General features: G+C 41.2%; 2 long non-coding RNA genes across 3 annotated transcripts; one reads left to right on the forward strand and one right to left on the reverse strand.

Annotated features, from left to right (window-relative positions):
* Nucleotides 1-7,618: 7,618 nt before the first annotated feature.
* Nucleotides 7,619-119,538, forward strand: LOC116470355 (uncharacterized). Of its 2 annotated transcripts, XR_009214004.1 has the most exons (6): nt 7,619-7,739; nt 30,869-30,954; nt 52,731-52,786; nt 73,053-73,174; nt 117,143-117,192; nt 119,460-119,529. It is a non-coding gene; the product is annotated as an uncharacterized LOC116470355 (long non-coding RNA). The 2 variants fall into 2 exon arrangements; XR_009214005.1 differs by lacking the exon at nt 73,053-73,174 and having other exon boundaries at nt 119,460-119,538.
* On the reverse strand, nt 56,862-59,351 carry LOC116470356 (uncharacterized). Its single transcript, XR_004248588.1, has 3 exons — nt 59,179-59,351; nt 58,552-58,677; nt 56,862-57,390 (listed from the first exon to the last, which is right to left on the reverse strand). It is a non-coding gene; the product is annotated as an uncharacterized LOC116470356 (long non-coding RNA).
* Nucleotides 119,539-121,012: the final 1,474 nt, after the last annotated feature.

The raw sequence follows: 121,012 nt of genomic DNA on the forward strand, positions 1-121,012 counted from the left end.
CACCTAGATCTTTGCTTTCTGTGTAAGATTGCACTAAAACCTATCTGCTGTCTGTATTTGAAGTAGTTACAATCTTTCTGCAGCCTCGCTGTAGGAGATAGAGACCCCTAGATGAACTTGGAAACCCTAGAGCAGGGGGAACCTTTGACTCTCTTCTCTAGAACCCTGGGAGGAAATCACCCGACAGCGTGCTCCTTGCCAAACTGAGTAGAAATGGAAGGTTAAGTAGAGAGAAGGCTGGACACAGTGCCCACAGCCTGAACATGGCAGAAGCACACTGAGCTTTCCAATAGGTCCAGCAATAGGCATGACAGGGGCCATCTCGCCTTGGAGCATGGTGACCTATAGCCCAGGCTGTAGGGTGGGAAGCCGAAAAGATCAGTGTGAGGTTGAGTCTCCAAGCTTCATTTGAGCCAGAAGGGGCTGAATGGGGGGGGCCATGGTGGGCCTTTATCACATTTAGACAATAGGCTACAAGTTATCAGCTATAAAACCTTCAGCTGCAGCAAGGACACAAGCATCTGGGGCACAGCCAGATGAACCCCTGTACACAGATACATCCTGACGGGAAAGAGAAGATGAGAATCCTTGAGAGTGGATAGCAGCTCATGTATTGAATTTGAGCTCCAACTGTACTGAGCTTAAATCTTTAATTTGACTGAATATTTACTCCAAGAGACTAACCTTGAAACTGCAGTGACACAGTTACCTTGAGAGTGACAAGGCTGAGTTTACCTCCATCATTGAAAATGGAAACTTTAAAGTTAAATTGAATTCCACTATAGAGAAGTAAACTAAAATACATTTCTTCTCACTTCAGTTGTACATTGTGAATTTTAAATTCATTACACTATCATATTCTCCCTTTGAAGTCTTAAATAATTTATGTACTGTGGACAGCAATGTGACTCAGCTGTGACTTCAGCACTCCTTTATTGGCAGTGTCTGTGGAGCCCACACATAGACCTGGGGCAGATTTCCCGTCTCTGCCTCCTACAGAGAGGCTGGAGGGACGTTGTAACTACTCCTTTAAATAGAGGAAGCAGATAGGTTTTGGGCAATCTTACAAAGAAAACAAAGACTTAGGTGCAATCAAGTGCCTCATTTCAAAACACTGTTCTTTTTCTTAATAATAATAGCAAAAAGCTGAATTTTATCATTATCACTAGCAAAATTTAGTATTTTGTTGATTAAGCTTATGGATTACTTTGAAGCTTCAAATTCTATCATTTTCACCAGCGTCTGATGACTCATGGAACTCTTCATTCTTGCTGGCCTTGGCTTATTTTTGATGGGCAAACGGGAAACAATAGACATGTTTTTGATCATTGATAATTTTGACACCTCCAACCCATCATTCCCAAGCAAGTGGGAGGTGCCTCTGTCTCAGAGTCCATAGCACTTCTCAACTTCTCCCAGCTGACAATAGCCCAATGATGACACAGTTTTTTCAGAGGCCAGGACACATTACACATCCTATTAATTAAGTTTATGTGACCAAAAAAAATTTATTAAGCACTGATGGTATGCTAAGTGCCAGCCTATAAATCTTATGTTGAAAAATAGGAGGTTCCTTCAAGGAGCTCACTGAGGGAAGTAAGAGAGTGGACTGACAAATACAGCCTAATGAAAGCATTTGCTGAATAATCTAGGTGAAATCTCTCAAGTAATAGACTGCTTTTCCCTCTCCTTTGACGACTGAGAGGACAGAGTGAAAAAGAGCAACAAAGAGGCAAAACCAGGGACAAGAATAAGGCAATAAGTCAAGTTGGTGGTATCAAAGCAGGAATGAGAGAACTGTAATGATGGAAAAAATGCTGTAAAACCATTAGCTTGCCATCTGAGGAAAACTTGTCTGATATGTTTCTTCTAAAACTAGTTTCATCCTTCATTTACCATTAGTCAAAATTCATATTATTGCCCATGAGAGGTGCCCTTCTCTGATCCAAGTCCTTTCTAATTTGACCTGTGAGAAATCCAGTGGGTTGAAAGCACCGTGGTGCATTGTGGGAGGGAGTGGTCTGCTGGTAATGGAGCCATGTCAATATAGTCTGCTATGGCAGAAGAAGTAGGAGCTGGGAGCTGGTAGTTGAGGGACCAGGAAAGCAAGGAGATAATAAGAAAGAAAGGCATTATTTCCTTCCATTCAAGTGGCAGGAATGAAAGGCTTTAAGAAAATTATTACTTAAGGTAGAAGAGTCTTCTATTACAGGGCTCTGTCTTTCTTCTCTTATTAATTAAACACACACACACCCCTCACAACCTGCGTTACTTATCTAGTATTCTGAGAAGGAAGAGAGCTCAATTACTTTCGTAAAAAAATACTTTATGCTGAGACATGCAATGGAAGTTACTTTAAAATATAATAATCTTATCATTTGTATATAATTTCATTTTCCAAGTAATAGGTGTTTTCAAATAGAGTTTGCTTTGGCCTAATTCTTTAAAATGCACCTACAGCTAAACAATAAGTGAGTACAAAGGTGAGTATGTATTAATTCTAAAACTGATTCTATGTATGAGATGTTTTACTTTTTAAAAATGCTTACTGTAGTTTAATACTCATATTTCAAATCCCTTTATTGACCTGTACTGTCTCAGTAAAGCATTGATAACGTAGCATTAAATTAACATCCACAATAATTAATATCATAAACACGAGATTATGGCTTTCTTACAAAATGTAGCAGATGGGAGAAAGAGCTGAGAAAAACAAACCTCTTTTCAAAACATGGTATTTTAAAAACAGTTATTAAAACTGATAGCAAAGAATACAGAGCAGTAGCTTCAAAGTCACTTGTGTAATAACTAATTTCTTATTTACTTGCAGGAAATGTGCTTACGGCCAAAATATTATCTCACAAATTAGTCCACAGTACTTATATAAAGATGAAGCAGAACCTTTTAGCAAAATTTCACCATAAGGAACTACCCTGATGTATTGTTTCTGGGTCCAGTGCCCCAAATCCCAATTATGGACCTGCTTTTCAGGTGCTTTCTTTCAGGTGCTAAACAAAGAGGACATTGGATCTGCCTTTTGTAAGAAAACAAAAGGCTGTGGTTGGAGACATGTGATGCCCATCATTTGCTCCTATTGGCCAGAGGCAGAAAGGACCAGGGGAGGGAAGAAGAGATGAGGGCTACATTACTTAGAAACATCAAATTCTGATGCTGGGAATTTAGGAAAAGCATCCGTAAGAAGCCTGGAATTTCTCCTTCTCTGTGTTTTTTTCCTTTTCTTTTTACTCTAAAAAATTGGTATATAATAAATGTACATATCTTGGGGTACATGTGATAATTTAATACATTTATGTAATTTCAAAAGATCAAATCAGTGTAACTGGAATAGTCCTCACCTTAAATATTTGTCTTTTCTTTATGCTAGAAACATTCAAATTATTCTCCTCTAGCTATTTTGAAATGCACAATATATTATTGTTAACTATAGTCACCCTACTGATCTGTGGAATACTAGATCTGTTTCCTCTATCAAACTGTAAATTTGTTTCCATTAATCAACCTCTCTTTGCTTCCTGAAACAAAGACATCTAACCAGACCTTGGATGGATTCTTGTTCTGGGCTGAAAAGCTTGAAGAAAGGAGAGCGGCTGCAAGGACAGCAGCATTGGAGTGGTTTAGTCTTTCAGTTCTGCCTCTAGCTCCTTAGCTGAAAGCTTTTTCTTTGCCTTTAGAGGAACAAAGACCTCTGGGTCCTTAAGGTCCCCAGAGAACCATTTGGTCCCCACAGCACAAGTAATCCAGTGCAGCGTCTGTCTAAAACTACCAAAGCATCAGAAGGATCAAAATGATTCTGAAAATTGAGGCAAATCATCTAAATAATTCTACCAAAATTGTATTTTTGTTCAAACACATAGATGGCTGAGGCAAAAGTGGTCCTTTTGGCTTATCTTAGACAACAATGAAAATTATTTACATCATTTGGTAGGTTTAGATGAGAATTAAAACCTACATTTTTTTGAAAAAGTATATTAATGTAGATGAAACTGTTGGAATACATTTACCCATAGTACTTCTCAAGAGCAGATGGCAATGTCTAAAAGACAGATTCTGATGGCAAAATTGTAGCGTGCACTGTGAAATCTGCACATACCTTAACTTCAGGGGCATTAGTCATAATAGTGACCTACTTCACTGGGTTGTTAGGACATATGTAATATTCTAGGTAAAAGGAAGGAGATTCTTTGAGCCAACCAGCGTGTCTAACCTTCCCAGAATCCCATGATAACTTTCTTAATTTTCTTTTTTGGTTTATTTGTCTGAAGTTAATGTTAAGACAGGATATATTCTAATCTACATCCAAAGAGTTTAGAACTCATGGGCCCAAGAGTTTAGAGCTCATACTAATGCAAATTACCTACATCATTCCATTTAATACCAGAGTCATATGAACTCTGCACTGAACAGCCAAAGCTGCAAATAGTTGGCAAGAAAATGAATGGCCTGTCCCAAAAGAATGCTCTGCTTCAGGCTCTACCAAGGAGAAATTCTTCAGTAGAGCATATCAGCTGCCATGGGAAAACAGAAGCAAAGTTATGTCAGTGATTCTAGAACCCATACTGCTCCAACTTGAAAGTACGTTGGTGTTTGTTGAAAGCTCATTGTAGCATCATTGGCTATGATCAAGTTCTCACGGTAAAAGAAAAATAGTATCTTTTTTGTCAGGAAAGAATCTTTGTAATAAATATGATACATTTAAACTTGGATTTTCTTGTGGAAAATAGACTAGTTTTTTTAGAGGATAGCGCTAAGTTAAATTAATTTATGTATCTATAAAATGAGCTTCTCCATTTGTACATTCAATGACTCTAGCTGATTCTCCCAAAATATGTCACACAGTCAAACATTCCCACCAAGCTAAGAATAGAAACAAGCTGTTAGTAAGAGGAATAATGGTGAGAAGTAGACCTGCCAAGACTGAATAATTAAAAATGATCCAGAATTGAAAAAAGCAGAGTATTTTCCCCCACCTCCTTATGTTACAACATCTTACAACACTAGCACAAATGCTTCTGCGGTTTACAATGAAAATGGCAGAATTCCTTAGGCCAAGGGACTCAAGATATAAATTCTCCCCCTACTTTCCATACTGGGGCCATAGTGGAACAGATGCAGCTCTTTTGTCCTCTGGCTTTTCCAAATACAGATGACTAGTTTTTAGTTTTATTTATTTATTTTTGAGAGGGGCAGTCTCGCTATGTTTCCCAGTCTGGTCTTGAACTTCTTGGCTCCAGCGATCCTCCTGCCTCAGCCTCCCAAAGTGCTGGGACTACAGGTGTGAGCTATCACACTCAGCTCATCCTTCTTGTTTTTAATAAGTAAAGTGAAATCTTTTTATAAAAGGAACGTTGCTTAGCTATTCTCATCTCTAGTAAAGATGGAGAGACAGTAATAGGATTCGACTTCATCAGAAGGAGTTTAGGGTGAGCTAGGAAGAATTTCCTGCATCCAGGACTGATGAGGCACAGAACACCTCCCCATGATTGTGCTTTCCTGTCCCTGAAAGAATTTGCAGATGATGATACAGCATATATTTGGTGGGGTGGTAAGTGTAGTAATGGGATCAGGAATGCAGAATATTAGTTATGGAATAACAGGCTGCTCAGTTGCTAAGGAATCCTAAAAAAAGGGCATGAGTGACTAGCTGAGAGGGGTGGGGAGGAATGGATGGTTTCCTGGGTTTCACTGGGCGCCCAGATCTGACAAAGACAATGCAGCTGCAGAGATCAAGCAGCAAGCGTGGACAGCCAAGTCTGAATCCTAACTATCTTGCAGAGCTATTCTTAACATTGGCCTAACTTTCTTCCAGTGCAGGCCAGCCCCAACACACACAGTCCTCAGACTCACAGTAAAGTCTTGAGGCTTGGGTTCTAGGGGGAGAACAGAGGTCCATGGTTCCTCCAACAACTGTGCCCATATGCACATCCCATCTTCCAGCCCCATCTAATTTTCAAATGAATTCCCCAGCTTGGAAAATATTTGGGTAACAGACTCCCACCCATCATTCCACAGTGTGCAAAGCTGACTATTTGCACACTGTGGTGAGAGAAATCTAATAGGTGAAAAAAAGGTGGATGATTTTATTTTGCAGCAAAGTTGTGTTTGTTGTCATCCTGGACAAGTTGACCTCTGCAAACTTTTTGTTTTGAAGATTCCCCAAAACTATTTTAAGCAAAGTTTACAGCTTATCAAATAAATGGAGAAACTCCCTAGGGAATAACGTGTTAGAAAATTTGACTTCCCATTTCCCACATCTTCTAACTGACAGCCTATCAATGCTGTGCTACTTGTTTCCTCTGAGACAGGTTCTAACACGGATTGCGGCTTTCATTTGCTTGGTGGGATTTTTAAAAATTTCTGATGTTGTTATAACAAAGGGCTTTGCCATTTTTCTTTTAGCTGATGATAAAACATGGTAGAAATGATATTTGGCTGCTGTGTGGACACCAGGGAGATGGCAGGAAAGTGAAGAGAGTAGAGGAGACCTGGAGGAGGACATCAGCAGAGGAAAGGAAACCTAGCTCTCCTGCCCTGAGCAAGCGTTGCTGTAGGAGAGAGAAGGTTGGGTTCATGCTCTCTGGATCTCTTTGATGTCTTTGTCCATTCTTTTTAAAAGCTGGCTCAAAGGAAGAAAGCTCAGGGCTCTGTTTCTAAAGATTTATATTTTACCCTTATAGCAATATTATTAGTTCATGGGCTTGGAGACTTAGTAAGTGACATTGGTTCGTGGGATTATACAAAGGACATCACAACCCAATGGAAAAAATCTTTCCCCAAACTTTCATTGAGATTCACTGCTTTATTAAGACATTAACTTTTCCTGGAAGGCTCTGTTTAATTTAGAAAGAAGAAAAGAGAAAACGTTGGTAGGGAAGAACTGTTATGTCATTACCAGACATTATAATGTGATGACTAGCCAATAGAATATAGGACATGGAACAGGTGGGTTCTTTTCTATTTTAAATATGAAATATAATTTAGGTATAGTAAATTTTACCCTTTTAGTGTACAGTGTTGCAAGTGTTGACAAACACATATAGTCATGTAACCACCACCACATTCAAGATATGGAGCAGTTTTCATCACATCAAAACATTTTTACTTATATCAGGAAAATATCAGATATTATCCATATCCCTTGTGGTTAAACCCTTCCCCAATCCCTAGCAACGACTGATCTGTTTTCTGTTCCCCTAGCGTTACCTTTTCCAGGCAATGTCATATAAATAGTCTCATACAATATACAGCCCTTTTAATCTGGTTTTTTTCACTTAGCATAATGTATTTGAAATCTATCCATGTTCTTTTGTGTTTTAACAGTTTGTCCCTTTTTTAGTCTTGATTCTTATGTCATTGTAGGGATGCACCAGAATTTATTCGTTCATTCCCCAGTTAAGGAACTGCTATGGAATGACTTCTGTCCCCCGCAGATTCACACGTTGAAACCCTAACTCCCAATTGATTGGATTTGCATAGGTCCTTTAGGAGGCAATAAAGGTTAAATGAGGTCATAAAGGTGGGGCCCTAACCCAATAAGGTTGGAGCCCTTATAAGAAGAGGAAGAAACATCAGGTCTCTCTCTCTGCAAGCACACAGACTAAGTAAGGAGAGGTTACAGGAGCACACAATGAGAAGGCAGCTCTCTGCAAGCCAGGAAAAGAGCCCTCGCCAGAAATCAAATCGACTGGCACCTTAATCTCGAACTTCCAGTCTCCAGAGCTGTAAGTAAATAAATTTCAGTTGTTTAAGTCATCCAGTCTGTGGTATTTTGTTATGGCAATCGAAGCAGCCTGGTGGTCAGAAGGAAAAATCTAGCTAGGATTCTAGCCACCGACTGTGAGTTACTAATAAGCAATAGTCATTTGATAACTTAGTCATGCCCTAAAAGGAGTGGCCATGGTGGCTAGTCTCTGCCGTTTAGTGAGCTAGATAAAGATCAGTGAGAATAACTGAGGGCCCACAGCTGGAGCATAATGGAGAAAAATGGAGGAAAAGCCAGAATGAGAAAAGATGACTTACTCAACAGACATCGTAATAATGCTACTAACTGCTTCTTATTTTAATGGGTAGTTTTGCCTAAAACGATTCAGCAGTGTAAATGCTTAATTCCTTCCTTCTACCAAGGGGGAAAAAAGAACTTAGTCCCTCTCAGGGGAACATTCAGGGAGTCCTCCTTGGATAAAAGATGTTTAAGAAAGAGGCCATTTCCTAGAGTGTTTGTTAAAAAGCAAGTTCCAAGACCCTACCTGCAGGGAAACGTAGAAATCTGCATTTTTAAAAAGTCAGATAATTATGATGCAGATAGTCCTAGAAGTTGCTTTTCAAAAACAGTTTTTCAGAAATGGTTGATGCTTTCACTGTACCACTTGTATACATCGAGGGAAATGCCACATTTTAATTATATCATGACTTAGATTCAGGTCCTACTTTCCAGAAAGATGCATAATACCTATTCGTACATTTATATACTTACACATACAACTAACATACAGACTGTGATTGTTTGTTTCAGTATATTCATTCAGAGAAACCCAGACACATTGCTATTACTGAGACAATGCATCAAAATGTAGATCATTGTCCTTCCGGGATCCATGGGTTACTGTGCGTAAAATCCTTCAGTCAAATCATAGATGTCAGGGCTGCTAAATGCACATCCTTTCACACCTTTTAGTGGGTTGAACCCTGAAAGGAGAGAGTTCCTGTGGGCGTCACCACAGGGTGTTAGAGGAAGACAGCTGTCCTTGGCTTCTGGTCAAGAATCTGCAATGAAAAATGAATGTTTCAGTACTTCTGAATAGTTTGCTTAATAATTTGGAAAGCAGAATGCATCTCTCTGATGCTCACTAAGCATTTTTGGCAAGTAATTGAAACACATTTATCTTCTCTGACATTACCTAATGGAGCTATCTACTTTCCCGGAACATGCTGAAACTGACTGGCTAAAATATGTGCATTTTGCACTCTACAATAAGGTGTGTGTGTGTCCCACAGATGGAAGCAGCCCACCTTGGGCACCCAGCCTGAAAAGTGAAACTAATGAGTTCTCTAGTAGCTGTTCAGTAAGTTGTTGGTTATTTTAACCTCTGAGATCTGAGTAAGGTCTCAGATCTTTTAGGGCTGGACTCTGGGCATTAAAAAAAGTTTTAATTTAAGCCTATCAAAATATATTCCAGTTAAAAAAACATTTCATTTTAAACTGAGTGTGAGGGGAAACAGAAGTTAATTAAAAGGAATACTGTATGTGCTGTAACCATGTTTTAATTCCTGAACCCTGAGAAAGTAGTGATAGTAGAAAAATGTGACTTATTGGGACATTTATATAAATAGCTTTAGAATAAGAGTCTATGATGATGATGATGATGATAATGATGATGAAGAATAATAAGAAGAAAAAGAACTGGTCAAAATTTTTTGGTTCATAGCATCTTAAGAAAGTCTCATTAGACATAGACGGTCTCCAAATTAAGAAAAAAAAATTAAAAAGGTAGGGAACAGTTAAAGAAAGGTGGAATCCAGGACCTCTGCTTACATTTAATCAGTCCTCAAATTTATCTAAGAAAAGTCACAAATCTTGGAAACGAAAGGTGAAACTGTGGATTTTCATGGGTGCAGTCAAGTATGTACAGGCTCCTCCTAACTACGTGAAGAGAGATAATTCTAGGGGACAGGCTGCTTTCACTGTAGGGGCACGTTCACTACTCTGATTAAAAAGCTTGGCACAGCAAAGTTTCCAAAACCTGTCTTTACTAATTCATACCTCCCAGTTGAACACCCAACACTGTCAGCCTAGTTTTTCATTACAAGAAAGGTGATAAAATCAAATATTGTTAAGATGGGCTCTTCATATGAAAACCTATTTGGATTTGATCCAGTTTCATAGAATTTCTGAACATCTATTGAAAACTCTGAGTAAACTTTGAGTAATCAAGAGTTGCAGATGGATATAAATATATCCATCATCCACTGTGAAAAGTGCAGCAAATACATGTTGTTTATGCTCTGGGATTCTTGTCTTTTAAGATGGGTTGCAAATATTACATGTTATGTTTTAGATTTAAGGTTCGAGAGGAATCAGGGGAGACATAGTTAAAGCCAGTCAATATATTTTGAATTGTGACTGTTCTCATCCGAGAACCAAAAGGAATTCCCTGGGGCAGTCTTTGAATCTCTTGTTTTCATTTTTGCTTAGGAAGTATTTATTTTCACTACTCAAAGAGAAAAAAAAAAGAGGATTTTTTTATTTCTACCCCTTCCCAAAGGGAAGTGGATGATGCATAATAAGTTAAAGAAACTCAGGTTCTGGCTGGACATGGTAATTCATATCTGTAATCCCAGTGCTTTGGGAGGCTGAGATGGGAGGATTTCTTGAGCCCAGGAGTTCAAGACAAGCCTGGGCAAAATTGAGAGACTCTGTCTCCATGAAGAAATTTGAAAAATTAGCCAGGCATAGGTGGTGCATGCCTGTAGTCTCAGCTACTCAGGAGGCTGAGGTGAAAAGATTGCTTGAGCTCAGGAATTTGAGGCTTTAATGAGTGAGTTATGATTGTGCCACTGCACTGCAGCCTGGGCAATAGAGTGAGATCCTGCCAAAAAAAAAAAAAAAGAAACCCAGGTTTAAAATTGGATTCATGAAATGATTATAATTATGTTGAAATTATCTATATATGCAGCTAAAACTTAAAGGAGACATGTGGAAAATGAGGACAAATGATTTGTTGGAAAGTGATATTTTAGATGAATAATTTTTATTCTAAATTTTCAATACAGTTATTATGTTGCTTGCAGAAAAATAACATTCTTTAAAAACTCTGATTGATGCTCGGAGTTGCCAAGATGGCCGAATAGCAACAGCTCCAGTCTGCAGCTCCCAGCATGATCGACAGAGAATATGGGTGGTTTCTGCATTTCCAACTGAGGTACCTGGATCATCTCACTGGGACAGGTTGGATAGTGGGAGCAGCCCATGGAGGGTGAGCTGAAGCAGGGCAGGGCATTGCCTCACCTGGGAAGCACAAGGGATTGGGGGATTTCCCTTTCCTAGCCAAGGGAAGCCATGACAGTCTACCTGGAAAAATGGGACACTCCACACCCAAATACTGTGCTTTTCCCAAGGTCTTAGCAACCAAAAGATAAGGTGATTCTCTCCTGTGCCTGGCTCAGCAGGTCCCATGTCCATGGAGCCTTGCTCACTGCTAGCGCAGCAGTCTGAGGATGATCTACGAGGTGGCAGCCTGGCTGGGGAGGGGCGTCTGCCATTGCTGAGGCTTGAGTAGGTAAACAAAGCGGCCGGGAAGCTTGAACTGGGTGGAGCCCACCGCAGCTCAACAAGGCCTACTGCCTCTAGACGCCACATCTGTGGGCAGGGCATAGCTGAACAAAAGGCAGCAGACAACTTCTGCAGACTTAAACGCCCCTGTCTGACAGCTCTGAAGAGAGCAGTTGTTCTCCCAGCACGGCATTTGAGCTCTGAGAACGGACATACTACCTTCTCAAGTGGGTCCCTGACCCCCATGTAGCCTAACTGCGACACCTCTCAATAGGGGCCAATGGACACCTCATATAGGCAGCTGCCCTCTGGGACGAAGCTTCCAGAGGCAGGATCAAGCAGCAATATTTGCTGTTCTGCAATATTTGCTGTTCTACAGCCTCTGCTGATGATACCCAGGCAAACAGGGTCTGGAGTGGAACTCCAGCAAACTTCAACAGACCTGCAGCTGAGGGACCTGACTGCTAGAAGGAAAACTAACAAACAGAAAGGAATAGCCTCAACATCAACAAAAAGTTCATCTACACCAAAAGCCCATCTGTAGGTCACCAACATCAAAGATCAAAGGTAGATAAAACCACAAAAATGGAAGAAATAGAGCAGAAAAGCTGAAAATTCTAAAAATCAGAACACCCCTTCTCCTCCAAAGGATCAGAGCTTCTCACCAGCAATGGAAAAAAGCTGGACAGAGAATGAATTTGACAAGTTGACAGAAGCAAGCTTCAGAAGGTTGGTAATAGGAAACTTCTCTGAGCTAAAGGAGGATTTTCGAACCCATTGCAAGGAAACTAAAAACCTTGAAGAAAGATTAGACGAATGGCTAACTAGAATAAACAGTGTAGAGAAGACCTTAAATGACCTGATGGAGCTGAAAACCATGGAATGAGAACATCATGATGCATGCACAAGCTTCAATAGCTGATTCAATCAAGTGGAAGAAAGGGTATCAGTGACTGAAGATTCAATTAACGAAATGAAGCGAGAAGAGAAGATTAGAGAAAAAGAGAGTAAAAAGAGACAAAGAAAGCCTCTGAGAAATATGTACTATGCGAAAAGAACAAATCTGATTGACTAGTGTACCTGAAAGTAATGGTGAGAATGGAACCAAGTTGGAAAACACTCTTCAGGATATTATCCAGGAGAACTTCCCCAACCTAGCAAGGCAGGCCAACATTCAAATTCAGGAAACACAGATAACACCACAAAGATACTCTCAAGACGTGCAACACCAAGACACATAATTGTCAAATTCACCAAGTTTCAAATAAAGGAAAAAGTGTTAAGGGCAACCAGAGAGAAAGGTCGAGTTAAGCACAAAGGGAAGCCCACCAGACTAACAGCAGATCTCTCAGCAGAAACTCTACAAGCCAGAAGAGAGTGGGGGCCAATATTCAACATTCTTAAGGAAAAGAATTTTAAACCCATAATTTCATATCCAGCCAAACTAAGCTTCATAAATGAAGGAGAAATGAAATCCTTTACAAACAAGCAAATGCTGAGAGATTTTTTCACCACCAGGCCTGCCTTACAAGAGCTCCTGAAGGAAGCACTCAACATGTAAAAGAACAACTGGTATCAGCCGCTGCAAAAACATACCAAATTGTAAAGACCATCAATGCTATGAAGAAACTGCATAAATTAACTGGCAAAATAACCAGTGAACATCATAATGACAGGATCAAATTCACACATAACAATATTAACCTTAAATGTAAATGGGCTAAATGCCCCAATTAAAAGACACAGAAAGGCAAATTGGATAAAGAGTCAAGACCCATCAGTGTGCTGTATTCAGGAGACCCATCTCACGTGCAAGGACACACATAGACTCAAAATAAAGGGATGGAGGAAGATCTACCAAGCAAATGGACAGCAAAAAAAAAAAAAAAAAAAGCAGAGGTTGCAATCCTAGTCTCTGATAAAACAGACTTTAAATCAATAAAGATCAAAAGAGACAAAGAAGGCCATTACATAATGGTAAAGGGATCAATTCAACAAGAAGAGTTAACTATCCTAAATATATATGCACCCAATACATGAGCACCCAGATTCATAAAGCAAGTCCTTAGAGACCTACAAAGAGACTTAGTCTCCCACACAGTAATAATGGGAGACTTTAACACCCCACTGTCAATTTTAGACAGATCAATGAGACAGAAGGTTAACAAGGATATCCAGGCGCTGAACTCAGCTCTGCACCAAGCAGACATAATAGACATCTACAGAACTCTCCACCCCAAATCAACTGAATATAAATTCTTTTCAGCACCACATTACACTTGTTCTAAAATTGACCACATAATTGGAAGTAAAGCACTCCTCAGCAAATGTAAAAGAACAGAAATTACAACAAACTGTCTCTCAGACCACGGTGCAACCAAACTAGAACTCAGGATTAAGAAACTCCCTCAAAACAGCACAACTACGTGGAAACTGAACAACTTGCTACTGAATGACTACTGGGTAAATAAAAAATAAAGGCAGAAATAAAGATGTTCCTTGAAACCAATGAGAACAAAGACACAACATACCAGAATCTCTGGGAAACATTTAAAGCAGAGTGTAGAGGAAAATTTATGGCACTAAATGCCCACAAGAGAAAGCAGGAAAGATCTAAAATTGACACCTTAACATCACAATTAAAAGAACTAGAGAAGCAAGAACAAACAAATTCAAAAGCTAGCAGAAGGCAAGGTATAAGTAAGATCAGAGCAGAACTGAAAGAGATAGAGACACGAAAAATCCTTCAAAAGACTTGGAACCAACCCAAATGTCCAACAACAATAGACTGGATTAAGAAAATGTGGCACATATACACCATGGAATACTATGCAGCCATAAAAAATGATGAGTTCGTGTCCTTTGTAGGGACATGGATGAAACTGGAAAACATCATTCTCAGTAAACTATCGCAAGGACAAAAAACCAAACACCGCATGTTCTCACTCATAGGTGGGAATTGAACAATGAGAACTCATGGACACAGGAAGGGGAACATCACATTCTGGGTACTGTTGTGGGGTGGGGGGAGACGATAAGGGTGAGAAACAAATGGCACATGGATACATATAAAAAATGCACATTGTCACATGTACCCTAAAACTAAATATAATTAAATCCTTCAAAAAATCAATGAATCCAGAAGCTTGTTTTTTGAAAAGATCAACAAAATTGATAACTAGCAAGACTAATAAAGAAGAAGAGAGAGAAGAATCAAATAGACACAAAAAAAAATGATAAAGGGGATATCACCACTGATCCCATAGAAATACAAACTACCATCAGAGAATACTATAAACACCTCTACACAAATAAACTAGAAAATCTAGAAGAAATGGATAAATTCCTTGACACATACACCCTCCCAAGACTAAACCAGGAAGAAGTTCAATCTCTGAATAGACCGATAACAGGCTCTGAAATTGAGGCAATAGTTAATAGCCTACCAACCAAAAAACGTCCAGGACCAGACGGATTCACAGCCGAATTCTACCAGAGGTACAAAGAGAAGCTGGTACCATTCCTTCTGAAACTATTCCAATCAATAGAAAAAGAGGGAATCCTCCCTAACTCATTATGTGAGGCCAGCATCATCCTGATACCAAAGCCTGGCAGAAACACAACAAAAAAAGAGAATTTTAGACCAATATCCCTGATGAACATTGATGCAAAAATCCTCAGTAAAATAGTGGCAAACCAAATCCAGCAGCACATCAAAAAGCTTATCCACCATGATCAAGTCGGCTTCATCCTTGGGATGCAAGGCTGGTTCAACATATGCAAATCAATAAACGTATTCTATCACGTAAACAGAACCAACAACAAAAACCACATGATTATCTCAACAGATGCAGAATACGCCTTTGACAAAATTCAACAGCACTTCATGCTAAAAACTCTCAATAAATTAGGTATTGATGGAACATATCTCAAAATAATAAGAGCTATTTATGACAAACCCACAGCCAATATCATACTGAATGGGCAAAAGCTGGAAGCATTCCCTTTGAAAACTGGCACAAGACAGGGATGCCCTCTCTCATGACTCCTATTCAACATAGTGTTGGAAGTTCTGGCCAGGGCAATCAGGCAAGAGAAAGAAATAAAGGGTATTCAATTAGGAAAAGAGGAAGTCAAATTGTCCCTGTTTGCAGATGACATGATTGTATATTTAGAAAACCCCATCATCTCAGCCCAAAATCTCCTTAAGCTGATAAGCAACTTCAGCAAAGTCTCAGGATACAAAATCAATGTGCAAAAATCACAAGCATTCCAATACACCATTAGCAGACAAACAGCCAAATCATGAGTGAACTCCCAATCACAATTGCTTCAAAGAGAATAAAATGCCTAGGAATCAAACTTACAAGCAATGTGAAGGACCTCTTCAAGGAACTACAAACCACTGCTCAATGAAATAAAAGAGGACACAAACAAATGGAAGAATATTCCATGCTCATGGGTAGGAAGAATCAATATTGTGAAAATGGCCATATTGCCCACAGTAGTTTATAGATTCAATGCCATCCCCATCAAGCTACCAATGACTTTCTTCACAGAACTGGAAAAAACTACTTTAAAGTTCATGTGGAACCAAAAAAGAGCCTGCATTGCCAAGACAATCCTAAACAAAAAAACAAAGTTGGAGGCATCATGCCACCTGACTTCAAACTATACTACATGGCTACAGTAACCAAAACAGCATGGTACTGGTACCAAAACAGATATATAGATCAATGGAACAGAACAGAGGCCTCAGAAATAACACCACACATCTACAACCATCTGATCTTTGACAAGTCAGACAAAAACAAGAAATGGGGAAAGGATTTCATATTTAAGAAATGGTGCTGGGAAAACTGGCTAGCCATATGTAGAAAGTTAAAACTGGATCCCTTCCTTACACCTTATACAAAAATTAATTCAAGACGGATTAAAGACTTTAATGTTAGACTGAAAACCATAAAAACCCTAGCAGAAAACCTAGGCAATACCATTCAGGACATAGGCATGGGCAAAGACTTCATGACTAAAACACCAAAAGCAATGGCAAGAAAAACCAAAATAGACAAATGGGATCTAATTAAACTAAAGAGCTTCTGCACAGCAACAGAAACTACTGTCAGAGTGAACAGACAACCTACGAATGGGAGAAAATTTTTACAATCTACCCATCTGACAAAGGGCTAATATCCAGCATCTACAAAGAACTTTAACAAATTTACAAGAAAAAACCAAACAACCCCACCAAAACGTGGGCAAAGGATATGAACAGAAACTTCTCAAAAGAAGACATCTATGCAGCCAACAGACACATGAAAAAATGCTCATCATCACGGGTCATCAGAGAAATGCAAATCAAAACCACAATGAGATATCATCTCATGCCAGATAGAATGGCAGTCATTAAAAAGTCAGGAAACAACAGATGCTGGAGAGGATGTGGAGAAATAGGAACAGTTTTACACTATTCTTGGGAGTGCAAATTGGTTCAACCATTGTGGAAGACAGTGTGGTTAAAGTAGGGACTTGAACAAATATTTATACATTGATGTTCACAACAAGCATATCAACAATAGTCAAAAGTAGAAGTAACCCAAATGTCCATCAACAGATGAATGGATAAACGAAGTGTGATATATACATATAATAAAATATTATTCAGCCTTAAAAAGGAAGAAAATTCTGACATGCTATAACATGAATGAACCTTGAAGACATGCTAAGTGAAATAAGTCAATCATAAAAGGACAAATATTGTATGGGATTCCTCTTTGATGAAGTTCCTAGAGGAGACAAAAGCATAGAGGCAGAAAGTAGAATGGTAGTTGCCAGGGGTTGGGGGAAGGAGGAAATGCAGAGTTTGTGTTGAGTGCAGACAGAATTTCAACTGGGAAGATTGAAAAGTTCTGGAAATGAACGGTGGTGATGATTGCACAACAATATAAATGTGCTTAATATCATACAACTGTACACTTAAAAATGGTTAAGGTGATAAATTTTAAGTTGAGTGTATTTCACCACAACAAAAAAAAATCTGATGAAATGCACATTCTTTTTTTTTCCTGTAAAACAAGTCATATCACAGTAAATACACGTTCTAATTCTCTTATTCTAGGTAGTACATCCTGGGGTCCTCATTCCTATCTTTCTCTATATTCACATTTCCCTTCTCTCTGCTCTCAATAAGATTGTTGTAGATTAATTGCCCCAATCTGAGCACTGCACATTTTCTTTTCTGACCACTTCAGCTGTCAGTTTCTATGCTGATGGATTCGCCTTTGAATAACAAGTATTAAATAATTGTGTAATGTGTGGGGGGTGCTGTGGTCAGTGCTGTGGGCAATACGGTGGAATATGGGCCCAATGAATTGCAGCCATGCTCTGACAAGATAGGGTATTGGAAGACAGGGCACATGGGACACAGACAATACCTCCAAAGGAAGATAACGCATGATAGTCCCACTGTGAGTCATACACATCAGAACTGCTTTGGGAACTTTGAGAGAGAACTGAGAGAGATGAGGTTGAAACAAGCTTTGGAGAATGATAGGATTTGATTATATGGAGATGGGACGCATTGAACGCAGAGAAAATGTGTCAGTTACTTATGAACATGTGCAGACTTTTTAAACCTTAGCACCATTGAGATTTTGTACTGTGCACTTTTTATTGTGGGAGCCTTCCTGTACATTTTAGGATGCTTAGCATCTTCCCTGGCCTCTAGATACTAGATGCCATTAACTCCCTCCTTCACCCCAGTTGTAACAATAAAAAATGTCTCCAAACACTTCTAATCTTTTCTGGAGGGCAAAAAAAAAAAACAAAAAACCCAAAAAACTCCTCCTCCCCACCCCAAATTTGAAAACTGCTGCTATATGGAACCTGTCTCAGGGAAACATCAGTTTGAATAGGGCAGAAAGTCCATTCCTGAGAGCGTCTTTCAAAATCTGTGTATTCCAAGTGCTCATTTTCGCACCTGTTATGTATGGATAGTTTTTAAGTCTTTTGTTCATTACTGTTTAAATGGTGCTATATGCAGGCTGATCCTATCTTTAAAAGAGTGTGGATAGGCAGAGCCTAGAAGTTGAAGGATCATTTAGGAAGTTTTTTAATAGTTTGGAAAATAGATATAAAGACCTAAACCGAGGCTGTCATAATTGCGGTAGAAAGGGGAATTGTGCGTGAATTTGTGTGAAGGAAGGACAAACAGAACTTGGGGGCAGGAGGCAATACATCTGGGCAAGCTGAGTAGAAGAAAAGAGAGGCCAGGGTCTTCTTGAGAAGAAGATAAATCAGTGTAGATGTAAACTTAAGTCTCTTGATAACTGAGGGTTGAACGTGAACAAGATATTGTGAACAAGTTATTAATTATTTCAAATCATGGAAATAACTTCAAGTCAAGTTGAATGTGGAATCATCTATAGGTAAAGGAGGTAGGCAAATTTAGACTTTATTTAGTCCTTTTTTTTTTTTTGAGATGGAGTTTCACTCTTGTTGCCCAGGCTGGAGTGCAATGGCACGATCTCGGCTCACTGAAACCTCTGCTTCCTGGGTTGATGTGGTTCTTCTGCCTCAGCCTCCTGAGTAGCTGGAATTACAGGCAGCTGCCACCATGCCTGGCTAATTTTTGTGTTTTTAGTAGAGACGGGGTTTTACCATGTTGGCTAGGCTGGTCTTGAACTCCTGACTTGAAGAGATCTGCTGTCCTCGGCATCCCAAAGTGCTGGGATTACAGGTGTGAGCCTCCGCGCCTGGCTTAGATTTTATTTAGTCTTCTCTCAGAAAGAAAAGATTGTAAGAAGAAGGAGAAAAGCACTGCAAAATCTTTTTTCTCAGTAATACCTATTTGAGATGTAAGTATGAATATTCTCTGATTTGGGATTTGGAAATCTGCATTTGGAACTCAGCGTGTCCCTTTAAAAGCTCTCAGAGAATTAAAAACTTTGTGCTTTTAAAAATTCTAAACCATTTCTCCATTTTCACAGAGGAAATACAGACAAAGCAAGGGCAAAATTTCAGCATGAGGGCCTCCCCTGGCTCACAGTCTCGGATGTTGCTAAGCTGGTGAGCATCGTATTGTCATTTGAGAAAGCCAGCTGCATAGCTAGATAGAGTGAGCCTGTCTCTTCAATTCCGAGACTGTAATTATGCTAAAATGGGATCTTGCAGCAGTGAATATAAAGAGAAGCCTTGGAATATATCTCCTACACTAAACAACTTTATGGTTGAAAGGAAGCAATTACTAAGAACAAGACGAGACTAAGTAAAAACAGCATAGCTTTCCAACTTGGGTATTGACAGTATTGTGCTGACCTCAAACAGTCTTTGCTTCCTCCCTGCAACCCACCGAAAGCCATAATAAGTCCAGCTTGCTAGCCTGATTTTTAAATCAAGTGGAAATAATTTTTAAAAATGAAACTGCCCTCCCCTCACTCAATTTAAAGCAACTTTCTAGAGGGACTTAATAATATCAGCAATCCCACCGAATAGTTATCCCTGTCACCAAGACTTAGAAAGTTATTAGGTATTCACGTAAGCCCTTCGCTACTTGATGAATCAGCTCTACCTTCCTAAGTTATCACCATCCAGCTGCAAGTAGAGCTGTCTGGGGATAGTACAGATTTGAAAACAGTAGAAAAGGAGGATTCTTAATTCTTTTACTTCATGATTAAAGGTGGCAGAAAAAGGAAATTGGGTATAGAACAAGATTATGTATAAGATGGAAAACCGAAAATTAGATCCACCTACAATAGCGCACCCTACCACCTCCTCATTCTGACTTTGCAGTCTGCAATTGAACAGGTTCATTCTACCCCTCTATCTGCAAAGTGTATTATAAGTTTATGTGAAAGCAGGTGGTGTTTGAGAGCAAGCACGCTCAGGCCAGGTCTGCACAAGTTAATTAGATCACTTAGCTCTCTCGATAATTCTAGAACCCAAAATATCAACTTTTACCTAAATTATACAGATGGTCATGCTTGGCGACACTGATCACTCACTCTTCTGGAGTGATATGAGTCTTATGCTCTAACCCAAAGAGTGAGAGTCTTATGCTCTTACCCAAAGCATAAGACAACACAAAGAAATAAGATAGGCGATATTGAGATGAAATAATAAAAAATATCATGATCTTTAAATGATATGATTGTCTTTCTAGAAAATTTAAGGCAAAGAAAAACAATGAGGTCTAATGAGAGATATCAGTAAGAAAGTCAGGAATGGCTACAAACATACCAAAATCAATAGGTTTCTTACACACCAGCAATAATATTATAAAATATGATGTGTAAGTGAGAGGAATTATTTAATTAAATCAAGATATTTGCATCCAACGTAACTGTATACTATGGTCATTACAAGGATGGTGTACATCTCTATAACATGACATGGAAAGAGATCTAAAATGTTTGGTAAAAGGAAATAGCGAAGTCCAAACAGTGTGTAAAGTATCAAAGTAAATAAAATTATATATGTATACATGTATGTGCATATGGGTGTGTGTATGTTTATACACTCATGTGCCACATAATATTTTTGGTTAATGATGAACCACATATACAACAGTGATCCAAAAATATAATGCAGCTGAAAAATTCCTATTGCCTAGTAATGTGGTAGCCATCATAGTGTCTTCACACAAAGCATTGCTCATCTGTTTGTGGTGATGCTGGTGTAAACAAACCTACTGCACTATGAGTCATATACAAAGTATAGCAATACAATTATGTACTGTATAATACTTGATAATGATAATAAACAACTGTTACTGGTTTATGTGTTTACCGTATTACACTTTTTATCATTATTTTGGAGTATGCTCCTTCTACTTATATGTATTAAAAGGTTGACTGTAGGCAGGGAGCAGTGGCTCATGCCTGTATTCCCAGCACTTTGGGAGGCCAAGGCAGGTGGATCACTTGAGGTCAGGAGTTCGAGACCAGCCTGGCTAACATGGTTAAACCCCGTCTCTACTAAAAATACAAAAATTAGCTGAGCATGGTGGCACGCACCTGTAATCCCAGTTACTCAGGAGGCTGAGGCAGGAGAATCGCTTGTACCTGGAAGGTGAAGTTGCAGTGAGCCGAGATCGTGCCACTGCACTCCAGCCTGGGCACCAGAGAGAGACTCCGTCTCGAAAAAAAAAAAAAAAAGAAAAAAATTAACTGTAAAACAGCCTCAGACAGGTCCTTCACAAGGTATTCCAGAAGAAGGCATTGTTGTCACGGGAGATGACAACTCCATGTGTGTTATAGCCTCTGAAGACCTTCCAGGGGGACAAGATGTGGAGGAAGAAGACAGTGATATTGATGATCCTGACCCTGCTGAGACCTAGGATGATGTGTATGTTTGTGTCTTAGTTTTTAACAAAAGCTTAAAAAGTTAAAAAAAAAAAAGGAAAAAAGCTTATAAAATAAGGATAGAAAATATTTTCGTACAGCTGTACAATGTTTCTGTGTGTATGTGTGGGTTAATTTTATTTTTTAGAGATGTGGTTTTACTATATTTCCCAGGCTGGTCTAGAACTCCTGGGCTCAAGCGATCCTCCCGCCTCAGCTTCCCAAAGTGCTGGGATTACAAGTGTGAGCCACCATGTCCAGCAGTGTTTTAAGCTAAGTGGTACTATAGAAGAGTCAAAAAGCTTACAAATTTAAATATTTATAAAGGAAAAATGTTACAGTAAACTAAGCCTAAATTATTATTAAAGCAAGAACAAATTTTAAAATAAATTGAGTGTGGCCTAAGCATATAGTGTTTATAAAGTCTACAGTAGCACACAGTAATATCCTAGACCTTCACAGTCACTCGCCACTTACTCACTGACTTACCCAGAGCAACTTCCGGTCCTGTAAGCTCCATTCGTGGTAAGTGCCTTACACAAGTGCACCATTTTTAAAAAAAATATTTTATGCTGCATTTTTATTGTATGTTTTCAATGTTTAAATACACTAATACTTACCATTGTGCTACAATTGCCTACAGTATTCAGCACAGTAACATGCTGTACAGGTTTGTAGCCTAGGAACAATAGACTATATCTATATATACAGCTATATATAGCCCAGGAGAATTAGATTATATATATGTAGTCTAGGTGTGCAGTAGGCTATACCATTTTAGTTCGTGTAAGTATACTCCATTATGTTCACACAATGATGAAATTGCTTAATTTCTCAGAATGAAGAATGTATTCCTTCAGTAGGGATACATTCATTTCTCAGAACTATCCCTGTTGTTAAGTGACACATGACTGGATATAAAGAATACATAATACATACGTAAGTATCTGGAAAATAATCTGGAAGAACATAACGCATCCATTTAAAGTGGTTTTCTTACAGGTGGAGAAGAGCTGGAATTATGGCTTTCTCTTTCTCTAGTCTATATTTCTCTAATATTTTTACATGACAATTATGTATTATATTTGAAATCCAAGGAAGAGACCAAGTCCAGTGGCTCACATTTGTAATCCCAACACTTTGGGAGGCCAAGGCAGGAGGATTGCTTGAACCCAGGAGTTCAAGACCAGCCTGTGTGACATAGGGAGTCCTGGTGTCTTAAAAAAAAATTATCCAGGCAAGGTGATGCGTGCCTGTGGTCCCAGCTAGTCAGGAGGATGAAGCCGGAGAATAGCTTGAGCCTGGGAGAGCGAGGCTGCAGTGAGGTGTGATAGCGCCACTGCACTCCAGCCTGGGTGACAGAGCTAGACTCTGTCTCAAAAACAAACACAGAAAAAGCCAAAGAAAGCAATGAATACTAAAAATCTAAAAAAGAAAAATTAAATGTTAAGAATCTTCTTGAGCTCTCCTTTCATAGAGAATTTAAAAGCTTACCTCCTTAAGATTGAAATTGAAAATGAATAGCTACCAAAATGGGAATAGAATGTTCTAAGCTTCAGGTCAGTAAGAAAAGTAGCTGTGTGCTAATATTGTTAAATCAAAATATATTTTAAAAGGTAGACCTAGCATTGGAAATTTCCTACTCTCTCTAGTGTTTAAATCAACCTCTTTAAACATTATATATTTTTCTGATTATGTCGGTAATTCATGTTGATTCCAAGAATTTAGAAAATACCAAAAACAACAAAGAAGGAAACAGAAATAACCTATAATCATGTTTTTCAGAGATAACCAAAATTAATATTAATATTTTTGTGTATATGTATTACCCTTTAGTCTTTTAATTAACACTTATGTATATTTTTAAAAAAGAGATCATAACTATTTTCATCTGACAACACATAATGAAGGTGTCCCCTTGCCATTCTTCGGAATAGCGTTGAATATTACCATAACTTCTTATTTTTGTAATAAATATTACTATAATCCATACATTTATGTTAAATTTTTTAGTTAAAAAAATTAGAAACAGGCTGGTTGTGGTGGCTCATGCCTGTAATCCTAGCATTTTGGGAGGCCGAGATGGGCGGACTGCCTGAGCTCAGGAGTTTGAGACCAGCCTGGGCAATATGGTGAAATCCCTTCTCTACTAAAATACAAAAAATTAGCTAGGCGTGGCAGTGTGTGCCTGTAGTTCCAGCTACTCAGGAGGCTGAGGCAGGAGAATCACTTGAACCCGGGAGGCGGGGGTTGCAGTGAGACAAGGTCACGCCACTGCACTCCAGCCTGGGCAACAGAGCGACACTCTGCCTCAAAAACAAACAAACTAAAAAAATACATGAGTCAAAGGACTTTTTCTGTGTTATTTACAGCTATGTCCCCAGTGCAGGGGACACAGCCTGATTCTTAGTAGAGAATAAACATTAATGAATGAATCTCATTTCCCCAGGCCAGTAGGGCTTAAGCCTTAGTATATATAAGTATTATCAGGAGAACTTGTTAATGTACAATTCCAAGATCTCAGCCCCAGATATACTGATTCAGATGTCTTTGATGGGGCCGGAGTGATTCTGATATTGGGACCAACCTTTGGGAAACACTGCCTTAAGCTAAATACATAGAAGAATTACTGGATCAAAAGCACAAGGTTTTGAAGACCTCTGATTTATATTGTTAATTTACCTTCCTGAAAAGTTTTGCCAACTTACTGCTTTAAAGCAACCTCCTTCTACCTTGTGACATGTAAAACTGCCTATTTTGTGGTCTCTCATCAACACTGTGTATTACTGATTTTAAAAATCATGACTGATTTGATAGGAATGAGGAAGAAATAATAAACAGCTTCTTATTAAAGATACAGAAAGTCATAAAAGAAAGTCACAATCACCTAAATTCACACCATCTGGAATGAACTACTCTTACCTCTTGGCATAATTCTTTCTAAACTTTTTTGCTTTTTTTTTTCTGCTTTATTGAGGCATAGTTGACAAATACAAATTGTATATATTCAAGGTGTACGAAGCGATGATTTGATATACATATGCACTGTGAAACGATTGCCACAACTAAGCTGATTAACGTATCTGCCACCTCACATAGTTACCTTTTTTGTGGTGAAAATACTTAAGATCCACTCAGTAAATTTCAAGTACATAATACATTATTACTAACTATAGTTACCATGCTATACATTAGGTCCCCAGAAATTATTCATCTTATAAGTGCAAGTTTGTTCCCTTTGACCAATATCTACTTTTTCCACTCCCTCAATTTTTGCTTTTTAAAGAAAACAATCATTATTGTTGTTTTAAAAATGGTACATGCTTATTATAGAGAATGTGTATAATGAAAAAGAACAAATACGAAGGTTAAAAACAGCCCAGATTGCACCATGTAGACATGATTAGACTTAATATAAGAAATGACTTCAGACATCATTCTCTCTCTTCTTTTATTTACTCTTTTAATTTTTTTTTTAAAACTTTTAGGTTCAGGGGTACATGTGCAGGTTTATTATACAGGTAATTGTGTGTCACGGAGCTTTGGTGTACAGATTATTTTGTCACCCAGGTAATAAGCATAGTTCCTGATGGGTAGTTTTTCCATCTCTCCCTCCTCCCACCCTACATCCTCAAGCAGGCCCCAGTGTCTGTTGTTCCCTTTTTGTGTCCATGTGTATTCAATGTTTAACTCCCACTTATAAGTGAGAACATGTGATATTCTGTTCCAGTGTTAGTTCACTTAGGATAATTACCTCTGGCTCCATCCATGTTGCCACATAGGACATGATCTCATTTTTTTTTTATGGCCGTGTGGTATTCTATAGTGTATATGTACCACATTTTAATTATCCAGTCTATCACTGATAGTCATTTAGGTTGATTCCATGTTTTTGCTATTGTGAATAGTGCTGCAATAAACATATGCATGCACAAGTCTTTATGGTATAATAGAGCTATTTATATTCCTTTGGGTATTGTATTAGTCTGTTTCATGCTATTGATAAAGACATATCTGAGACTGGGAAGAAAAAGAGATTTAATTGGACTTATAGTTCCACATGGCTAGGGAGGCCTCAGAATCATGGTGGGAGGCAAAAGGCACTTCTTACATGGCAGCGGCAAGAGAAAATGAGGAAGAAGCAAAAGTAGAAATCCCTGATAAACCCATCAGACCTTGTGAGACTTACTCACTATCATGAGAATAGCATGGGGAACACTGGCCTCCATGATTCTATTACCTCCCTCTGGGTCCCTCCCACAACATGTGGGAATACCGGGAGATATAATTCAAGTTGAGATTTGGGTGAGGACACAGCAAAACCATATCAGGTATATACCCATTAATGAGATTGTTGGATCAAATGGTAATTCTGTTTTAAGTTCTTTGAGAAATCATCACACTGCTTGCCACAATGGCTGAACTAATTTACATCTCCATCAGCATGTATAAGTGTTCTCTTTTCTTTTTTTTTTTTAAGTGTTCTCTTTTCTCTGCAACCCCTGCAGCATCTGTTATTTTTTGACTTTTTAATAATAGCCATTCTAACTAGTGCAAGATAGTATCCTTGTGGGTTTGATTTGTATTTCTCTAATGATTAGTAATGTTGAGCATCTTCTCATATGCCCTTTGACGGCATGTATGACTTCTTTTGAAAAGTGTCTCTTCATCCCACTTTTTAATGGGATTTTTTATTTTTTCCTGTTAATTTGTTCAAGTTCCTTATAGATTCTGGATATTAGACCTTTGTCAGATATATAGTTTGCAAATATTTTCTTCCATTCTGTAGGCTGTTTACTCTGTTCATAGCTGCTCTTTAGTTTAATTAGGTCCCATTTGTCAATTTTTGTTTTCGTTGCAATGGCTTTTGGCATCTTTCATCATGAAATCTTTGCTGGGGCCTATGTCCAGAATGGTATTTCCTAGGTTGTCACCCAGGGTTTTTTATAGTTTTAGATTTTGCATTTAAATCTTTAATCCATCTTGAGTTGATTTTTGTATATGGTGTAAGAAAGGGGTCCAGTTTCAGTCTTCTGCATATGGCTAGCCAGTTATCCTAGCATGATTTATTGAATAGGGAGTCCTTTCCCCATTGCTTGTTTTTGTTGATTTTGTCGAATATCAGATGATGGTAGGTGTGTGACATAGTTTCTGGGCTCTCTATTCTGTTCCATTGATTTATGTATCTATTTTTGTAGCAGTACCATGCTGTTTTGGTTACTGTAGCCTTGTAGTATAGTTTGAAATGTAAATAGTGAAATGACACTGGCTTTTTTTTTTTCTTAGGATTGCCTTGGCTATTCCAGCTCTTTTTGGGTTCAACATGAATTTTATTGATCTGCATATGTTGAAACCTGGCATCCCAGGGATAAAGCATACTTGATCGTGGTGGAGTAGCTTTCTGATGTGCTGCTAGATTTGTTTTTATAGTATTTTGTTGAGGATTTTTGCATCTATATTCATCTTTTGCCTGATGTTTTTGTATGTGTCTGTGTGTTTCTGCCAGGTTTTGGTATCAGTATGATGCTAGCCCCTTAGGATGAGTTAGGGAACAGTCCTTTCTCCTCATGTCTTGGGAACAGTTTTAGAAGGAATGGTACCAGCTCTTCTTTATATGTCTGGTAGAATTTGTCCGTGATTCCGTCTAGTCTTGGGTTTTTTATGTTGGTAGGCTTTTTGTTTTTACTGATTCAATTTTAGAACTCGTTATTGTTTGGTTCAGGGATTCAATTTCTTCCTGGTTCAATCTTGGCATATTTCCAGGAATTTATCAATTTCTTCTAGGTTTTCTAGTTTGTGTGCATAGAGGTGTTCATAGCAGTCTGTCAGGATTTTTTTTGTATTTCTGTTGGGTTAGTGTTAATGTCCCCTTTGTCACTTCTCATTGTTTTTATTTGGCTCTTCTCTTATGTTTTCTTTGTTAGTCTAGATAGCAATCTATCAGTCTTATTTATTCTTTCAAAGAATCCAACTCCTGGATTCACTTATCTTTTCTATAGTTTTTCCACATCTCAATTACCTTCAGTTCAGCTTCGATTTTGGTTATTTCTTGTCTTCTTCTAGCTTTGGGGTTGGTTTGCTCTGGCTTCTCTAGTTCTTTTAGTTGTGATGTTAGGTTGTTAAGTGAGATCTTTCTAACTTGTTGATGTGGGCATTTAGTGCTATAAATTTCCCTCTTAACACTGCTTTAGCTGTGTCCCAGATATTCTGGTACATTGTATGTTTGTTCTCATTAATTTCACAGAACTTCTTAATTTCTGCCTAATTTCATTATTTACTCAAAAGTCATTCAGGAGCAGGTTGCTTAATTCCGTTGTAATTGCATGGTTTTGAGTGATTTTTTTAAAGTCTTGATTTCTGTTTTTATTATGCTGTTTCAGAGAGTGTGTTTGGTATGATTTTGGTTCTTTTGCATTTGCTGAGGATGGTTTTATGTTTGATTGTTGGTCAATTTTAGAGTATGTGCCATATGGCGAAGAGAAGAATGTGTATTATATATATTTTATTGTTTTGGGGTAGAGAGTTCTGTAGATGTCTGTTAGGCCCATTTGGTCAAGTGTCAAGCTCAGGTCCTGAATATCTTTGTTAGTTTTCTGTCTTGATGATCTGTCTAATACTGTCAGTGGGGTGTTGATGTCTCTATTTATTGTGTGTGTAGGTTCTAAGTCTCTCCATAGGTCTCTAAGAACTTGCTTTATGAATCTCGGTCATCCTGTGTTGAGTGCATATGTAATTAGGATAATTAGGTCTTCTTGTTGAATTGAACCTTTTACCATTATGTAATGCCCTTCTTTGTCTTTTTTGACCATTGTTGTAATGCCCTTCTTGTCTTTTTGACCATTGTTGGTTTAATGTCTGTTTTGTCTGAAATTACAATGGAAATCTCTGCTTTTTTTCTGTTTTTTCTTTGCTTGGTAATTGTTTCTCCATCCCTTTACTTTGAGGCTATGGGTGTCATTGCATTTGAGATGAATCTCTTGAAGACAGCACACAGTTGGGTCTTGCTTGTTTATCCAACTTGCCATTCTGCCTTTAAATTGGGGCATTTAGCCTGTTTACATTCAAGGTTAATATTGACATGTACAGATTTGATCCCGTCATCATGTTGTTAGCTGGTTGTTATGCAGACTTAATTGTGTGGCTGCTTTGTAGTGTCAATGGCCTATATACTTAAGTGTATTTTTGTGGTAGCCAGTAATGCTCTTTCCTTTTGAAATTTAGCACTCCCTTAAAGATCTCTTGTAAAATAAGTCTAACGGTAACCAATCCCCCTAGCATTTACTTGTCTGAAAAGGATTTTATCTCTCTTTCACGTATGAAGCTTAGTTTGGCTGGATGTGAAATTCTTGGTTGGAATTTCTTTTCTTTATGAATATTAAATATAGGCCCCCAATCTCTTCTGGCTTGTAGCATTTCTGCTGAAAGGTCTGTTTTTAGCTTGATGGGATTCCCTTTGCAGGTGACCTGACCTTTCTCTCTAGCTGCCTTTAACATTTTGTCTTTAATTTTGACCTTGGAGAATCTGATGACTGTGTGTCTTGTTGATGATCATCTTGTATAGTATCTTGCAGGGGTTCTCTGCATTTCCTGAATTTGAATGTTGGCCTCTCTGCTGCGCTTGGGGACATTCTCATGGATGATATTCTCAAATATGTTTTCCAAGTTGCTTGCTTTCTCTTCCTTTCTTTCAGGGATGCCAATGAATCGTACATTTGGTCTCTTTACATAATCCCATATTTTTCAGAAATTTTCTTCGTTCTTCTTTATTATTTTTTATTTATTTTTGTCTGACTGGTTTATTTCAGAGAACTGGTCTTTGAGCTCTAAGATTCTTTCCTCAGTTTCGTTGATTCTGCTGTAAATACTTGTGATTGTATTAAGAAATTCTTGAAGTGAGTTTTTCAGTTCTATCAGATCTGTTTGATTCTTTCCTAAAATGGCCATTTCATCTTTACTGTCCTGTGTAATTTTATTGTGTTCCTTAGATTTTTTTTGGACTGGGTTTTGACTTTCTCCTGAATGTCAATGATCTTCATTCCTATCCATAATCTGAATAATATTTATGTCTGTCATTTCAGTCACTTCAGATTGGTTAAGAACAGGGGAACTAGTGTGATTATTTGGAGGTAAGAAAACACTCTGACTCTTTGAGTTGCCAGAGTTCTTGAGCTGGTTCTTTCTCATCTCTGTAGGCTGGGCTGGTGATCCTTCAATGTTTGAAGTTGCTGTCCTTCGAATGTTTTTTTTTCTTTTTATCTTCTTTGATGCCCTTGGGGGTTTGATTGTGGTAAAAGGTGGGTTCAGTCAACTGAGTTCATTTCTGGAAGATTTTAGGGAACCAAGGCCCAGGTCAGCACCCCTGGTCTGCATGTTCTAGCTTTGTTGGGCTGGTACCAGGTCCATGCCTTTGTTCTCTGGCCCTTTGAAATTAGGAACCTGCTGCACTGGAGGAGCCAAGGTGTTCTTGGTCTACTGGCCACAACACTCCAATGAGTGGTACCAGCCAAAGTGCTTCACAGGGGGTGCCAGCAGCCATGGCAGCATGGCAGAATCCATGTGCCTAGACATATTTCTATGCACGTCTACAGATGGATGAATAAAAGATAGAGAAATAGATGGCTGGCTGGCTTGTTGAAGAACAAGACTGGAATGCTTCTGTAAAAGTTGTCAGAATAAAAATAGTCACTTGTGTTTAAAAAAAACAACAACAAAAACTCTGACAAATAAAGCCAAGGAAGGCCATGAAGAGAAGGATTCACATGCATAAATACTTGGTGACAAAAACGTTGCACAAAGGCCATCACAACCTTACACAAAAAATAGTTCTGCAAGAATATTTGCCCCCCACTGCCTGTCCAAACTTGGAATGGTGTCACCCTTGTTATTGATCCTTGTAACCCAAGGAAAATTATCTCAAAACAACTATGTGATCCTCCTCATTTTTCATTTAAAAGCCTGTGTCTTCCTTTACCTCCTTGAATATGCATATAGTTTACATGGCACACACATTCCCATTGCAATGCTTTATTCCTGAATATGTATAATTTTCTTTTAGAGACTGTCTCTGTTATTTAGGTTGACACTTTTATAAAAGTGGAAACATACTACAGATAATCATGGGTATGCTATCTTTCATATTACCTGGGATCTATTCTGTCTTCTGGGATTTTGTTAATTGTTCTATATCAGGGTTCATACTTCCCATTTGAGCATGTATTCTGTTCTTTTCATTGGTTCTTAGGTTGGGTTATCTCAGAAGCAGAACCTGAGACAAGAAAGTGAGTGGAAGCAGTTTATTTGAGAGAAAGTCCCAGGAAGCACTGGTAGGTGAGTGGAAAAGTAAGGAAGGGAAGGAAAGAAAGCTAGTAAAGTGTGTGCCAGTAAAAGGTTACTTTTGTGGGCCATAGGAGCAGCTCAATCCCACCAAGGAACTCTGGGAGGCAGTGCAGAACACATATCAGAGTTACTGCAATTGAGAGTGGAGAAATTGGATATTTATCCCACCTGTTGTCAGTCATTGGTTGAGCATTGCTGGCAGGAGGCATTAACTTCCCAGCACCTTCTGCCTGCCCCACAAGAGGCCAAATGGGCTCTGCTGATCAAAAGAACCCTCAGAGGCTGGGTGTGGTGGCTCATGCCTGTAATTCCAGCACTTTGAGAGACCAAGGCAGGCGGATCACTCAAGTTCAGGAGTTCAAGACCAGCCTGGCCAACATGGTGAAACCCTATATGTACTAAAAATACAAAAAATTAGCTGGATATAGTGGCACGTGCCTGTAGTCCTAGCTACTTGGGAGGCTGAGGCAGGAGAATCACTTGAATCTGGGAGGTGGAGGTTGCAGTGAACCAAGATCATGCCATCTGCACTCCAGGCTGGGTGAGAGAGCGAGACTCTGTCTCAAAAACAAAACAAAACAAAAAAACCCTCAGCTGTAGGTGGTTGCATTTGGAAGCTCAAAAACCAGATATAGGAATTGTGAATGCTGAGGTGGTGTGGGCAGGGCCCCAACAGTGTTGGTATTATTCGGGGGTTTTGGATTGTTTTCCCAATTCAGTCTGGAACGCTGGAGCCTTCTATACTTTTCAGAGCATCAGAGCCATTGCTCACTTCTCTATTTATCCCTTTTCCTCCAGCATTCATTCCTATCATTTCTCAGTCAGAAGATGAGAGAGATACGCATACACACTCAGTACATATATTCTGTTTTGATTTGGAGGCTTTGGTAAGAATCTTCCAGATTTTGTTGACTGTCTTATACTGTTTCTGGGGCCAGCAGAAATAAAGGTAGCAGCTTAGCCTTCCTGTGTAACTGGTTTCTCTGTTCTGTTCTAGAAATTGGTGCTCCTCCCAAGCCCTTCCTGCCAGTCACCTCTCACAGTTTTTAAAGTTATCATATGATGATTTAAAAGTGTGTCCACAAATTCTTTGACATTCTTCCTCCAAAGGGCAGAGGCTAATTCCCCTCCTCCTGAGTGTGGGCTGGACTTGATGATTCTTCTTAACTAAATTATTTATAGAGATGAGGTCTTGCTATGTTGGCCAGGTTGGTCATGAACTCCTGGCCTCAAACAATCCTCCTGCCCTGGCCTTCCAAAGTGCTGGGATTACAGGTGTGAGCCACCGTGCGTGGCCTTGATGATTCTCTTCTAATGAATAAAATACAGTGTAAGTAAGGGTATGTGACTAGGAGATCAAAAGCATCCCAATTCCCCCCAGCTTGCACTCTTGGATCACTGACTCTGAGGGAAGCCAACTGCCCTATTGTGAAGCTACTCACCAGCTCTGCAGTGAGATCCACAAGATGATTCTGTGAGCAGTTATGAGGAATGAAAGCCTCCAGAAAACAGCCACATGAGACAGTTAGGAAGAGGACCCTCTGGCACCTGCCAAGTCTCTAGACGGCAAAACCTGAGCCAGAATCACCCAGCTAAGCTTCTCTCAGGTTCTTGGCTCATGAAAACTGTGAAAAGAAATGTTTGTTCTTTTAAGCCATTGAGTTTTGGGGTGGTAATTGGTAAGTGGCAGTAGATAACTATTAATAATAAAATTGTATTAGATTTTTCCATCTCCTAGTTTGGTTCTTTTTGATTAATTTAAGGCTGACTTAAAAAAAAATATATATATATATAAATATATATATATCTTTATATTTTTTTTAAAGACGGAGTCGTGCTCTTTCTCCCGGGCTGGACTGCAGTAGCGCTATCTCGGCTCACTGCAAGCTCTGCCTCCCGAGTTCGTGCCATTCTCCTGCCTCAGCCTCCCGAGTAGCTGGGATTACAGACGCCTGCCACCGCGCCCGGCTAATTTTTTGTATTTTTAGTAGAGACTTGGTTTCACTGTGTTAGCCAAGATGGTCTCGATCTCCTGACCTCGTGATCCGTCCGCCTCGGCCTCCCAAAGTGCTGCGATTACAGGCATGAGCCACCACGCGCAGCAAAAATATTGTTTGCTCTCCTTTTAAAATGTGTAGTTTTTCACCATATTAAACAAGAACTTTGATACTCTTTGCCTCGAATATGGCATAGTGTTAAACTTTGCTTTTCTCTTTCTCTCTGTCTTCTTTCTTTCTCTTTCTTTCCTTTCTTTCTTTCTTTCTTTCTTTCTTTCTTTCTTTCTTTCTTTCTTTCTTTCTTCTTTTTCTCTCTTTCTTTCTCTCTCTCTCTCTTTCCTTCCTTCCTTCTTCCTTCCTTCCTTGCTTGCTTGCTTGCTTGCCTTCTCTCTCTCTCTCTTTCTTTCTTTTTCTTTTTCTTTCTTTCCTTCTTTCCTCGCTCTGTCACCCAGGCTGGAGTGCAGTGGTGCAATCTCGGCTCACTGCGAGCTCCGCCTCCCAGGTTCACGCCATTCTCCTGCCTCAGCCTCCCTAGTACCTGGGACTACAGGCGCCCACCACCACGCCCGGCTAATTTTTTGTTTTTTTAGTAGAGACGGGGTTTCACCGTGTTAGCCAGGATGGTCTCGATCTCCTGACCTCGTGATCCTCCTGCCTCGACTTTCAAAGTGCTGGGATTACAGGCGTGAGCCACCGCGCTTGGCCTAACCTTTGCTTTTCACTCTCTTTTTTTTGAAACAGGGTCTTGCTCTGTCACCCAGGCTGGAGTGCAATAATGCATCCTCAGTTCACTGCAACCTTCGCCTCCTGGCCTCAAGCATTCCTCCCATTTCAGCCTCTTGAGTAGCTGGGACTTCAAGTGCATACCACCACGGCTAGCTAACTTTTGTTTTTTTTTTTTTTTTTTTAATATAGAGATGGGGTTTTGCCAGGCTGGTCGTGAACTCCCGGACTCAAGTGATCGATCTGCCTTGGTCTCCCAAAGTGCTAGGATTATAGGTGACAGCTACTGCACTTGGCCATTCCTTTTTATTATACGTAGTCATTGGAGATCTGGGGCAACTTTCGTCATTTTATTTCTGTGACAACAGTGAAGAGGTAATTTATTCAGTGTGTCCTTCCCCCTCACATTTTACCTATAAAGAGAACAATGTGGAAAGGTTAATGCTCCTAATTCATAGAGACACTAACAAGTTCTAGACAAAAGAAGCTTTAATGTAGCCTCCAAAAACCTCTTCAACTTTTGTGGTTTTTTTCTCACCTACTTCTAACAATCCTCTTGGTTTCTCTGGATTCTTAATAACTTCAGTCACTGACACCACTACTTTTCTCTCTTTCTGGTTCATACTGATTAGAAGTGGCTGTTCCTCTGCATCACCAGGTTCATAACCTCAATTTTCTCTGTTTGAAATCTCTTAAGAAATATTTTTTCCTATAAATTTCACATCTGCATTTTATTTTTAGAAATATTGCATGAAGGACACAGAACAAAGGACAGAATCTGATGAGTGGGGAGATTATGACCTCGTGAAGTTAAAGCAGAGTCTCTTAACCTAGAAACTAGAGAAAGCAGGTATTCCCTTTGAAGCAACTCTTACACCTCCATTTTGTAATAATTTAAATCACTTTAAAATAAAAAAATTATGTTGAAATATAAGCATGGGAGAACAGAGTTCCAAGACATACTTGATGATTTGAAAAAAAAAAACTCTGGTAAAAATACACCCTTCAAAATGTAGAGTACAAAATAGTACATATTCTATGATAAAAGTCATGTAAAAAGGATGGGTATACATGGATATAGATTTGGAACTAAAGAAATGTAAATAGTTATTTTATTTAGGCCTAGACACCACAGGTACACTTTTTGAAACCATAAAAGCAAAACCTTTCTGGAAGGAAGATATATAACTACATATGCTTGGGTGGATTTCTGTAAACATACTGCAATGAAGAATTTTTAAAACTAAATTGGGGCCAGGTGCGGTGACTCACACCTGTAATCCCAGCACTTTGGGAGGCTGAGGCGGGTGGATCACTTGAGGCCAGGTGTTTGAGACCAGCCTGGCCAACATGGTGAAACCCCATCTCTATTAAAAATACAAAAATTAGCTGGGTGTGGTGGTGCACACCTGTAATTCCAGCTACTTGGGAGGCTGAGGCAGAGAATCACTTGAACCTGGGAGGTGGAGGTTGCAGTGAGCCGAGATCATGCCACTGCACTCGAGTCTGGGCAACAGAGCAAAACTCAGCCTCAAAAAAAAAAAAAAAAAAAAAGGTAAATTGGGCGGGGGTTATGAAGGAGAGAGAAAGAGAGCATTCTTTCCTTCTCGCTGAAGTGGGTTTGTGAGATAAGACTTCACTTGTATCTGTTTTAAAACTTTTCTATGCTTCTTTTCCTCTCCCACTTGGCCCCATTTTGCTGTGGTCTGTTTTTCTTCTCCTCTCTTGATAGAAAATCTCCAAATTACTGTATGACTGATTATTTTGCCTGAACAAAAATAATGTTAATAAAACTTCCAAAAACTGAAGTATGATAAGTTTCAATTTAAAAATCAGACCAACAAGGTTGTGTCTCAAGAGCTGAGCATGCTGTCACTTTTGGCTTCTAAGAAAAAACCAACAGCCTGCCTCAGTCTTCTACGGGTGTTTTCAGCCCTCTGAGTGTGGAAATAACCTAAGGGAGGGAGCAAAGGCCATACAATTGGAAGAAATAAATAGGCCTGCTTATTAGGTCTCCCTATAAAACTATTTATGATCTGTTATGCCTCATCTATTAAAGAACATAAAAAGCACCACAGGTCACATTACAGATGTGCATGTGGTTAACTTTAAAAATGCGGCTGTCTCCAGAAGGAATTTCGTTTGAAGAAGGGCCAGTTGCAGTGTAATGTCAAACTGTTTCCATCTGCCCTGTGGACTGCTGAACACTGATCTTTTATGTCAGGGTCAGCAAGGCCGTTTTCTTCCCTGGGCAAAAAAAAAAAGAGGGCAGTGGAGGTATACATCAGGCCAGAGGTGGCAAATCTCTACAGAGAGGACTCTGGCTATGAGATGATGGCTGGGTAGAGGTGACCTTGCGGAAGGCCAGGTGGGTGTGTTCAGGAATCTGGGTACACTGTAACAGATGGGAAGTCCTGGCTGGGATGCATCTGTAACGGCAAGCTTGTAAAGTAGTATATAGCCCTGCTGTGGCAGTGAATCCCTGGCTTGGCATCTTTGGGAGAGCTGAGGTCTGCTATCTTTTTATAAATGAACCGCAGCTCAGGGTGTGCGTGGTGGCTCCCACCTGTAATCCCAGCACTTTGGGAGGCCAAGTCGGGCAGATCAAGAGGTCAGGAGTTTGAGACCAGCCTGGCCAACATGGTGAAACCCAGTCTCTACTAAAAATACAAAAATTAGCTGGGCGTGGTGGTGGACACCTGTAGTCCCAGCTACTTGGGAGGCTGAGGCCAGAGAATCGCTTGAACCTGGGAGGCAGAGGTTGCAGTGAGCTGAGATCGCGCCACTGATTCCAGCCTGGATGATGACTGAGACTCCATCTGGAAAAAAAAAAAAAAAAAGAAAAAAAAGAACTGCAGCTCAGTTTCTTATGTTCCATTTCATCCTGTGACCTGACCTCACGCTATATGGGTCAAAATAGATGTCTTTGAAATGCATGTGGTTTCCCTAAGTGATTTTAGTGTCAAAACTTCTGGAATTTGCTTAAAACATAAATCCACATCCCTTTTCACCTTCCAGTCTTCATTTTTCATTTTTTCCTTGTAAGTATCAGTATCTATATTTTTTTATTTATATCTTTTTTTCTTAGCTTTAAATCTAGGCTTTGTGATCCTTACCTTATTATCACAGATTTCTTCTCTATTTCTTATCTCAAATGTCTTCCTGCTTTATTGTCTGTGGCCATACTCTCTACCTTTTCTGAAAGATTCTCTAGAGATTCTACACTAGGTCAGATTTTTGCTATTGGCAGGACAGACTTCATCCCTGCACTCACATGTGGCAGAAGAGACTAGCTGTTTTTCATATGTCAGCTCAAAAGATGAGGGATTTGAGGGTAAGACCATTGTAAGTGGCTTTCATTTTCTTTGTACTCTAAAAATTCTTTACAAATGTTCAATAATAAACTTTTATTACTTTAATTTACAATTTTAAAAGATGAGATATATATCACGAATAGCCTTGGCTTCCTTTCATAAACCACTATGGCTCTATTATTTTATCCAAATCCGTTTTGAAGTTTTATATTTTAATCTTTTAACTTATGAGTTCAAGAGCATTGTAAATTGCCACTCATGATGAAGTAGTGATGTCTTTGATTTATTAAAGACAAATATCTAAGTTTGTCATTTTAGAGAACTGTCCTTCTTTAGTCAAACATTGAATATTAGTCATGATTCTCATAAAACTTGCAAATGAATATAAAACATCTAAGTGCTATTCTTCTTTATTTTTTGTGTCTCTGTGGTAAGTAGTAAAATGATTTATAGCAAAGCCACTAATGTCCATTTAGCAGATGTTTGCTGGGTATGGCTACACCAGAGGCTGGCTGTCCTTGTTAAGAGCATGTGACCTGGAGTCAGTGTGAGCTGGGTTTGTGTCCTCACTTATCACTTCTTACGTCACCTTTTTTTTTGCATGGAGGGGTTGAGAAACGGGTGTGTGGCAGCAGGAGGAGAGAGCAAGGGGGCAAATGGAAGGGAGGTAGCAAAAGAGAGGATGGAGGTGGGGGAGAAGCGAGTGGGAGGAACCAAGAGGATGAAGTAAGGAAGCAGGTGGGAGGAGAAAGAGGAAAGCAAGAGAGGATGGGAAGGTGGTGAGAAGTGAGGGATGGGACCAGGGGAAGAGTGAGAGGCGAGGCCAGGAGGAAAAAGTGAGGGGGCAGGTCCTTGTCATCTGAAACCAATTTTTCACCATTCTGAGCCTTTTTTTTCTGACTTGCAAAATAGGGACGATAATAGCACCTACCTCATAAGATTAATCATATAACTGTTATGATGATTATGTAATATAATCTACAAAATCCAAAGTGGAGGAAACACTACAAGATGACTTTCAGTTTCTTCAATAAATAAACTGTAAAGAAAATAAAGATGTTTTGCTCTGGAGGAGGGGAAGAGAGAAAGAGGACGGCAGAGAGAGCCAGCCTAAGCACATAGTACATTTAACACTACATTAATTTAAAGTTTTAGCTATTTATACTATGTGCTGTCCAAATTAACTATACAACAGTTTACCGAAATCAAATAAATGTTCATGACATTCTACTAAGTGTACTTCTAGGTCGTCCTGTCATTCAATGAATGTTATGCTGTCCCCGCCAGGCCATTTGGGGTTACAGTGAAAGATAATGACAAACCTCACTCTTGGTCCTGGCTTTGATGATTATTAGATGTGACATCTTGAACAAATAATTGCTCCAGTTCTACATTTACTCAGTTATAAAAGTCGGATGAATATAATACCTGCCTCACAAGGCTATTGTGAAGATTCATTACACCATTAGGTGTAATGCTTAGCACCGTACCTAACACTCAAAAAGTATTCAATAAATAAATGCTGCTTCCCATTATTGTTATCACAATAATCCACATTTCCCCTGCCCTCAATAAGCTTATTGTCTGACAGGGGAGATAAGACACATCTGACATGTCCTCAGAGAACTATAGCTCAAGGCCCAAGGTGAGGAATGGTGCAAGCTACATACAGGTGTTGTGGGAACACAGGAGAGAGTGGAGGGGTTTGAATAGAGGGGACCAAAGTCGGGAGGTTCGTGTCCAGACCAGCGACATTTTTTAAAGAGCCACTCCTCTGACTGTAGGAGCTGCAATCTCTGGGTTTTGAGTTCTCTCTTCAGAGAACTGCAGGGTAAACTGCTGTGAATGCAGACTGGACATCCCCTGAGATGCCACCACCCCTGCGCTTAGTGTGTCTTCCTGCCTAATGCATTCAAGTTACTGCCATGCAGCAGGCAGTTGATGGAAGCCTGGGAGGAGTAGGGCACTCTGGCTGAGCTGAAGGGGACAGATAAATAAATCTCACCTAAACATTGAGAGAGCGCAAGCACTAGGGTAAAGGGGGATTAAGAATTCCTCTGCAGAGGGGTTCAGGGACCTCACTGGGAGGAGGAACTTGAAGCTGCATGGGAACTTTTCTAAGGTACCTGATTCTCTTTGCCGTCCTGTCTACGGTGCTCAGGGCACCAAGGCCAAGAGGTAGTGATGTGAGTAGGAGGAGCCCTGGATTTGATTCAAAGGATCGATGTGAGTCCTAACTTCACTACTTACAGAGCGGCCTTGGGCAAGTTGCATAACCACACTTGACTGCAATTTCCTCAACCATAAAACAGGTTTAATAATACCTGCCCTGAGTATCTCATGGGAGTATTGTGAGGATTGAGTGAGTCAATGTATATGAAACATGAGTTATTATTGCCAGTGACTTCGGTGTCTTTGTCCTTGGCTTTGGATATGCTTTGAGTGTCTTAAAATGAATTAATCACTCAAGTAAGTGTTTCTGCGACTAGCCTTGACCAGGACAGATAAATAGGAAACCTGTTTCTTTAAAGGTCATTTACATTTAGGTATGCTTCAAACATTTTCTTCATTTATTTCTCCCCTCAGGGAAATCCCTGTTCTTTGCATGATAGAATACTTACTCATCTTTTTATAATTCAACATAAACACTGTAATCACTTTAAAGTCACTGGTAGGAAAAGCAGACTCCATCATTTGCTATAAAAGGTAAAAGATGACCTTGTCTGAAATATAGGATGTAATTATTTCAGATTCTGAAAAAAACTGTTCTTTGAATAAACCATGACTTTCCTTTGCATGTTTCCTTTTAAGAAAACTGCAAGCTCTAGCAAGAAAGATACCACAAAAATAGAAACGCCAATCTCTAAAGATCCCAAGACTCTTTCAAAATAATAAATGATTAATTTTTTTCAATCTTCCTTAATATGATTAATCTTATTTTAGAGATGAGGCAAGGGAAGCCAACAGAAGTTATGGGACCTGCCCAAGGTTATAAGCAGCCAAGCCTGGCATAGAAGCTTGGCTTCTATGATTTGGAGCTCAGCACTTCTTCTAATGAAAGGGTCTCAGTTTAGTACAATTACTGAGTATGAAAAACGTCATATGCACTGTGGGAGACATCATCTAAGAGCCCATAATCTACTAGGGACCACCTCCCCAAAAAAAGTGTAAAGCAAACAGCAGTGAATACTATAATTAGATGTCAAGATGTCATAAAAGAAGAGGAGGGGAAGAGATTAATTATGACTCAGGCAGAAGGGAAGTCTGCGTATATTTTTACAGAGGAGGTGGGATTTGAGCTGAGGCTTTGGGAATGGGTTGGACATGTATAAGAAAAGATGGGAAGTGGGACCAAAGGGATGTCATCCCGGGTAGAGTGCTGGTTTGCATCAACAACTAGGGATTGGAAAGCAAAGGAAACACTCTTACAAAACAGCAAGTAGAACTGGGTTGTTCACAGAATAGAGATCAGATTGCCAAGGATTTTAAATTGTAAATTGAAGAGGTTGGATTTTGTTAGCCATGATAAGCCATTACTGGCTTCTGGGTAGGGAAGACATGAGATAACTGTTCTAATACAAAATACCAATACAATACAAAAAAGACCCATACTCTGCTCCCAAAGTAACCCGTGCTTATGAATATGCCAAGAAGTGTTAGGGGTAGTAGGAGTAGGATGCTTTGGAGGCACAGACTAGGGGTATCCAAATCAGGGAAGGCTTCCTGGAGGAGGTTTTTACTCTAGCTAAGTCTGGAAAATGAATAGAGATTGGTTAGGTGAGTAGGGCACAGAAGTGCATTCTAGGAAATGACACTTGAAAGGTAAGAACTAGCATGAGAGGTTCAGGGAACAATCAGCTCCATGTGACAGGTCACAGCTGTGTGCAGTAGTGGGTGGAGGAAAAAGGATAGGAGATGAAGCCAGAAAGGTCAGTGAGCCTAGAGCATGAGAAGTTGTATGTGCTAGCTAAGAGAATAAACTTCAACCTGAGAGCTTGTAAAGGGTTTCTAAGTAGCAGAGGGACTCTGTTAGACAGGTTAAGTTTTGTTAAAATAGTTCTATTTCTAGTAAGAGCTTGACCTAGGTCAGTGGCAGGCCATGAGACTAGAAAAAAACTTAATTTGGATGGAGATTTCAGACTAACGCAGAGTGGAATTAAAAATCAAGACAAAGTCAGTGTGGTTTTGTTGCACTCAGGGTGTCTGGCCTGAGGGTATGTGACGTTTATGATTTAATGCTGATAAAAGATATGAGAGATGATGGTGTTTCTATGTCCTCAAATTATTCTACTTCTGAGCATCACTTAAAACAGTTGCCACCTCCTTAAAATTTTTCTCCTCTCTTGATCGTGTGATACCATAAGCTTCCTGTTCTGTTGACTTTTTTTTTCTTTTCTTTTTTTTTTTAAAAAGAAGGTCTCACTACTTAGTCACCCAGGCTGGAGTGCAGTGGTACAATCATGGCTCACTGCAGCCTTGACCTCCCAGGCTCAAGTGATCCTCCCACCTCAACCTCCCCACCTCAGCCTCTTGAATACCTGGGACTACAGTTGTGCACTACCACTCCTGGCTAGTTTTTAAAGTTTTTTTTATAGAGACGGGGTCTCCCTATGTTGCCCAGGCTACTGTCAAACTCCTGGGTTCAAGTGATCTTCCTGCCTTGGCCTCCCAAAGTGCTGGAATTACAGGCATAAGCCACCATGCCTGGCCTGGTGGCGCCTTTTTAATTTCATTTGCTGCCTCTTTGTCCTCTACCTAACTTCCAAATATTGGAGTTCCATCACAGGGCCTCTTCTCTTCTCTAGCTATCCAATCTCTGCAGGTAAGCTCATCCAATCTCCCAGTTTAAGCATTTTATATATATATATATACACACACACATATATATATTCCCTGATGATCCCCATATCTACAGTTCTGACCACTCCTTAGAGTTCCTGACTCATGTATCTAAATGTGTACTTGATGTTTCCATTCGGATGTCACACAGACATTTCAGATTTTATGAGTATAAAATTACACTTTTTATTTTTCTGCTTCATCTTGTTTCTTTTATCCTCAGTTAAATGTTATCACCATCCACCCCGTTGCTCAAGCAAGATCATCCATGATGCCTTCCTTTGCTTCACCCAATCCATTAGCAAGTATAGACCATTCTACTCTTTTTTTTTTTTTTTGAGATGGAGTTTTGCTCTGTTGCCCAGGGTGGAGTGAAGTGACGTGATCTCGGCTCGCTGCAACCTCTGCCTCCCAGGTTTAAGCAATTCTCCTGCTTCTGCCTCCCAAGTATCTGGGATTGGGATTACAGGTGCCTGCTACCACACCCAGCTAATTTTTGTATTTTTAGTAGAGACGGGGTTTCACCATGATGGTCAGGCTGGTCTTCAGCTCCTGACCTCAGGTGATCCACCCGCCTCGGCCTCCTAAAGTGCTAGGAGTACAGGCATGAGCCACTGCGCCCGGCCCCATTCTGCTTTTAAAATACACCCCAACCTGCCCATTCCTTTTCCTCACCTCTGTTAATGTCACGGTACAAGCCTCCATCTTCTGTGGCCTGGACTCCTGCTTTGCATGTGTACCCAGGCTTCACTAAGAAGCATGTAGCATAACATTCCCATTATGGCCTGCAAGTCTGCGTTGTCTGCCCATTCCTACAAGTTCAAACCCATCTTGCTTTACTCTCCTCCTTGCTCACCCCCTTTCAAATCTTTTTTTCAGTTTCTCTAATATGTGCACATTCTTGATTGAGTTCCCTGGAAATGGTTTAGGGGCAAGGTAGGGGGTGATCTGGAAGGAGTGAGGGCATGAGAATAGTGGAAAGAAAAGGAAAAGACCAAAACAAGTGCATTTTTTGAGACTGCTGTTTTGGGCAATAAGGCTCTATTCTGCTGAGATCTCCCAAAATGTATACAGAATGCCTTCCAGAGATGTGAACCTAAAGGACAGGAGACTGGGACATTGTCTACCAGCTCCTGTCCCTGACAATTGAGGGTTGCCTGAGGGTCATTAGCACAAGCTGCCCTGTGGCACTATCAGAGAAAGTAGAAAGAAGCTCAGAAGCTTGAGGTGGGTGGCTGTCAGCTGGAGGTGAGTCTGGGCTTTCAGGGAATTATTCATCACAGCTGTGATTGAAAACAGGCAGGCTGAGGGGCTACTCTGAGAGGCTGCTCCAAGCTTTTTTTTGTGTTAGTAGCTTCTTACATGCTGTTCCCTTGGCCTCCATGGACTTCTCTTCCTCCCAACTCTGTGAGTAGCTGGAGTCCTTCCATCCTTTAGATCTCAGCTTAAATATCATTTCCTCAGAGACACCTTCCCTGTTCTGCCACTCTAAATTATATCTCTGTTGGTGGTCTCCGTCATAGTACCTTCAGGGCATCTGCCAGGATTTATGATTATATATTTTCGTGTTACATGTTATGTTTGTCGTCCACATGAGTCTGTAACTCTCTCTTTTGTTCATCTCTGAACATCCAGTGCCAGGCATTATATCTGGCAAATAGTAGGTCCACAATTAATGAATGAAAGAGAAAAAGCTATAAGCCTAAATATGTAGCCCAGAAATGTGTCTCAGGTCCATCTTTTGGCAGCACAGGCAGGGGGCCTTGTTCTCCATCAAGCCTGCCTAGCTGTTGAGAGAGCTCAGGTTTTGTGAGCAATAACTGGGACAATAGTGGGAGAAGTTTTAGTAGACCATATCAGCAAGGAAGGATTTGACAAGTGTTTGTGGAGCTTTCACTGTGGGTCAGACCCTGTCTAGGTGAAGGGGATAGAAAAAGTGTGAAGACCCAGTACTATTCTCATAGAGTGGTCATGGGAATCAAAGAAACTTACAAGTGGCAAAGTGATTGGAAGACTGTAAAGCACTAGGCAATGTGAGGCCTTTTGATGGTGAAAGGTTGGGCTAGGCCGGGCATAGTGGCTCATGCCTGTAATCCCAGCCACTCAGGAAGGTGAGGCAGGAGACTCGCTGGAACCTAGGAGGCAGAGGTTACAGTGAGCCAAGATTGAGCCACTGCACTCCTTGGGCAACAAGAGTGAAACTCTGTCTCAAAAAAAAAAAAAAAAAGCTTGGGCTACATAGTTCTAAGGAGCCTTCTGGCTTTTAATCCAAGGCATTTGTTATCAAGTGGGGCAGGGAGGATGAGTGTGTTGAGATCTGAGGGAGATTCTTGAACTATTTAAACGAAGGGGGTGCTTGAAAATAGTTTTGCTCACAGCTCTCAAGAGCTGCCCAGCACTTTGGACGATGGTTTCAGATATAGAGCGCAGCTGTGCAGTTCCCAAGCCGGGGAAGACATTGGTTCTGTGCCGCTTTCTCTATGGTAAGTGAGTAGCTAGGTAGGATTAAGTCTGATACGCTTTCTTTACACTAAACTTTCAGCTCATAACTGGATACATTTTTCTTTGTAGTAATAGCTAAAAATGAATGGTAACATTGAATAAAATTTGGTGTAATTTATCTCTAAACTTGCAACTCAAAAAATAAATTTTTACATTAAATATGTTCTGTGGTAGCATCTGCTTTAACTACAGTATCTACTAATGCAGAATCTGAGTGTTAGAAAGACCCTAAGAAATAAATTTATTCATTGCCCCATGTCTCTGAGTCTCCTAAACTGCTGCTCAGTGTAGACTCTCCATTCATGTCTAAGTGTTCAGAACTTCCCAGGAATTCAGAGATAACATTCTGAAAGCATTGGCATGTCCCCAAGGGATAGTGGAATGAGTAAGGCCTGGGAATTGGGAAACTTTCTTTCCAGTTCCACTCAGCCACTACCTGCTGTGCAGACACAGGGACAAATGCCTCTGGTCTCAGTTTCTCTACTTGTAAAGTGTTACTTGACTTTTCAGATTTAATTGTTCATGGAAGACACAGAGAGACCGTACAGTACATTTATTAAGAGCTTGATTCCTGGAGCCAGACTGTCTGGATTCAAGTCTGTGCTTGAGAGAGTGTTGGCCTAGAAGATATAGAAGCCCTAAACACACATGGATGCTGAAATAAATACGTGTGGCTTAAAATATTTGAATGAAAATAATAGTAATTTTGACTATTGTATTAACAGTAGTGTCAAGTATTGGCATAAGTTGTATTGGATTATAACAATAGTGTTAGGGTAGTATTAGTAGCACCCTGGGGTCCCATAAAAATCTAAGCTTCTGTTTCTTTGGGAAACTGACTTATTTTTCCTTTTAAATAAAGAGGAAAGGGTCCTCCCCAAGATTTTTTTTTCCTTGTAGTCCTAATTATTTTGCAGCATTGGAAAAACAAAACCAGTGTTTAATTTTTTAGTGTTTTAAGTATATTCTCTTTCTTCTGAAGTGGTACAATCATTAACAAAATGTTCTCAGTTAGATCCTCCTGCAACCTTCACTAGATATGCCACCAGTGAAAAAGATTTATCTAAATAGAAACTTTCAAAAAATTTAAATCAGTAAGAAATTAAATTCAAACTAATTTCAAAGATGATTCCTATATAAGTGTTTTGAACTTAGGCCTCCAAAAAAGAAACGTGGTAGGGAGGAGAGTGATAGCAAACCCCCTCCTCTTCGCCATGTAGGGGAGGAAAAACATCTTTATCTCCCACTTCCTAGGTTCGTGGCTGAAGTCTCTTTTACCTAAGACAGACTAACAGAGAAAATTAGACACATTAGTTAATGTAGGTTTTACATGACATGAGTCTTTATAAGGAAATGAAAACCCAAAGAAACAGTTTTATATATATCTATATCTATATCTATATCTATATCTATATCTATATCTATATATCTTAGGTTTAATGAAGAGTGGACAGTCGTGGAGTAATATGATTGGGCAAAACAGTATGATCTGATGGTAAAAAACCAAGGGAAACTTAGCAAGTCCTGTTTGTTCAGATTCTTCTCTGTGACGTTTTGTGTTCGGAGATAAGGATGCTCCTTTCTTCTGGATATAGTGAGGGCATCTCTAAAGTGAGGATCTTAAGAACTGCTTCAGAATAAGGTCAGAAAATCTCCCCTAGGTTTTATGAACAGCTACAGGAGAAAAGGGTGGGAGAAGTTCAGAGAGACTTTACTGCTTCTGTTTTATCTCAAATGCCAAGGTGCCATATTTGGGGGTAGCATGTCCTCAACCCCATTACTCATTTCCCACAAACTGGGAAATTTTGAGTTGACTGTAAGGAAATATCGAGTTCTCACCGAGAGGCTCAGTCATGAAAAAGGAGGTACTGTAATTTTGTTTGCTTCCATACAGCATATAAAAAATGATCTGGAAAACTTTCTTTGGAGACAGGTTTGTGAGCCTAAGCACACAGCTTCAGGTTGCCCCTGCTCCTTTCATTCTTGCTTACTGGGCACAGCCCTGTCTGCAGCAGTCCCTGAATGTGGCCTAAAAGGCAAAAAAGTACTACACCCCAGTGGGCTTTCTCATCCCTGTACAATTATGTATATAGGCCATCTCCAGCCTCATTCACCCTCTCCCAGCATTTCTGCTTTCTGGTTTCAGTTCACCTCCTAGGGTCCTCGACAAATCAGTTTCCATCTTTGCAGCCACAGACTCTTGCCCAGAAAGTTGTAGTGTGCCTTTGTGTACTGTCTGTTCAGTTTCAGGGGCCATCCATTTGAAGATATGCTGGAGTTCTGCTTCTTTCCTACTTTTCTCCACATCTTGCAGACAGAAGTGTGTCGAGGATGACTCCTCCACCCTCCCCAACACTCCCAATCTTATAAGTTGGGTTGGAAAGAGCTGTTTTCCCCACGCAGGGAACTCTGTCGGTCATCCCGATTTCTTTGGTTGTCTGGAGAAAAAATGCAAAACACTGCATCCACCCTTTCCTGTTTCTCTTCCAGGCAGCAGCTGGTGGGTGCAGTGACCCCAGCCTCAGAGCTGCTTTGGGCAGCTTCTGACCTCTTCTCGATACATAGGGCTCCATCAGTTCTGTTGTGAGCTGCATGTTGCAGAATTCTCATCTCTCCTATTTGGAGAGAAGGATTTAAATGTTTGAAGAAAGGTTATAAAGCATTCCTGTTTCCTAGTGACACAGCATTCAACCACATTCAACTCCTGCTAGTTTTGGGAGAGGCAGCTCTTACAGAGTAGAGCTCTAAGAAGAATACTGTGTTTTGTAGACACGGATTGCCTCCCTGGAGATTCAAGGGAATGCCTTAGGCCATAATAGCCTGGAGGCCAAGAAGAAATTTCTGCCCTGGAATAACAATTGATCTTTGAGTTCTGATTTTGACTGGGTTGTTCCCCCTTCTACTCTACTGCCCTCCACTGCCTCCCCATCCCCTAATCCAGAACAGACACTCCGGTAGCATGGATAGCCGGGGAAAGAGACTGCCAATGAGCAGTGACAGGGGGTCTAAAGTTGAGTCCATTTGCCCATTTTGGGGGTATAAATTGTGGACCAGTTGCAAGAATGTGTAACAGAATACACATTTGGGATTTGTGGTCACTGAGATAATGATAGCTGATACTTTATAATGTTTTCCATGTAACAGACACTGTATGAAGTACTTCACTTATAGAAACTATTTTATCACTATAATAAATCTTTGAAGTGCTTCCTCTTACTTTCCTTTCTTTTCTCTTCTTTTCTTTGGAGACAGGGTCTCCCTCTGTTGCCCAGGCAAGTGCAGTGGCAGGGTCATAGCTCACTGCAGCCTTGAACTCATGGGCTCAAGTGGCCCGCCTGCTTCAGCCTCCTGAGTAGCTGAGACTACAAGTGTGCACTACCATGCCAAGATAATTTTATTTTATTCTATTTTTTTTTTGGTGAAGATGGCATCTTGCTATGTTACCCAGGCTGGTCTTAAACTCCTGGCCTCAGGCAATCATCCTGTCTCAGCCTCCCCAGCAGTTAGGACTACAGGTGTACACCACCATGACTGGCTAATTTTTATTTTATTTTATTTTTTGTAGAGACAGGGTCTATGTTGCCCAGGCTGGTCTCAAACTTCTGGCCTTAAGCCATCCTCTGGCCTTGGCCTCCTGAAGTATTGGGATTACAGGTGGGGAGCCACTCTATCTGGCTGAGGTGGTTGATTTTATTATTATCCTCCCTTTATAGTTGAGGAGACTAAAACTTGGAGAGGTTAAGCAACTCGTGTAAGAGCACACAATTAGTAAGTTACTTGAGTACAGTTCAAATCCTGCTCTGGTGTCTGCAGTTTTAATCACAGCCCTATACTCTGACCTTTCCAGGAGATTATTAGTTTAACGATCTCTAAGGTTCCCAATCTTTGTTTTATGGGTTAGAGACACAAGAAGTTTGGAGACATAGGAGGCTACTCCTAGTGTTATGCAGGGCTGTTGACGAAAAGAACCCATTGCGTAGAAGAGTTGAGACGAATTATAATTTTGATCTGAAAATGAAATGAAATAAAATAAAATAGAAGAAAACCAGAAAATATTGACTAGGGAAGGAAAATGAAAAGAAGAGAAAAAGGGGAAGGATAGTGAAACTACATTTATTCATTTAGTTACTAAATGAGTGTCTCTTACATGCCAGGCAACGTGTTAAGCCTTGTGCTAGACGCTGGAAACTAACGGCTTACAAAAAAAGAAGACACGGTTTTGCCTCTGGGGAACTTTTACAGGTTGAACATCCCTAATCTGAGAATCCAAAATCCAAAATGCTTCCGTATCTGAAATTTTTAAAGCACCAACATGAGCCACAAGTAGAAAATGTCACACCTGACCTCATGTGATGGGTCATACTCAAAACACAGTCAAAACTTTGCGTCATGTACAAAATTACTTAAAATATTGTAGAAAATTACCTTCAGGTTACATGTATAAGGTGCATGTGAAACATAAATGAATTTTCTTTAGACTTGGGTCCCATCTCTAAGATATCTCATTATATATATGGAAATGTTCCAAAATCCCAAAATCCCTGAAATCTGAAACCCTTCTGGTCCTAAGCATTACAGATAGGAGATACTTAACCTGTAGTTTACGGGGGAGGGGGAGGGGTGAGTGACCTTCATCAAATAGCCTCATACATAAATTTCAAATTATAACCCTTATTTAGTGCTATGAAGGAAAATTCATGGGGCTTAAAATAGCATAATAGGGGCCTGACCTAGTCTGCCTCCTGGTTAAGACGTGTAGGACAGAGATTTGATGAATTGCCTCTCTTAGGGGAAAGTGAAGTTGATTCTGATATTCTTGAGTGAATAAAACTTGTAGACAAGGTAGTCATCTTAGTGTTTCATTAGAAAAAGTTTGACAAGGAACCACAATGGGCATGATTTTTGCCTTTAAACTCTCCTCTCCTTCCCCTACTTTTTCAAATTTTAACCTATTTCTTCTGGTCCAGTGTCCCTTTCTCTACACTGTACCTCCTAAGCCACTGTCATTTCCTCATCAGTAACAGTTTTTCATTGGACAATTGTCTACTGAAGGGTTAATTTGTCAACAAGTCCACTCTCATGCCTCAGCTTGGCAAAAACATTTGGGAACCAGTTGTCTAACCTAAATTTCCCTCCATCCTGCTGTGTACCCCTAGAAGGTTTATCTGAACCAAAAGGCTGCAATATTCTTCATTGTTTGTTATACTCATTCTCTGAGTCTCATTTTATTTTATTTTATTTTTTGAGACAGGGTCTCACTCTGCTGCCCAGGCTGGAGTGCCATCACCTTCCTGGGCTCGACCTTCCCAGGCTCAGGTGATTCTCCCACCTCAGATTCCTGAGTAGCTGGGGCTGCAGGTAAATGCCACCATGCCGAACTTTTTTTTTTTTTTTTAGGAGAAGAATTTTTGCCATGTTGCCTTGGCTGGTTTCAAAGTCCTAGGCTTAAGTGATCCACCCACCTCGGCTTCCCAAAATGCTAGGATAACAGGTGTGAGCCACCAGTCCTGGCTCTGTCTCTAGATTGAAGACTATTTTGGCATTATTTTTTTCACCACATATGCAATGTATAATTTGTTATATAGAAAAATGCATAAAGTAAATCCCATTTCTTTTATTCTCCCTTCACTCCACGATGGGAAAGATTGAAACACTCAGAATTCTAAGATAATGATAAAACAAGTAATTGTACAGCAGTCTAGAATATCTTATGTCATAGTTAATACTGACTTTGTATGTTATGGGTAATATTGCTTTTCAAACTGACATTTTTGAAGGTCAAAAAAATCTGATTAGCTTACAGTGCTTTAGCCATTAGGAGTTATATTTAGTTGAAAATTAGGAGAATGGTTGTTATTTTTACCACTAATACGCTACAACTGCTCTTTGCCAAGGATGTTCTTCATGTGGACATGGAGTGATGCCCAAAATGTTAGGTCATTGCCTCTTGACAGAGGCTTCTTGTGCCTAGATTTCAAAATTTACAGCCTCTGTGCAAGTCAGTAGACAGCAGGGTAAAAACACACATACTTGAAACATATTGCCATGTTCTCCCTTCCCATTAAAACTACTGTCCACGGGCCAGGTGTGGTGGCTCATCATGCCTGTCATCCCAACACTTTGGTATGCTGAGGCAGGAAGATTGCTTGAGCCCAGGAGTTTGAGACCAGCCTGGGCAATATAGTAAGATCTTGTCTCTACAAAAAATTTAAAAATTAGCCAGGTGTGGTAGCATGCGCCTGTAGTCCCAGCTACTCAGGAGGCTGAGGTGGGAGGATTGCTTGAGCTCAGGAGGTGGAGGCTGCAGTGAGCTGAAATTGTTCTATAGCACTCCAGCCCGGGCCACAGAGCGAGACCCTGTCCCAAGAAAACAATACAAAACAAAACAAACTACTGCCCACAACCAGGGCATAAAAACAGACACCAGAAGTCAAGAGACAGTATTTACTATTTCCTTGTAGGGCATACCAGAGATTTTGGCAAGATGCCCTGAGAGAAAGGACCTCAGCATCTCAGGGAGTTGAGCCCAGCTGCCTCCTCAGGCTGCATAATTTTTAAAAGGCTGTGTCTCCCTCATTTCTGAGAATGTTTCCTAGCCTGAGGTGGGCTGCAAGATTCTAGAAGCTTCTGCTCTAGGCACTTGAAAGGGACCCCAGGTAACTACCCTGACACCTTTCGACCTGAGCTTTCACTTCCAGGTGACTGCCTCAGCCTGCTTGTCCTGCCTCCTAGGAATAGGTTTGTAGGAATTTCATTACTGAGAGAGGTCAAGTGGAAACTATTGCTCAGAGAGAAAATTGTACTTCCCAAATGGTATAAGTCAAAGTGAGTAGCGTGCATTTTGTCATTCATTCAGGCAGTATCAGTTGAGCAGCATTATTTGACAGTCCTGGGCTGGGGCTGGGGTGTACAGTGGTGAGCAAATAGCCCTGGGCCGTCTCCTAGTGGAGCATGCTGTCTACTAGGGGAGAGAGAGACTGGTAAAAATGACTACACAAATAAGTGATTACAACTGTGAGAAGTGCTGAGTAAAGCAAGGTAGGAAGCCAGGAGAGTGCAGGTGAGCGTGGCAGGTTCCTGGTGAGCTGAGCCCTGTAGGGCATTGCCCTTTTTGTCTGTTGCACTTGGCTGTCTCCTGCCTGTGGCCTTATGGTCTGCTCTGAAACACAGACACCTAGTGCGGCAGGGCTTTCATGGGGAGTAACCCATTTACAGTATAGTGTCTTTGTTCAGCCCTTGGTGGTTTGTCCCTGGGTGGCCTCTGGTATCTGTGGAATCAGAGTCTGGGCTCTCAAAATAAGAGGGGTGTTCTTCTGAGTCTTTCTCTGCAACATTTAAATTATTTAGATAAGGCATTTGACTAGGAGGTATAACTAAGAGTCACTACACTTTACAAAGCATTTTAACCACATGATTTCAGCTTGTTCTCATGCCAGCCCCACAAAGTAGGTTTTTGTTAATCATTCCCAATTTGCAAAGTGAATAAGTAGGCAAGATTGGTGTTTCAGCTTTTCATTCCCTTGCTTTGCTTATCGTAACACTTAATACACTTTATTGTCATGACTTGTTTAATTGTGCACTTCACCCATGGGATTGTAAACTTTACAAAGGCAGCTATAATCACTGCTACATCCCCAGCGTCCAGGAAGTGCCAGTACATAGCAATAATTATTTGTTAAAATAAATAAATAAGCGAATGAATACATTGTGCCTAAGAAAATCTGTGTTATGATAGAAGAAAAAGACACTGAATTAATTTTCCAGTGAGATGTAACTGAACAAGACTACGGAATTCAAGGCCACAGTAAATGTAAGGGCCAACCCAACTTTTCACATGCCTGAACTGAAAATTTGTAAAAGACACGTGAAAACACATAACACTTATCTTAAGCCTCTGCCACAATATTACTACCTCTACCTCTGACTCATCAGCCCTGGTGCCAAAAGGCACAATAAGAACCCTCTCTCCCCCTTCAATTTCCTGCTCTGCCTCATGTCAAGATAATCTCCAAGCAGGGTTCCTTTGCACGTTGAAGCTGCAACCAGAAGTCCTGAATGGCTGCGTTAGAAGCCTGATGTCATCAGGACAGGGGTAAAATGGGACTGGCTTTAGCACCTGGACCCCAAACTTTCCCTACCCAGAAGTTTCCCTTCTCTGTTCTCTACCAACCTCTTCCCCACTTTCCATACCCACTTGCTGTGTGCAATCCAACGCTCTGCTTGTCAGTAGTGCTCTTGCTCTTGATTCTTCACTGGCACGGGAAAGACATCCAGACCAGAAGAATCTAGCAAACAGGAAGACCTCAGGAATCATTTGGTTCTATTAATACTATCTAGACTGGGGGAAGGGTGTTTCCCAGTTTCACACTGAATCGGGTGTTTACTGTTCTAGGCCTTTGCTGCTGGACCCAGAAAAGATTGTAACTTGAGAGCCAGACCTGCACCACGGTAAGCCTGTGACCCCCAGCTGTTATACCACCAACTCTGTTGTCACTATTCTGGGGTGTTGAGTTTCCTGCCCTAACAACTGTTAAAAGAATTTCACTTGAGTAAATAATGTGCAACTATTTTATAGTGGCTTAGGCATATAGGATTTTGGGTGATGGCTGGATATTGTGTACTCAATAGCATGTTCAAACACAGTGAGATTAGTGCTCCAGGTCTCTCTCAGACCACTCCCACAACATTATTTTTATTTGAATGGAAGCTTTGTCTGGATAAGGCCAACAATGCAGAGATCCATGCAAGTTTTTCTAAGTCATTAGTGGTTCCATTTCAAATAATGACTACTAAGGGGGGAAAGCTGGGGTCATCAAGGAAGAGGTCTTGAATGTATTAGTACTTCAAAGGGAGAAAGAGTAAAACATGAGTATTTTAAGTTTATATTCTCCAGATTACCCACTATAAAAAATTGACTCTCACTGGAAGCAATGAAAGTGTCATAAGAGTATTTATAAATAAAATTGTGAATGGATCAGGAGTCAGGAAAGTGGTTGCTGGTCTCACTTCTGCCTCTTAACTACTTGTGTAACTGTAGTTGAGCTGCCATTTCTCTCTTGTAAACCTCATTCTCCTCATTTGCAAAACGATGGGGCTGGATTGGGTAATCTCTACAGTGCCCTTCGCAGCAATTAAATTCTCTGGTTTTATGAAGTATTGTAAATATCTAAAGGAAACCAGTACAATCTGTTGTTTTCAGTGAAGTTGGCTTCTAAGCTGTCACCAAGAAGGAACTTTTTAAGCCACAAACCAGTAAGTGGCATTTCAGTGAAACACTTTGTAACTGAATATAAATCACATTTAAAAAATCAAACCATACTGAAGTCTATCTGGGAATGTTTAACCGCATTGATTATTTCAACATGACTTGAAAAAAATGTAATTAATGATAATATTCAAAAGAGAGATAACTCTAGTAGTATTACTGTACTATAAAGAAAATACAAAACAATACAATCTCTGGTTATTATTGTGGGATTCATTTTTTTTAATGTCATTTCAAAACATATGTAGTTGGGAAAAGAATGCCTGCTTCAAACCTTGCTAGAAGGCAATTTGTATGTTAGGAAGTACTGTCTCTGAGAGCTCAGAAAGCAAGGACTCTTCTATAATTTTATACAAGGATGACATCATTATGATATGAGTCTAGATATTTTTTTAGAAGTTAAGCCCCACAGGACAAAGCCTTGGTTTGGATGAGTAATGTGAAACACATCACAGGGCAATTTGCTAGTGATGCAGGATTCTTCTTGGTCATTCTGCCAGCTGGAGACCCCTGGCTGGTGACAACCCTGCCCAGGTGGATGGCGGCACGTTAACAGCCCTCTCAGCTCTGTTGCCCTGCTCTTGCCTGTGGCTCTGAGACTTGCTCAGCCCCACCACTGTTACAGCCTTCTTTGTACCCATGTTTGGTGGGTCGCGAGCTCTTGTCCTTTGTCTAAGAAGAAGGACAATATGCTGATAATTGAAGTGTGAGGAGGCAGAGAATAATTTTATTGAGTGAGAAAACAGCTCTCAGTGGAGAGGGGTTGTGAGGGTGGTCAACTACCTGGAGTCAGGTGGTTTTTCTCCCCTAGTGTGGCTGAGTCCAGGGCTTTTATGGGCTCAGAATAGGGGTGTGCATGTTGATTGGTTTGTGAGTATGCAAAAAAAGGTTAAAACAAAGACACCACTCAAAGGTGGACATGACAGTGTAAAAAACCAATTAGGGAAGGGTAGGTATCTGTAAAATAGGTGAAGGGTGGGGATCAATCAGAGGAAAGCACACCAAACAGGAAGACAGCTTCTCAACCCAGTTGGCGGATTTGACTTGTAGCTTGGCTTTCAGGATTTAAAATGTTTTCGGCTTGGAGGTGGGGTTTCACTGGAGATCTGCCCCTATCTGCCTAGGCATTTGTGTGCCTCCTCCCTCTATCACTAGGTACATGATGTTATATTGTTAGAAAAAAGGTAAGTACGTTCGGTGTTCTCTATTGTTGGTGACCAAAGGTTACTTCAGTAAACTATCTTCTGAGGTTAGCAGATAAACTTCAGATGAACAAACAACAAATCAATATTTGTTTCTACAACATATTAATCACAGAGTAAGACTCCCCACAAATTTCAATCTTCTTATTTCATCTGCGGCTGAAAATGCTTTCTCAAGACATGGATTCTATGAACTGAAAGGGTGATTATAATAGTGCTCCACTGCAATGTTTCTTGTTCATTAGCTATGCTTGTGCCCAGAATAAAACTGTGGAGCCTGAGTTCAGGAGCCCTGGCCTCCTACATGGGAGCTGAGTGATGAAATTTCCTGGCAGGATGCAGTACACTTACGAGGCATTCTGGGAGAAGAGTGCTTAGGTGAATTCAGAGCTAAAGGGAGAAAGAATTTTGTCTTGCCATCTACTTTAAATAATTCCCCCATGAGACAAGAGTCAAGGTAGGTTCCAAAGAGAAAAAATGATCAGAAAGGTGATAAAGTCATTCCATGCAAGCATTTAGAAGACAAGAATGGCATAACCTATTTTCTTTGAAACTCCCAAACACCACACCTGCACATAGAGGGATCATGACTAGGTAGACTTGAAATTCTTTGGGTAAAAATGTGACTATGGCTTGAATGTCCCCTCCAAAACTCATGCTGAAATTTAACTGCCAATATAACAGTATTGGGAGGTGGGGCTTTTAAGAGGTTATTAGGTCACTAGGGTTCTGCCTTTATGAATGGATTAATATTGTTATCATGGGAGTGGGTTAGTTTTCATAGGAGTGTGCTTGCGATAAAAAGGTAAGTTTGACCACAGATTTTTCTCTGTCTCTTGCACTCATTTGCTCTTTTACTCTTAGGCCGTGAGATAACTCACCAGCTGACAGTGCCATGTTCTTGGACTTCCCAGTCTCCAGAACCATGAGCCAAATAAACTTCCATCATTTATAAATTGCCCAGTCTGTGGTATTCTGTTATAGCAAAGGAAAACAGACTAGACAAATACTATCTTAGGCATATTTGATTTTTTCAGTGTTCTCCAGAATTCCTAGTATTTAGTAAGCCCTTACTAAATACATGTTCAAATAACGAATATTGTGTTGCCATTGATGTTCTCAGACTGATTAGTTTTAATTTACTTAAATTTAAGTAAATGGTGTCATCTGTATACCTGTGTGAAAGGATAGCTTTTTGAGCAACACTGTGTTTATAAATCACCTCAAGGTGCCTTTATGTTTCTCAATTTCTACTCCTTTAATTAAATGATTTGGTAAGAAAACCTTGTTTCCTGTCCTTTTTACAGTGCTACATCTCTCAGAAGTTTTATGTAGGTAAATGTAGTAGCTCTCTGGGTGCTAACCTACTGCTCTTTCCTTGCCACTGAAAGTAGCATGCTGATAAATATTGTCTGTAGCCCAGCAGTGAGCATAAAAATTTTCTGAGGGTCTTGCTAAAATATAAATTTCTAAAAACACTCCAGAGATGATCACTTACTAGGTCTAGATTGGGGCTCAGAAACCTCATTCACAACAAGCACTCTAGGTGATTCCGATGTAGGTGTGCTTCAGCTGGTATTGCCACAGCAATATTGTGTCATGACGTCCCCCTCACCCCCCAAATCTCAGTGGCAGAAAATAAGCATCTTCTTCTCACTCACCCACATGGAGATAAAGTTTAGTTCAGTTTATCTAGCCTGAACTTGGCTTTCAGGTATTCGTTGGGTCCAAATCTGTTCCACGTGTCTCTCATCCTCCCTGAACCAGCATCTGTTTGAGGAAAGTTCTTCTCACTGAGAAAAACAGTGTGTGAGATGGCAAACCTGACCCTCACGCACATGCTGAGTCTTCACTGAAACTTGTCCACTAACATCCCACTGGCCCAAAAGTGTCCCATGGCCAAGGTTAACATCAAGGAAGAAGAAATGTATTTGTTTCATAGAATTCTGATAGGGGAAGTAAATATTTTCTGAACAATAATCCACTATAAACTAGTATAAAAATTTTTACTTTAAAAAGCATTAGAGTCTCTTGAACCATCCAGAGGAGGTGAATGCAAGGTCAACTTTTTTATTTAGTTAGTAATGCAATAAACGATTTATGAGTAACTACCAAATGCCAGACAGACAGATAATTAGTTATTGCCTGTCTGTAAAGAGTCCAGTCCAGAGACAGATGAGTAAATAGATAATTACAAGCAATGATACCATATAACAGAAGTGACAGAGTTATTTTTGAAAATCTAAAACAGACCAGGAAAGCAAAAAATAATGTTTGTTCTCTGTAAGCCAGAAATTATAAAGAATCCTTAAAATATGGGAGACACATGGAATCATATTGTAAGATGAAATCAAGTCCTGGGGAACTCACTGAAGAAGATTGCTGCAAGTGATAAAAGTGGTTCCCGGAATGTTCCAGACCACAGGTTGTAGACATGAGGGCAGCAGGAAGCCTGGGATGTCTGCAGCCTGGCAACCAGCAAAATGTCTCAGCAGTGACTTTCATTGGCTCAGATTGGGGCACTCATCCAATGCCTAGACCATTCTGTGACGTGGATTGGCCTGATGTGGATCACAGACCCACTCCTGAAGGGAAGAGGTAAGGTGGTGAGCCACATGAACAAACAGTGTAGGAGGCGATTTCCCAAGGGAAAATCAAGGTTCTGGCAAAAGGACAGATGTCCTCCACCCTGGAATACTATACAGATTTAAAAATATTTATTTATACCTATTTGGAAATACCTTCAAGGTAGTTGCTGGGTAAAATTTTCAAATGCAGGATATTTTATACAGAACATTTATGTGATTCAGTCATATATTTTTGTATGTACAGGAATATATCTGAAAAGGCATATAAACATAATAGAAGGCTTACACATCAAACTCCTAGCAATAGTCAGTACTTACCTTGGGGAGGGGACTGCAGTTGGGGATGAGGTATTATAGAAAGTGACTTTGAGTTTACTTATATTATTTGGGGCTGAATGTCTTTCTCCTTACTGGAACTCCCAAGACAATACAGTCCTGGAATAAGAGATCGGCAGTGGGGATAAACAGCAGATGATAGTTTTGAGAGGATGCAGGCTTTGTTGACCTATGGAATGTTAGGACAGGCGGGATGTGTGGGAGAGGGAGTAGTTAAGGTGACTCCCAGGTGTCTAGATAGGCAATTATGTGGTGCCACTCACTAAGAGAGGGGGAACAGGAAAAAGTTAAGTTTATGGATGAAGGTTTTGAGATTGTCTGAAGACATGTTAGTTTTGAGGGTATTGTGGGGCATCCAGGTAAAGACATCCAACAGAAAATCTGGGGTCTGTACTGACGTCAGACTTTTCTCTGCCCAGAAAAATCTTTCAATGTTTCATTAAACATTTTAAAAAGAGGGCGGGTGCAGTGGCTCATGCCTGTAATCCCTGCACTTTGGGAGGCAGAGGCAGGCGGATCACTTGAGGTCAGGAGTTCAAGACCAGCCTGGCCAACATGGTGAAACCCTGTCTCTACTAAAAATACAAAAATTAGTCAGGCATAGTGATACATGCCTGTAGTCCCAACTATTCGGAAGGCTGAGGCAGGAGAATCGCTTGAACCTGGGAGGTAAAGGTTGAAGTGAGCTGAGATTGCACCACTGCACTCCAGAGCAAAGACTCTGTCTCAAAAACCAACAAACAACAACAACAAAAAAACCTCAAACATTTAAAAAAGAAACCAATCCACAGAAAACAGAATATGTAGTGCTTAGTTACTTACCAAAGGAGAGGCAGCCCAGCAGGGCTAGTTTTTTCCTGGGGTCTCGGACTTCAACTCACCAGACTTTCTCTGATAAATACTATTCTCTTGTTTCATTTGCCAGGATGACATTAATGGTGTAATTTGCTATAAAGACAGAGGCTGAGAAATTTACTCCTGGGGAGTTAAAAACAGAAGGTGCACAAAGACGTGTGTGAGACATAAATTGCCTTGCATGTAAAGGGCTCTCTTGGCAGAGGATTGCTGGGGGAGAGATACAGTCCTCACAGCCTGAACCTCAACTCTCAAAACTCCTCACTTCAGCCCTCTCAACTCTCAAAACTCCTCACTTCAGCACCCATTTCTTCCAACTGCTTATACAACTTTCTCTTTTTCTGCTTCAACGCTCAGAGTTTTCAGCGGCATTGACAAACAGTAAGAATCAGGACTAATGGCCATAAACCTTGATGGCAATGACATTCTGATTCCCCTGGGAACCAAGTTCTGCACCTGGCACTTCAGTGCAAGAAGCAAAGAAGTACAAAGGAGCCTTTCACTCCGGATTCTTTTTCCCCATTTTGAAAAAGGGACGCCTGGGATGAGGGGAACCTTCCTCTCCCACAACAAAAGCTGAAAACTTAAACCCACCTTGTGCCTAGCCACCAGCCTTTCTGGAAAATCTTCCCCTGCTTGTCTCTTTATGTTTCACAGCTATTGGAACTGGGTTGTTCAAATAAGTACCTGACCTTGTTTGTCAGATGAGAAACAGAAAATGCTGACACTGAATTCTTTCATTTGCTTCTGCTGCTAACAGAGCAGTAATACAGAATCTCAGACACTTCAGCGGCTTTGGCCAGGCTGGGAGTATAGAATAATGAATGCATAAAGCTCCTTGACAGGAACCTTCTCTCCCCTCCCAACACTGCATTCTGTGCTGAAAAGGAGGGAGGGAGGCCATTAGCAAGGAGTAAGCGCAAAATGAAGTGGTTTGGAGCCATGCTGAGGATAAAGGCCAATTTCAGCCAATGCTGTTTGACCTGCTGGTACTGTTTTTTGCTTTTTTTTTTTTTGTCGGAGTCCTGCTGTTACTTTTGTCACAGGAAGAAAATGAGTCTCATAAAAACATAGGTTTTGTCTTATTCATCTCCAGGACTTAGCACAGAACCTAGACTAATGAAGGTAGACTTTAAAGAGATTATGGGAGAGCATGTTTTGCATTTGAAAGGTAAATAGCTTTTATTTTCAATTTGCAGAAAGGGAACATAGGTTTGGAGATGTGAAGAGACTTGTTCGAAATACAAAGCTAGTAAATAGAGGTATCTTTGCAGGTAAGCAACAGAAAACAACTCTGGCATATTTAGCCAAAAAGGTCATTAATTGGAGAGATATTGGGATACAGAGAGCATGGGAATCTAGAAACCTAAATCAGAAAAGGGACAGGTGTTAAGATAGATACAAGCATAGAGTATTGGATAGATACAGATACAACCATCCCATCTAGCAGTCAATTCACGCCAAAGTTTTTCCCCATTCTTGCTATCGTTCTGCTCAAGATGGTAGAAGTGCTGGGAGAAATTATGGGATGGACTGAGCTCATTTCCACTTTGGAGAAGGGTGGGAAAGACATGGTTTCCAAGACTTAAGAGTTTCATCGAGTCTACATACAGTGGGACAAAAAAGATTGTTCCCCCAAAGGAAAATGAGTTGCTGTTAGAAACAGGGAATGGGTACAGAGTACCCCCAAAATTCAAGTGTTCACCCCAGAAAGCTAGAGTTCAAGTCATGTAGATTTGATGCCAAAGTTTGCATCCTTTCACTATGCCAGCATGGTTGTATGCAGTGGTTCTCAACCAGTGTTAATTTTGTCCCTCTACCCCCAGGGACATTTGACAATGTCTGGAGGTATATTTGGTTGTTACAACTGGGAGGAGGTGCTACTGGCATCTAGCGGATAGAGGCCAGAGACGATGCCAAAAATCGTAGAATGCACAGGACAGCCCCACAAAAAAAATTATCCAGCCCAAAATATCAACAGTGCCAAAGTTGAGCAACTCTGGTATAAACAAAGACAGGGGATTGAGGTAATAAACTATAGGTTTTAGAAAATTCAGTAATTCAATTTGGTAGAAGTATCAATTACATATAGAAAAACAAAAGAGAAAAAACTAAAAATAAAGCTTTAAATCAGATTTTGTGGGGCCTTGAATGCCAGCCTATATTGTCTAGACTGCACTTAATGGACTGGATGCCTCTTAGCCTAAAATTATATCTTCATTCACTGGGCCTGGCAGGTCTCCATGTTTATTCTGAAGTTTATTTCTAGAAGATCTTTGGAGCACATGATCAAATGACATGAGACAGCTAATGACAAGGCCCTTATTGTCCCCAGCCTGTGCGAAGAGTCAGGATCGTTCCCAAAAGTTTTGCTTCTCTATGCTTCTTATATCTCTCAAGCATATGATATTTGAAAAGTGATGGCTTCTTAGAGCGCATGCTCCTGCTAAAGAGATTAACACTATTTTCACATCCTTTCAAATCATACAGCCACCAAATAATCTTTATTCTTTCCAGGATACCCTGTTTTAAAAATTAACATATTTCACTGATTCACATTTTTTTTCACATCTCTGAAATCAGGAGGTACTTATGACCAATAATGTGCCCTAGTTTTATTGGTAGCACTTACAAATGTTTTATATAAAATAATGGCACTTTTGATCAATGGAACTTTAAATTCAATGAAATATATTTGTTTTCTTTCATCGTCATTGGTTAAATTTTATTCACACTCATTTAAAAGAACTGGCTGTTGGCATTGTATGTGGGTATTAGTGTTGAACTCTTGCAGAGTGCTAAGGAACATACAGAATATCATGACGGAACTGGCCCCTCTCTGTCATCATTATTTTATAATTAGAATTACAGCTCTCGTGTTGAACAGAAGAGGTTTTGTAACTATGCAACCATCTCCCCAGTGGGAACATCCAGGGCCTGCCGCCAATGAAATGTTTCGTCTGTGTTTCAAAGCTTTCAAAGAGTATGTGAAAGAAACATTCATTCAGGTCGAATTGCCTTGGCATATGCTTTTGGGCTGTTCTTATTTTATACAGACTTCTTGGTCCATCATTAGATAATTTTATTTGTACAAAGGAAATGGAATAAAATTTACTTCTACATCCTTTCTCTATTTCTCATCTTTATCTTCCAACAGGGCTTCCTCCTTTCCTTTTTCTTCACCATATATCAGTAAGATTAATATGTAATGAGATTCACCCTCCTGCAATGTATCCGCCTAAGAAACAAAGACGTAAGTAAGACTAAAGAAGGAGAGTGAAGAGATGAATAGAGGTGAAGCTTAAGCTACTGTGGATTTCCAGGAAATATTTATGAGCTAATTTAAATACTAATGAACTGGTAGTCTGACAGCAGAGGGAAGACACAAGAGCATAGAATCTCAGCTGGGCTGCGGGTTGTCTTATATCTACACAAGCTGTACAGTAGAACAGCCACATTTTCAGCCTCCTGCTGAACAGACATTTCAAAATGCTGTTTGGCAAAAAATTGACATTTTCCCACTGATTTCAATTTTTTATTTCTATCAGAGTACTTACTAATCTATTTGAATCCCATATTGAAGAAGATATATAGGGTCTGAATATAAAAACCACTTCACCCAACCCTTTTCTTTGAATGGCTACTGTACTGGAACGACTCTTTAAATTTTCTTTTTCTGTCCCCTTTAAGAATCCACCAAATACCCTTTCTTGCAAGTTCCTATGCAGCAGCTTGAACAGTGTCTCAAGAGTGTAGTAAGAGGTAATTTATCTGAAAATGCCTCCTGTCCCAACCTGACTGCAGAAAAATACATCAGTTGCCTATGGGTTAGACAAGATAAAAACACTTGCTATTATAATAAAACAAATTTAACTTCCAAAGAGCTTTTTACATATATTGCCTTAAGCACGACAATCTGCTGACTTGATTCAAAGTAAACAACTGGCTTTTGTGGTTCTAAGTCATATTTCAAAGTTCCCCACACAGATTTGTTGTTACGGCTTATTCAGTTGAGATTTTTTTTTTTTTTTTTTTGCATTTTTCCTATCATAAAGAAGCTAATAAGGTAAAGACAAAAGTTGGGTGAGCAACCCAGAGAGTCTCTGGAAAAGTAGTCATTTTTAGAATTGAGGAGCCTTAGGTCCCAAAAGTTAAAAAGCAGAAGCTAGGGTCACATCATCTAGAAACCCTGCACACATGCTCTTATGTGCCCCAGGGATGTGGTGGCTGGGGCTCAAATGAGGCCAGTGAGATGCTTACCTCAGGCGCAAAATATAAGGTGGTACTAAAAAACCTAAGAATCAAGATAATACCAATTTTATGCAATATTTTAAAAAATTAAAATTAATGCAAAGTTGGATAGTGTGATGTCTCCATGTCTGTTCTTTTTACTCAGATTGCTTTGGCAGTTCGGGGTCTTTTGTTTTTCTATATTAATGTTAGGATTTGTTTTTCTATTTCTGTGAAAATATCATTGGAATTTTGATAGGGATTGTATTGAATCTGTTGATTGCTTTGGGCAATATGGACATTTTAACAATGTTAATTCTTTTAATCTAAGAACATGAGATATCTTTCATTTATTTGTGTCTTTTTCTCTTTCTTTCAAAATGTTTTATAGTTTTCAGCATACAGATCTTTCACTTCCTTGGCTGAATTTGTTCCTAAATATTTTTTTTTTTGTAGCTATTGTAAATAAGATTCTTTCCTGATTTTTTTTTCAGATTCTTCATTGTCAGTGTATAGAAATGTTACTGATTTTTGTATGCTGATTTTTCATTTTGCAACTTTACTGAATAGATAATTCTGAAAGGAAACTTACAAGTAGCCAACAGGTATATGAAAAAAAGGTCAACATTACTAATCATCAGAGAAATTTAAATTAAAAACACAATGAGATATCATCTCACACTTGTTAGTATGGCTTTTCTCAGAAAGACAAAATGGAACTCTTGCACGCTGTTGGTGGGAATGTAAATTAGTACAGCCATTACAGAGAACAGTATGGAGGTTAATCAAAAACTTAAAAATAGAACTACCATATGATCCAGCAATCTCACTACTGGATATGCATCCATAGGAAATGAAATCAGTATCTCAACGAGATATATGCACTTTCATGTTCATTGCAGCATTATTCACAATAGCCAAGAAATGGAATCAACTGCAGTGTCCATCAACAGATGAATGGATCAAAAAATTATAGTATTCATTGGGTGCAGTGGCTCACACATATAATTCCAACACTTTAGGAGGCTGAGCCAAGAAGGATCCCTCGAGGCCAGGAGTCTGAGACCAGTCTGGGCAACAGAGCAAGACTCCATCTCTACAAACAGTTTTTTTTTTTTTTTTTTTTGAGACGGAGTCTCGCTCTGTCGCCCAGGCTGGAGTGCAGTGACGCAATCTCGGCTCACTGCAAGCTCCGCCTCCCGGGTTCACGCCATTATCCTGCCTCAGCCTCTCCAAGTAGCTGGGACTACAGGCGCCCGCCACCAGGCCTGGCTAATTTTTTTTTGGTATTTTTAGTAGAGACGGGGTTTCACCGTGGTCTCGATATCCTGAGCTCGTGATCTGCCCACCTCGGCCTCCCAAAGTGCTAGGATTACAAGCGTGAGCCACCACGCCCTGCCAACAGTTTTTTTTTTTTAAATTAGCTGGGCATGGTGGCACGTGCCTCTAGTCCTAGATACTCAGGAGCCTGAGGCAGGAGGATCCCTTGAGCCCAGGAGTTTGAGGATGCAGTGAGCTATTATCACAACACTGCACTCCAGCCTGGGCAACAGAGCGAGACTCTGTCTCCAAAAAAGAAAAAGGAAAAAAAGAAAATGTCGTACATAGTGAAATTCTATTCAGCCTTGAAAATAGAAAGAAATGCCGATATTTGTGACAACATGAATGAACCTAGAGGACATTAAATAAAACAAGCCAGGCACAGAAAGACACATATTGCATGATCTCACTTATGTGTGGAATCTTAGAAAGTTGAACTAATAGAAATAGAGAATAGGAAGGTAATTGCCAGGGATAGGGGAGATATTGGTCAAAGGATACAAAATTTCAGTTAGATAAGAGGGTTAATTTCAAGAGTTCTATTGTACTACATAGTGACTACAGTAAATAATAATGTATTATATTCTTGAAAATGATTAAAAGTAGATTTTAAGTGTCCTTACCACAAAAAAGAGATAAGTATATGAAGTAATACATATATTAATTAGCTCAATTTAGCCATTCCACAACGTATACATATTTTCAAACGACGTGTTGTGTACTGTAAATATATAAAGTTTTTGTTGGTCAATGAAAAACATAAATACTTTTAAAGTTTCTGTTCTTTAACCTATCTAGGAATTTATATTTTATAGTGATCATCAGAAATGCAGTATATCACGAATGCAATGAGCCTAAGTGCTCATCACTGTAGTATTTTCAAGAGCAAAAACAGACACATCTTAAGTATTCAAAATTAGGGGAAGCAATAACTAAATCATAGTTCAGCCATATGGTGAAATTTTGCCATCATTCGTACAGTAGAAAGGCTAATGGAATAAGGTACATCACTTAGGATAGCAAACCAAGGGGTTCAAATAATAATGATACTTATTATCTCACATAATAAGAATTTGGGAGGTAGGAAAAAAGGCAGAGTTAGTTATTCTGGCAAAGACTGATTTTTGTCATCTAATGTTTATTCTCATTTTTTCTCAGAAAGAGAACGCTGACTTTTTGATGGGCACATGGCCACCCTCAAAATGACTTTTCCCAGCATCTATAAATACTAAATACAGGTCAATGTGATATAAACAAAAATGTCATACAACTTCCAAAAACTGTCATTAAAATGAGGGAGTGGGGAGTGCATTCCCCCTGCTGTTGACTGGAATTCAGATGTGGTATCTGGAGAGTAGCCTGAGAATGGCAGGGAAATAAGAGGAAAGGTACAGGATCTCTAACATAAAGGAGGATTGCATTTCTTCTGGAAAGCTTAGACTGCTTTTACATGAGAGGGAAATAAACTGCTATTAAACCACTGTTATTTTGGGTTTTTTGACACACACATCTGAACCTTAAAAAATGCAAAATATTCATGATGGATAAAATAGCAACTTTTTTTCTTTCTTTTTTTTTTTTAGATGGAGTTTTACTCTTGTCATCTAGGCTGGAGTGCAGTGGTGTGATCTTGGCTCACTATAACCTCTGCCTCCCAGGTTCAAGAGATTCTCCTGCCTCAGCCTCCCAAGTAGCTGGGGTTATAGGCATGTGCCACCATGCCTGGCTAATTTTGTGTTTTTAGTAGAGATGGGGCTTCACCATGTTGGTCAGGCTGGTCTCAAACCGCTGATCTCGAGTGATCCACTGGCCTTTGCCTCCCAAAGTGTTGAGATTACAGGAGTGAGCTACAATGCCCAGTCAAAATAGCAAAATTGTGAATAAAAATTAGATCCAACAGTGCCATGTCACACCATATGAGAACCTCAGACAAAAGGGAAAATGTGCACTCCTATAAACGTATTTCCATGTCTTTTTAGTGTTTTTTTCCCCAGAGGTAGATTATGAATGTATTATTGATAAGTTTGCTTCCATTAAAGCCAGGAAAGTAAAATTATTTTTAAAAATTCTGTATGGGATATAAGTAAACTGCTTACACTTAAAATAATTTGAGTTTCCATATACCAACTTCTCAATTTTTCCATATCTTATCAACAACTTGAATGTTCTGGTCAGTGTTGCAGGAAGTCAGGGACCCCGAACGGAGGGACCGGCTGGAGCCACGGCAGAGGAACTGAAATTGTGAAGATTTCATGGACATCGACCAGTTCCCAAATAATACTTTCATAATTTCTTATGCCTGTCTTACTTTAATCTCTTAATCTTGTTATCTTCGTAAGCTGAGGATGTATGTCACCTCAGAGGCACTATGATACCAATTGATTGTAAAACATGTGTTTGAACAATATGAAATCAGTGCACCTTGAAAAAGAACCGAAAAACAGTGACTTCAGGGAACAAGGGAAGACAACCATAAGGTCTGACTGCCTGCGGGGTTGGGCAAAAGAGAGCCATATTTTTCTTCTTGCAGAGAGCCTATAAACAAATGTGCAAGTAGGGAAGACATCGCTAAATTCTTTTCCTAGCAAGGAATATTAATAATTAATACCCTGGGGAAGGAATGCTTTCCTGGGGGGAGGTCTATAAATGGCTGCTCTGGGAGGGTCTGTCTTATGCAGTTGAGATAAGGACTGAAATACACCCTGGTCTCCTGCAGTACCCTCAGGCTTACCAGGGTGGGGAAAAACCCAGCCCTGGTAAATTTGAGGTCAGACTGGTTCTCTGCTCTCGAACTCTGTTTTCTGTTGTTTAAGATGTTTATCAAGACAATACATGCACCGCAGAACATAGACCCTTATCAGTAATTCTGCTTTTGCCCTTTGCCTTGTGATCTTTGCTTTTGCCCTTTGCCTTGTGATCTTTGTTCTCCTTTTTGCCCTTTGAAGCACGTGATCTTTGTGACCTACTCCCTGTTTGTACACCCCCTCTCCTTTTGAAATCCTTAATAAAACCTGCTGGTTTTGCGGCTCAGGTGGGCATCATGGTCCCACCGATATATGATGTCACCCCTGGAAGCCCATCCGTAAAATTCCTCTCTTTGTACTCTTTCTTTTTATTTCTCAGCCGGCTGACACTTATGGAAGATAGCAAGAACCTATGTAGAAATGTTGGGCACAGGTTCCCCCGATAGGTCAGAACTCTGCTTGTAGTAGCATTGCGCAGGGATAGCCCAGAAGATGTGTAAAGATGTCAACATGTGAGTCTGAGAAACCAGCCTGAAAGTAATGTTAGGACCTCTCATCAAGGATGTTCTGTTACTCATGACTGTATTTCATTTTATGTGCCGCATTTGTGGACCACTGTATTAGGATACCGCCTTAACAGACAATCTACCTTGCTTACGGTGAAGAAAATGTATTCTCATTTAAACAGAAGTCCAGAGGGAGGTGGCTGCAGGATGGTTAATTCAACAAGTCAATGATACCCACCAGGTCTTAGGATGCATCTTCCCGCCCTGTCAAGTGCAGCAGTTGGCTTCATCTTTGACTGCCTCCTCTCACAGGTAGAAGGCTGCCTTGGTTCTTGGAGGCCCATGCAAATCTAAAAATGCTTCTCAAAAGGAAACGAGGGGATTTCCCCCCCTTTATATTCTCATTGTAAGAGTGAAGACTGGGCAATATGGTGAAACCCCATTTCTACAAAAATTCAAAATTTAGCTGGTAATATTTTGGGCTAGCGTTGAAAAAAAAAAAGAACAACAACAGCAAAATTAGCTGAGTGTGGTGGTGTGCACTTGTAGCTCCAGCTATTTGGGGATGCTGAGGTGAGAGGATCACTTGAGCCCAGGATGTCGAGGCTGCAGTGAGCCATGATTGTGCCACTGCACTCCAGCCTGGGTGACAAGGTGAGACCCTGTCTCAAAAAAAAAAAAAAAACTTTTTTAGAAGAAGCCTTCCAGCAGACCTTTTCCACATTTCCACATCTCATTGGCTAGAACTAGATCACAGGCTACCATGAAACCAGTCACTGAGAAAAGAATGGAATGATGATGGGAGGCTTAAGTTAACCAAGATTTACCCTAAGTCATACAAAGGAGAGATAGTCACCCAAGCAAAGTTATGGCTTGGCAGTGAGGCAGATGGAAGAAACCGCTGTCAGCTGGGAAGCCTGCAGCATCTGCTACAATGTCAATTATGTGTTGTCAGGCATTGGGTGGAAAATATATCACTAATCTCTGTATCAGGCTCATCATTTATCAGTGCAGGAAATGGCCATGGTGTTATGTAAGGCAAATTCCAAAAGTCTTCAATGAAACAATATAGTTAGGTCCATACCTGCCAGCTGGCAGCAGGATAAATTCCAAATAGATCATAGAACTAAATGTGAAAACTTTACTGCTATTAAATGAACACACTGGAGAACACCAGGAGCAAAGCCAAAAGATAATTGATGAACTGAGGGAGAAATTGTAATTCATATCATAGATAATCAGCTAATCTCCTGATTGTATAAGAACTCCTACAAATTGGTAAGAAAAAAAGCCATCAACATATATAATAACATAGAATAAACAAAGGATATGAAAATCCAACTTGCAAAAAAGACCACAAAGATTTCTTAAATATATGAAAACTTGTTCAACTTTGCTTCATTTATATAATGAGAAATGAACATTAAAACTATCCTAAGATATCATTGCCAGCTATTAGATTGGCGAAAATGCCAAAATTTGATACCACACTCTGTTGGTGGTTTTAGAGAAGCAGTCACTATCATAAAGAGCCAGAGAGAATGTAACTCCTACGGAGGGCAATTTGGCAATATATGTTAGATGCCTATACCCTTTGGTCCAGCAGTTCTGTTTCTGAGAATGCAGTTGTGGATTCTATAGATTCTACATTTTACAGATGTATTTAATTACATGCCAAAAGATTTTTCAGGACTAGTGTTTAACTGAAACACATAAGACCTGACATAGTTTGGATATTTGTCCCCTCCAAATCACATATTAAAATGTGATCCTCAATGTTGGAGGTAGGGTCCAGTGGGAAGTGTTCGAGTCAGGAGGGCAGATCCCTCGTGAATGGTTTGGTGTTATTCTCATGGGATTGAGTGAATTCTCACTCTTAGTTACCATGAGCTGTGCCAGTTAAGAGTCTGGCACCTCCCTCCCCTCTCTCTTTCCTCCTCATTTGCCAAGTGATGCCAGCTCCTCTCCCCTTCTGTCATGAGTGGAAGTTTCCTGAGGCCCTTACCAGAAGCAGATATTGGTGCCATACTTCTTGTACAGCCTGCAGAACGATGAGCCAAATAAACCTCTTTTCTTTACTAATTACCTAGCCTCAGATATTCCTTTACAGCAGTGCAAATGGACTAAGGCAACACCCAACTGTTTGGTTCATGCCTGGTACTCCCCTAAAAGGTTGATGACCATGGTATACTTAAATTGGAAAACTTTAAATATTACCCCTGTAGGTATGTAGGAGTATATTTTTTTTGTAGAAAAATAATGGAAATAATCCAAATAGCCAGCAATAGTGGACTGGTTAAATAAATTATGGTGGTGCTTAAAATTGAATAATATGCAGCCATACAGAGGAATGACATCTCATTCTGTTCTAACTGCTATAAGAAATACCATTAACTGGGTGGCTTGTAAACATCAGAAATTTATTTCTGACTGTTCTGGAGGCTGGGAAGTCCACGATCAAGTTGCCAGCAGATGTCGGTGTCTGGTGAGGGCCTGCTTCCTCATAGGCAGCTCTCTCCTCACTCCAACCTCATATGGTGGAAGGAGTGTGGGGTCTCTCATGGCTTCTTGTATGAGGGCATGAATCTCATTCATGAGGGCTCTGCCTGTCTGACACAATCTCTTCCCAAATGTCACACCTTCTGAAACCATCACTGTATATCATTTTCACTATATATCATTTGTCTTTTGGTTTTTTAATGTATTTATTAAAAATAGGCCGAGCGTGGTGGCTCATGTCTGTAATCCCAGCACTTTGGGAGGCCGAGGTGGGTGGATCATGAGGTCAGGAGATCCAGACCATCCTGCCCAACATTGTGAAACCCCGTCTCTACTAAAAAATACAAAAATTAAGTGGGCGTGGTGGCGCATGCTATTCGGGAGACTAAGGCAGGAGAATCGCTTGAACCAGAGAGTTGGAGGTTGCAGTGAGCTGAGATTGCACCACTGCACTCCAGCCTGGTGACAGAGTGAGACTCTGTTTCAAAAAAAAAAAAATTATACAATGGTTTACTGTGGCCTACCTTCAGATTCCAAATCCTGAACTTGGCATTCAATTCAAATCACAATTTAGCACAAATAAACTTTTCCACAGTTGATTCCTGCTATTGCTCCTCCCCTCCTGTGCCACACTGCCATCCCTGGAACATCTCCCTAAAGGTAATCACTATCAACAATGTTAACTTTAGAAAAAAGTGATATGCATATGCCTATGTTTCTATTACATACATATATCATTTTGAAAAAATGTACACATAGGCTGGGCATAGTGGCTCATGCCTGTAATCCCAGAAGTTTGGGAGGCTGAGGTGGGTGGATCACCTGAGGTCAGGCATTTGAGACCAGCCTGGCCAACATGATGAAACCCCATCTTTACTAAAAATACAAAAAATTAGCCAGGCATGGTGGTGCACGCCTATAGTCCCTGCTACTTGGGAGGCTGAGGCAGTAGAATCCCTTGAACCTGGGAGGCAGAGGTTGCAGTGAGCCAAGATTGTGCCACTGCACTCCAGCCTGGGTGACAGAGCTAGACTCTGTCTCAAAAAAGAAAAAAAAAGTACACATTGGATCATTTTTCATTTATTACATATCTATAAGAATTTTCTATAAGAATTTTCTGCCAGGCACAGTGGCTCACGCCTGTAATCCCAGCACTTTGGGAGGCCAAGGTGGGCGGATCACGAGGTCAGGATATCGAGACCATCCTGGCTAACACGGTGAAACCTGGGAGGTGGAGCTTGCAGTGAGCCGAGATCGCGCCACTGCACTCCAGCCTGGGCCACAGAGCGAGACTCCATCTCCAAAAAAATAAAAAGAATTTTCTGTATTATAAATTTTTTTCCATTTATTTATATGTGTTGTGATTTTATATATCAGGATTTTTTTTAGTGACTAAATAATATTCTATCACCTGGATATATCATAATTTACTTATTTTTCTTTTTGTACAGTTAATGGAGACAAAATAGCCAGCAATAGTGGACTAGTTTAGTTGTTTCTATTATAGTTTTTGTTGATATATGCAATGCTGCAGTAAATGTCTTGACATATTTTTGCCATGTCAATATGGAATTGTCAGGAAAGTATGTGCATTTAAAATTTTTATTGATATTGTCAACTTGCTTTTATAAAAGTCGTACAAACACTCTTTTCTCTGAAAGTACTCCTTTCCTCATTTTCTCACTAATATTGGTTTTGAAACTTTAAAAAATTGCCTGATGGGCAAAAAGTTTTTTAATGCTTAGTTTGTATTTCCTTAATATAAGAGTGAACATCTTTTTTACATGTGAATAGGAATTTGTATTTATTTTTCCCTAAACTGTCTATTTTAGTTATGTAGAATCAAATGAAGTCATCTTTTCTGTTAAGACTTCAGGGCTTAGGGTTGTGTTTATTTATTTTATTTAATAAATTTTTTTAGAGACAGAATTTTCCTCTGCTGCCAAGGCTGGAGTATATTGGCATGATCCTAGGCTCACTGCAGCCTTGAATTCTTGGGCTCAAGCTGTCCTCCTGCCTCATCCTCCCAAGTAGCTGGGACTACAGGCATGCACTACTATGCCTGGCTAATTAGTTTTGTAATTTTTTGTATAGATGGGGTCTCACTGTATTGCCTAGGCTGGTCTTGAACTCCTGGCTTCAAGTGCTCCTCCCTTCTTGGCCTCCCAAAGCGCTGGAATTACAGGTGTGAGCCACTGCACCTGGCTTAGGCTTGTGTTTAGAAAGGCTTTTTTCTATTTCCACATGACAGACACACACAAATTCGATATTTTCTTCTCGTCTATTATAGATTTTAAAGTGTTTAAATCTTTAATTTATCTGGATTGAGGAGAGGGGTAGTATATCCTGAATGATAACATAGTAATTTAATTTTTTTCCAAGTCTCAACACAACTTCCCTAATAATCTATACCTTCTTCACAGATCTGAATCACAAAAGATAATACATACTAAATTTCCATAGGCATATGATCTTGTTCTGGGCTGTTTGGTCCCATCCACCTGAATAGCTCTTCTCACCTACTACCACACCGCTGAAGTTACTATAGCTTGACAGCAAGTTTTTCATCTGATAAAGTGGGTCCCCATCTCAGAAGTCTTTCACCCCTTCCCCGAAAGATTCTCAGCTTTCTCAGCACATTTAATCTCCCAGATGAACTAACGGATTAATTTGAGGGAAATGATATTTTACAATATTGAGTCTCCGTGACTCTTAAATCCAGTGCTCAAAATGTCACATGAAATTACTAAACAGTTACTTAGTGAATCTGAGACCAGATCATTGTGGACATTTTTGACTGGATTAGTTGCACGAGTCATCTGACTCTATGACAAAATTGTGCAATTCTCCCCTTTATTGTGTAGACATGTGAGAATTACCTGGGTATCAGAAAAATTGGGCCAAGAGCAAAAAATGAACAGTCCGTTCATATCCTTCAGGAATATTTTAAGTAGAAAAATTAATGCTTCACATCCTGTCCACAATGAAAGTGGAGCTGCAGCCACAATCAATACCACTGCTCATGTGCTCTGCAGGCTGTGTCTTGGGTGTAGAACTCCTGGCTCCTGGCCATAACCAGTACAGAAATAAATACAATTTAATTTCACCCAGCTGTTCCTGGGGCCTTCTATGGGTGAGTCTGCCAAGGGGTGTTTCATTTGATTCACAGGCAAAAAAATATGCCCCTGAATTTCTTGGTACAGAGCCAGATTTGCTAGGACTTCCTAAACACCCTGCTGTAGAGGAGAAGTCACCAAGAATGCTCACATCATGCACCAAATCCAGCCCAAGGTATTCTTCTTGCAGCTCTGCTGGTTTGTTGAAGTATGCTAAACTTGCACTTTATTTTATACTGAAAAACCAGTGTGATTAGTATAAAATTTATCCAACATATGGGGTTAAAAAGACAGTGTTACATATTTAAATAAATGAAGTGAAATGATCAGATAGAAATTATACTTTATATAGTACTTAAGGTGATAATAACCTACATAAATTAGTATAATGGAAGAGAATGTAATGCTCTTATTTTAAAAACAGAGAACTTTTACTTGACTGCAGGCAACAGAATTGATACATGTTGTATATGTGTGAATTCAGGTGCCAAAAAAGTGATTTCAGGTTCTGCGAAGAATAGTCATTTTCCATTTCACATAAATATAATTCCAGTATTATGGTTCAAAATTGTCTTTCTTTCCTTGGGAAAACAACAAATGCAGGGGCCTTGTGATGATTTGCTTTTTGCTGTTGTTTATCTCGTGTTGATGCTCCCAAGACTATGTTAGAAGGTTCAGAAATTGTGCATGATGCCCAAGATTATATTAAGAGAGTGGCTATTGCGACCAAAGCTATGTGGCATAATAGAATTGGGAGGAAAATTGATGACAAAGAAATCTGTGCAAGAAGCATGTGGATAGACCGCTCTGAGTGGGCAAAAAAACAAAAACAGAAACAAAAAACCCACAAAAATGTTTGTGTCCCATGTGAGTGCTCACCAAATGGTGACCTCAGCAAAGGGTGATTTTAGTAATTAAGTGGATAGGTTGACCCATTCTGTGACTACCAGTCAGCCTCTTACCCCAGCTCTCCCTGTCAGTGCCTGATGGGCTCATGAGCAAAGTAGTTATGGTGACAGGGATGAAGGTTATATATGGGCTCAGTAACCCAGACTTCTACTCACCAAGGCTGACCTGGCTACATCCACTGCTGAGAGACCAATTAGCCAGCAGCAGAGAGCAACACTGAGGCCCCGATATGGCATCATTACCCATGATCAACCAGCTACCTGGTGGCAGATTGATTACACTGGATCACTTGGAAGGAGCAGTGTTTTCTCCTTGCTGGAGTATATACTCTGGATTTGTCTCCTCTGAAAAACACAATGCTTTTGTCAAAACTACAATTCATGGATTTACAGAATGCCTTATCCACCATCATGATATTCCATGCAGCATTGCTTCTGACCAAGGAACTCACTTCACAACCAAAGAAGTGCAGTAACGGGCTCATGTTCATGGAATTCACTAGTTTTTCCTTCTTCTGCACCATCCTGAAGCAGGTGGCTTGATGGAACAGTGGAATGGCCTTTTTGAAGACTCGTAGTGCCAGGCAGGTGGCAATACCTTGCAGCGCTGGGCAGGGTTCTCCAGAAGGCCGTATATGCTCTGAATCAGCATTCAATTTGTGGTGCTGTTTCTTAGACAGCCAAGATTCATGGGTCCAGGAATCAAGGGGTGGAAATGGGAGTGGTACCACTCCCTATAACTCCTAACACTCATTAGTGACTCACTAACAAAAGTTTTACTTTCTGCTACCAAGAATTTATGCTCTGCTGGCATAGAAGTCTTAGTTCCTGAGGGAGAATTGCTTCCACTAGGAGACATTAGCAACGATTCAACTAAAGTGTTAACTTAAGACTGCCACTTGATGACTTTGACTCTTCATGCCTCTGAATCAACAGGAAAAGAAGGGAGTTGTGAGTTGTAGTGTTAGCTGGGGTGATTAATCCTGACTACAAAGGGGAAATTGCACTACTACTCCACAATGGAGGTAAGGTAGAGTGTGTCTGGAATACAGGAGATTCCTTAGGGTGTATCTCAGTATTACCATGCCCTGTGATTAAGGTCCATGGGAAACTATAACAAATCTAATCCAGGCAGGACTACTAATGCCCAAATTCTTCAGGAATGAAGGTTTGGGTTACTTCACCAGGGCAAAGAGCTATGACCAATTGCCTCCACCTGGTCTCTCTTTTGACACATGGAGATTATGGGGATTATGAGGAGTATGAGGATTACAATTCAAGATGAAATTTGAGTGGGGACACAAAGCCTAATCATATCAGCCCCCATGATCCAAACACCTTCTACCAGGCCCCACCTCCAACATGGGGGATTACATTTCAACATGGGTTGGGGGTGGGGACAAATATCCAGATGAATCACTGAGTAAAGCAGATGACCCTCCCCAATGTGGGTGGGCATCCAATTCATTGTGGTTCAGAATAGAACAAAAAGGTGGAGGAAGGGCACATTCACTCCCTCTGCTTGAGCTGAGACATCCATCTCCTATTCTTGTACATCAGCACTCTTGATTCTTAAGCTTTCAGACGGGGACCAGGACTAACCCCATTAACCACTTAGACTCTCACATGCAGACTGAATTTCACCATTGGTTCTCCTGGTTGGCACTTCTTGGCTTCCATAACCACATGAGCCAATTCCTATAATAAATCTCTTCATATATCTCTCTATATATCCTGCTGGTTCTGTTTTCCTGAAGAACCCTGACTAATACAATGCCCCACCCTGATCCCTGATTTCTGGGCTGGAGCTTGCAACCCCCATTCACTATGGGTGTTTGCTGCTAGTAATGGTGGGCAGCTGCCCCCATCTTAGGGAAACTGCCCGTAGTCAATGGGAACCGTTTCGTCCACAGAAGCCAGGGAGGTTATGATCCCCTCTGCCCTGAAGGGTGGCCTGTGGCCAATGACTAACTGATAGGGGGTGGTATAAAAGCCTAGCTCCCTTGCCTCACAGTAGAACAAACTAGTACAATTCATGCTGCAGAGTTCCCCATGACATCAGGCTAAGGCTAAACTTTTCCTTAAACCACATCTTTGCTTAACTTCCATTCCCCTATTCTGCTTTTCACTCCCTTACAGGTTTTTTCTGTCTCATTGTCTCAGTCAATTGCTTGCACAAGAATCTCCATCTCTGATTTTGCGTCCAAGGAACTTGTCCTATGGTATATTTCCAAATAGAATGGGAGAAATCTTCCCCAACAATATAATGACTTGCCTTTGAGAACAAAGTGGTTAAGTCCCAAACACTAGTTTGAAACTCTTAAAATGCCTCCAACTCCACCTGAAACATACTAATCTGTCAATTGGTCAGCAGTTACTACAGACATCAATGTGGACACAATGTTCACAGACAGAGGTCTTTATTGGAATGGAAATATCTTAAAATCCAGCAGAGTTGCAAACAGGAACTCATCCTTCATGAAAAAGTCACAGTTATTAGCCACTGGATAATTCATCTGTGATAGCAGGTTGGGAAAGAATGTGAGTCTAGTGTCATGCACATACATTTAGGTAATAACACAGCAATAGCAGAATTCTCAGAGATGAATAACATAAAAATAATAATTGCTTCTTATTATTCATCACAGGCAGAGTGCTAGGCATTTTATTCCAAGGCTTTTCACTACACAACTCTATGGTTACCCAGTTAGCAGAGCAAGGACCCCATTCACATGTGATTTGTCAAAGGCATTGCTCTTCATAGCTACAAAATCGGGTTAAAAGATGATGGAAGTCAGGTTAAAAGATGATGGAAGTCAGGTTAAAAGATGATGGTACAATGGCTGGAACTCCTCCCTCTTGAGTGAAAGATCAGTCCTTTCCTTTTCAAAACAGTTAAGGTAATCATAATTTCCATCTTCTTAAGGTCTTTTTCTTCATTCCAAGCACTTTAAGTCTCTTTTATGTTTCAATTTAATGTACACCTGTTCACTAGAAGCAACCCTTTTAGCTGAGCTACCAAAAGTAAGAATGTATTAATTAAACATTAACACTTTTTGAAGTCAAGTATACTCTAGAAGTGGCAGACAGTGAAAACCTGAGATATAATTACCTCTATCTTCTTTTTGCAACTCATTTGCCTGGAATATTTATACATTTCGGCAGGTTCCCGTCTCCCTGCAGCTGGAGTGCTGGGTTTTTAGGTACGTATCCCAGCTTTCTTTGAGATGTAGAGGGCTCTTAGAAATGTATTTACTTACCGATTACGTGTCTTAGAGAAAGGCATATGTGTGCACCCTGTCTTAAGAACAATGTCATGGTGTTGGTAATGAAATTTCACAGGCAGGGAGATTGCAGGGCCTTGCATATCTGAGCACCTCCCATCGCAAACACTGCTTGGAGATTGATAAACTTCTTCCTCTAATGGACAGGGTTTCCTTTCCATCAAATGTGAGTTCTTTCATGTGGGCCGTGGAGATCTCTTTTCAATGTCCTCTCTCTTCTCTGTCAGTATACATATTGCTTCTAATAGTATTCTTCTTGAAACACATACATATTCCTCCCTTGATCCCAAATCAGCAACTTTCTGCTTTTTTTCTCCCCTTCACAGCAAAGCTTGGGAGAATAGTGTACACTTAGCATCTTTACTTCTTCACCTCTTGTTGCTCTTCTCTCTAGGCAAGCTTCCATTCCCACCTCTCCACTGAAACTGCTGCTAAATCACTAATGGCCTCCACGTTGATAACTCCACAAATGACAGACATCTTTCTGTCTTTGTCCCATTGTCCTCTCAGTCACATTTCACATTGTCAAACACTCTTCTGCCTTCTCAGAACTTTCTCTCTCCTCACTTCTCTGCAGTGATATGCAGGTAAACTGGCTTGGGATGGGGGAAGAGCCCTGAATGGTGGCATTTTCCACTTTGCATAGTGTAAATCCTTCCATCGTGGCCAGTATCAAGTTACCAATAGTGGCCACTGCAGCCATGGCTTGAGCTGTAACACCAGGATGCTGTTTTTCTCCTTTCACCTGGTACCTGACCTGTTTCTTCTTGATCTTTTTATTGGTCCTTCCTCTGTTAGCAAAATTCTAAATGTTGATCCTTGGGACTTGGATCTGAACCTTGTTTATTTCTTTCTTTTCTCGTAGATCTCAACTATCCACATGGCTTTCTTTCCCTTAAAAATTATATTTGCAACAGACAATCATTTAAAAAGTTGAATACATATAAAAATACTTTGAGAAGTCTCAGGTTTACACCTATTCTCATCCACCCCACGTGTTTACCCCTCAGGTAAGCACTTTTATCAGTTTACTCTCCCAGTGCTTCCTTTTGTAAATGAACATGTATGGTTATGTACGTTTATATGTGCGAGCTCATGTGTTAATTCCTATTGTTCCCCTTTCTTGCACAAAAAACAGTATCAAACACCATTCTGCATCTTGCTTTTTTTCACTCTCCTGTATATGTTAGAGCTCTTTCTGCATCAGTACAGAGATACCCACATAATTTTTAAAACACCATCTATCTGTTGAACACACCATATTTGTATGTCTGTTACGGACCTACTCTCTGAGCTCCAGACTTTCTGACTTCCCTCTTCACTCTTGATATCTTCAAGATATCTCGGGCTTTCCAAGCACAAGATGAAACTCTTGTTTTTACTTCCTGTGGTGGATGCTATCTTCCTGGCCTGCCCAATCCCCATTACTGGGCTGGAGCACCCCTTCCTCAGTGGCTGTGAATGTTGGCTGCTAATGGTGCACAGCTGCCCCCTGCTCTGGAGAATCACCTTCAGCTGAAATGACCCACCTTGTGCTGGAAGTTATTTTTACAGCCAATGATAGACTGATACTGGTCTTCTTGTCTTCATAGGGCACAGACAACTCTATGAGAGGTTTATGTGGAGCATAAGCCTTCTCTTGTTTTGTTCTTTCTCCTTTCCTATCCTGTTTCCCTCGTCCACTTCATGCTTTTCCTTTTCCTGCAGTCCCTCAAAAAACTACACATACCCAAGGTCTTCACTTGTAGGGAATTGAATCTAAGACACTCCCCTCTGTCCTCCCTAGTCTTCCCCATCTCAGTCGATGTTATCTCCACTTGCCTGTTTGTACAGACTGGAAACTTGGGAGTCATCCTTGACTGCTCCTCTTTCCTTATCCACCCTATCCATTCCATCAGGAAATTCTATTGAGTCTACCTTAAATATGTCTAGAATCCATAGACTTCTTTCCAGCTCTCCTTTCAAATCCCGAAAAGGCCACTAGCATGTATCTCACTCATTTAATATTTTATTTATTTATATTTTTGAATTGACACACATTCATGGTTAAAATTTTTAAAGCTGCAAAATAGCATATAGCAAAGGCCAGCTGTTTTCAAGCCAGTCATTTTTTTTCTTCAGAGGCAACCAATGCTCTTCTCTGTTGTGTGATTTTTTCCTGGCACCAAATACATGCTATTTTTTCACCCCAATTCTCCAATTTCTACACTAACTGGATGTTCAATAATTCAATTCCATTTTGACACTAACATCTACAGTTAGTGCAGACTCCACAGGTTAAGGGTTCAGTCTCACAGGACTGTCCCACTCAGACACCAGTAGCAATTCCAGGGTCTCCAGGCTGCCAGTATTATTACCAGCAGTGAATCCATATGGGTCTGCAGCAACCTCAGTTCTTGCCTCCTCAGAAGAAAGAATTCAACTGAGGGGCATAAGGCAGAAGGAAAGACTGAGTCAAGTTTCAGAGCAGGAGTGAAAGTTTATTAAACAGCTTTAGAGGCTAGGCACGGTGGCTCACACCTGTAATCCCAGCACTTTAGGAGGCCGAGGCGGGCAGATCACGAGGTCAGGAGATTGAGACCATCCTGGCCAACACGGTGAAACCCCGTCTCCAGTAAAAAAAAAATACAAAAAAGTAGCCAGGCATGGTGGCAGGTGCCTGTAGTCCTAGCTACTTGGGAGGCTGAGGCAGAAGAATGGTATGAACCTGGGAGGTAGAGCTTGCAGTGAGCTGAGATGGTGCCACTGCACTTCAGCCTGGGTGACAGAGAGAGACTCCATCTCAAAAATAAAATAAAATAAAGCTTTAGAGCAGGAATGAAAAGAAGGCAAGTACACTTGGAAGAGGGCCAAGCAGGTGACTTGAAAGACAAGTGTGTGGTTTGATGTTTTGATTTGGGGGTTTATATGTTGGCATACTTCTGGGGTCTTCTCCCAACTCCTGAGATCTTATCAGGAAGTAGCTGATCAGTTCAGGTGTTTTCTATCTAGTAGGAGACCACCTTTTCCTGATGCCAGCTGTGATCAATTACTACTTCAGAGAGATCGTTAACAATCGCCTGACCATCACCTGATGGTTGCCCAACACTCCTGGTGTGTCTGTGTTGGGGGAAGCCCTCTCCTGCCCTGCTCACGCCTGACTGTAACATTTCCCCCCTCATGAATTCAAGATCCCAATTCTTTGGGGAAAATGGATGAAGGTCAGTCTTCTGTAACTGCTTCTTCCGGATAGAGGGGTGGTGGTTATGGGTCTGTGGGTTTTGGCTTCTTGCTAGCTGTCAGGGCAGGGTTGGCTGTGTGGGTTGGTGGAAGCAGTATCCAGTCAGGTCTAAGAGAGACAGGGGCAGGATTTTGCCTCTGTCATGTCCCACTGATGGGCAATCTAGAGGTCCCTTGTAGAAGGGTGACCCTTGAACATTGAGACGATAGTATCCCTTACTGAGGATCATCTGGAGCTTGATGGCCTTAAGACAAGAGAGGACAAATAAGGTTATTATATTTAGATGAATGTCAAAATAAAATAAGGGGTGAAGACAGCTCCAAAATACCCTAAGGCTGCTGACAGCCCAGGTAGCTGGTGGCTGTAGTTATGCCTGCTAAGACTTGGGTGCATGTGGTTGCTAGCTGACTCCAATATGTGCCCAGAATTAGAATACTGATCCAGATTTTTACATTACCCATCCCTCTTGTTTCTTGTGAGCTGCAGTCACAGATCACTGGTTGGTTCACAGGAATAAGCAGGGTTGTTTAAATTGCTGACAAAAAAACAACTTGAGCATGTTTCTCTCATAAATTTCCTTTTATTTTCTCATGACTTACACAGACCATCTAAAATATGCTTGGAACTTCTGACTTGTCCTAAACATCCCTGTTTTTAAACAACCAGTTATTTTACTTTTGAACAAGAATTTCCCATACATGATTCTTTTAATACAAAATCTCGTTTCTCCATAATGCTCCTTAACAAGCATATCTCTTTAGCTTTATAAGCTTTGAATTAGACAAAAGTCATTTTCCTTTGTTAGGAAGTTATGGTTTGTACTGCGTGTTGCTGCACGAGTCCTGTGAAGGAGGAGCAGATAAGGAGGTTATCTACATGTTGTAGATGTTATTCCCCACTCAGGAGATTACTTAATTAGATTTTTTTTAGAGCTTGTTTGAATAAGTCTGGGCTATTTCTAAGCCCCTTAGGTAGGACCTTCAAGGTCTAATTTACTGGTTAAAGATTTAGATAGTCTTCCCAGGAGAAAGAAAGCTACTAGAGAGAAAGATGAATTCAGAGGTTGGGTAAATATTAAGCAGACACCCATCTTGGAAACTATATTTTTGCCCCAAAGCAGTGTGAATCCTTTCTTTTAGAGGGAGAAGGTGTCATTTACCTCATTATGAAAGCAGGATTTGGAGGAGAGTTGCTCAGAGAAGGAGATTAGCACAGAGTGGGCAGCTCTTTAACCCAAAAGGGAAACTTATATTACTTTCAGCCTCCAGAGTTGCCCTTGGCTTTGTCTTGTTGATGACCATGTCTGATTTGGAAGCCAGCCAGAACAGAGAGGCCCTTCAGCTCAAGGCCATCAGGATGGATGGATTGAGATTCTGTCCTGGGGCCCCTTTGACCCTCAGGGAATCCCATTACCAGCTGTGGAGCTTGTGGCAGAGAGGGCAAGCTGTGTGGGGCTTTTCCCCATTTATCTCATTGGGACAGTTTGTATTCCAGTGGCCTGGCTTTCCACACCAATGGCAGTTACCTGAAGGAGTGTCCTTAGGGCAACCTGAAGGGGGCTGGAGAGCTTGTAAAGCAGCCACCACTGATTTCAACCACCTAACTGGCACTGGAGCTGGACTCCCATTCCTTTTTTGCAGTTTTGGCATAACAACTGACCAGCATTTCGTCCTGATAAAAGATCACTGAACATAGACTGGTTCTGGCTGGTCCACGGAAGCTGCATATGGATCACCTCTGTGTCCTCTGTTTTATTTTTTGACATATGGCCTAATTTTATTACTTTTAAGTGTTGAGTTTAGCTAGTGTGGTGGGTCATACCTACAATCCCAGCAATTTGGGAGGCTGAGGAGGGAGGCCACTTAAGCCCAGGAGTTCAAGACCAGCCTGGGCAACATGGCAAGACTGTCTTTTCAAAAAATTTTAAAAAAACAAGTAGCCAGGTATGCTGGTGCACACCTGTGGTCCCAGCTACTCAGGAGGCTAAGGTGGGAGGATCACTTGAGCATGGGAGGTTGAGGCTGCAACGAGCTGTGCTCACGCCACTGTACTCCAGCCTAGGTGACAGAGCAATTAAAAAAAAGTCTCCACTCCAAAGTGAACATAAAACATATGTAACATGCATATTTGCTTACTATGCATGTGTGTAGCACCCCCTTCATGAATATTCATAGCTTCTCCTATAACTTGCTGAATATGTGTAGTTAGCCAACCTATTCAGCATAAATTTCTGTCTCACCTTTCCTCCTTTGAAGTGCCTGCTTTTGGTTCCTACTGGAAGCTATACTTCTCAGCCTGCAGGCTGCAACTTTTATAAGAAATAAAACTCTCGTTTCCAAATTTATAGATCTTGTGTTTTTCAGTCAAAATTAAGAACAATTGGAAGTAGCATTGCTAAGTCACACTGTATGAATATGTTAATTTTGATTGTAGTGCCAATTACTCTCCACAGCATTGCATTGACTTATACTACTCCTGGGAATACCTGAGGGTGGTACCTATTTTCCAGAGTGTTGCCACTGAAATATATATAAAATTTATCAATCATTGGCAATCTGAGAGGCAAAAAGTTATTATCCCAGTATGATTTTATTTTTATTTCTTTTATTGTGAGATTAAGCATTTTTTTCCATTTTAACAGCCTTTTCTTTAATCAATCCCTTATATGCTTTGTCCATTTTACCATTAGGGGTTTGGTCTTTTTCTTAACTGATTTGTGGGAGATCTTTATATATGAGGAAAACAGTCACTTCCTTTTTTGAGATGGAATCTTACTCTGTGGCCCAGGCTAGAGTGCAGTGGTGCAATTTCAGCTAGCTGCAACCTCCGCCTTCTGGATTCAAGTGATTCTTGTGTCTCAGCCTCCAGAGTAACTGGGACTACAGGCATGCACCATCAAGCCCAGCTAATTTTTTTGTACTTCTAGTAGAGACGGGGTTTTACCATGTTGGCCAGGCTAGTCTCGAACTCCTGACCTCAAGTGATCCACCCACCTTGGACTCTCCAAGCGCTGGGACTACAGGCATGAGCCACTGTGCCCAGCCAACTTTCTTAAGTAGATTACTATTGGAATCTCCTAATTAGTTATCCTGTTCTTATCTTTTCACATTTAAGACACACCTAACTTAATGGTCAATGTGATCTTTATAAAACAGAAATGGGATCATGTCATTAGTTTCAGTGGCTTACCATTGCTTTGAGAATAAAATCCCAAACTCTTTGCATTGTCACCAAAGTCCTGCATAACTGTATGCCAGTTCATCCCTCAAGATTTACTTTGCCTTGTTCCTGCTTTTTCACCTCACTCCAGCTACACTGGTCTTTTAGTTTTTCGAAGGTCTCAGGGCCTCTGCAGATCCCATTTCTTCTTTTATTTTTCCAGTCTCTCCCCATGGCCAGCTCCTTTTTACCCATTAAGTCTCACATGAAATCTCATCTTCTAACAAAAGGCTTCTTTAACTATTCTATCTAGGAAAACTGTTGAGAATTGTGAAGGGTCTGAGATTTTTACCCAACTTGCAAGTTGACAAGTTAGCCTGCCACCGATGCTGGCCAAAGACACAGGATTCCTGGGTCAGGGAAGAAAAACATTTTTACTCACAGCACAGCAAACATCATGAGTATCGGCCTATATGTATCAGGACTCCTTGTCCTATGGCGGCAATGCAGGTGGGCCCAGATGGGTGTTACCACACAGTAGGGTCAACTAATTGTTTTTTGTTTTTTTTTTTTGTTTGTTTGTTTTTTTTGAGACTGAGTCTTGCTCTGTCACCCAGGCTGGAGTGAAGTGGTGTGATCTTGGCTCACTGCAGCCTCCACCTCCGAGGTTCAAGTGATTCTCCTGCCTCAGCCTCCTGAGTAGCTGGGATTACAGGCGCGTGCCACCACTCCTGGCTAATTTTTGTATTTTTAGTAGAGACGGAGTTTCACCATGTTGGTCAGGCTGGTCTCAAACTCCTGACCTCGTGATCCACTTGCCTCGGCCCCGCAAAGTGCTGGGATTACAGTGCTGAGCCACTGCGCCCGGCTGGGATCAACTAATTTTATATTCCTATGTTAGCAGAAATCAGTAAAGAAAGCTATATGGGAAGACATCTGTTCCTGACAATAAAAATAAATGTTTATGCAATAAACACATTTCCTCATAGCCATACTTTCAGATTTTCTTGAATGCTCTTAGCTTCCTTTGTTTCCTTGCCCAGTTTCAGAAACTGACAGTGCTCCTTGCCTGTCCAATCGCTATCAGTCTCTACTTCCTTTTTTTTTTTTTTTTTGTACAACTCTAATTTTCTGATGGGGTGGGGAGGGGGTTAGGCATGCGCATAGATGCACGACTACACACCCTTCCTTTGAAGATAGGGACGGCCCTGTGACTCACACTACCCAGCAGGATGCAATCAGAAGACACTGGGGGGAGCTCCAGGGACTGAGTTGACATGTGCCCTTTTGTACTTTGCCCTTTCTATTTTTTTTTCCCGTGCCTGCATTGTAGACACTGTAGTAATGATAGAATATGCAGTGACGATGAAGGACAGACCATGAGAATCATAAACACTTTGGCCTTGACATCCTTGAACAATGAATTCACTGCTGCCAACTGTCTCCCTCCAGATTTCTCATTACTCATTGAGAAAAATAAAATTGCTCTGCCTCTGTCACTGCTGTGATGATGGCTCTGTGTAGGTCCATGCAGACTGCAGCCTGAGGTCCACACCTCATGCGTCCACCTCCCTCCACCATTTCTGAATTCAGATGAAGTGCCAAAGGAACCCCATGATGCAACCAGGAAATGTGGGGAAGTGAACTCCCTCTAAGGTGAATTATATAAGTCACTGTTCTTTGGGGTTTTGCTATTTGCAGCTGAACTGAATCCCTAACTGATGCAATAGGGGAAATAAATAAGAAAAATCTATGTAGAAAGATATTTTCATACTACAATAAACAGAAATATGTGCCCAAAAATAGACTTTTCTTGCTCTACTCCCAGATTCTTCTGAGGACAGTCTGTCACCAACATTCTTTCTCTCTCTTTGTATTACTTCAAAAGTAGAGCAAATAAGCTGCTTCTGATTGGGCAGTGGCAGATGTTGGGCAAAAAAGAAATTGATCCACCATTCACAGCAATGCGCCATTCCTCCAGAGACTGTGGTGCTGGGCGATGTGCCTGGGAAAATACTGCACATGAGTTTCGAGGGCAGAACTGTAGAACTCATGTACTAACAGATTTCCCTCTGGTGGGGAGGATTGGGTCCTAGTGGTCTGGGGTTAATAGAAAGTAAAAAACAATCTATATCCACAACAGTGAATGGACCAAGCCAGAGAGCCAGGTATATAACAGATACAAAGGGCCAAGAGTTAAAGCTAGTTAAGCAGTTATGATTGGGTGACAAAGCAATGAAAGCCTGAGGCAGGGATTAGGAGTAATGGTGCAGAGCCAAAAGGTTGGAGACTGGAGAAGATGAGAATATGGAACATTAGTTTCATGGCGATCTATCTCCTTCACTGAGCTTTGTCTTTGCCGGTTACTAAGATTGTGGTCTGAACAAGCAGGGATCCAGATGGAAGAGACAGAGGAAGTTTACTCTTCATCATTAAAAACCCACAAAATTTATCAATCCATTCAGTATCCCTTATCCAGATTATCTATCTATCTATCTATCTATCTATCTATCTATCTATCTATCTATCTATCTATCTATCTATCTATCTATCTATCTATCTATCTATCTATCTATCTATCATCTATCTATCTATCTACCTATCTATCTGTTCATCTACCAAATATTTACTCAGGATTTGCTCGGAGGAAGACATCCTTCTGTGGTTTTACATTCTCTTAGTAACCCATTATATTATCCAGGGGGAAAGGTGATTGTGGTAATGACAAAAATGACACAAGTTTTAAAATCGTACTAGGTTGGTAACTGCAATTAAAAATTCTGGTATCGCTGTCATAGCACTGCCACAGCCACCCCACTACAATAGTACAATAGTTACAACCTGGCCAGTTCATTTTTAAGATTAATTTGTGCCATACAGCCTTAATTTGGTTTTCTAGAGCCCAAGTGTCTATGGCAAGGTTGAGAGGAAATGCTTTATTGGGAGGTGTAATCCTAGGGCAGTGAAAGTGAGGAAAGGGTAATTAAAACAGGGAAGAGTAAGAAGCAAATACCAAGTGGGCTACTTCTTCACAAGATTTGAAGAGACACAGTGAATAGCTTGGCCACATGGCTGATCTCCAGGGAGTCTGTTCAGAAAACCTGTGCCTTGGAACGTTCTACTGAACATAGAAACAGAGAGAATACTTGCCTGGTGTCTTCCTGCCATCCCTCTTGCCCATTGGTTAAAGGATAACTGTCCCACATTTCCTGTTTGCATCATGGGGTCCCTTTGCCACTTCCTGTGAATGCAAAAACAGTGAGAGGAGGTAGCCACATGAGGTGTGGATGTTAGGCTGCAGTCTGCATGGACCTGCACAGAGCCATCATCAAAGTAGTGACATAGGCAGAGGAAGCTGCCAACATCCGAGAGGCTGGCAAGGCCATGAGGATCTGAGGAGGTGCACACAATGCCATCTTCTGCAAAGGCTGTGTGGCAGCTCACCTGGATAAATAAATATGGAAAGCAGATTAAATTAGGAGATTGAAAAGAAGAATAAGGAACACAAATGTAGGGATATACACCATAGCCAGGAATGAGAATATTGTAAGACTATACCACAGTTAGATACTTTTCACTGAGTCAGGCATCCCAGCAGCCATTTCCAAAAGGAAACCTGGTGGGGTCTATAACTCACAGGATCTATAAGGTACTGTAGAGATTTAGAACCTAGGGTCTGTTCCACCATTTATGGACTCAGTCCTGTAAGCAATTACTCCCCATTTCCCCACCTGTAAAATGGGAATAATCCTGGTACCTACCTCACTAAGTTGTGAGGATTAAGGAAGCTGATCAATGTAAAGAACTTAAAGCTGTGTTCAATGTATAGCAAGGGCTCAGTAAATGCTGGATATTCCAGTGACAAATTAATCAGTAGAAGCACAATTCTGTCTATGCTACTTTCTTTATAAAGGTTCTCTATGAAGATTCTGTGACAAAAGTAATAAAAAATACCCATTCTCAGCTAAAACACAAGATTCATAGGGATGCTTTTTGTTTTTTGAGTCGGGTTCTCCCTCTGTCACTAAGGCTGGAGTGAAGTGGTATGATCACTGCTCAGTACGGCCTCAACCTCCTAGGCCCCAGCAATCCTCCCACCTCAGCCTCCCGAGTATCTGGAACCACAGGTGCACACCACTATACCTGTTTTTTTGTGTGTTACTTTAATTATTTTTTTTAGAGATAGGGTCTCCCTATGTTGCTCAGGCTGGTTTCAAACTCGTGGGCTCCGTCCTTGGCCTCTCAGAGTGCTGGGATTACAGGTATGAGCCACTGCTTCCAGCCATTCATAGGGATGTTCATAACAGTGGTCCTGAACCAAGATTAACATCACCATAAAGCTCAGGAAATACATTTTTATGGTGACCCAATATAGCCCAATCCAAATACATGGCTCTCTGTTGGTTTTGCTTCATCTGTACCTGGAGGAGGGTGCTTCACTTGGGGTCCATGACTGGACCTGAAACTGCAAATGACATTTTGCATTGAGCATGTGGAGGAAATCCACAGTAGTGCTAATAGTAATGTGATGAATATGATGCTAACCACATTTGTAATTTTAAAATTTTCAGAATTGTGGTTTTTAACAGCAAATTTTAACAGTCATATCTTACCTTTAAAAAAGTAAAAAGAGGCCGGGTGCGGTGGCTCACGCCTGTAATCCCAACACTTTGGGAGGCCAAAGTGGGTGGATCACTTGAGATCAGGAGTTCGAGACCAGCCTGGCCAACATGGTGAAACCTCGTCTCTACTAAAAATATAAAAAATTAGCCGGGTGTGGTGGTGCGCACCTGGAGTTCCAGCTACTTGGGAGCCTGAGGTGGGACAATCGCTTGAACCTGGGAGGTGGAGGTTGCAGTGAGCTGAGATCGGGCCATTACACTCCAGCCTGGGTGACAGAGCGAGACTCCATCTCGAAAAAAAAAAAAAAGTCAAAAGAAACAGAAGAAATTAATTTCATGTACCTTATATATCCAAATATTATAATTTCAACGTGCAATCAATATACAGAATTAAGATCATTTACATTCCTTTTTTGTATTATTAAGTCTTCAGAATCCAGTGTGTATTTTACACCTTATTTATTTTTTGTTAATACTGATTTTAAAATTAATTCTACATGAAAAAAGAATTTTCTGTAATTCCGTAGGCATATAATTGTGGCTGACATTAAAAACAATAAAAAGTAAACATGGATTTGGTTAGAAAATCAGAACTATAGAGAAATGAACAATTTTCTGCTTACTCCCAGGAAATATTTTCTGTGAATTAATGAGTACCAATATCTGTATAATATAGTTGTTTATTTACATGGAAACGGCCGTTATACTTGTCACACTGCCCTACACATGATTTTTTCAGTTAATAATATGTCTTGGAGAATTTTCCATGTTAGAATATAACACATCACTTCATGTTTGTTTTGAACAGTTACATGATATTTAATTATATTAATTTAATATAATTTACAACTTACGTAACCCGTCTCCTTTTGATGGTCATTTAAGTTGTCTCCACTTTTTGCTGTTGTTGTTGTAGACACTACTGCCATGATTAACCTGGCTCACATCCTTGTTCAGTTGGTTCACTTTTGCAAGGGGCTCCTAGAATTACAGTTTTAGTTTTGGCCGATTTACCAAATTTTTCCAAAAAAGTTACTAAATTATATACTGTACTCACCAACATTACAATACCTTTTCCCTGCATGTACATACATCCCCTTTCGTCCTCTGTTAGTCCACAGTGTCTATCGTTGCCATATTTATGTCCATGAGTACCCAACGTTTAGCTCCCACTTATAAGTGAGAACATGCGGTATTTGGTTTTCCATTTCTGTGTTAATTGAGGAGGATTATGGCCTCCAGCTGCATCCACGCTACTGCAAAGGACATGATTTTATTCTTCTTCATGGCTGTAGTAGGATATTTTTGAAGTATGAATGATAAATAGATTTGATATATTCATTATTTTAATTTCTGTACGTTAAAGGATTCATATTTTTGCCCCTACTGTGTTCCCAGTCATAGAAACTGCATTTTTCCTGCTTCCCTGACTAGATAAAGATGCTGTGGCTGGGAATGATGGGGAAGAGGGGAGACACTGCTATGGGTCTCTAAGGGGAGGCCTGAGCCGGCTCTTTTCTGGCCTGATGGGGATGGGGGACTGTGGCAAGAGAAAACTGAGGGAACACAGGGTCTGTCTTTTCTCCCTAAAGGGTCCCAGAAAAATGCCGAATGTCTGAGACTGTCTTTGCTCTAGTGTGAGAGTCGAGAAGAAGCATCTTAGCATGGCAGATGAGGGCAGCAAGGGCATAAGAGAATTCTGTGAGTCTCCTATGACCTAGAGTGGCCAGGAGCACATCCACCCTTGTTCAAGATGGCACAGAAGTATCACAAAGAGGGCTGGCAGATTAGGAAATGCTTCGTATTGGGAAGGGGTGGCCCAAGAGCAGATGTCAGCCCTGTCCTTGCATCAAAGGCCAGATGGGAACTCAGTTGCCTTCGTAGATGCCAGCAGCGATAGATGCTGACGATTGGCGACTCCTGGGAACAAGGACAAGGCAGAGGATGCCAGCATGCACAGATGACAGCCCAGGACCAGATGAGCCCCCTCCATGTCCAGATGTTCTATCAGTCTCTCCCCACCTCCCAGGGCAAGTGGGGAGGGAGAAAAACCCTGACTGAGCAGAGTTTACCGGGAATTGACTTGCTTCCAGTTATTCCATCAAGTACAATGGGGGCTCAAGATATGATAGAACTTAGTCATGAAAAGTAGAGATTTTTACATTTTTGCATTCCTGAGCTGTTGCCAGAAATGTATGACCACTGCAAGGGTAAGGCTGAATTGAGACACAAGAAAAGAACTTTACTGAAAGCATGACCAGGAATGTTTTCACTCTGGGGTGAGAAAAAGGCTCAACTTGAAAAGGGATTCTGTAGAAAAATTTGCAGACAGAAAAAGAGAGCAGTGGGATTACTTTCTGTTTGCCATGTAGATGAAAATTTTGGTGACACTTGCAGCTGTTGACAAAAATGTAGCAGAATGGTAATATGTCACTCAATAGACTATCTTGATGCTTTAGAAAGCATAGCCTGTAGTTTGCATTCCAGATTCACAGCAATACAGTGAGTCTACAGGAGAAACAGGGTTCTGTATATTCCTAATGTTCTGGTGTCCCCATCTCTGTTCAGATGCAGATAACTAAGCTCAACATTACATAAAGTTTAGAGAGAAGGATTGACCACATGTGTATGCCAAAATAGGTATATTTATTAAAAGTAGAAGTTCTCAGTTCTGGCTGCTCGTTAAGAATCATCTGAGGAGCTTTTAAAAATGTTAAGCCTCACACTCCCCCCTACCCTACCTCATCTCTAAGGCTCTAGTTTAATCATTCTGAATTGATTTGCAATTGTGGGACACTAGAGAGCCAGAGAAGACAGGCAAGTTGACTTTGTATTTCTGTGCAGTATCAGCTTGCATCTTCCTATGGAATACACTGCTAATTGTCCTTTTATATTAGTAAGAGACCTTCTAATTTTTAGTTGGGTGCATGACCAACTAAAATAAAAGCTTTATTTCCCAGTGCCTTTTGCAATGAGGTCTGGCCATTTGATTAATTTATCCTGCCTCCACTGCCTTTTCACTGAGAATTTACGGTATATTTGGCTACGAGTAGCAGAAAATCTGGCTCATGATGGTTCAACAATAGGGGTTCATTCTTCTCCCGTAACAATAGGCCTGGAGGCTGGCAGTCCAGGGCTGAAGCAGCAGCTCAAAGATGTCAAGTCCCAGGCTCTTCCTATACTTGCACGCTCCCGTTCTTAGCACAGTGGCTCCTTGTCTCATTGTACTTAACAAAATGGTTGTTACAGTTCAAAGCGTCATGTTCTTGTTTAAGACAGGAAGAAGACCACAGGGCTGGATCCAGCTGTATCTGTCCATTTCATTATTAAGAAAAGCAAAAGCTGCCATAGAATCCTCCTAGCAGAGTTTCACATAGATCTCATTGGGTAGAGCCATGTGTTTTGGCCACCCTCGGCCACAGAGATGCTGCAAATGAATATTTAGGTTTTCTGATCTCTACACTGGAAACAGCCAAGGGAAAAGGGAATGGGAATGGATGTTAGGTCTGCTGTGCCAGACTCCCATCAACTCCAATAGGGATGGCATCAGGTTCAAGAGGCCAAAGAAGAGACCCAGAGCCAGCAAACGAGACATGGGATTTATTGAGTGTAGCTCACACAAAGGGATGGTCCAGTGGCAGCAGGCTGGACAGAAGAATGGCATTGCCCGGTGGCGGTGGGCTGGACAGGAGAACTGCAATGACTTGTAAAAAGCAAGGGTGGACAGGGTTCAGATGTTCTCCTGGATAGGAAGAATCCATTGGCTACTCCAGACTCTTTTTTTTTTTTTTTTTATTATACTTTAGAATGTGCAGGTTTGTTACATATGTATCCATGTGCCATGTTGATTTCCTGCACCCATTAACTCATCATTTAGCATTAGGTGTATCTCCTAATGCTGTCCCTCCGCCCTCCTCCCACCCCACAACAGTCCCCGGAGTGTGATGTTCCCCTTCCTGTGTCCATGAGTTCTCATTGTTCAATTCCCACCTATGAGTGAGAACATGCGGTGTTTGGTTTTTTGTCCTTGCGATAGTTTACTGAGAATGATGTTTCCAGTTTCATCCATGTCCCTACAAAGGACACAAACTCATCATTTTTTATGGCCGCATAGTATTCCATGGTGTATATGTGCCACATTTTCTTAATCCAGTCTATCGTTGTTGGACATTTGGGTTGGTTCCAACTCTTTGCTATTGTGAATAGTGCCGCAATAAACATACGTGTGCATGTGGCTTTATAGCAGCATGATTTATAGTCCTTTGGGTATATAGCCAGTAATGGGATGGCTGGGTCAAATGGTATTTCTAGTTCTAGATCCCTGAGGAATCGCCACACTGACTTCCACAATGGTTGAACTAGTTTACAGTCCCACCAACAGTGTAAAAGTGTTCCTATTTCTCCACATCCTCTCCAGCACCTGTTGTTTCCTGATTTTTTAATGATGGCCATTGTAACTGGTGTGAGATGGTATCTCACTGTGGTTTTGATTTGCGTTTCTCTGATGGCCAGTGATGATGAGCATTTCTTCATGTGTTTTTTTGGCTGCATAAATGTCTTCTTTTGAGAAGTGTCTGTTCATGTCCTCTGCCCACTTTTTGATGGGGTTGTTTGTTTTTTTCTTGTAAATTTGTTTGAGTTCATTGTAGATTCTGGATATTAGCCCTTTGTCAGATGAGTAGGTTGCAAAAATTTTCTCCCATTCTGTAGGTTGCCTGTTCACTCTGATGATAGTTTCTTTTGCTGTGCAGAAGCTCTTTAGTTTAATGAGATCCCATTTGTCGATTTTGGCTTTTGTTGCCATTGCTTTTGGTGTTTGCTCCCAGATTTCTTAGCACAGATCTGCAAACATGCATTCAGGTGCATCTGCCATACAGGGTCATTCTCAGAGTATGCTTAAGTTATTCTGTCAAATGCATCTGCTATACAGGGTCATCCAGTCAACAGTGTCCATCATATTCACCTATGTCTAATCTATCGTCATTCCTGCTCATTTCCCTTTCTAGAGTAGCTTTTGAATCTCCACAGCCACTTCCCTAATTCAAAACCACATCATCTATAGCCTCCTTTTTTGCAAAAATCTCCAAAGAGGTCTCTGTGTGTCATGTACATTTGCCGAAGTATTTGAGAATATTTAATTCTACTATAAAAGACAAACGAAGGATGGATGCAACTCATAAGAAGTATGAAGCATTGCTCAGTAAGTAAAGAGTTTATGAGATATAGGCAAAACTCATAGGATGTGTAAAGTATAATTAATGATTAATTAAGTACCATGTGAGACATAATTTGTAAGATGTGTTAAATATAGATGGCAAGTTGTTAACTGTAAGACTTGCCAAGAGTACACAGAATAAATAAAAAATATGGTGTACCAACCAAGAGAGTTGCTTACAGATAGAGAGGATTATGCTCTCACTGGGCTGACAGTTACACTGTCTCTAAATCAGCCACCCAGGGCTGACACCCAGTATGATTAGGATTCCTTTCTGGGCCTACATGTGCTTTGTCTAATAACTGTAGATAAAAACTGCAGCTGTTCAGTGAGCTATTTGGAAAACTATAGCTGTGGCCAGGTGTACTTGCTCTGCATTCTTTCAGCAGAGTGATTGTGTGTCTTTGGCCTTGGGCATCTTCTGTCAGTGAGCCCCTTGCTCAAATCTCAACTCTAGTCCAGATAACCACATCACCATCAGTGGAGAAGGATGATGGGGCAGGGCAGGGGTTGGGGAGTTGGGAGAGAGAGAGTACATATGAACAAGACCTAAGGAGCATGGTCTTGGCCAGGCACAGTGGCTTATGCCTATAATCCCAGCACTTTGGGAGGCCAAGGCAGGTGGGTTGCTTGAGGCCAGGAGTTTGAAACCACCTGGCCCACATGGCAAAACCCCATCTCTACAAAAAATACAAAAAATTATCTGGGTGTGGTGGTGGGCACTTGTAATCCCAGCTTCTTGGGAGGCGGAGGCACGAGAATTGCTTGAACCTGGGAAAGGGAGGTTGTAGTGAGCCAAGATAGCACCACTGCACTCCAGCCTGGGTGACAGAGCAAGACTCGGTTCAAAAAAAAAAAAAAAAAAAAGTCCTTTCACCTGCTCACACCCTATCCTAAGTGTTTTAACACTCTGTTTACTTCATCTTGCTTCTCACTGTGTGTTTTGAACAGATTTAATGAACTGTGTAGCTTGAGTATCAATTTACAAAGATTTCATTTGCTCTGTGCATTTTCTGTTGCATGATATAGCTCTGTTTCTGGGATAGTCCTCCTGGTTGTGTACTTGGAGGCTACATTGCATCAAAGTCGTTTTCCACACAACACTATTCCTTTGTGTTTGCCCACTTCAATGCACCCTCCACACACTGCCATGAGAGTGATCTTTTAAAGTTGCAGATATGATCAGGGTTAACCCCCTGTTTCAAACCTTTCAGCCACTCACCATTGCCATGGGGGTACATCAATCTCTCCAGCATCGAGTTGCAGGTTGGGCTCCTTGAGGAGCACCCTGAGGTGCAGATTATCATGTAGAAAAAGCATTAGGGAGTATTATTTAGAGTCTATATATCTCAGCCCTCCAACATTGACTAGTTATTGGAGGTAGGTTGCCCCTGGGAAGGGGGCGTGTGGCCTTGGGAAAGATAGCTGTTTGCAGCTGAGGGCAATTCCTGGGCAGTAGCAGCTCTGGAATAAGTTCTTCAGCCCTGCAGGGGATCTGGGCAGTGCAACACAGGCCTGCAAGAATTTACATCAGTGGCCACTGCCATTCTCTCCATCTCATGGCTTGCTTTTTCTTCCATTAAAGGCAAATCCACAGAGAAGTGGTTGTTATTGTCCACACCCACCATGCTCTTCCTCCTGACTGCTTTGTGCATGCCGCATCTCCGGCTTGGATGTCCTCTGCCCACTGCTTGCACCCCTTATGCCAATCCTGGACCCGCAGCTCCTTGGATCACACGTCTCATTCAAACCACCCAGTCCTGCAGAGTAGGTTGGCCCTGCTCCAATTTCCTCTCTGATCCTGCAGCTCTGAACTGACTGGCTGGCTTGTGGGCAGAATGGGTTGAAGCCCTGCGTGAGGTACAGATGATGAATGCTTGGAAAGGAGGGAGCCAAAGGCAAATCGTGCTCCACATTCCAAAATGTCTTCTTTCTCTGCACATCTCATTTTCCTTTTACCCTGCCCTGACACTCCAAAGCCAGTAATGAGAAACCTGGATTCATTTTGTAACAGAAGACTGCACACTGTAGCTCTAAATTGTGCTTTAAAATTTTAATAGCAGGCTAAATCGAAAAACACATAGGGAGCATTTTGAAGATGCCCTGCAGCTGGATTTGTTTTATGCTAGAGCAATTTTACTGCCTGACTGCTTCCTGCTGAAAGCACAGAGGATGTGCTGAAATGTTGCCACTGTAAACAAAACTAGATCAGGCAGAAGCCTCTCTCCCGCACCCACAGACCTAACTTGTAAATTGCCGGCAGCAGTGTTATTTGACAGACACAGTGCTAGGAAGCAAGTGGCTTCAAAAATAAGAATTGAAAGGGAGGGATCCCTCACAACAAGCGTGTGAAATGCTAGTACTGGAAAGGGCTCCAGAAATCATCTAGTCCAGCTCTCATAATTTATAATTGAGGAAACTGAGGCCAGGAAGTTTAAGTTAGCTATCCTAGGTCACATGGCTTATGAGTGGCAGCCTGAACTAAAACCAGCATTTCTTAGCTCCTAGTCTAACCTTTATTCTGTTACAACATATTCAAGTTCATTAATTCATGTAATGTTTTGTTTTTGCCATTGTGCATTGCAGAGATAACATGTAATTCCCATAACCAAAGTAACTACAGTATCTGGCTGCATATTGGCTATTGGCTATTGGTTCAGTCACTGAGAGGAACAGTTAACGAATTCACTAATTAGACTGTTGTGTTCACTACTCTCCTCAAGGCTAATTATTTGTTTAATTAAGGCGTTCTGCCTTGATCATAAATGCTATCACAAAATATTTGATGAATCTTGACTGTGCTGAGGATCCAACATATATGTATGAAGTGCTTTCATTAGAATTTAAGAAAACTAAACAACTAATTAGCTTTGAGATGTTTAAAGTTTAAACAGCAAATTCATAAATTTTAGAATTACTGTCTATTTTATGCATTAGTGCACACATGTATGAAAAACAATAAGAGAATTGAATTATTTGTAGAAATCATGATTTACTGTTTCCTTATGATTTTCTGGGTAAAGCCTTTAACATGCCATTGAGTTAAAGCAATTCATTTGGCATTTACTATTAATACTTCTTTGTGCTCCTATGACACCTTTTCCTCCCAGAAGCTCAGAGTACTTAATACATATCAACTCGGTAATCCTCACTACAGTAAAGCCAGGGAGAGTAGACGGCAAATATAATCCTCATGATACAGAAAGCTGAAAGTCAGCTTGAAAAATTCAAAGTGCAATTGACTTGCATGTTGAAAGTACTATCAGAGTATTTGTGTGCTGGGTGAAAATTGTTGCCTAACCTATATGTGGCTAGTTAGTTGCTTCTGGGCATCTTTTCATTTGAGAGAAAAGGATATACTAACAATAATTTAGGATATTGCTGAGTTAAAAAACATCAAATTGCAAATGACATAGGTTAGCATGGGCTTAATTTTCTCAGAATGTCCTTGGCAGTAGTTAAAACAGCAGCAGAAGAATTGTATACATAGAATAAACAAGCCAATAATAATCCTAATTGTCACTTACTGAGCTCCTCTGCATAAGACTCAGTGCTGAATATTTTGTACATGTTTCTCTAATCCTCACAAAAGCCCTGCAAGATGTACATAATTATTCCTCTTTCACAAATCAGGAAGATGCAGTTATGAGGATTTAAGGCACATCATCAAAAGTGGTGGCACTAGTTAAGGGAACTCCAGCCCAGATTCACTGTTCAGAAGCATTCTTTTCCCCTTCCTTTTTGTTCTTTGCCCCACATCATCCCCTTCTCTTTATTCATCCAACAAATGTTTATCGAGCACTTACTGATTTCCTGCCCTCATGGAACTTACTTTCTAGGTCAAAGCCTGCATTTCTACAAGGAGGTGGTAAGAAATAGAGTAGAGTTAGGTATGAGCTGATATACCTGGGCAAGGAAAACCAAACGCACAAATAAAAGAGAGAGATCCTCTAACCAAATATTGATTCCAAGGTTGGACAGTGTTGTACTTTTCACTTCTCCTTAACAATTTTATTTTGGTCATTTTGGTGTAAACCCAGCACCAACACCTCACTGTGGAAAGGAGGAATATAGTTTGTAACAAAATGGCATGGCTGTCAGCCAGTAAAACGTATCATGGAATCTTAGGGAATGTACAGGGCTCAGGTGAAATATTCCAACCCATACTGAGTTTCCAGGCTGGTAGAGATTAGGCAGTGGCCTAATCAATCTGTTCACTGTGTCTCCATGTCTCCTCACCTAGTCCACAGGGTGCTCCCCTAATCAGTTACAGTGTCTCCATACATTTCAGAATTCATGGAACCTCAGAATGTGGCCTTATTTGGAAATAGGGTTGCTGCAAATATAGTCAAGGTAAGGACTGAGATGAGATCATCCTGGGTTAGGATAGGCCCTAAATCCAATTAGAATTTCCCTATAGGAGCCAGAAAAGGACACATACAGACAGCGAAGAAGGCCATAGGCAGACAGAGGCAGAGACTGATGATGCTGCCACCAGCCAAGGAACACCAGGAGCCATAAGAAGCTGGAATAAACAAAAACAAGTTTCCCATAGAGGTTTCAGAGAGAATATGGCCCTACCAACACCTTGGTTTTGGACTTGTGGCCTCCAGAAATGACAGAGAATAAATTTCTGGTGTTTTAAGCTGCCGCATTTGGGAAAATTTGTTATGGCAGCCCTGCGAAACTAATACAGGCCCTCTTTCCTTTCTGATCACTTTCCTAATTCCCAGTGATTTCCTTGGTCGCATAATCCACTTCCCCACTCCCAGTTTACATTAATATGAGATCAGAGTTTCTATTGCAGGAAGGATTTAGACAGCCATTTGGTTGGAAGGGGAACTTTGGGCGTTTGTTTGAAACTCTGCAGATGTTTTGTTTGTACTTGTAATTGTGGTGTCAGAGACAGGCAAGAGTATAGGGAGCTCTAGTCACTACTACTCTAAGCACTCCACAACCTTGCCACAGGGGGGCTATTTTTCCGAGTAAATAATGGGTGGGATTTTTCAGGGTAATTAACCCTTTACACAAAAAAGCAGTACCTCATTATCTATTTCTTCTCTCTGTCTCTTTTTTTAAATTATACTTTAAGTTCTGGGATACATGTACAGAAAGTGCAGGTGTGTTACATAGGTATACACGTGCCATGGTGGTTTGTTGCACCCATCAATATGTCATCTACATCAGGTATTTCTCCTAATGCTATGCCTCTCCTAGTCCCCCACGCCCCGACAGGCCCCAGTGTGTGATGCTCCCCTGCCTGTGTCCATGTGTTCTCATTGTTCAACTCCCACTTATGAGTGAGAACATGCAGTGTTTGGTTTTCTGTTCCTGTGTTAGTTTGCTGAGACTGATGGTTTCCAGCTTCATCCTTTTTTATGGCTGCATAGTATTCCATGGTGTATATGTGCCACATTTTCTTTATCCAGTCTGCCATAGATGGGCATTTGTGTTGGTTCCAAGTCTTTGCTATTGTGAACAGTGCCACAATAAACGTATGTGTGCATGTGTCTTTATAGTAGAATTATTTATAATCCATTGGGTGTATACCTAGCAATGAGATTGCTGGGTCAAATGGTATTTCTGGTTCTAGATCCTTGAAGAATCACCACACTGTCTTCCACAATGGTTGAACTAATTTACACTCCACCAACAATGTAAAAGCATTCCTATTTCTCCACATCCTTTCCAGCATTTGTTGTTTCCCGACTTTTTAATGATCACCATTCTAACTGGTGTGAGATGGTATCTCATTGTGGTTTTGATTTGCATTTTTCTGATGACAGTGATGATGAGCTTTTTTTCATATGTTTATTGGCCACATAAATGTCTTCTTTTGAGAAGTGTCTGTTCATATCCTTTTCTAAATATACAATCATGTCATCTGCAACAGAGACAATTTGACTTCCTCTTTTCCTAATTGAATACCCTTTATTTCTTTCTCTTGCCTGATTGCCCTGGCCAGAACTTCGAACACTATGTTGAGTAGGAGTGGTGAGAGAGGGCATCCCTGTCTTGTGCCAGTTTTCAAAGGGAATGCTTCCAGCTTTTGCCCATTCAGTATGATATTGGCTGTGGGTTTGTCATAAAGAGCTCTTATTATTTTGAGATATGTTCCATCAATACCTAGTTTATTGAGAGTTTTTAGCAAGAAGCGCTGTTGAATTTTGTCAAAGGCCTTTTGGCATCTATTAAGATATTCATGTGGTTTTTGTCATTGGTTCTGTTTAATGTGATAGATTGCATTTATTGATTTGCATATGTTGAACCAGCCTTGCATCCCAGGGATGAAGCCAACTTGATCGTGGTGGGTAAGCTTTTTGATGTGCTGCTGGATTCGGTTTGCCAGTATTTTACTGAGGATATTGGCCTGAAATTTTATTTTTTTGTTGTGTCTCTGCCAGGTTTTGGTTTCAGGATGATGCTGGCCTCATAAAATCAGTTATGGAGGAGTCCCTCTTTTTGTATTGTTTGGCATAGTTTCAGAAGAATGGTACCAGCTCCTTTTTGTACCTCTGGTAGAATTCAGCTGTGAATCCATCTGGTCATGGACTTTTTTGGTTGGTAGGCTATTAATAGTTGCCTCAATTTCAGAACTTGTTATTGGTCTATTCAGGGATTCAACTTATTCCTGATTTAGTCTTGGGAAGGTATATGTGTCCAGGAACTTATCCATTTCTTCTAGATTTTTTATTTTATTTGCATAGAGGTGTTTGTAGTATTCTCTGATGGTAGTTTGTGTTTCTGTGGGATCAGTGGTGACATCCCCTTTATCATTTTTTATTGCATCTATTTGATTCTTCTCTCTGTTCTTCTTTATTAGTCTTGCTAGTGGTCTATCAATTTTGTTGATCTTTTCAAAAAAACAGGTCCTGGATTCATTGATTTTTTGAAGGATTTTTCATGTCTCTATCTCCTTCAGTTCTGCTCTGATCTTAGTTTCTTACTGACTTCTGCTAGCTTTTGAATGTGTTTGCTCTTGCTTCTCCAGTTCTTTTAATTGTGGTGTTAGGGTGTCAACTTTAGATCTTTCCTGTTTTCTCTTGTGGGCATTTAGTGCTATAAATTTCCCCATACACACTGCTTTGAATGTGTCCCAGAGATTCTGGTACATTTTGTCTTTGTTCTCATTGGTTTCAAAGAACTTAATTATTTCTGCCTTCATTTCGTTATGTACCCAGTAGTCATTCAGGAGCAGGTTGTTCCGTTTCCGTGTAGTTGTGTGGTTTTGAGTGAGTTTCTCAATCCTGGGTTCTAATTTGATTGCACTGTGGTCTGAGAGATTGTTATGATTTCCATTCTTTTGCATTTGGTGAGCAGTGTTTTACTTTCAATCATGTGGTCCATTTTAGAATAAGTGCAATGTAGTGCTGAGAAGAATGTATATTCTGTTGATTTGGGGTGGAGAGTTCTGTAGATGTCTATTAGGTCCACTTGGTCCAGAGCTGAGTTCAATTCCTGGATATCCTTGCTAATTTTCTGTCTCATTGATCTAATATTGACAGTGGGGTGTTAACTCCCCACTACTAACACTATTATTATGTTGGAATCTAAGTCTCTTTGTAGGTCTCTAAGAACTTGCTTTATGAATCAGGGTGCTCCTGCTTTGGGTGCATATATATTTAGGATAGTTAGCTCTTCTTGTTGCGTTGATCCCTTTATCATTATGTAATGGCCTTCGTCTCTTTCGTACTTTGTTGGTTTAAAGTCTTTTTTGTCAGAGACTAGGGTTGAAACCCCTGCTTTTTTTTTGCTGTCCATTTTCTTGGTAAATATTTTTTCTTCCCTTTATTTTGAGCCTACGTGTGTCTTCGCACATGAGATGGGTCTCCTGAATACAGCACACCAATGGGTCTTGACTCTATCTAATTTGCCAGTCTGTGTCTTTTAATTGGGACATTTAGCCCATTTACATTTAAGATTAATATTATTATGTGTGAATTTGATCTTGCCATTATGATGCTAGCTGGTTATGTTGCCCATTAGTTGATGCAGTTTCTTCATAGCGTTGATGGTCTTTACAATTTGGTATGTTTTTGCAGTGGCTGGTACCAGTTGTTCCTTTCTGTGTTTAGTGCTTCTTTCAGGAGGTCTTGTAAGGCAGGCCTGGTGATGACAAAATCTCTCAGCATTTGCTTGTCTGTAAGGGATTTTATTTCTCTTTCGCTTATGAAGCTTAGTTTGACTGGATATTAAATTCTAGGTTGAAAATTCTTTTCTTTAAGAATGTTGAATATTGGCCCCCACTCTCTTCTGTCTTGTAGGGTTTCTGCAGAGAGATCTGCTGTTAGTTTGATGGGCTTCTCTTTGTGGGTAACCTGACCTTTCTCTCTGGCTGCCCTTAATCTTTTTTCCTTCATTTCAACCTTGGGGGATCTGACGAGTATGTGTTTTGGGGTTCTCTTCCCGAGGAGTGTCTTTGTGGTGGTCTCTGTATTTCCTGAATTTGCATGTTGGACTGCCTCGCTAGGTTTGAGAAGTTCTCCTGGATAATATCCTGAAGGGTGTTTTCCAACTTGGTTCCATTCTCCCCGTCACTTTCAGGTACACCAATCAAACGTAGATTTGGTCTTTTCACATAGTCCCATATTTCTTGGAGGCTTTGTTCATTTCTTTTCACTCTTTTTTCTCTAATCTTGTCTTCTCACTTTATTTCATTGAGTTGATCCTCAATCTCTGATATCCTTTCTTCTGCTTAATTGATTTGGCTGTTGATACTTGTGTGTGCTTCATGAAGTTCTTGTGCTGTGTTTTTCAGTTCCATCAGGTCACTTATGTTCTTCTTTAAACTGATTATTCTAGTTAGCATTTTTTCTAACTTTTTTCATGGTTCTTTGCTCCTTGCATTGGGTTAGAACATGCTCCTTTAGCTTGGAGGAGTTTGTTATTACCCACCTTCTGAAGCCTACTTCTGTCAATTTGTTGAACTCATGCTCCATCTAGTTTTGTTCCCTTGCTGGCTAGGAGTTGTGATCCTTTGGAGGAGAAGAGGTGTTCTCTTTCTTGGAATTTTCAGCCTTTTTGTGCTGGTTGCTTCCCATCTTCATGGATTTATCTACCATTGGTCTTTGAAGTCGGTGACCTTCAGCTGGGTTCCTGGAGAGGACATCCTTTTTGTTGATGTTGATGGTATTCCTGTTTGCTAATTTTCCTTCTACAAGTCAGGTCCCTCAGCTGCAGGTCTGCTGGAGTTTGCTGGAGGTCAATGCCAGATTCTGTTTGCTTGGGGATCACCTGTGGAGGCTGCAGAACAGCAAAGGTTGCTGCCTGTTTCTTCCTCAAGAAGCTTCATCCCAGAGGGGCAGCCACCTAATGCCAGCTGGAGCTCTCCTGTATGCGGTGTCTGTCGGCCCCTACTGGGAGGTATCTCCCAGTGGTGATACATGGGGGTCAGGGACTCACTTGAGGAGGCAGTCTGTCCCTTATCAGAGCTCAAACGCTGTGCTGGGAGGCCTGCTGTTCTCTTCAGAGCTGCCAGGCAGGGACATGGAGGTGTGCTGAAGCTGCGCCAACAACCTCCATTTCCCCGAGGTGCTTTGTCCCAGGGGGGTGGGGGTTTTATCTATAAGTCCCTGACTGAGGCTGCTGTGTTTGAAAAAAAAGAGGCAGTCTGGCCGCAGTGGTCTTGCTGAGCAGCACTAGGCCCTGCCCAGTTCAAACTTCCCATAGGCTTTGTTTACACTGTGAGGGTAAAACCACCTACTCAAGCCTCAGCTATGGCGGACGCCCCTCCCCCCACCCTGCTCCAGTGTCCCAGGTCGAGCTCAGACTGCTGTGCTAGCAGCGAGAATTTCAAGCCACTGGATCTTAGCTTGCTGGGCTCTGTGGGGGTGGGACCTGCCAAGCCAGACCACTTGGCTCCCTGGCTTCAGTCCCCTTTCCAGGGGAGTTAATGGTTCTGTGTTCCAGGTTCTCTCTGGTGTTCCAGGCGCCACTGGGATATGAGAAAACAACTCCTGTGGCTATCTCAGTGTCTGCCCAAACGGCCGCCCAGTTTTGTGCTGGAAACCCAGGGCCCAGGTGGCGTGGGCACCAGAGGGAATCTCCTGGTCTGTGGGTTGCAAAGACCATGGGAAAAGCACAGTATTTTGGCTGGAGTGCACGGTACAGTCCCTAATGTGTTCTCTTGGCTAAGAGAGGGAGTTCCCTGACCCCTTGCACTTCCCAGATGTGGCATTGTCCCTCCCTGCTTCAGCTTACCCTCCTTGGGCTGCACCCACTGTCCAACCAGTCCCAATGAGATGACCCACGTACCTCATTTGGAAATGCAGAAATCACCCACCTTCTGTGTCGATCTCGTTGGGAGCTGCAGACCAGAGCTGTTGCTATTCGACCATCTCGCCAGCAATCCCTCACTGTCTCTTTGGAATACCAGTCCCCACTCACCTCCACCTTGACAAAGGGGGACTAGGGGGCTGTCTTTCCAGAATACTCCCTGTTAATTCTATCTTGGAAATTATTGTTAGCGTCCCTAAGTAGGGAAGATTTCTGCCTGACCAGTTTCCCAGTGGGTGGAAAATTATTGTGCTATGTCACCAAGGGAGACCTGGCCCCAGTCTCCACCTGCATTTTGTAATCTTGCAGTAATCCTACCTTTCCTCTGTTAAATAAGGACTACTACACCTTTGGGGGCTTTTGCTATTCATGCCTATTCTGTCAGTATTCAATCTCCAATTGTAGTTCACACACTCACAGTTTATAGACCCGTACTTGGGTGGCAGAGTTTCTTCTTTCTTAGCGTTTATTCTAAGCCCTTCATAACCCTACCTATTGTACCTTCAAAACTCCACTTCTAGCTGTCTTCTCTTGCACAGAATCCTCTCTTCGAGCTGGTTTATTCAACAATTTTTACTACAACTATCCTCCAAATTCATCAGCACCATCTATTCATTAAAGAAAACTGTTCAGACAATTTAATTATGAGCTTGTGTTGTGCTGGACTCCTATTGACTTCAGTACAAATGGCACCATGTTTGAGAAGCTGAAAAAGAGACCCAGAGCCAGCTACCGAGACATGGGATTTATGGAGGGGACTTACATACAGGGCAGTCCAGTGGCAGAGGGCTGGACAGAAGAACCACAACTGCTTATAAAAAGCATACAGTTTACATAGTGTTTTCACTTAGCACCCTCCCCCAGCAACCTCAACCTGGTAACCTTATATAACCCAAAATAAAGGGTCTTGATCCCCTATAGGGCCTGCATTCTACAGGTTGGGTCAAGAGTTCAGATGTTCCTCATAGATAAGGAAAGAATCTCCTGGTTGGGTACTCCTAGATTCCTTAGCTTGGAACTCCAAACACACATTCCCCTTAGACCATAGGATCATTCTCAAGTTATGCTTAAGTTACTGTTGTCAGGTACATCAGTTATACACTCCTCACCAGCACACCCTTGAGTGGCCCTCACATTCTTATCATGCCATTCTCCTGTATTTTCCTGGGGCCAGGCATGCAGAGGAGCATTGTGGCCAGACATCCACAGCAGCAATACAAACTACTACAACACAAAAGAATAATTAATATAACAATCATACTGTACAGAAAGTTTTTCCAAGCACTTGGGGGTTGATTGAAGCACGCAATTATTGGGTTGTAAGACAGAGATTCTAGAGTGGACATGTGAGTGTCTAGGAGCTGTGTGGCCTGGCTTACGTTGTGAGAGTAATCAAGGATGTATCCACAACATTCAGTTTTAATTAATGCATAGGTTCTGCCCTGGGCAGCATTTAAGGTGTCCATAGCCATGCGATTTTGCAAAGAAGGGTGCATACCCCACCACCTGTTTCTGCACTCCTGTCATCCACCTTAGACCATTGTGTACAATGTACTCCACAGTGAGGGTAACATTAACTTCCTTCCTTAGTAAGTGGAAAATACATCATCTCATCTCGTTGATGGTGGGAAACTTGCTGCATGAGGTGCTGTTGTCACTAAAGGGAAATGGGTGAAGGTCATTATACCAAGTACAGAAGTGGCTCCAGATTAGCTGCTTGGATGCACCATGGCAGGTCCATGGTGGAGGAGAGTGGCAGCTTTCCAGAGACCCAGTGGTTTATTTTATTCTGGAGGGAGACCACTGTCTATGCCCAGTCAGTGAAGAAGTTTGCTGCACACTATCTATAGGCGGAAGGTGAGATGTTTGGTGCGTATAAGAAAGGGCAAGCTGGCTGGGCGTGATGGTGCACGCCTGTAATCTTTTGGGAGGCTGCAGTGGGTGGGTTGCTAGAGGTCAGGAGTTTGAAACCAGCCTGGCCAACAAGTGAAATCCCATATATACTAAAAATACAAGAATTAGCCAGGTGTGGTCGTGGGTGCCTATAATCCCAGCTACTTCTCAGGAGGCTGGGGCAAGAGAATCACTTGAACCACAGAGCAGGAGGTTGCAGTGAGCCAAGGATGATGGTGCCACTGCACTCCAGCCTGGACAATAGAGCAAGACTCTGTTAAAAAAAAAAAAAAAAAAGGGCAAGTCATGGCCATTTAACAAGACACAGAAAGTTCTGTCATTCTGAGAGAACACCACTCTGGCCAGTGGCTGGATGCTCGGTTTACAGTACCAAATGGACTGGCCCCGTGTGTAACGCATTGCAGGAGGCCAGAGTGAGACAATGGGGTATCATAATGTTCTGTAATGACAGGATTATTGTCCCCTTGAACAAGGGAGCACTAGGATTCATTATTTTAGAAGTATGAAGAGTAGGGTGTAAAATAGGTGTTACCTGTTATATTCTGTTCTAGACCCTTCCTCCATGGAGCAGAAAAACTAAACCAACCAGGGGCTGGTTTGACATTCCCAGAGCCACGTGTTTTCTGGTGCACAGGTCCTGTGGCCAGGGCAGTATCAGGTTACTTTGAGTCCCGGGTTGGGGCAAAAGCGTGCCGTCCTTTACACTGTCCACCTGGATCCTGATGGTGATATCAGTTCCTTTCATCAGAAGAGTGTATGTGCTGGGGCGATGGGAATGGGCATGTTCGTTCAGTGTGTGGACAGCTGCTGGTAAGCTGTGTGTCCACAGAGCCAGATAGCACCTGCCAGAGTTGTGGCTTCAAAAGTCTATTCATCTGTTCAATCAGCCCTGCTGCTGTAGTGTTTTATGGCAGGTGAAAATGCCTGTGGATATACAGGGCCTCCGCCCATTCCTGCACTTAATGTCTGGTAAAGTGCAAGCCCTGGTCACCACCAATATCATTGGGGATGCCGTAGGCTGCAAACAGCTGCTCTAGTGCTATTTTGGTGGTTTTCTGGGTGGCACGATTGCTAGGATTTGCCTGCAGTAGCCCTGAGCAGGTGTTTGTACAAGTCAAGGCATAGTGGCAGCCATCAGATAGAGGCAAAGGTTTTATGTGGTCTACCTGCCACCATTGTGCTGGGCTCTGGCTTATAGAGAAGGACCGTCCAGGCGGTTTGTGGCTCAGCCCCTTGACTACTATGTCCTTTGCCTGTATCAAGCCAGGTACTATCAGTGGACAGCTTGGTGGCCATGGCTATCCCAATGCAAGGACTGCCTCATGATGAGCTGTCTACATACCAGGCTGGGTCAGGAATTGTGCTCTGTTCCTCCTGTAGGAAGGAGAGACTATGGAGGTTTAGTGGCCTCTGTCAAAGACTGTCCTTCAGTTGTCACACAGGGGACAGGGCCAAGCATGGAATGGAGCTCTGCTCAAGGGGCTATTAGTTAATGTGCTCATCTGTTGCAGGTATGCATGGCAATTGGCCATAGTCTGTATCTGAGCATTCTCAGACTTTGGTTTCTGCAAGATATCCTTTAGTCAGCCTGCTGTGGGGTACTGGGTGCATACTAGTACTGGGACCCCCTTTGTAATGTCCTCCATTTGTAAGGCCTAATGTGTGGTGCAGAATTGTTTCTGCATGACAGTAAACCTAACTTCAGCCCTTTCTGTAGTTGGGACCAGAATCCTAAAGGCACATGTTTACATCCTTGCCTTTGCCACAGGCCACACCCAAACCCCTCAGAGTAACAGACCACATCCAATTCACAAGGCTGTCCCAGCACTAGAACCCTCAAGGCTTTTATTCGTCTCACTAGGACTTCAGCTTGTTCAAAGGCCTCATCCTCCTTTGTGGACCAGTCCCAGTGGGCCCCCTTCCTTCTTATGGGGGGCCTAAGGAGTTGAAGCTAATGGGGAGTAAAAGGACGCCAATACCCTCAGAGAGCTAAGAATATTTGCAGCTTCTTTGATGTGGTAGGACGTGGGTAGGCCTGCACCTTATCCATGACAGCAGACAGAAGCACTTTAGTCTCACCCAACCAGATGACATTCAAGAATGGGACTGGTAAGGCTGGACCTTGGACTTTGACTGCATTGACTGCCCATTCTCTGTTCACCAAGTGAGACAGCAAGGTGGAAGCTGCATTTGGTAAGCTGGAAAAAGACTCAGAAGTTGGCATTTATTATGAATGTAATGGAAAACATGCACCCACTCCGGGGTGGTCTATCCGAGGTTTGCAGCCACCAGTACATGATAGACAGTAGAGCTATGTAAATATCCCTGGGGCAAGATGGTAAAGGTCCATTGTTCTCCTTCCCAGGTGAATGCAAATTATTCTTGACTCTGGGGCAGTGAAGATGCTGAAAAAGGCACTGGCTAAATCTACAACAAAGTGGTATGTGCCAAGCATGGATCCTACCTTCATCAGAAGGGAGGCAATATTGGGAACAGCTGCATATACTGGGGAGACCACCTTATTTAATTCCTAGTAATCCATGGTCATTCTCCATATCCCATCAGGCTTCCACATGGACCATACAGTGCCATTGTATGGGCTGCACACTGGCCTTATAATGCCTACCTGGGCTAACTCCTTAGCAGTCCCATGATCTCATTATGCACCCCCAGCAGGCCGTATTGCTTCAGTGCTACTGCCTGCTGTAGGGCTGGCAGCTGTATTGGGGTCCATTTTGCGATCCTGCTGATCATGTGCTTCATTACCCTCTTAGCTGGAATTCCCTGCCAGTTGTTTAGAGGGTAAAGCCTGATAAGATATCCATTCACAAGAGGTATTCTGAGATGAGAGCTGTGTTTACTGAGTAGGGTTTTGGTGGCAGGGCTTTGGCTGCCTGACTTTCACGGCCCCCTCTTCATAACCGTCTATTGTTGTATAAGGCCTTGGAACCCATGAATGTTACCATGTGAGTGCATTTGGCTCCAGTATCCACCAGGGTAGAAACAGTCTGTTTATTTTTAGGTGATGAATATATAGTTAGTTCTACATGTGGCCTCTGGTCCCCAGACACCCTGGCCACCATTGCTCTCATTGGGATTCTGGGACCTTGGCTTTTATTCTAGACTAAAGGGGTTGGTGCCTGCCAGCCCTCTGCAGGAGGGGTGGTGGGCTGAGCCGGAGGCTCCTTAGTGACACGCTGTTGTTGCTTGAACAGCACAGCAGTGCAGTCCTACATTGTGCTGTGCTGCCATCTTTCAAGTGAGGGCAGGTTTTGTGGGTCAACTCCCTGTGGGTGCAGCTGGTCTGCCTTTATCTTGGTAGTGGCTATGGGATGGGCAGAGAGGATGGGAACCTCCCTGAGCTTGTCCCAGTCCTTGTTCTCCTCCTCACTAGAGTTCTCCATTAGGTCCTAGGACTTAGGGTTCCAGGACAATTTAGTCCATGATAGTCCTACCATGGCAGCCAATAACCCTTCAGATGGGCTACCTGATACGCCAGGGTCTCCATTTTGTCATCCTGTGCCTGAAAGTGGGACAGTAGGGACTCCAGCATTTCAGTTTGAGCTAACCTTGCATTGCTTTCTATTTGTCACTCATCCTGTACCTGAGGAACTCCTACCTGTGCTGTGAGCTCAGCCTCAGTGGCTGCTCAAAGCGGTGGGGAGCAGCCAGCCAATTGTGGCTGCCACAGGCAACTGATTTTTGTTTAGTTAGATCCAACCCCTGCAACAGCTCTTCCAGACCCTTCAGCATTCTCAGGGTGTCCCTATACTCACGTGGTGGGCCCCATGCATCAGTGATAGTGGCTATCGGGCTCTATATAGGCATGGATGGCCAGACTGGGATTTCCCCCATGGATTTCCCCTTTCCCAGTCCCATCCTCTTGGTGCTCATGGGGTTTTCTCTGACCTCCTGGCTGGATTGCTGATGGTCATGCTGGACCCCCATTGATTTCAGTAGGGATGGCACCATGTTTGAGAGGCCAAAAAAGAGACATGGAGTACGCAAACGAGACATGGGGTTTTTTGAGGAGACTTACGTACAGGGCAGTTCAGTGGCAGTAAGCTGGACGGGAGAATCACAACCACTTGTAAAAAGCATGCAGCTTACATAGCTTCTTCACTTAGTACCCTTCCCCTAGGAACCTCTACCTGGAAATCTTCATTTAACCCAAAACAAAGGGCCTCAATCCCCTGTATGGCCTGTGTTCCATAGGATGGACCAGGAATTCAGATGTTCCTTACAGATAAGGAATACATCTCTGGATTGGCCACTCCCAGATTCCTTAGCTTGGAACTCTAAACATGGATTCTTAGACCATAGGGTAATTCTCAGGGTACTTATTCTATTTTGTGATCTGCTTACTCTCCTACTCTCCATAATAGTGATTTTGACCATCTCCATTCTTTCCCCAAACTCTTCCATTCCTGTATGCAACTATGTTCCCTCATACTCTTCCTTGACAGAACAATTAGAAGCTGTCAACTTTTATTGCCTTGTCTTCCTATATACCAGCCCCTGTACATTTTCTCAGCTTTTAAGGCTATATTTAGTAGCATGTTTAATAAAGTTCTGTAAACTCTCTAGGGATGTAGATCTCTCCTAGGGATGAAAGGGAGCAGTCCTAAACCTTTCAATCCCTGCTAATAATAATAATAATAAACCTTTCAATCCCTGCTAAAAGAGTGACCAACTCTAGTAGACAATGTGCTAATGTGCTTTAATTGTCTTTTGCTGATCCCAGAGGTTTTTCAAATTATCCACTGATTTCAGTCGGAGGGCTTGAGAGTGGTGGTATATCCAGGGAACTCCAGAGAGAAGATTACTTTTATATCTGATAGTCAAAGGCTATTTGACAAAGAGGCCCAATCCACTTTTTTTTTTTTTTTTTTTTTTTTTTTTTTTTCTGAGATGGGGTCTCACTCTGTCACTCAGGCTGGAGTGCAGTGGTATGATCTTGGCTCACTGCAACCTCCACCTTTCAGGTTCAAGTGATTCACCTGCCTCAGCCTCCTGGGTAGTTGGGATTACATGTGAGTGCCACCACACCCAGCTAATTTTTGTATTTTTAGTAGAGATGGGGTTTTATCATGTTGCCCAGGCTGGTCTCGAACTCCTGACCTCAAGTGATCCCCCTGCCTCGGCCTCCCAAAGTGCTGGGATTACAGGTGTGAGCCACCATGCCCGGCCTCCAATCCACTTGTATAAATTAGAATTTCTAGCACCAACTAAGATGTCACAGATACAGATAAGGAATATGTGTATGCAATACCATTTTAAGTGTGGGCTTTTAACAGATCCTTAATCTTTGTACTTGTCAGAGCTAAGTTGGATAGTTGTCAACTCTGGATGATTATAATTTCAGCATTCATGATTAGTCCAGCCCTAGCAAAAAGAATGCTTAGTTCATTCAGTCTGCTATAACAAAATACCATGAACTAGGTAGCTTATGAATCAGAAATTTATTTTTCACAGTTCTGGAGGCTGGGAAGTCCAAGATGAAGGCACTGGAAGATTCATTGTCTGGTGAGATCTTTTCCTCATGGATGATGCCTTCTAGCTGTGTCCTCACAAGGTAGAAGAGGCAAATAAGCTCCCTTGGGCATCTTTTATAAGGGACTAATCCCCTTCATGAGAGTTCTGCCCTCACAACCTAATCACCTCCTAAAGGCCTCTTAAGACTATTGCATTAGAGATTAGGTTCCAACATATTAATTTTGGGGAGACACAAACATTCAGACCACAGCATGCTGAACTGATGCCCTGCCACTGTGGTCCTGTGCCTAGACAACACCATTCCTTGAAGAGACTGTCTGGCCCTAACCTTAATCTAAATCATTTCCCTAGTCCATCCCAGCATTCCAGCTTGTTTTGGGTGCTAAGGGGTGATTTGCTAGGAAGGTGCCACTCATCTTCAGATGTATTTTCGCTTCATATCGGTATCAAAGAGGGCACGTCCTCACCAAAGAGAACCATTAGTTCCCTGGGATCTCTTGGTGGGGTTTAGGGATCCTCCATCCATGCTGTTCTCAGGGGGTGCTCACTCTTAAACCTATTTTTATTGGAGCCATCACACATCCACAACTCTGTCATTTCTTTCTCTTGGAGACATTATCCTCCGTGTTCAATCCACATTGCAAACTCCCTCTAGCATCTGCTCTGTTGCTCCCACCCCAGCCCATGGCACCCACAGGTAACTGGAGCTTTTGGTACTGGTAACATGCAAAGTGCATCATCACATCCCTCTCTATTTCTGCCCCAGGCCATCCACTTGAGGTGCCCAATAACCACTTCCTAAACTGGCTTATAACTGTGTCCTCTGTGCTATGAAATGTTTCCTATGGATCATTTTCCCCTCTGGTAGTCTGAAGTGTGAAAATCATTATGAGTAGGGGTCTGTGGATTTACCTAATCCCACTACTAGCAGAGTGGTCTTCTCCTGGCATCCCCCCAAGGAGGGCTCAGAGTACAAGTGGATAAACACACCATACCTAGCTTGGTGTTACTAGAGCAAGAAAGGCCACATGAAATAGAGTCTATTCAACAGAGAAAAAGATCCACTCACCTTTATTCCTTAATTCATTTTGGCACCAATTTCTAACCTTCTCCAGGGAAAAGCTCTCTTAAGTAACGGAGCCTGTTTGAATGCTAGCAGGCAATTTGCCATCACTCCATACACATGTAACTCCATTTTGTATCTAAAGCTTGCATAAGCTTTCAAATGAAGTACCTTTTTCTTAGAAGAGAAAACTGCCTTTTTTCTCTGAGCTGTTTTGTTTTATTGTTTTTATTACACATGTATTTGGGCCTGGGGGTTATAACTAATATTCTGGTCTAGATAAAAGGGGCAGGAAATGAAATAATCTTTATTAGTAAAGCTTCATGATGCCAGGAGGAAAATTGTTGTAGTTGTAAGTAGACTGAACAGTAATTAATTAGTGAAATGATTTTCTTCCCAAGGAGAGGGACAGAACACAATTTTGAGATGTAGGAGGACAGAGAAGAACTTGTTTGCAGACCAAAAATATAAGGCCTGATTCCTGACTCAGGAATTCCTGGCAATTTTGAAGCATAGGTGGGCAGAGAAAACTTGTTTGTAGAAAAACAACAACAACAGCAACCACCACCACCACCACCAGCATTTAGTGGTCCCAAAAGTGTGGGCCATGGCACACAAGCATTAGCATTATCTGAGGCCTTGCTGGAAATGCAAATTCTCAGGCTCCATCTTGGACCTTCTGAACCACAAACTGGGGGTGGAGTCTAGCAATCCGTAGTTTAGCAAACTCTACAGGTGATTCTGATGCATACTAACATTTAAGAACCACTGGGTTAAAGCTGCCTCTTTTGTAGCAAGAATATCTGATTCAAGACACCTGGTGGAGGAGAATGCTGGGGTAAGGAAATCAAGGGTCAATTTGTATCTCATGTGGAGAAATGAGATGCAAATTCAACCCATGTCTCTTGACCAAGGCTGAGAAGAAAGTTCTGGAACAGAGGGCCAGGTGCCCCTGCTGGTTCCTTTAGAATTCAAAGGAGGACTTCAGAGCTCAGCTGCCAAAGACTTTGCAGCCAGATTAATTAGTCTCTAGGAATTTCCTGTAAGAGTTGGAAGGGCTGCGTTGGAAACTAGCAACCAATTGCCCTGGTGAAGCAGGGGGAAAAGGACCAACAGGGCTGCTCAAGTCCCACAAAAGCCCTTCTTCTCCCAGAGGGACTGAAGACTGGCTTGTCTCTGTGTATCAGGCTGTGAAAAGCCATTCCTTTACTGTGATGGGAACTAGGCTCAAGAGAGTTTCCCTTCCAGCAAGGAGCAGAGGAAAAAACAAAATGACTGCCAAACCTCCGTTAAAGTCCAGATGCATAGGCCAGCAGCCTCCTGGCTTGCCTTCCGGCTTGCCTGGTTTCCTTCCATATAGGCCTGCCTTCTCAGTGGTCAGAGGCTTTGGCTGTGATGGGTCATTCAGCCATACTGTGGGGTGACCACTGCTAGACACAAAATCTAGGGTCTTGTGTAGACTTGAACCCTTCATTTTAATCTCTCAGGGCTGGGTTAGATGCCCTCTAATGTCCTTTCCAGATTCTGACGTTTTTCTGCTGAAAATTTTCTCATGGGCAAGAGCTTCATCCCAGTGAGAAATGCAGTTATAGTTCTAAGACTTATCATCTGCCTTTCCCAGTAGGCCAGCAACGGCACTCTGTCAGATGTCATGCTTTTAGCTAGATCAGCTTCTCAAGATAGGCCCAATTTTGAGATCAGTGGTTTTCTCCCTGGACCCCTTCATTCATACATACGTGTGTGCATTCAGCAAGTGCTCACTGCGTGTTGACTTCATACCGTGCTGGAATCCTCGGGCTCCAGGGTAGTGGGTGAGGGACAGAGGGAGAAGGGCAGTGACCTGCATCTTCTTACTTCTCCACCTTTGCTTTTGCGGTTTTTCTATTCTCTGCTTACAACTACCTACTCCTTGTCCGCTTAGTGACTGCCGACTTCACCTTCATAGTTAAGGGAACTGCTGTTTCCTTTCTCTAGCTTTCTCTGACCATTCCATGATCCCAAACATATGAATTTTCCCCCTTTGTGTCTCCATATAATATGTATATAGCATAATATGTAATATAAAATACTGTGCACATCTCTTTCTTAAACACTTTTATGCTTTATTCTGCACATAATTTTTTCCTTACCCAGATAGGCTGTGAAATCTTTCAAGGCAGGAGTCCTGTTTTATTCACCATGGTATCTTTATGCCTAGCACATGTTTAGTGTGTAGCAGAACCTCACAGATGCTGAATTGAAGTGCACGGATTTAAATATTTGTTTTTTAATGCAGTTTTTCAGCATAAAGGCAATTTGAAAGTCTATTTCTTCTAACTTGTCCACAGCATTCATATTTAATTAGAGCAATTTTCCTAGAAATGGACAGTAAGTGTTAGTGTAGTTGTTCAACCCAGAGAAAGACCACAATAAATTATGAAAAATAATCCAAGAGAGTTGGAGCGTCATCTTCAAAAGAAATATGTGCCTTGAGCCAATGAAAATGTACCATAAATCATTTATGGGATAGATTGCTTCCACATATTTGGATAGTAGTTTAGACTGCCAAGTCTGTGAGAAGAGGGCATAGCACAAAGTGGTTTTTTGGCCCATGAAGTTTTTGTTAATATTGACAAACTTGGTGCATGTCCATTTACAAAATCTGATTAAAGACCCTGAGGCTTCATTAATGGAGTATGTTGTAAAGAAACATACACACACAGAAAAGTGAAAACCAGAAAGAGAATTTAATATTATTTATTCTCCATGATGGGAGGCTAGTGTCTCAAGCTAAAGACTGCTAACCTCTAGTTCCCTAACCAGTCCATAATTTCACTTCCTACATGGTCACAGCACTTTTAAAAACTGTCTGTTGGGGATAAGAACAGTCTTGTGACTGCATTACGGTATACGTGTTGAAAAGAGTTATTTACAGTACATGCCTCTGAAGCACTGTTAGACCGAGAAAGCATGTGGAAAGCTTCACAATGAATTGCTGCCTGTCACAGCCTTTGAAAATGTGAAGTGCCATATAAGTGCCCAGCAGGGCTCCACTAACATTGTTTTATTGTTCTACTAAATAATGATGGCAATATCATGCCATTCTCCCACTGAGTTTAACACACAATTTGCATTTGCAGTGTAAAGTTGTTATTAAAGGCAGGATATTTTTGCAAGTGCAAACGTCTTCTGTCTTCCCTTCCCTGTAGTGGCACAGTATTTAAGAACCTGCTGCTCAACCACCTGTTCATATTTATTAGCATGAGAACCATTTTCCTGCCACCAGCAGATTTCTTTCTTCCATTGTAATCTTGCCCAAACCTCATTTAAGATAACTGCCTTCAGAAAGAGCATAGCGTTGGGCACCAAGACCTCAGGACATAAGTGTAGCACAGCTTTTCCTGACCTGGAAAGGATCAGCCCTCACGAGCCTGTGTACTTTCTTCCTCTTGACAATAAGATCTCTATGTAAAGCAACTATTGGTTCTCATCTTTGGGACATGGGATATTCAGTTTGGTCACTGTAACATGCATGTGGACAACTCCTGTAACTTTCCTTCTCTGGACCATATCATCACAAGTATCCATGGAGTGAACAAAATTCTTGGGATTGCAAGTTTGTTTAAGAGCATTCTCATGAGGAAACTGGGTATTTGGAACAGAAGATGTCCTGTATCCAGCTTTAGTAAATTCCAATAGAGGTTTCATCTATGTGAAGGATGGTAAAAAAGGAAATTTTTTAGGTTTCATTGCCAATATGATTCATTTGGGGCGACTAGGGGACACTGTGGAATGGTTTTGGTTGTATTATAATGAAAATAGTATAAAGCTAGAATCCAGGATATGAGCTAAACAAAGATAGACCAGCATGTCTCCTGCTATTGCAATCTAATTCGTGCATTCCTCTGCCATTGTGTTTAGAAGGAGGAAAGGAATAGAAAAGAGATTGAACAAAGTAAAAGAGGAAAAAGAGACACTTGCAGGCTGGACTGGTAGAGCCACACTTAGGGCCGCACAGAAGGCTCTAAATAATGTTGAAGAGGCCGAGTGTGGTGGCTCACGCCTGTAATTCCAACACTTTGTGAAGCTGAGGCAGGAGGATTGCTTGAGCCCAGGAATTTCAGATAGGCCTAGGCAACATAGCAAGACTCTATCTCGACAAAAAATAAAAAAAATTGACAGGCATGGTGGTGTTGGCCTGTAGTCCTATCTACTGGGAGGCTGAGGCAGGAGCATTGTTTGAGCCCAGGAGGCTGAGGCTGCAGTGAGCCATGATCATGCCACTGCACTGTAGCCTGGGTAACAGAGCAAGACCCTGTCTAAAAAAAAATAAAAATTAAATGCTGAAGAACAGTGAGATTAAATGCAACAAGAACCTTGGATCTGGCACTCTTTCTAAGCAGAAAGAAAGAGGTAGGCTAAATGAATCTGATCTACATTTATAGGTCAGCCACCTTGAGCTTTCGCAGACAGGTCCTAGTTTTTCTGAAGACTACTAGGCCACTTGGGAGACACCCTGAAGGGAACATGAGGTTTTCAGCAATCAGGATTAAGAAAATGGATTAAAGGAGGGAAGGCAAAAGCTGTTCCTGGAAAAGGAAGCAGTGAACATACTCTGGGGTAGAGGACACAAAAGACAGGGGCCCTTGTTCAGGAGAGAGAATTTGTCATTGGAGAAGAGTTGGGGCTGGACTTGTTCAGGGACATGGAGACTTAGCATAGCTTCTTTATAAGCAAACTTTAAATCTGAAAGCGACTGTTGAAAGTTCATTCTTGATCAGAGGGAAATATAGGTTCTATAGAAGGAAGGAAAATCACTAAAGCTAGTTAGTAGAAATAAAATGAGTTGAAAAAAATAAAGTTAGTAAATTAAGAGATAAAAATAAATAGATCACAAAGAAAAAGATTCTGGGTTAGAAACTTGTTTTTCCAATGGATTTGGTTCAATTTAGTAAGAAACAAATTGTAGAGTTGCCTACTTACTTTGTCACTCCTTCTCTATCATCAGCATTGCGTGGAAGAAAGAAATAGAAGATGCTCCCTCTCCTGACATCCAGTGTAAGTTAACCTATAATTGGAGCAATCCAGGCTGCCTGCTGTTTAGACTGCACTCTCTCTGCTTGTAGTCAGCCAAAAGTTGAGTTTGTCCAAAGGCTGGTGCAGGAATAATATAGGAAATCCAGAGCAAGGCATTTTATGGACCAAACAATATGTGTCACAAAGGCCAATGGCTAAGAGTTAGCCCTCCAGAGTGGAAGCCTGGGCCGTGCCCAACCGGGCTGCTGCTGAGACGAGATCTGAAAAATGGACTGAAATTCCTAGGCCAAGTGGAGAAGATTGGTTAGAAATTTAGCTAGAACTGAACACTGTTTGGGAGAAGGGGGCAGTGTGAAAAGTGGAAAAGGAATTGGAAATGTCATGCGATGAGTAGATATTATAAGCTGGAGGAACAGCAATTGTGAGGGTGGATGAGACCGAATCAAGCCACAAGTGACAGAATGAGGTGTTGGTAAGTCAAGAGTTGGTTTAGAAGGAAGAACCTCAGGGACATTGAGCTCTAGATGCAATATTTCTCTTCATCTAGTAGGCCATCAGTTTTGTGTTGGAAAAGCAAAATGTTACTGTAGTGAAGATCTGGTTTTTGTAATGCTTGCCAATCCCGTTCATTTGTTCAAGAGGCTTTGTTTTCCTTGGGGAACTACTTCTGAACTCAATGCTGGATATACCTGTATGGACTGTATCAGTGAGCCCCCTTGCTCATTGGTTTCCAGTTGGATTTGACTAGTGAAATGCGCTCTGAAGAGCCTTGGAGAAAAGTGAGATCAGAGAATTTACCCCCTTACATCTCCATCCCATCTTGGCTTCTTTCCTTCCGTGGTATTTGAGATTGGCTCTGTGCACCTATGCGAGACCATCGCTCCTGTCAGATGGCTCACACACTACACTTAGCCTCTCTGGCTTCTATGACCACACCCTTCCCTTGTTCTTTTAGGCTTTGGGATGGTAACAGCTCCTGCACTGTTGCTAACCCTAGCATACTGCACTATTGCCATTGTTTTCTCTAACTATACCATGCCATTAAAAATAGTTTCTTTATTAAATTCTCCTCAAATTAGCCAGTTTGAAACCACTATCTATGTTCTGCTGGAACCTGACTGATGCACACTTTCTTATAGTTCAGTTGAAGCTGACTCTACCCCCAGCCACAGGGGCAGATAGGCAAATGGCTGAAACTGGACAGAGCTTTGCATCTCCTGGCTCCAGTAACATGATCAAGTGACCCAATCATAGTCAATAGGCCTGAATTTGGAACACTTGTGGAAATTGTTAAGATGAGAGACTCTTTATAACTATGTCTCCCAAGAAAATAGAATGTGAGGAGAAAGTATGCCTGAAAGAAGAGTCAACAAGGAGAAAAGCAGTGGTGGAAAAGGGAGACTGCGTAGTAATGAATGTGTTTCAGCCCATAGATAGGCTGGGTGTGAATCTGCACAGTTGTGCTATGAGCTGATAACTCTAACCCCTTCCTTTAAAAAATGCTTTGTTCATTTTGAGTTGGATTTTCTGTAATTTGTATCTGCAAGCGTCCTGACTGATAGACATGTGGGGGAAACTCCCTGTCCACTGGGGCAGGAGGACTATTGCTAGGTAGCTCTGTGGAGGTGAGAGTCTACAGTGGTGCTATGGTCTCATCATGAGGCAGAGAAGCAAGAATAGGTGCAGAAGAGTCAGAGTGGGCAATAGTGGGGCCAGGGAGTGGAGCAGCTTCTGTGACAGCAGCAGCAGAAACAGCCTGTGGTGACCATAGAGGAGCCATGCTACTGTGTCAGTGCTTTCGGCTGCAAATAAAATAGAAATTGTACTAAAAATATCTTAACCAATAAGTGGCTATTTATACAACAAAAAGCCAAGAGGCAGGCAGTTCTAAAGTTAGTTAATTCAGACTGGGCGCAGTGGCTCACGTCTGTAATCTCAACACTTTGGGAGGCCGAGATGGGCAGATCACCTGAGGTCAGGAGCTCGAGACTAGCCTGGCCAACATGGTGAAACCCCATCTCTACTAAAAATACAAAAATTAGCCAGGCATGGTGGTGTGCGCCTGTAGTCCCAGCTACTCAGGAGGCTGAGGCAGTAGAATCACTTGAACTCAGGAGGCAGAGGTTGCAGTGAGCCAAGATCATACCACTGCACTCTAGTCCGGGCAACAGAGTGAGACTTCATCCCAAAATAATAATAATAATAATGATAATAATAATAATAAAAGTTAGTTAATTCAGTTGCACGATGACATCGTGAAGGAAGTATGTGGCTTTCTTATTCCACAGAATGGGAATCCGCCATCCATAGAATGGGTCTTCATTCTCAGGCTTGTCTCCCATGGCTGAAAACGGCTAGCCCACCTCCAGGTATCACATCCTTATGCAATCTCTTTCAAGTCAAGAAAGGCAGGCTCTCCTTTTTATCAGAGAGAAGAGTCCCAGCAGACTGTCTCCTGTGTCTCATTAGCCCCTGTTGCATCGTATTGCCCATTGCCTATAACAATCACTGGTAGGGGAGAAGACAATTCCACAATTGGCTTAGACCATGAGTAAACTAATTACAGCATCTGGGTCAAATCTATCCTGCTGCCTGTTTTTGTTTTGTTTTTAGACAGAGTCTCACTCTGTTGCTCAGGCTGAATGGAGTGCAGTGGTGTGAATATGGCTCACTGTAGCCTCAACTTCCCAGGCTCACGTGATCCTCCCACCTCAGCCTCCTGAGTAGCTGGGACTTCAGGCACATGCGAACACACCCGGCAATTTTTTTTTGTTTCAGTAGAGATGAGGTCTCACTATGTTCCCCAGGCTGGCTTTCACTTCTGGGCTCAAGTGATCCTCCCACCTCTGCCTCCCAAAGCATTGAGATTACAGGCATGAGCCACTGTGCCTGCCCAGCTGCCTATGTTTGTAAATAAAGTTTTATTGGAGCTCAACCACACTCAATTGTCTACATATTGTCTACAGCTAATTTTATACTACAACAGCATAGAGTTGAATAATTGTGACAGAGACTATCTGGACCACAAAACTGGAAATATTTCCATAATATTTTAATATTATAATAACATTTATTTTAAAAAAAGTTTGCCAAACTTTGGCTTAGACTAATTAACAGCCACCCCAGAGTCACCTTGAACACATGGTAGAGTGAACCCTATCCAATAAAAGTGGAGTCCTGATAGCAAGGACAAAGGGACAGGAGATAGCAATTATTAGGTAGACAAGCCCACCCTGAGTGGGACTGACAGTGGTGGGGTATTGATCAGCCATGGATATAGCTGCTGCCACACTGGAGAAGCCCATGTATGTTCTTGTTGGAGGAGGGTTAGCTGCCGGTTCAAGGCAGTGGTCATTGTTAATACCATTTTCTGTCTGGTTAGAGGGCTGCTAGGAAGACATCAAAGACTTATTTGTGGCTCAGAAACACCCCTGGAGTATCACAGAAAGGAGAGGAAACTGGGTTTTATCCTCTAGATTTTCCACTAAGGGGAGGGCCATTCACGAGGAGGTTGATGGGGTTGGAGGTCAGGATAAGACAAACTGAGAGAACCTTGTTGCAAATATCTCTTTGTCGTTGGTTTCTTTTTTTCCCATTGGCTGGTAAATTTATATTAAATTTATTTTATTTTGTCAATGTTTAAAAAACTCTCAATACGTAAAATTTCCTCCCACAGCATCATGTCAACTACAAAGTACTTTAATTTTTTCTCACTTGTTTCTTTTCACTTATTTTAATTTTGGATTTGGCTTACATATGCAGGTTTTTTACAAGGGCATATTGTGTGATGCTGAGGTTTGGGTTTCCGTTGATCCCATCACCCAGATAGTGAACATAGTGC

This window comes from Hylobates moloch, unplaced genomic scaffold, assembly GCF_009828535.3.
Source record: "Hylobates moloch isolate HMO894 unplaced genomic scaffold, HMol_V3 SCAFFOLD_6, whole genome shotgun sequence".
NCBI lineage: Eukaryota > Metazoa > Chordata > Mammalia > Primates > Hylobatidae > Hylobates > Hylobates moloch.